General features: G+C 47.2%; 2 protein-coding genes and 1 long non-coding RNA gene across 10 annotated transcripts; 1 reads left to right on the top strand and 2 right to left on the bottom strand.

Annotated features, from left to right (window-relative positions):
- Positions 1 to 5316: 5316 nt before the first annotated feature.
- On the bottom strand, positions 5317 to 10344 carry LOC130871731 (uncharacterized). The gene is made up of 3 exons (XR_009056850.1): positions 9925 to 10344; positions 9331 to 9538; positions 5317 to 5578 (listed from the first exon to the last, which is right to left on the bottom strand). It is a non-coding gene; the product is annotated as an uncharacterized LOC130871731 (long non-coding RNA).
- A 1643-nt stretch (positions 10345 to 11987) lies between these two features.
- Positions 11988 to 67054, bottom strand: Stx2 (syntaxin 2). 8 transcript variants are annotated; one of them, XR_009056839.1, is made up of 11 exons: positions 66887 to 67054; positions 57322 to 57399; positions 53306 to 53405; positions 51996 to 52070; positions 50587 to 50660; positions 49698 to 49806; positions 49097 to 49170; positions 48851 to 48988; positions 46692 to 46802; positions 25079 to 25258; positions 11988 to 12039 (listed from the first exon to the last, which is right to left on the bottom strand). XR_009056839.1 is itself a non-coding variant. In XM_057764886.1 (11 exons), exons 1-10 carry the CDS (start codon positions 66914 to 66916, stop codon positions 45609 to 45611), a joined length of 870 nt encoding a protein of 289 aa, XP_057620869.1. In that variant the 5' UTR covers positions 66917 to 67054; the 3' UTR covers positions 42649 to 44342; positions 45565 to 45608. The 8 variants fall into 8 exon arrangements, 4 of the variants coding, with proteins under 4 accessions (XP_057620871.1, XP_057620869.1, XP_057620870.1 ...); XR_009056841.1 differs by lacking the exon at positions 11988 to 12039 and adding an exon at positions 18777 to 18916; XR_009056840.1 differs by lacking the exon at positions 11988 to 12039 and adding an exon at positions 18800 to 18865.
- Positions 67055 to 79949: 12895 nt separating this feature from the next.
- On the top strand, positions 79950 to 84678 carry Ran (RAN, member RAS oncogene family). Its single transcript, XM_057766062.1, has 7 exons — positions 79950 to 80073; positions 80309 to 80354; positions 80473 to 80557; positions 80639 to 80764; positions 82019 to 82206; positions 82555 to 82725; positions 82972 to 84678. The coding sequence occupies exons 2-7, from the start codon at positions 80319 to 80321 to the stop codon at positions 83014 to 83016; spliced, it is 651 nt and encodes a 216-aa protein (XP_057622045.1). The 5' UTR covers positions 79950 to 80073; positions 80309 to 80318; the 3' UTR covers positions 83017 to 84678.
- Positions 84679 to 104061: the final 19383 nt, after the last annotated feature.

The following is a 104061-nucleotide window of genomic DNA, read 5'->3' as shown; positions in this document are numbered from 1 at the left end:
GAGCAGCGAAGTATATATCCTATCTAAGGGAGCCATCTTAGGGTTGGCAAGAGACTTGACTCTAGAGGGGTTCGCAGGTGTCCAGGAATATGTCCCCAGCTGGTACCTTGGGCAACTAAGGAGAGGGAACCTGAAATGACCCTATCCTATACTGATGAATATCTTGCATATCACCTTAGAACCTTCATCTGGCGATGGATCAAGGTAGAGACAGAGTCTCAATTTGGAGCAACGGTCTGAGCTCTTAAGGTCCAAATGAGGAGCAGAAGGAGGGAGAACAAGAGCAAAAAATCAGGACCACGAGGGATGCACCCACCCACTGTGACAGTGGAACTGATTTATTAGGAGCCCACCAAGGCCAGCTGGTCTGGGACTGAATAAGCATGGGTTGATTCCGGACTCTCTGAGCATGGCGGTCAACGAAGACTGATGAGAAGCCAAGGACAATGGCACTAGGTTTCAATCCTAATACATGAACTGGCTTTGTGGGAGCTTAGCCTGTTTAGAAGCTCACCTTCCTGGACGTAGATAGAAGACCTTCGTCTTCCCGCAGGGCAGAGAATTTGGACTGCTCTTCAGTATCGAGAGGGAGGGGGAATGGTGTGGGGGGAGGAGAAGAGGAGTGGGGATAGGGGGAGGGGAGTGGGGGGAGGGGGCAATATTTGGGAGGAGGGGAGGGAAATGGGAAACGGGGAGCAGGTGGAAATTTTAATTAAAAAAGAATAAAAAATAAAAAAAAAAAATTATCCTAATTAGAGAGTACATAGGTATCTTGATTTAGATGCTGGAGATGGGAAATTCACAAAATATCATGAACCCCAGGGCAGAAGAGATGCCTCAACAGTTAAGAGCACTCACTGCTCTTGGAGAAAACCTAGGCTCAATTCCCAGCGTCTGCATGGCAGGTTACAACCATCCATAACTCCAGCTCTGGGGGATCTGATGTCCTCTTCTGGTCTCCAAGAGCACCAGGCATGCATATGGTACACAGATATATATGGATACAAAACACTCATACACAAAAAATTAAAATAAATCTTATATGTGTACTCATTTTGAAGAAATTCATGCCACTGAGCTTTCTATCCCTAAAACACCAAGGACTTGGTGGAAGTAGATGGCAGAATTCAGTGTTTTAGGGTGACATCAGATGCTTGAGTTCATTGGACTGCTGTCATCAATACTTGAATTTCTAAAAGATATCAGAAATATGGGACTACAGCAATGACACAGTGGTTAAGAGTGTGTAATGTTCTTGCCAAAGACCCGAGTTCAGACAACCACAATGGGTGGCTCACAACTGTCCCTAACTCCAACTCTTGAGAATCCAGTGCCCTCTTCTGACATCTTCAGGCACTGCATTCACAACCCTCACACACACACACACACACACTTAAAAACAGTTGAGAGCTAGTGAGATGGCTCAGCAGTTAAGAACACATGCTGCTCTTACAACCGTCCCAAGTTCAGTTCCCAGCACCCATGTCTGATGATTCACACTGCCTGTAACTCCAGCTCCAAGGTATCCAATACCTAATTTGAATCTACACACACACACACACACACACACACACACACACACACATTCTCCTTCCCACCTAATTATACTGGAACAAAACTAAAACTACAATGGAAACCATCTACAGCCCTTGAGAACTGCATGCACTCAGAACAAGGTCCGTGTGTCAGCTCGCCCCAGGAGAAAAAAGTCACAGCACATGAGATTTAAAGCATGGAAACATGATGATTCCACGGCTGGAGTTGGCCTCGCCTAGCTGATGGTAGCCTGGGGGTCCTTACCCACATGTGTGTTCTTGTCACCACCTGCATCAAAGATGTAGTCACACTGCGGGGATCTGTTTCAACGTAAGCATTTCTTCGATGATCCAGCAGCCACATGCCCTGTGTTCTCCAGCACTATTGGCTCAAGCTTCCGTTTGCAGGTTTGAAGGGCACGCCTCAGCCCACCCTGTAAGGCGCTCCTACAAGTGGCCCTGTTAGGAAGCCCCTGTCATACCCAAGATCCAGAGGAAGGCAGGTACACCATGGCGAGAGGGCAGAAGATGAGCTGGGAGCTGTCCATGGGTGATGGAGCCAGCATGCCCTCCCCTTGTTGACATCAGGGACTTACCCTCAGAAGTGTGGGACTAGACATCTGGGATGCCTGGGACATGCCATGCCTGGGCTCCAGATGCCATGTCTGCTTCAGTTTGTCCCTCTGACCCAAGTCATAGTGCCCACCCTGCAGATCCAGAGAACTAAAGGGCTGAGTTGGACAAGCTGTGGTCCCACAGACACATTAGGCTTGTTTGGGGTGGGCTAATCTGAACACTGAAGTCCAGGGTTTTCCTCCCTCCATGGCTCTGCCACCTCCCTTTCTCCCTGTGGACACGCAGATGCAAAGGGGATGGTTAAGAGACAGCTGGACAGCCAACAGATTCATAGAGACAGAAACACAGACAGCTAGATGGCAGATAATTGATAGGTAGACAGATGATAAACTCATGTATAGATGATGAGAGACAGGTGATAGATGACTGATAGAAGCAGATGAAAATGACTGATAGAACATTAGATAGATAATATACAGTTGGTGGGTGATAGACGAAGATCAGAGATACATAATAGATGATGATAGATGATAGATAGATAGATAGATGATAGATAGATAGATAGATAGATAGATAGATAGATAGATAGATAGATATAGATAGATAGATAGATAGATGAAATTTAGATATATAGATGATGGATAGATTAGATCAATTGATGGTTGATAGATGATACAGAAAAGTGGAAGATAGATAGATAGATAGATAGATAGATAGATAGATAGATAGATATGGACAGATGATTGATAAGTTGATAAATATATAAATAGGAAGGCTACAGATATATGATACATAGGAGGTGGACATTTTTGTTTGTTTTTCAAGAAAAAGTTTCTCTGTGTAGCCCTGGCCATCTTGGAACCCACTTTGTAGTCTAGGCTAGTCTTGAACTCAGAGATCCACCTGTATCTACCTCCCAAGTGCTGGGATTAAAGGTTTAGGGTTAGAATTAGGGTTAGGTTAGGGAATAAAGCCACTACTGCCTGGGTATGGGAGGTGAACATTTTTATAGAAAGCAGGGGAAGTATAAAGAATTGGGATGAGATATGAACAGTATGTCTGGTATAGAACTTAAGGACACATTAGCTAATTCTATTATCAAAATTATAATTTTGACAATTACATCAAAACTGAAAGACCTGTCAATTCTGTGGGAAATCCTTAAGCCACCCTAAAGACTTCTGTCTGTCATCACTGGGAGGGCACACACTCTTCTGGCTCAGGGCACTTACCACAAGACCCCAGACTGGACACCAGGCCTCCCTCCCCCCGATAGCCCCATTTTCAGATGGCCTGGTGTCCAGGGTGCCCACTGGGGTCGGGGCAGGACTTCTCTGTGAGACCCCTGGCCTCTTCTCCACTCCCATGGAGGTATCATCCTCTTCACTGAGGAGAAAACGGTGCTCCCAAACACTGAGGGAAGCTGATAGGCTACTCCCCAGTACTGGCCACCTCTTTCTCCTACAAGCAGAACAAGGGTTAACTCAGGATAGCAATGCACTCAGGTTCCAGTGGGAGACAAGACAGTCATCACTATTGGTCCATGACGGGAGGAACTAGAAGCTGGGTTTTGCTTTTCCTTCTGAAGAGGAACAGGTAGAGCAAACCCTATCCTTCCTTCTTCCCTTCTAGCTCCCACCATAAATACAGATGTGAGCACCAGAGCTGTGGCAGCCACATACATTCCTTTAGTGTATATGTATGCGGAAGCCACAACAAAACCTCAGTGTTTGTTCCTAAGACACATTCACCTTGTTTATTGACACAGGTCACTCATCTATATCGGGTCTTGGTGATTCTGCTAGGCTGGTGGCATTGACAGTGAGAGCCGGTAATCAGCAGATGGCTGCCTTGCCAGTGGTGGGATTCCAAGCATATGTCACCATTCCTGTTTGCCAACAAAGAGGAGGAAGACAGGAAGTCAGAAATCATGCTTGCCTAGCAAGCAGTGAAGGGACACCTCTTTCTCAAGCTTCCTTTGCTTTTTCAGGGGAGGGTTTCTCTGTAAACAGCCCTTGCTATCCTGGAACTCCCTTTGTGAACACGGCCGATCTTGAACTCACAAAGATCCTTCTGCCTCTGTCTCTTGAGTGTGCTTCCTTTGCCTTGGTTTTTATGTTTTCCCCAGTTGCTCTGATTTTTTTTTGTGTGTCTCTGAATTTCCTAAGGCAGGTCTGTGCTCATGGCTGGATAGCTAAAGCAGGGACATCTAAGCTGAAGGCACCTTCCCAGGCCTCTTTGTTTGTTGCTGCTGTTGTTTTTTGTTTTCTTGAGCTATAAAGGTTTTTCAATATAGTTGGGCTTTACATTCCTTAAGGCCTCCTTTTCATTTGGCCATCCCAGAAACTGGTTTCTTCCCTCCAGTGAGAGCTCTGGGACCATGTGACCTTGAGCACAGAACACCTTCATAGCTACTTCCTGGACTGCTCACATCAAGGCAGTCAAGAAGCATCGGGTGTGACCATGCTGCAGACGTGACTTGTCTGTGTGCTTCAGACACAGCTACCAATGAGACATAGGTGCCCTGAAGCATGGGCTGCTACCAGAGTCAATGCCAAAGCTTTGTGGGAAATAGATTTAAAAAATACCAGCCACGGTGAAATCAAACAGGATTGGAAAATCCTGACTGAGAAATTGTGCTGCAATATTTCAGTTCACTTGGGATTGGATATCATAGGTGTATATCAACGTGAAGAGGTGGGTCAGTGTCGGGGTTCAGCCCCAACATAAATTAACTCCCTGGGTCAGTGAGGAAGGGTAGGAATAGTTGAGACACAGTTCACGGGGCAATATCAGGAGGGAGTCCCAGGATTCATTCAAATCCTAAAGATCACCCGTGTTTATTTTCCAAACAGCTTTTATATCAAAAGGTAAACTGAGGGGGAAGTTCATTAGCACTCTGTTTTGGGGTAGGGGGACTAAAGTCACTTCCACAAGTACGGTTGCTCTGTCAGGCAGCCTGGATTAACACTTCCCAGGTAATCTCCATAATGGCAAAGAAAGAATCAGAACAATATTAGCATATCCTAATCTTTTGAGGATGGTGACATCCTGTCTGGAAGTCATGTGACCACCTTCCCTGTGGCCAGGTATGAGCTGGCTTGTAAGTTTGGCTGCCATACAATGTAGGGCCTGTATAATACTGCCCCACGGGTCAGGATAAAAATCAAGTCAACATTTAATAAAGTAAATAATAAAGATAGGAATTTATTTATTGAATAATGAAATAATAAACAGAGAAATTTCTCTTTTAGGCCTGGGATATGTTCTTAAGAGTAGAACATAGTCCTGATGTGCCAACATCAAGTGAAAAGTAACAGTGGGTTTCATACCACCGTGGCATCGTTGGAAATGCTGCCACACAAAGCTATGAGCTGCCATTCTGTTATCCGACAGAGGCAGCTTACAACAGGTTACCCCGCTGTTCTTCATAGGTTCAAGTGACCCATGATTTTCAGCAGAGTCATCTGAGGAGACAAAAATGAAGTTGAAAGCACAGTTATGCAGGAGCCTTTCGCTAGAATGCTGTGGACAAAAATCACAGTTATCGCAGCTTGAGAAATAGATCCCGCACATAAGAACAATCATTTATGAAAGATGAAGCCTTCACCCATGTTTCTTTCTATTCCCTTTTCTTCATGCCTCCCAACTTTTATGTGTGTCTAGGTTCATATGTGTCTTCTGGAGCACTGCCTGTGTCCACTCCTGTGTGAGTAGGAGAGGGTCTCAAGTGTCATACTTACCTTGCTTCCTGAGACACTCTCCCTGAACCTGTGACTTGTCGGTAACTCTAAACCACCTGTCCAATGATGAAAAGGGGACTTCTCCCTTCTACCTCCATAGAGGTAGGATGAAACGCTCACACTGGCCTTCAAGGCTTTTATGTGGCAGCTGGTTCTGAGCCCACGCCCTCACATTTAAAGACCGAGCACTTGGTGGAGTGAGTTATTCCTGTCACTAGGAGGGCAATATCATGGCTACATTCTCATCTTATGATATCTCTCAGGAGCCTAATGTTGTCAACAGAACAAATGAATAATTGACCCTGTGTGTAGTCAATCCCCTGTTGGAGCTCTGTATGGGAAGCAAGAAAAGCCTATGGTTGAATATGTTCACGAGTGCCTGCAAGGTAAGGAAGACCAAAGGTTATTATCCATTTCCTGCCATGGTGAGCAGCCTGGGGATCAGGAAGTTTGGCCAAAAAAGAAAACAAAACAAACCACATGGTTTCTTGACTTGTGTGAAGATGAGCAATGTGGATTTGCTGTCTGAAAGGGGCAGAGAAGCGACCACACGTGTTCCTGAGGTAAGACCAAAGGGCAGATGAGGCTGGTGCCTTCAAGTCTTTGAAAGGAAGTGGCCTGGCTTTACTGGATGGTGTCCCTAATGGATTCTGCAACCTTGTCTGTCAGGGACAGATTTCTTTCACATTGTCCCTGGCTAGACAGCCTTTGCTTGGGGAGAGCTGACCAGACATGTGTGTCCCATTCTAACCTTCCATGGTGCTCAGCCTGAATTCTCTGGCCACCTGCCCACCTGCCTCCCATTCAGCTTCCCCATGACAGGAGACAGATCATGATGTCAGAGTCACACAGAGTTTACTAATCCCCCTGCTTTCCAAAGTCTCATGAGAAAACTAAGAAAATCACCCTTTGCTTGCTTAGATGGCTTTCCCAACACAAGGAGCTGATTGGCAGGGCACTCCCTAAACTCCATGATGCCCTGCACTGGTCCAGGACTTATGTTCACATTGACTACTGTGTCTGGTAGTCAGCGGCAGGAAGACACCAACACTGAATGCCCCACCTCTTTCAGCAAGTTGGCAGAGAGGCTGTGGCATGGGTTGGTTGACGGGGGCCACTGTGGTCAGGCTTCCATTGTCACATAAGGCAGACCACTGATGGTTTTGTATGTTGTGTCTTCCAATGAGGATTGAGGGGTGTGCCTGTTATTTGTTCTTTTTTCTGAGACTATCTAGCCCATTCTGACAGTGTGAGGTGGTCACAAACATCCAATTGGGTGCAGAGAGGCAAAAAGGGCTCCTCTAGGTGAGGAGCTCCATAAAAGAAACTTTGTTGTGGATAAAACTGAGTGTAAAGGTCTCTTCTGTCTTCCAAACATCTTTATGGAAGTGCAGGTTTGCAACTTTCAAGAGAGACAGTGGTGTCATCTGCTCTCTGAGAGTGCAAGGAGAACGGAAGAGTGGGGACATCAACAGTCAGAACTCAGGGCAAGGCTACCCAAGAGTTTCCTCTCCCCATCCTGGTTAGTATGTGGCTTAGTTTGAATGAGAATGGCCCCCATGGATGAACATGTTTGGATATGGAACAGGAGGTATGGCCTGGAAGAAGGAAGTGTCAGTAGGGGTCACAGAGCTTTAAGGATTCTAGAACCAAACCCATTCCAAATAACTTTCTCTCTCCTCTCTCTCTCCTCTCTCTCTCTCTCTCTCTCTCTCTCTCTCTCTCTCTCTCTCTCTCTCTCTCTCTCTTTCTCTCTGTGTTGCTTGAGAATCAGTGTCAGCTATCACCTCCAGCTCCAATGCCATGACTGACTGCCTATTGCTAGATTCCCATCAGGATGTTCATGTGCTGTCCCCCTCTGCAACTGTGGACCCCTAAGTAACATGCTTTTTCGCTTAAGTGGCGACAGAGTAGAAACAGCAGGAAAGGGCAAATTCAGTAAGTGAATGCTAGAATAGGTATCTGTCTGCACCAAGTTCCTATCTCAAAGGCCCCAGGGTATCTGGCAAATGATTCATGACACAGGGAGACAAGTGTCAAGCCCTCCTCAGGATGACCTGCTGACCCACTGCACCATCAACACCAGTAGAGTTCGGCACTGTAGGCTGCCACAGAGACTTGTGTGTGCAAGCTGTGCTCAGCAGTGGCCGAGGGAGTAGACTGCTATTTGCTAAGCTGACACAACACCCATATTCAGAAAGACCAATGCCAGCATTCTCAGCAGTCATAAGAAAGCCCGATTCATTGGTGGATTCCATCAAGACCAGGCTTCAGAAACTCATCCTCCATAAAAAGACACTCAGAGAACTCAAACTAATTCATCACTTCAGCGCTTCTCAACTTGTGGGTCTCAACCTCTTTGGGGATCGAATGAACCTTTCACAGGCTCATCTAAGATCAGAAACAGGAGCAAAGGTAACTGTTTTTTGGGGGGTCTCCACAACATGAGGAATTGTATTAAAAGGTTACAGCATTAGGAATATTGAGAACCACTGATCCACATAATCCCCTCAGAAGAACCCTGGATTCCCTGTCAGCTGGGAAGATCTCGCTGACCCAGAGAGCTGTTCACAACCTGCATGGTGACCATGAGGATTCTGCAGACACCTCACTCAGCAAGAATGTACACAATAACACTGGCTGACACCTTGTAGCTCCATGACAGTGACTGTTGCCCCAATCTAGACCCCGGATGTCATCACTGGACACAAAGCCATCCCAGGATGCTGGCCTTGTCCAGCAGTGATGTTCCACAGCCCTCTCAAGTCCTAGTTACCTTTTCACAGTAGCCAGAAAAGTCCTGTAATTTTAGTCAAAGTGAAAGACTCATTCACTGGGATAAAAATACTCCCACAGTTTCTGAACTTCCGGAACATGGGAAGGGCAGCGTGCACCCTGGTGGCAGGAGGCAGTGAAGAAAAGGACGCAGATTCTTCCAGATCAGCCTGAGGTTGTTAGAGCAGAAAGAGGAGGAGGATCCTGGGAAGGGGTTGGTTTGAACCCCTGGGGAGGCATGGTCTTCCGCTCCTGGGAACCCATGCCCTGCATCTCATATGTCTCTTCTTCAGGGAGTTTCTCCCGATCAGCCCGCCCAAGGTCCCTGTCCCTGCCCTACATTCTCATCTCTTTCTTCTCAGCTGCCTGGCTGGAACTGGAATTTCCTATGGGCAGACTCCTCTCCTTCCCTAGTGTCATGCCCTGTCCCCCTCACTGTCTTACTGATTTTCTTCTCTCTTGCCTTGTCCCACACACCTCTCTCCTCCTCTCTGCCCTGTCCATGGACTTCTTTACAGCTGGTCATCGATAAGGATCTTCAAAAATTAGGGGACGACTTGGTGAAGACCCCATGTTGTGTGGAACATGAAGCTGCATAATGTGGATTGCAGAAGTTGGAAGGCTGGCTCTTTAAAATGGGGTGGCCCTGTGTCCGACTTTTCTGTCCAGCCATAGTGCTGGGACGACAAGTATCAGCTTACCTTAAGGGAGCTAACAGCTCCCACTGCAGGGAGAGGAGGGGTACAGAGCTTGTCCTTATGAGTCACAGCATGTGTCACTGGGCTTGATGATTTCGGGTACAAAGCTCTATAATGTTCTGGCCTGGCCCCCTCTTGTGGCTCGTAGGCCACACCAGGCCGAACGAGACCCATGGTTTAAGAACCATGGCCCCAGGCCTGTTCTTCAGACCTTGAAAGAAGACACAAGCAAAGGACTCTGTTAGTGACTCAGACACAGGCAGGACTCACCACTGGGCTAGCCTCTTGTCCCACAGCACTCTACATGATTCCTCTTGCCTAACCTGATCTCCCTTCCCCAAGCCCAAACCCCTCTCCTTCCCTCCACTGCCCCTGGTTGCATCCTCTGCTTGTCTGCTTCAGGCTCAACTTTCCCAGAATCCATATAAAGGGGCAGAATGGGAAAGCTCATTCTAGGGTCACAGACATTAGGGTTCTTGTCCTCTAAATGGTGCCGCATATCCACGGCAAAAGCAAAGATGAAATACACAAGAAGTCACTGGGCTTGTCTACCCGGTCTCACTGGGACTCCATTTCCCACCTCTCCCAGTCCCTCACCTGGGGGTTGGGGCTTCTTCCGTTGGGGTGAGGAGACAACAGAAGAAACAGCAGCAGAGACGGCGGATTTGCCTCCTCACCCCTTTGAGGCGCCATCTCCTCCTCCTGTCTGGGTTCTGGTTTTCCTCACCATGCAAGTTGTCTTCATTTGGGCTGGGCAGAATGCCCTCAGTATCTTCACATGCTTCCCTGTGGCTCAGGGGAGTGTTCAGGGACTCCTCACTCTCCCAGGGGGGGCCAGGGATAATGATGACTTCAGGGTACAGACAGGGAGGCACAGGACCGCCAAAGCTTATATCAAATTCTGTGCCCTGGCTTGGACCATCACCTACAGTGCCCTCACTCTCCCTGCTGGGGCCAGTGCCCGTGCTGACATTGGGCACTGTATTCTGGCTCTCGGGAGCACAATAACCGGTTTTGTCAATGTCTATGGCCTGGCTTGGGCCATGGCCTATGGTGCCCTCACTCTCCCTGCTGGGGCCAGTGCCCGTGCTGACATTGGGCACTGTATTCTGGCTCTCGGGAGCACAATAACCGGTTTTGTCAATGTCTATGGCCTGGCTTGGGCCATGGCCTATGGTGCCCTCACTCTCCCTGCTGGGGCCAGTGCCCGTGCTGACATTGGGCACTGTATTCTGGCTCTCGGGAGCACAATAACCGGTTTTGTCAATGTCTATGGCCTGGCTTGGGCCATGGCCTATGGTGCCCTCACTCTCCCTGCTGGGGCCAGTGCCCGTGCTGACATTGGGCACTGTATTCTGGCTCTCGGGAGCACAATAACCGGTTTTGTCAATGTCTATGGCCTGGCTTGGGCCATGGCCTATGGTGCCCTCACTCTCCCTGCTGGGGCCAGTGCCCGTGCTGACATTGGGCACTGTATTCTGGCTCTCGGGAGCACAATAACCAGTTTCGTCAATGTCTATGGCCTGGCTTGGGCCATGGCCTATGGTGCCCTCACTCTCCCTGCTGGGGCCAGTGCCCGTGCTGACATTGGGCACTGTATTCTGGCTCTCGGGAGCACAATAACCGGTTTTGTCAATGTCTATGGCCTGGCTTGGGCCATGGCCTATGGTGCCCTCACTCTCCCTGCTGGGGCCAGTGCCCGTGCTGACATTGGGCACTGTATTCTGGCTCTCGGGAGCACAATAACCGGTTTTGTCAATGTCTATGGCCTGGCTTGGGCCATGGCCTATGGTGCCCTCACTCTCCCTGCTGGGGCCAGTGCCCGTGCTGACATTGGGCACTGTATTCTGGCTCTCGGGAGCACAATAACCGGTTTCATAAATGTCTATGGCCTGGCTTGGGTCATGGCCTATGGTGCCCTCACTCTCCCTGCTGGGGCCAGTGCCCGTGCTGACATTGGGCACTGTATTCTGGCTCTCGGGAGCACAATAACCGGTTTTGTCAATGTCTATGGCCTGGCTTGGGCCATGGCCTATGGTGCCCTCACTCTCCCTGCTGGGGCCAGTGCCCGTGCTGACATTGGGCACTGTATTCTGGCTCTCGGGAGCACAATAACCGGTTTTGTCAATGTCTATGGCCTGGCTTGGGCCATGGCCTATGGTGCCCTCACTCTCCCTGCTGGGGCCAGTGCCCGTGCTGACATTGGGCACTGTATTCTGGCTCTCGGGAGCACAATAACCGGTTTTGTCAATGTCTATGCCCTGGCTTGGGCCATGGCCTGTCTTGGAGTCAGTATCCCTGCTGGGGCCAGTGCCCATGCTGACCTCAGGGACTAATCCCTGGCTGAGGGGAGCACCAATGGTGTCTTCAATTACTTCGCTTTGGCTTGGGCTAGGGCCCATATTTTCTTCAGGGTCTTCCCTCTGGTGCAGGGCACAGAGCATATGGAGGCCTGACTGGATGGTGATGCTGCCCTTCTCCTGGATCTCAGCCTCTCCGCTGTCATCCTCCATGTCTAAATCCTCTACGCAGGAGAAGTAGTCCTCCTCTAACTCACTGTCAAGGACAGTTTCGTATGATGACATACTCTCCATCTCCTCAGAATAAATCTGTGGGGCCGAAAAACCCGGCCAGCTCTTATGCCACAGGTTTTCCGATTTCTCCTCCATGGCCCCCACCCTGACAGGTGGGGGCTGGGACCACCACAAGATTCTGGAAGGTAAAAGACAAAACCAGGTCTAGAAGAGAAGTTTATGGCTCTCAATGTCTACATCATGAAAACCATCAAAAAATTAGCTATCTCAAACCTCCTTATGATACATATTGGGGTCAGAGGTTAAAAAGAAAATAAACGCCAACCCAAACCCCAAAGCAGTTATGAGAAAGCATGAGAAACCTCAGAGATGAAATAAGTGGTCTCTTAGAGTCAGAATCAAAGGCCAAAGAAACAAAGATCAAAGCAAAGATCTGGTGATTTGAAAGGATGAAGTCTGAGAAACCCTTGACCTGCGTCACCCAGAGAGAAGATTCAAATTCTTGAAATGTGAGACAAGACATGAGGAATGAAAGGACAAGCAGGACCTAGGGAGCCCTGCGTGTGTGAGGTGAACTGACTGCAGAGTTGATATCCCTGTAAGCAAGAGATTTCTTGAGTCATAAAAGAGACACTCACAATTGATAAGATGTTATCAAACCTACATAGCACTTGCTGCCTTCCAGATACTCCACCCTGGGCGTGAGGATCAAGTCTGGATGTTACAAAACATACAATATAATCAATTTAGGGATGATATGGAAAGAGAAACACAACTTCTGCTATCAAGGACATCCCAGGACCAACAGAGTGCATGATGGGTCTTTCCGTATAGCGGAGACCGGTGTTCGTCAGGAAGCTTCAAAAAGATACTAGGAAAGATCATTGCAAACACAGTCTTGAAAACCAGTATAACCCTGAGGCTTAGCCCATAACAACAACAACCACAAGACACACACACACACAGGCTTGAGTATACTCCAATGTTCTTGAGGAATATCCACTTGTACATCTGTTATCAGATTCCTTGCTTCTTCACACAAGTTCAAACAATACATGACAGCTAGGATGTTTCCTGTTCACAGAGAGTTCAACGGGAATCCTAGGACAGTTCTATGGGGAAACTAGCAAGCATGTAAGGAGATCAAGTGAAGAGGTCCACACTTGGCCACAAAACATCAACTTTTGTCATTCTCTGAAGAAGAAATAGACATGAGCTTCGCACTGCAATGCCCTCCCCCTCCCAGTTCCAGAGAAATGGTGACTAGAGCTATGGATCAGTAGCTCGAACTTTAATTGAAATGGGGGACTTTGGGGCACACACAGGGGCAGCTGTAATGTCACAGGCAGATGAAAATGATCCCAGGTCACTGTTTATATCTATAGAAGTGTTACAAAGGATTTTTTATTTCATACAGATATGGTTTAAAATAAGAAAAATGAAACCAAAGTAAAACATGGCAAAAAATTTAAATGGAACAATTAAATGAAATGAACACATAAGCAGAAATCTGTGCCTCAACAAAAAGCATTGAGTGTATGTATCAAAAAGAACAACTGAACACAAAATCCAGCCAACAAAGAGGAAATCTCCCAATGTCAAGGTCCAAGACATTAGGAGATTCCAGTTTATCGGGTCAAGTGTAGAAGTCCGGTGCTCTCTATCCAACAAGAGTTTCTCTGCAGCATCAAGACAAACCGCAGTCGGCTGCAGGGCCTTATAGGAAGAGATTTCAATAACTTCTCACAAAGGCTTTTTGTGATATCACAGTAAGGAATGGACCAGTAACAGCAAAGAGACCAAAAGGTGATTCTCTACCCTGCTCCAGGGATTGCATAACTTTTGTCAAGGCTATGAGCAAATCCCCCAACAAGATACATCTTACATGACAAAGGGTAACCCTCCTCTTAGGCTCTCAGGGGACAGGGAGGGATGGCAGATGAGGAGCTGGGGACTTGGGAAGATACGTCTGAAACAGTTGGGTACATGCCTTTGGCAGGTCCATGGTGCATCCAGTCACCCAATTTCTCCTGAGGCCCTGGGCTTTTATGATTTCTCCAAACTGCACCTCCTGCTAGAACCCAGGTATTCAGACATATGAGAAGGTGTGAGACCATTCCTATCGAACCTGAGCAGGACACTTTGACTTTAAGAACACAGTAAGCAGGTAACATGGTAACAAGGTAACAAGTGCCATAGTAACAAGGTGAACAGACTCAGCAACTCTGTGCTGACCTTTGCTAGGGACACGGGTATGGACTAATTAGAGAATGAACCCATGGTCTGTCCCAACGCCCTTTGCACTAGGATACTAAAGTTCTTTAAGTATTCTGACGACTACAGACATTGTCTCCACACTTCACATATTCCATTCCTTTATCTAAAACTCATATAGATGGTCATCTAAAGGATGCTAGCCCTCCCCGACACTGGGATGCTGTAATGAAATGGACTGTACCTCATGGTACACATGACAGTTTTTGGTCATTTTTGCAGGGCATTGGGGGTGCAACATAGCAAGTGTGGAAGATAGTTACCAGGGTGGATGAGCATTTAAGTGCTTCAAAGGATTTATGAGATAATAGAGGGCACAGGTAGATGTGATAAACATCCACATGGTGATGAAATAGATGGCTTTTACAGCTTGTCCATACTAATAAACTTTGAAAACCATAAAAAATATATTTAAAAATATCAAGGAACCATGTTTAAGAATAGAAATATGGGACTAGTCAGAAGAAACTGAATGAAAAGCACAAATTAAGTCAAGAACCACCTCAGAGACAAAAATCAAAACCAACAACCTGGGAAGCAAACTCACTGTTTGGATGTCAAAGCAAATGAACAGTGTCTGTTTTCGTAGATCAGTAATATCAAGGTTTATGTTAATCAAAGTCTGAGCTCAACAACTCTGCAAACAACCTAGCTACAGCTTCTTTGCAGAGTGAGAAGCCCCAGCCAGGGCCTCATGTGGGCAGAGTCTGCAACTCCTCACAATGGCTCCAGTGAGGTCATAGGAGGAAATGAACCAATCACAGCTATTCACAACCAAGAAAAAAAAAACCTTCACCTTCTGTCTCCTAAAACTGCATTGGTTTTCTCATTGTCATGACCAATTCCCTGAGAAACAGCAACATTTGTTCCATGGGTTGTGCTATGTCTCAGACTCTCAAAGGACAGGGAATCCATGTCTGGGGACTTGGGAAGATGGGTCTGAAGCAGCTGCTTACACGCCTTTGTCATGTCCTGTTGCCTCTAATGACTCAATTCCCCCTTCTGGGTTCCACCACCATGGGGCATTACAATGTCCTGAACAGCACCCCCAGTTAGAGACCGGAAATCCAGAGAATTGAGATGCTGTGAAACCTCTCCCTCACAACCTTGAGGACATTTGGACTTTAATAACAGCAGCAGTAACAACAAGAGTGGACTCAGCCGGCTTTGGGCTAGCCTGGGTTAGAGACAGGCTATGGACTAGATAGTGGACACGCAGGTTTCTTTAAAGTCCTTTTCACTCAGACCCTCAAATTCCCTGATGACTCCAACTACTGCAGCCTCTTCCTCTCCACCCTCAGGACACTCAGCTTCTTTCCCTTAAACTCGTAGTTATGGGCACCGAAAGGATGATGGCCTGTCTGTGACACGAGGAAACTGTCGTCCCTCAAGACATTCCAGAGCGTGTTCTGTTTAGTGAGTGGCATGGTGGGCAGGAGAAGAGTCTTAACATGGTAAGGGGATTTATAACCACAGGGGAATTCCAGGGGAAGTAACAAGGCAGGTGGGATTGCCCCAAGTGCACTACCAAATCAAATCCCTTATCTTTTACAGCTAACTTAACAAAAGTTAAGGTAAAGAAATAAACCAATGTATGAAATGTCAAAGATGAATGTGTAGAGAATAATAGAAAATGGTTGATGATGAAATAAACTGAAGCAAGGCATAAACTAAACCTAAACCAAGTCAGTCAAAATTCAGCACAAACCCGACCCCACTGGGAAGCACACTCACGATATTCAGGTCAGTGGTGATCACAGATGTTCAGACGCACACTAAAAATCAAAATCTATAAAAATCACAGTCTACAGTCAAGTCCTCTAGAGCTAGCTAACCAATGGTTTCACCGCAGCCTAAGAACAAGGTCTAGGCCCAGCTGGTGCCTAATATAGGCAGGCCTCTCTCATACATCACAATGGTTCCTTGTGAGGTCATGGAGCCATGCACCAATCACAGTTGACCAGAAGCCAGCATAGCTTTAGAGTTCTTTGCTCATGGCTCCTCCCACATCAATACCAAGATTCAGTGTAAGGGAGGTAGAGATTATTTGGCTCAGGCTTGCAGAGGATCAGACCAGCATGGTGGTGGGCTCAGCTGGTGGCACTGGCAGCAGGGCCTCAGGCGAGGGCTTTCACTACATAGACATCTCCTCACCCTTGAGCCTATTGAAATATCCTTGCCATCTAGGCCACTCCTGAAATTCTTTTCAGTGTCAAAACCACAAATCCCGGTTTCTCCTGAGTCAAGATCCCTAAAATCTTAAACTGTTGAGGTTGATAGTTCTAAGTTAGTCTTCTGTCACGTCAATGACTGACATTTCTGGGGCCTTATGCCAAATCAGCAGGGCAGAGAGCTGACTGTGTTGCCTGGTGGCCTAGGTTTACCTTCTGCATCATTCCTATATAGAATGAGAAATATATAATAAGCAGATCATGTGACTGCTTGATACTTATCTTTTCTACAAGCTGGGAGCTTTACTCTCTAACTTGTATCACACTCCAGGTATCCCGGAGTCTGACCATACAGCCTCATCCCATCAGCTAAGCAGGGTTGGGCGCCAGGCATGTTGGCACACGTGGTAATCTTACCAATGGGGGTGAAGGCAGGAGGATCAGAAGTTCAAGGTCATCTCTAGACTATTAAGAACAACACGAGCTCCATGAGACCCTTTCTAAAAAAGGAAATGAAAACATTTTAATACATTTTCACAGCTTTGGATTCAGCAATGCTTTCTTATCCCAGCAGCATAGGCACACACCAGGTGAGAGAAGGCTGTTAAGGGAGAACCCGGAACAGACAGACCTGGGTGCTCACAGGGGAAGAAGAGCAGCAGCTTATGTTCAAAAACTCAGAAGGTGGAAGATAGACCCCTTGTTGCAACTCTGAGTCATGGAAAAAGGTCAACATCAACTCTGCTCCCCACCAAATGGGAGGGTTCAGAGTTTTATGTAGCCCAGGCTGGTGTCAGATTTACTATGTAGACAAAAATAGCCTGGAACCTTTGATCCTCCTGCCTTTGTCTCCCAACTCCTTGAACTGCAGGCACGATTCCATGCCTGGCACTGCCTTCAAAATTCTCTTAATTATTATTTTTAGTACTTTTTGCGTGTGTTCCTAGTGTATGTGTGTATGTTCCTATGTGTATGTGTGTTCCTATGTGCATGGGTGTTTGTTCCTACGTATATGTGTGTGTGAGTTCCTATGTGTGTATGTATTCGCAGCATGTGGCTATCAGAAGTACTTGCTATATATCATATCCAAAGCAGGCACTAAACTCATAGGAATCCTCCTGCCTCTACCTCCTCTGTGCTGCTGGTATTCCAGGTGTACTTCCCTATACCTGGTTTAATTTACTCTGCATTATGAAAAAAATAGTTTACTTAGTTTGTGTGAACAAAAATGTCTGAAAAGATGCTGTCTGGCTGTGAACAACAACAACAAAGCTCCTGGAAAGAGTCTGTGTTGTGTCTGAAGAGACAGACAGTCTAGGCAGAATTTCAATACTGTGCAGAGGTTTGAATTTGATAGGTCCATCGACTAATTACTTTACCTTGTGCTAGTTCTAGCTCCTTGTCACACTCAGTTTCTGAGTTTCTTCCTGTCTTCCTTCCCTCTTTTTTTTTTTTTTTTGACATTTCAACACACACAGGGTTTGGTTGTCTAGTTTGGGCTGTCATGGAATTCACTCTGTAGACCAGGCTGGACTGGAACTCTGTAGATCCACCTTCCTCTGCTTCCTGGATGCTCGGATTAAAGGTGGCTGCCGCCACCACCCAGCTGTCACTCTATCAAAACTAGTAACTCATGATAATAAACACCTCCTTGAAGCTATTAACTTAGCAGAACATTAGCTTCTCAAAACAGAGAGCTCTAAGAATGTCATCAGATCGCCTGTTCACCTGTAGAATAGCGCTCCCCACTTCTCGATGTACCTGCCGCTCTGGTGTGCCCACAAATGTATGGTAAAGTTGCCTTGACTTACGACTGTCTTTGTTGTATAAAACTGTGCAAATCCTGTGAAAGGCTTCCACATTGGAACATGGAATTTTGGGGTAACCTAAATTTGTGTTCCTGGGGCGTGCTTACTCTAAATGACTCCAGAATAAACCATCTCTTATTCCCTTTAGGATGAGAGCTGAGGTGCTAATGTTGGCATTTCTTTATACCTGGGAGATCGATAACACAAGGCGTCCTCAGCCACCAAATCTTCATAGAAACATCGGGAACCCCATGTTCAACACAGTAATGTGGCGTTGGTTTTTTCCTGTTGCTGAGACAACAGTGACTTGAGGAGGTTGGAGGGTAGAGTCTGCTGTGGCCGTGGGAGCTGAAGGCGGCCTCTCACATGGCATTCACAGTCAGGAAGCAGAGAGCCTCTCCAGATGGAGCTTTAGCCCCCGCTCCTATATTTTGGTTTGGAAACAAGGTCTCATGAAGCTTCACTGGCTTCACACTGTTAGTAGCCACGCAGAGCTGCACCTTCAAGGGTAGTCGCTGTGTCAATGACAGGTGATCTTTTATTTCCAGATAAAGCTTTGCAGCACACACTGGGCATGTGCAGGAATGCGCCCTCCCCATAGGAACAAGTGTGGCCTTCCTATAAATTCATACCTGTTCTTTGGTTTGAGAGAGCCCGGCTGTAGAGATGATGCCCCGCTTCTCCTTCCTGCTGCAGCTGATAAGTCCTTCTTCCCTCGCTTCTGTCTTGGCGTCTTCATTTTGGCTTTGCACTGGTCAAGAGGAGAATCCACTGAGATCCATCAGTCACTGGCCTGTAACCTCTCACAGAAGAATATGCTCACATCTTCATCTATGTCAGAATGTATTGAATAACACTAAAGCTGCAAGGCTGAGCAGTTTTAATGATGGCAGTTAGTATAAGTCTGCCTATCTTAGCAGCTTGGCCGAGGCAAATTTTGGTTCTTGATTCCAAACCTTTTTGTTTCTTTTTATTTATTTACTTTGAGACAGAGTCTCTCTATGCAGCCCTGGCTATTGTGGAACTAGCTATGTGGACCAGGCTGGACTCAAACTCACAGAGTTCTGCTTGCCACTGGCACCCAAGTGTTGGGATTAAAGGTGTGCACCCCACTACCCGGCTTTATTTCCATTTGAAATGCCAATATTAATTCACATCAGACATCACACTGTAAATGTGGCTGCATATCTCTCCGCAAACATGCAGGTTAAGGAAAGAAAGCCACTGCAGAGTGCAAGGGTTTCAACAGTGTGCTGGGAATGTGATCCACAGAGATAAGGAATGAGGCCCATATCAGGAAGGAATACGGTGTTACTGCTCCTGGAATCAGGTTTCAGAATGAAGATGCAGAATTCATCTGTGAGATAAAAAGTCTGAACCAAGTCCACAGCAAGAAATGGGTCAGGAGCATGGAACGGTAGTGGGTCAGGTCCAGGTCCATCAAGTAAGCTCTATCAGTAGTGAGGGAAAGAGCAGAACAGGGGTCCTCAGTCCTTGCACACACAGCATCAGATGGTAGGGTGGTGTGCAGTCATGCCATGGCAGCGTTTTTGTTTGCTGTCAAAGGGTTTTACTGTTTTGAGTCACGAGGTATCAAACCCAAGTTCTCACACATGCCAGGCGAGGATTCCACCACTAAGCTGTGCCCCCTCCTGCCACTGCAGTGTGAGGGGACAGCATTTTATGAAGCCCATGTGAGGGAGTTGTGCCCTTTCCACAACCTGGAGTGTCTGGTATGTCCTTGGGCCTGATCTACTTGATATGATTTAAATGCAGTCATGTTGTGTGGGTCTCTGCAAATACCACAGGCAGCAGGGTAACAGTCCAATGGTGGTTCAAACTTCAAGTCTGATGCCAAGTAGTTTATTTAAGGCATTTTTAAGCACAGCACAATTTGGTGAAGTTTCCTGATAATTCACTCAATCTCATGTGCACAGCAAATCTAAAGACGTGACCACATCAAAACTCTGTGTTAAGAACAAATGCCATCTTCTATAAAGATGGGTTCTATAGATTAACTGAGAAAACAAGTTTGAGATGAGGGTCTGGGTGTAGTCTCGGCCACATAGGTAGCCCAAAGGTCACCAGGCTGTTAAACACATCTGTTCTCACCTTTCTGGGCAGAAAACCAGTTATAGCCTGTTGTTTTAAGGTCAGTAGAAGTCCATAGTGGCCGGGGGAATCCTGATCTTCCAGCTCAATTGAAGGTTTGCTGTGGCTCCTGGTAGGAGTGCTCCCCAATATCATGCCAACACTTCCAGGCCAGCAAAACTTAAGGTTGTGGGAACAGGAAGGAATTTTTTTTTCTAGGGAGTCACTAGGGTGTAACGAGTATACATATTGCCTTTTCCATCCTGCCTTGTTTCCTGGACCCATGGATCCTGGCTATGGGAGAAACTGTACCATATACTGGATGCTGATTCAAAGCATATAGCACCTTCTAGAGAACCCTGTCCCTACTCTCCATGCTGCTGCCATCTAATTGACACTGGAACTATGTCTTCAAAAGACCATCCCATCTTTCATCAGGTCAGCTCCCCCGGGATAGCGGAGAACAGGGCATGACCAGGGGATTCCGTGATCATGGGCCTACTGTCATGAACTACACTTTCTACCTCCCCTTACCAGCCTACTGTGCCTTAAGTCTGGTTATGGGTCTAGAGGCAGCTATTGGTGGCCCCGAGGGGCATCAGTATTGTGTTGCCTGACATTTCCTTCACAGCTGGTTTAGAAGACAATGAGGAATGAACTTCCTCAGTCACAGGTGACAATGATAACATTTCAAGGGGGGGGTAATGAGGGTAGAGTGATTACCCCCCAGGTGAGATTAACCCTTGAGTACCTGAGAGTTCACAGTTCTCAGCCCTAATAGAGTCCTCCCACACATCCCCATCTCAAGTCCCAGGATTCCATACTTTACCAATTAATGCCCTTGCCTAACTACAGACACTGTCTGAGGCTGGGACTTGAGTATTTGCTGTAGTTCAGCCAACCTTATCATGTGGGCTGCTCTTTGATTTTCTGTAGCTTGAGGTCTATGGCTGCTGGAAAGATTCTCTTCTGGGACACACTTAGAAACTTTTATCCTGTTTCCTTTAATACTGGAGCCTGTCAATCTTATCACTAAATTCATTGTTGTCCTCAGCACGTGCTGAGAAGCTAGACCTTGGTTAACACAAAGCTCATTCCTATCCTTTGTTAATTTACCAGAGATGCTGAGAGCAACTGACCAGCACCATCACTTTCCTTATTTTGCAACTGTCCAAAGTTTCCTATACAGAACCACCAGACGCATTCCTGCTCATAATTGGTGAATCGGGATAATGGATGGCATTCTTCTCCTTAATTTGTAAAGTGTTCTCACCATGGGCTCTCAGTTCTCTCTGAGCTCCCAGAAGAGGCTTCATTAGCTGTAGCTGTTGGCAAATGGAAAAGCCTACGCCAGATACTTGAGTCACCCTTATCCTTCTGCTGCTCTGGATTCACTTCTGGTGCCAAAATCTGCAGTAGTCAGGGTTCTCCACAGTTACAGGACTTATAGAAGGAATATCTCTCTATATATATATACACACACAAGCAAACACACACACACACAGAAACCCACATAATAAATCCCCATTTATCATACACATATATACAAACATGTATGTGTATACATGTACATATATATATGGGTGCGTGTAAAACCCTAGAAAGGCAGGAATTTTAAGGAAGGGGAGAATCACAAGTTACAGCTGCAGAGACTGAAAGTTCCACTACAAGACAAGCTCCAGAAGGAAGAAGACAGGGAGGGGGCAGCACAGTTTCACAGAGAGGAAACTATTCCCTCCTCCTAAATCCAGGGTTTGTATAGATTCTTCTGTTGTTGTCTTACATTTGGTCTAACTGATCATGTCACCTGATCTCTGCACTAAGCCTAGCTCCTGACCTGCATCTGTCCCTGCACACAGATAAGACAGTGACATCTGCAGGAAGAACAAAGGAGTGACAAGTATTCATTACAACTCTGCCAAAAGTAAGTGACAGAATGGGTAGAAAAGGAGAGATCGTTGGGCATCTTTCAAACTAGCTGAGGCTTGCTTCTCACAAAGCAAATGACAACAACGAAGGAAATGCCCAAGTGACTTCATGAGCGAGCGAGTGGACCACATTGCTGACCTTGGAATTTGTTTCGTCCAGACATTAATATGTATATATAACAATATATACATATGCATGTCAGCACAAAGAAAGCACCTGCAAAGAATGCTTTTTCCCACAGCCAGATCACCAACGGTATGGCCTAGAGAAGTTTCTACAGTGTGACCTTCAGCTGGGCCAAGATCCAGCCACTGGAAAGTCAACCAGCAGCAACTGAAGGCATGCTCACAGAGTCTGCTGGCACCCCAGTCAATAGAAGGTGAAAAGTTAGGAGCATGTGTACTCTGGTCATTCGCTTCGGACATGCAATCTCTGCAAAGCTATATTATTTTGGTGTGTATATTTGGTGGGAGAAATAGAGAAGGCAGAAGAGGGAGGGGGAAGACAGGACGAAGTGGCTGCTATCATTTTAACATTTGAAAAATATTAAACCAACATATAACAACTAACCAACACACACAAGGTTCAGGAGCCTGAATACCACTGAATTCCTGTTCTTTGCTCTTAGGTGCTGGATGCCGGCATTTGCTGGGCTCCAATTTGTTTCCACTTCCCAACAGCAGCCTGATTTCCACCTGGTATGCACTTCTTTAGATACCATACCCCTGCCTTCTCGGTAAAACTCCCGAGCCTCCTCCAGCTAGAAGATCTAAAAGCTCTCTGGAGACTTTTGCTGTAAGCCTTCCTGAGGGTCCTGCCACAGGCAAGGTCCAAGCTCACGACATAACTTTAAGAGCCAACCCTGCATCCCCGAGACTTAGGCTTCTGAACCTAATAAAACACTGATGGAGGAGGCAAAGTTAACATAGTCCGGCCAAGCATGTGGAAATAGAAAGACCTGCTTCTTTGTAGGCTACCTGCCTTCTTCCAGGCACACTCTGCCAGCTTCTTTAACACCTCACTAAATAAAATGTCTTTTTGCTTTAGTGACCAGAATCTGTGTGTTTCCTTGCAACCAAAGTATATTAGCAGACAGCCAGTAACCTACAGGGAAAAACTTAGGGTATATACAATTGGCCATTTGCCATAAATAGAGTAAAATACAGCAGCGTTCTGTCTACATCGCAAAAGGTGAACCTCGTTACCTGTAGCGTATAGTGTAGAAACAGAGCTCCAGCTAACACTCAACATGATCTCTTTACTCTCAGCGACCAGATCCTAATTCCTCCTTTACCAGGAGCTGACTGACCTGCTTTAGAATAGCATTCTTTGTCATTTTCCCATGGGGCTCTCATTTTAAATCAATGTCACCATAACGGTTGTTTTGAAAAGACTTCTAGACTGGAGAGATGGCTCAACAGTCAACAACCCTGGCTGCTCTTCCAGAGGAAACAAAGTTTGATTCTCAGAACCCACTTGATGGCTCACAACCAACTGGAACTGCAGACCCAGGGCACTGAACACCCTCTTCTGACCTCCAAAAGCACTGCATGCATGTGTGGTGTAAGCAGACGTATACGTAAGCAAAACACCCATACGCATAAACAGAAATAAAATAAGAATAAGCTTGGGTGAGTTTGCTGGACCCCTAGTCTGAATTTCCAACTTGTCTGGTAGTATATGAGACACAAGTACAGTGAACGTAGTTCTTTGGCACAGAGGAGCAGAAACATAACCAAGAATGACTCATCTCTGCATGGCCACCCTTCCGAGAACCAATGGGAACACCACATACTTCCAAGAACAACATAAAGGCCACACAAAGTGTCACGTGTCTACAATCACAGCACTCCAGGAGTGGATGGAGGATAAGGATTTCAAGGCCAGCCTCAGCTACATAGCAAGATCAGGCCAGCCTGAGCTACAGGAAACCCTGTTTCAAAAATTCCAAAACAAGGGTCTAGAGAGATGGATCAGCAATTAAGAACCCTTGCTTCTCTTACACAGATGGTTTCATAACTACCTGTAAGACTTCCTCTGACCCCTGTTGACACACACACACATACACACATGAATACACCCATACATAACATGAATCAAAACAAATCTTTAAAAGCATTCTAAAACAAAACGTGGCAATAAAAAGATAATAATACAAAGAGACAGAGCTGGTGAGTTGAGCTTGGAAAAACTAGAAGAAAATTTTAATCCTTCTCTTTGTTTTGCAGACACAGATTTCCTGCATGGGACAATGAATCAGTTCTAGAAATGGAAATGGTGATGGTTGCACAGCTTTAAGATTCTATTTCATGCCTCTAAGAGCTATGAGCTGAAATGTATTTAAACTGATAAATGTTGTATTTCACCTACTTTATCACAATGATTTTTTTAAGCTTTCTGATGAAATCTAGTAGCAATCAGAGTTCGAGAACACAGTCATAAAGGGGCAAAGACACTTTTTTCTGAAAATAGTTGGGTGGTATTTATCTGAAGATGTGCAACATTGTACTCTTTGATTTATTCCTCTTCTAGGAAATTTTCTAATAAAAATTTTTGTGAAAATGATCATAATTCCAGCACGACTTCAACACTCTGAGGCTGTTCATGGTTTTGAAGACAGATGTCGCTCTCAAATCAAGGCTGCCCTACAACCTGAAATCATTCAGCTCAGGCCTCATAAGTGTGAGATTCCAGGTGTGTGTCATCACACCTGAATCCTAGTATGATTTTTTAAAGCCAAAGATTTAAAGTTTGAACTTGAGCATAGTGGATTTGTGAAGTAATTTATTATATATTCACATAACCAAGTGCTAGGAGGGTATTTAAAATTATAGCGTGGAAGAATATTTAATGATATAGAAGTGTTTCAGTATAATGCTAGTGAAAAAGACATGGAGTTTAGCATGACTGAGTTCTGGGTGTGTGGTCTGGTGTGTGCTCTTACCTTGTCTAGCCATCTTTTCCTCTGATTGGTGTAGTTGGGGCTGTCTGTGTCTCTGGTGATCAATCTTCCAGGTGCCAGTGAATCCAAGGCTCCGATGGTTGCTCCTCATGGTACAGTCAGGGCCATGGTTCCAGTCAAACCGTTGGTCACTCTGTTCCTGGAGGTCACTCAGTGGTGGCTCTGCAATACCAGGGATTATTTTGGCCTGCTCCCATGGAGATTGTTTTCTTGGGGCTGTTTATACTGAGGTTGCTGCCTTGGGCCTACTCTGGAAGAGGTGGTTGGTTCCGGCCTGCTCCAGTAGATATTGCTAGCTCAGGCCTGCTACCTCAGAGGTTGTTTATTCATGCCCAGTCTGACATAGGACTCTGGTTTGGGGCTGCTCCCTCAACAGTGGCTCCCTTGTACCTGCTCCTGTGGAGGTTGCCGCCTCAGGCCTGCTCTGGCAGGGGTCACTGACTCAAGCCTGCTCCTGTGGAGGTTGCTGCTTGGGGCCTGCTCAGGCTGAGGTAGCTGGCTCAGGCCTGTTTCCATAGATGTCCCTGGCCTGGGCCCCCTCCTGCAGAGGTCCCTGGTTTGAACCCTGTCCTGCAGATGTCTCTGGCTCAGGCCTACTCCCTCAGTAGTTGCTCCCTTGTCAGGTTAATTTAAATTATAAGAACTATTTAGGAACAAGGCTAAGCTAGGGCTGATATAATATAGCATTATTATATTCATAATAAGTCTCTGTGTCATTATTTGGGAGCTTGTAGCCCCGATGAGAAAGTACTCCTACCCTATGGTTTCTCCCATAGCCAGGATTCATGAGTCCAGGAACCCAGGGGTGGAAATGGGAATTGTTTCACTCATTATCACTCCTAACTACCCACTAGGAAATTATTTGCTTCCTGTTCCTGAGATCTTAAGTTCTGCTAGCTTAGAAGTTTTGGGAGCTCAGGCTTCCCCCTCATTATTCTGAGTTTCTGGTGCCTTAGACATTCTTAGCCAACATGCTAAGAAAGGGAAGACAGCATTGGGAGGGATGACAGATTACCAAGAAGAAACTGGATTGCTTTTTCACAATGGAGAAAAGGAAGATTATGTCTGCAGTGCTGGAGATCCCTAGGGCATCTCTCGGTGCTACCATGTCCTGTGATTAAAGTCAATGGGAAACGACCACAACCTAATCCAGGCAGGATGAGAAAGGGCACAGACCCTTCAGAAATGAAGGTATGGGTCACTCCTCCAGGAGAAGAAGCAAGACCTACATAAATTCTTATTTATGGTGGAGGAAATACAGAATGGGTAGGAGAGTAAGCTACTTATATCAGCCAAGGCCATGTGACCATTACAGGAATGAGGATTATTATTAACTTGAGTATTTCTGTCATATTTTGTTAAGAATGTTTTTGCGCCAGGTGTTGGTGGTGCATGCCTTTAATCCCAGCTCTGTGGAGGCAGAGGGAGCTATTCCAGGACAGCCAGGGCTACACAGGGAAACCCTGTCTGAAAAAAGCAAACAAACAAAAAATAAAAATAAGAATGTGTTTGTGCAGATATTTGTTTTGTTTCTTTTATTTCTGTATCTTGTAAAGTAGAATCAATTGAGATAACACTGGTAGTTATCATATTTAAGCTGAGATACTAATAGATTGTCCCTCAAGATACATTGCCACCTATTGTAAGATATATCTTGCATTTGCAACTGTATGTTAGATAGTTATATCATGTTTGCCATAACTAGGACCTGGATATTGTTTACATTTGGAAATTGAACTTAACATTAAGTTTGTGATGGCTCATCTTGCTTGTCAACTAGACTCCATCTGGAATCAGCTAACGTCCCAGCATCTGGGCACACCTGTGAGAGATCATTCTTGATAGGATCGTGTGAGGTGGGAAGACTCACCCTAAATCTGTAGGATTTGAGACTGACAGACCTACTCTAAATCTGGGCCACTCTTTCTGGTGGCAGCCTATATAAAGAAGATGGAAGAAGGAAGCTGATCTTTGCCTGCGTGCCTTCACTCCTTCTGGCAAGTTCATACACCCTATTGCTGCAGCACTCCTTCGCTGAGATTGGAATCAACCTTTTCAGGCTTCCAAAGTCCCAGCATGGGACTGCTGAGACATCCAGCCTTGCAAATGGTGACTGCTGGATTCTTCGTGTTTCCACGGTGAGACGGCCATGGTTAGACTACCTGGACCATACCATGGGAGCCAACCAAATAGATTTCCTTCTAGAAGCACACCCCACATGGCCCAAGAACAGAAAAGGAGGCCTGAGACATCTACTGGCGTGAGGAAGGCTCCCAGAAAGGTGGGGTGTGACGGAGGTAGCATGAGTTTATGTACAAAAGCTGCCCTCCCCAGAGCCCCTAAAAACTAAAAACTGTGATTTGTTGAAGGATGTTTCTAAAAGTTTCTGTCAAGCCCGGATTCCTCCAAGGTACAGTAAAAGGTTGCAGTGGTCACATTTCTTGCATTTTCTAAATCAAACTCAATTGTCTGGAGCCTCTATTTGACAAGGGTACAGAGGCCCATGCTAGATTTTTATTGTGCTTTGAATAGGTATAGCCCCCATAGACTCAAGTGTTAGAGTGCTTAGCCCACAGAGGATGGTACTATTAGGAGGTGTGGCCTTGTTGGAGGAAGTACATCACTGTGGGGGCGGGCTTTAAGGTCTTAGAAACTCAAATCTCGTCAGTGGGACACAGTTGCTTCTGCTGCCTATGGATCAAGATGTAGAACTCACAGCTCCTTCTCCAGCACCATGTATCTCTGCACACTGCCATGTCCCAGCATGATAATGGACTAAACCTCTGAAACTGTAAGCCAACCCCCAATTAAATGGTTTCCTTTATAAGAGTTGCCATGGTCATGTTGTTTCTTCACAGCAACAGAAACTCTAAGATACTGGTCATGGCTCTTTGTGTCTAGGAACTATTCAAGGATACCATGGCCTTGCCACCCACACCCCCTATATATGGCCCTACCTTCCAGCAAAGGTATCCTGGTAGGATTCCTGATTAGACTAGGGAGGTCACAAGATGACAGTATCTGTGGGTCACCAAGGTACTGTATAGGTTATCAAAGACAGAACACCTCTCCCCGTGCCATACACAGGTTAGCTACCTTCACATGCTAGGCTACGGGCGTTCCAGATCTTCCCATCTTTCTGGAGCTGGCTCCTTGTGCTAGGTCTGCCTTCTCCTAGCTCGCTGCTCAGTGCAGTCCTACCAATCGGTGCCAAGCTCCCAGACAGCACCTATCTGAGGACTTCTGTCTGAAGAAGTCACTCAACTTCCCCTGACCTTAAAGGAGCTCACAGGTCTGACCTCTGCAACCTGGAAATGGACAACATGTGGTGGAATCCCCAACTTAGATGGCTCAGGAAAACATCTTGTCATGTGTCCCAGCGCATTGGGACCTCAGTTTCCGCAACAGTAGAGGGAAAGGTGGCCTGTCTGTTCCTTGAGAGCTACTCGATCCCTGCTCTTTTGATTCCTTGTGTGTGAACCTGTAGTCACAGCAGCATCCCTGCTGGGTCGGCCTGGCAGTCACTGCATCAGCAGCAGGCAGACATCACTGCCCAGGTAGAGCTTGCTTTGTTTACCTTCAGTCGCCAGACTCTGCTTCCCCGATAAAGACTGTTTTTTCTTGTCTTTTGGTAGGCAAATGGTTGGTCCACCTGTGCATAGTGTGCTGGTGAATGACAGACAGCTGTGTTTGCCTGGCTTTTTGTGCTAGGTGGAGGCTCTACCCTCAACTCTAAGTCTATGCAGGCAGAGCGCCCCCTAGCCATCTGCCATCATATCTAAGAAGCACTCATTCCATTGTTTTGGAAAACCTGAAAGGCAGGCAGGGATGGGTCTTCAGGGAACTCAATATTGCCCTGCCAGCTGAAGCAACTCCCCCCCCTCCCCCCCGCCTCCTCGGGATTTCTTGTGGGAACTGGGTGGGCCTCCAGAGACCCAGGCAATTCTATCACCCTGAAAAGGGAGTGGTGGCCCCGCCCCTCCTGCTGGGTGCTGGCTGATGGCCAGCCCAACTTTTAATATTCTGCTGCTAAATGGGACCCAGATGTTACTTAGGGATCTGATGTCAACAGTGCTCCACAGGCAGTTGGTCCTTCCTGCTGTGGGTTGACAGAAGCCTCAGACACCCAAACCCAACAGACTTCTAGTGTAGCAAGTTGGGGAGAAATGTTATTAATTGGCCGAACTTAGGGGTGATGATCAGGTTCACGGAATGACTGGACAGGGTGGGTAGGATCTCAGGCAAAGTGCTGGCATCATAGGTATGTCCAGCAGTCCCAGACAGCCTGGTATCTTGTATTCTTAATCTGAGGTCTGGTCTCTGTCAGCCCTGGAAGGGTCAGACTGGGGGAAGGGACATCCAGGAGCTGAGTGTCCCATATCACCGTGCTCTATGAACACTGCTGGGTACCATACACGCTTCCTTTCACTGGGTATACACTGAGCCAGGCATTCTGACAGCACCCAGGCAGATCCTCCTGGATGGCAGTGAAGCCTTGAGGGCATCTTGTAACACAAAGGTCTCTAAAGCAGAAACTGGGCAGGGGTTGGGGGGAGCCACAGTTGAGATCCAGGTCTGGATGATTCCAGGCAAGGGTGCTTCCCCCCAGACTCTGGTAGGCATGGCTCTGGGAAAGGACATAAACCAGAGGCTCTGTCCTGGACTGATACCAACACAGGAAGGATAAAAAGGAGAGAAGGAGCCAAAAGAAGGCTGGAGGGGCCAGGAGCTGTCTCTAGCAGATTGGTGATTGAAACAGGGACAGGATCTCACTGAGTGACAGCCTGGGGCAGTGGCTCTGGAGGAAGCTGGGCATGCTGATTCATAGCTGTGTGTATTCCTAGGCTGACTCCTGGGTCAGAAAAGAAGAATGCAAAGGGGGACATTATAGGGGCAACTGTGGTATTTAAATAGGACTATATTTTATATAAGAATAGTGTGTCAATGAATTTCTGTCATTGACATCTAAATTGTGGCTTTGTCATAGAATGTCCTATTCTTAGAAAACACAGCTGGAATGAGAGGTGATGGATGACTCACAAGGCTTTAACCTAATCTCCAATGACTCCACAAATAAAGTCCATCAAAGCGCAGACTCACTGGGATACGGAAAATGGCAACACACTGGCAGCTGGGGAGTTCAGATGAAAGACATCGAAGTACTCATTGCGTTAGTAGTGCGGCTTCACTCTAATTTGAAAACTTTCCAAGGAAAGGGGGAGAAAGAAGAAAAAAGAAGTGGGGCCAGGTAGAGAAATCAAGAAAGAGACAAAATGGTAGGCCCTGCCTCAGAGAGGAAAGGGCCCTGCAGCCTGAGAGGGAAGGAGACAGGCTCCAGAAAGCAGGGTTGTGAGGGGTAAGCAGGTGACTGGAGAACAGAGAGAGGGGCTGCTAGGCTCAGGGGTTCAGGAGAGCTGAGGGGAGGAAGCCTTCCTTCCAAGATCTCCCTGGTGCCTGCGTGGAGCCATCCCCCTTCAGAGCACAGCAGGTGTAGGCAGAGTCCTGCACAGGGTAGGAGAGGCCTTTCCTGGGGAGGCAGAAAGGACTCACAAAACAGGGGTGACAAGAGCCAGGGGCCCCTTGCTTCAGTCCTAGGTCTCACCACCACGTGGCATTATCTGGCCCCACCTATGGTGCAAGCCCCCACAAAGCAATGACTCTTCATCCCTTCTTTTGTTACTGCTTCATCCTGAGCACTGGTCAAGGGCTCGACAGTGGTGGCTGGAGTCTGTAGGGTGTCCCTGGGCAGGATCTTTGTGGGAAAGTAAGGCAGGGATCTGCTCTAAGAGACTCTCCTGAACTGTCCTTTCTCCTTCCCTATTACCAGCCTCAGAGCATCTTCCCTCTCTAAAATCTTTGTGTCCAGATCTCTCAATCTTTTTGCGTGCATTTTATTTTATTTCTGAGACGAGGTCTCACTATGTAGAGTTGGCTGTCCTGGACTCTATATAGAGTAGGCTGACCTCGAACCGTTCATTCTCCTTCTTCACCTCCCTAGCTCTAGTGTCACAGATGTTGGCTACCAGGCCCAACCTGCAATTTCCCGTTCTTCTAGGGATACAAGTCCCTGGGTGGTGGCACACTCATGACCATCTACCTTCCTCTGCAGCAATTCTATTTCTGAATTCTCAGGAAACTACATGTCAAGCCATAAAGAGTGGGACAGCAGCAAAGGGAAGGAAGGGGTAGGAAGCATAGCTCAGGCTGGGACAGTGGGCTGGCTGGGCTGGGCTGGACCATTGCTTCCTGTCCTGTGCTGTGAGCAGAGTGCCTGGAGACACAACCTAAGGGAGGGGGAGTTTCGATTGTCATGGGACAAAGACACCAGAAAGCAGTTTGGCTCACAGGGCAGGGGCTTGTGGCAGAGGCTGTTCGTATCACAGGGAGCAGGAAGTACAGAGTAAGACAGGCGTTAGATGTAACCCCTCTCTACATATACATATACACACACACACACATATATGTATATATTATATATACATGTAATATGTATTATATATATATTTGAGACAGGTTTTCTCTATGTAACAGTCCTGACTGTGAAACAGGTTTTCTCTATGTAACAGTCCTGACAGTCCTGGAAGTAGCTCTGTAGACCAGGCTGGCCTTGAACTCACAGAGATCCACCTGCCTCTGCCTCCTAAGTGCTGGTATTAAAAGTGTGTGCCACCACCACCCAGTCACTCTTTTCTCTTTTGTTTTAATTTTTTGTGTATATTACACTTACTTGCATGCATGCACATGTGTGTGTGTGCATGTGCGTTTGTGTGCGTTGGTTGGAGGACAACTTGCAGGTGTCATTTCTCTTCTTTCATTATCCAAGTCCCTGGGATCAAAGTCATGGTCATCAGGCTTAGCAGAAGGCTTACCTGGTGAGCCATCTCTTGGGCCTGTTTGTTTTAAGACGCTTGTACCCACTTGTGCCTCTGCCTCCTAAGTGCTAGGATTCTAGGTGTGTGCTGCCAAGATGGGCCTTAGGGGCTGGGTATAGGCTTCAAAGTCTCACTCTTGATTTAAGTGGTTGTTTCAGCAAGAATGGCTCCCATAGGGCCATAGATTTGAATGCTTGGTCATTAGGGAGTGTACTACTTTGTCAGGGATTTTAAATCGTCTTCTGTGGTTCTCAGTCTTCCTAATGCTGGAAACTTTAATACAGTTCCTCATGCTGTGGTGACCCCAACTATAAGATTATTTGTGTTGCTACTTCATGCCTGTAATTTTGCTAACATTATAATTCATAATGTAAATATATAATATACAGGATATCTGATAAACAACCCCTGTGAAAGGATCATTTGACCCCCAAAGGGACAGCAGCCCACAAGTTGAGAACCACTGGATTAGGAGGTGTGGCCTTGTTGGAGGAAGTATCTCTTTCTGCTTCCTGGCTGCAGATCTAGATATAGGACTCTCAGCTACTCTCCGCATGCTGCTATGCTTCCTGCCATGATGACAATGAACCTGTAAGCCAGTCCCAACCAAATATTTTCCACTGTAAGAGTTGCTATGGCCATGGTGTCTCTTCACAGCAATGGAACATTGATTAAGACAACCTACTTCTGCCTCCTAAAGTTCCATAGAGGTGCCATAGTATTTACTACTGGAGAAGTAGTGTTCAGAACACGAGTCTATGGGGGGGGGCATGTCAGATTCACATCAACAGCTGGATAGCAAGTGAACTGATCTTGAGGCTGCTTGTGGGTAGAGGGCACTTACCAGAGCATCACAAGAGAGGTGGTTGAAGCTCCTCCCATTCTCTGTGGTACAGGATACTGAACTAAATCTGAAGGAAAAGGCAGGACTCAGTCAATCTCTTTGCCAAGAGGTAGAACAACTCAAAACAGAAAGAAGAGCTTTGTAGTGGGAACTGGGGTCTCCTCCTCATAAAAGGGAAGTTGGTGACTTTACAGGCTCCTCTGCTGTGCCTGGCCTCCTGCTTCATGCAGGCTCCGAGCTATTGGCTGTCCAGTGCCCTGTGAGGAGCTGTGTGGTCCCCACACTCCTGCTGACATTTCTCTGAGAGGATGGGCCACACCCCTGCAGGAAGCTAAGGGACTGGGGTCCAGGGCCCCAGTGCTGGGAAAAGGTTCTGTCTATACAGACCTGTCTGTGGGTACCATCTGCTTGAGCATGTATGCCATGTACCCCATCACTGACCCAGGCTGAACCACTATTGCCATCTCATTTCTGTTACTATGATTATATATATATATACATACACACACACACACACACACACACACACACACACACACACACACATATATATATCCTAACAAACCAACTTAGAAGAGAAAGGGTTTATTTCAACTTCCAGTTCCTGGCTGTCGTCCACCATGGTGGGGAGTCACAATGACAGGAGCATGAAACAGCTGGTCACATCACTTCCACAGTTCAGAGTAGTGGGAAATGAATGCATACTTCCTGCTCAGCTAGCTGGCTTGCTTACCAGTGCTCGCTGCTGTGCACAAGATCCTGTAATCCTTCTGCAAACTGAGCAACTGCCTCTTCTTTCCATGACGGGTATACTTCGGATGTATAGTGTTCCCACTACGTTAGAGAAGACTGCACTGCACCCACTGTCTGTCCCTGGTGTGCTCAGCGGCTCCCACCAGCCCACTTGCTGACGGCTCTTTCCATCCTGTCATGTCGGAGCTGGGGGAGCACAGCAAGGAACACGCTCAGTCACAGAGGCAGGACTCTCGGGAGCTCAAAACACTGCCTGGGGGTCCTTTGTCCACACAGGTCTGAAACTGGTTTTCTCCAGCCTCAGTGAGAGAAAGGAAAGGCTCAGAGTCGGCTTCCTGGGGCTTAGCATGGGACCCAGAGAAAGAGCAGCCATGTGTCACCTGGTGATGACTCTTTAGGGAGTCCATTATCTTGGCTCTGGTTGATCTTTCAGACTGAAGGTGCAGCGACAACCCTGAGCAGTGAAGTGTCAGTATCTCACAGGGCAAGTCCCTTGTTCCTTAGTGGCCCTGGCCAGGCTGGCTCAGCAAGAAAGATCCATTGCTCTCTGGTGCCACCTAGAGGTTTCTTCTCTGAACCCAAAATAAGAAAAAGAATGGGAACTTGATAATGTCAGTCAGGTTTGTTTGTTTGTTTGTTTGTTTGTTTGTTTGTTTGTTTGTTCGAGAAAGGGTTTCTCTGTGTAGCCCTAGCTGTCCTGGAACTAGCTCTTGTAGACCAGACTGACCTTAAATTCACAGCGATCTACCTGCCTCTGCCTCCCGAGTGCTGGGATTGGGATTAAAGGTATGCACCACTACTGCCTGGCACTTTTTTTTTTTTTTTTTGGTTTTTCAAGACAGGGTTTCTCTGTGGTTTTGGAGCCTGTCCTGGAACCACCTGGCACTTTTTAATTACATTATTTTATTGTTGAAGGGTTTGTGTATGTGTGTGTGTGTGTGTTTGTGTGTGTTAGGCCCAAATCTGCGAAGTGCCCCAAAAGCAACAAGGAAACCGAGTACCGTATGTAAAAGCAAAGAGCCTTTATTTTATGCAAGTTTGCAAACTCGTTCTCTCTGTATGTCCAACATATTGGAATAAATGGAGAGCCCCGAGCTCAGTTAGAGTTGGGTTTTTATAGTAGTAGAGGTGGGGATGAGGGGTTTGTGAGGTTCAGGGCCCCTGATTAACTGACATTTGTCTAGGAGTGTTCTGGTGAGTGGGTGCTGGCAGGTGGTCCTATCTACAGAGGCTGGGATGTTAGGCATTTTCTTTGAATGGTCTGTTCTTGGGTGGTGCTCAGGTAATCTTAGTTTATGGTCCTTCCTACAATGAGGTATTGATTGCTTCAGGGTAAACTACTGAGACTCAGGCCTCCATTAAACTTATCGATGGCTGAGTCTTACTCTGGCAGGTGATAATGGTTGGAAGTAAAGAACTTCCTTTGGCAGATCTGTTCATATTTAGCTTATGATGGCTGGCTCCTACATGTGCATGCACACACATACACCACATTTGAATAGAGAGCAAATGAATAAATAAATAAATAAATAAATAAATAAATAAAATTTTAAGGGGGGGGCTTTGCCCATTGAGCCATCTCACCTGCCCTGGGTGATCTCTTCCACATTCACGGTAGCCATGGAGGGTGGCCACTCTGACTCCTGAGGCACAAAAAATGCCTTCCTGAGTGGGCTGGGGTTTCGGCCCCTCTATTTATTTATGCAGTCTGTACAAGATCACTTTCATTGCATTTTCTACACCCCGGGAAAAGTCACTGTTACTGTCTCTTGTTTTTCTAAGCTCTGTCTTGTCACTGATGTGTTCTGCTGAATAAACACTCTCCTGTAATATCAACTCTTCTTGTAAGTTGTGACATTGGAACACTCGGAACATTCTAGAATCTATGTACCTTTCATCTTCTGCTGTTCAGCACCTTATGTGGGTCTTCCATGGTTATCCCTAGATGTAGCTTGTACCCAGAGGCAGAGGTGCAGAGCCAGCAACCCATCTTGCAGACTGCCTTCCTGGTGTGTCTGTCCCGCCACGAGAAATGGCTGATCCTGCCAGCTCTGGATATGTGGGAAACACTGCCTGCTTGGAATGTTAGAAATGCATCTCTAGGCCTGGGCTGGGTTTAATCCCCAGCACTGAATAAACCAGGCGTGGTACTGCTCACCTGTCATTCCTGCACTGGGGGGGGGGGGTAGGCAGGCGGGAAGATCCAAAGTTCAAGGTCATCCTTGGCCAAGTAGCGAATTAGAGGTCACTCTGGACTACCTGAGACCATGAATCAGAAACAAACTATTTTTTTTTTTTTTTTTTGGATTTTCAAGACAGGGTTTCTCCATAGCTTCTTTTTGGTTCCTGTCCTGGAACTGGCTCTTGTAGACCAGGCTGGCCTCGAACTCACAGAGATCTGCCTGCCTCTGCCTCCCGAGTGCTGGGATTAAAGGCGTGCGCCACCACCGCTCGGCAGAAACAAACTATTTTTTAGAGAAAAGAGACAGTACTTCTGGTACATAGTCCTGTTGGGGCCCAAAAGGAAGGGCCTGCCACCCGCCACTGCACACACCCTTTCATGACCATAAGCTAGCAGGGATGAGGACAGGCACCTCGACCTACAGCACCTGCTTTTCTCAGTACGCGGGGTGTGACAGTGCCGATGCCTGGAGCGAGTTAGAGCACAGAGAAGGCTAAGTAGGTGATACACACAAGCAGCATGGCACCGACCCTTCTATTTCTGTGTCCCTTGGTAACCCACTGACCATGCTCTTCTGCCGTGTACTCTAGGGGACAGCGCAAGTGTTACAGCTCTGGAGGAAAAGGTATCAGGTCTGTCGGAAGTCAGGCTATACCTGCAGCTGTGTTCCGGTGGGGGGGGGGGGATGGCTTCCCTGCGGGATGCAGCAATCCTGCTCCTCTCTGAGAGAGCCATTACAGCTCAGCTCTGCTCCACTCTGGAGAGTTTCCCAGCAGAGATGCCTATTGCTTCTCTGCTCCACTCCAACAAAAGAAGGTCTTCACCCAAAACTCACTCAAGAGATTTATTGAAGGAGACTCAGAAAGACAAATACTGGAACTGGGGAGGTGGCTCAGTGGTTAAGAGCACCAGCTACTTCTGTAGAGGACCCAGGTTTGACTCCCAGCATCCACATGATAGTTCACCACTATCTCTAACTCCAGTCCCAGGGGATCCAACACCCTTTCCTGGTCTCCGTGGGCACTGTATACATGTAGTGCACAAACATGCACATAAAAATAATTTTTTAAAGAAAGACAAATATCACTGGGCGGTAGTGGCACACACCTTTAATCCCAGTACTTGGGAGGTAGAGGCAGGCTGATCTCTCTGAGTCCCAGGACAGTCTGGTCTACAAGAGTTAGTTCCAGGACAGGCTCCAAAGTTACAGAGAAACCCTGTCTAAAAAAATAAAACATAAAAAAAATTTAAAAAGTGTTTTTTAAAAGATAGAAATGTAAAACACCCTGATCCAATCATTGCTTGCTGTATTGCATATAATAAAATATTTCAAGGTATCCCATAAACATACAATACAGTTAATACACATTGATTGAACACTTTAAAAATGTTTAACAGAAGATGCTAACGACTCTGATTTGATCATATCACACTGTATACATAAATTACTATCATTTGGACTCAAATATGTACAGAAAGAGGCTGAAGAGATGGCTCAATGGTTAAGAGTACTGGCTACTCTTCCAGAGGACCCCACTTTGATTCCCAGCACCATATGGTGGTCACAATCTCCTGCAACTCTAGTCCCAGAGGATCCAACACCCTCTTTTGGTTTCCATGGGCACCAGGCGCACACACGGTGCACAAACATACATGCAGACAAAACACTCATAAAAAATAAACTCTACTCAGCAAGCATCATCATAATTTAAGAATTCTGAGGCCCGACCTTAGGGAATAGCAAGCCTGCCGCAGAACGGACCATCCCAGGACAGCCATTGCTTTACTGTGGGTCCCACTCAGCCATCTCCAGAACCCGGATGACATCCTGTCCTCCTGGAACTGCTTTGCAGTCAGGTCTTGGCACAGCCTCCAGCAAATTCCAACCTGCTTCCTGCCTCAGGGGTTCCAAGTGGACAGCAGCATGCTGTCGTTTGTGTCTGGCTTCTGCCACAGGAGGTCCACTGCATGGTGAGGTGAGTCCTGACCTGCCACCTTGTGCTGCTGGGGGGCACTCCCTGTGGGGTTAGTCATATCCTCTGTCACCGGTGAGGGTTGTCGGAGTTGCTCTCCATTACTTGAGGAATGCTTCTGGAGTCACTGTATGAATGAATGATTTTGTGCTCTTGGGCTAACACCTAAGTGTGAAATTTCTGGGTCAGAAGACAACTTGACTTCTTTTTGAAAAGATTTTATTTTTTATTTAATGTGTAGAAGTGTATCTGTATGTATGCGAGCACGTCACATGTATGCCTGAGTGTGCCACATGTATGCCTGATGCCCAGGAAGGCCAAAAGGAAGAACTGGATTCCCTTGAACTGGAGTTATCAATGGTCCTCTGGAAGAGCAGCCAGTGCTCTTAACCATTGAGCCATCTCTTTCCTAGCACTTCTAAAGAAATCACCAAGCTCTTTTATGCAACTCCTGCCCTGCAAACCGTTCCATAGGTTGAGCGCAGGCTTCCTCTGTCTTCCCCACTTACCTGCATGGCCAGGGAATTCTTGCCTTTTACTTTGCTGTGGTTCTGTTATGAAGTAACCCCCAAAAGGCTCATGTTCAGTCTCAATCGAGAGGTGATCAGAGTGCTAGCTTTATCAGTGGGCTCCTGGAAGGAAGGGGGCCTGTCTCAGTTACTTTTCTATTGCTGTTAGGAACACCATGGCCACAAGCAACGTGGGGGAGAAAGGGTTCATTTCAGCTTAGAGCTCAAGTCCATCTCTGAGCGAAGCCAGGGTAGGAACCCCGGGAAGGAACCCGGAGGGATGAACTGAAGCAGAGAGGTGCTGCTTACTGCCTTTCTCCCAATGGCTCATTCATTCACCAAGGACCACCAGCCAAGAGGTGGCACCACCCACGGTGAACTGGATCCTCCTACATCAATCATCAGTTAAGGAAATGTCCACAGGCTAATCTTACAGAGGTATTTTCTCAATTAAGGTTCCTTCCCCTCAGATGATTCTAGCTTGTGTCAAATGGACAAAACAAACAAACAAACAAACAAACAAACAAAAAACAACAAAAACAACTATCACAAGGTCCCAGATGGGTGTGTCTCTGGAAGGTCTATTTTGTCCCTCGTTCCTTTCTGTGTCTCTTGCTTCCTGCCTGTCATAAGGTAAACAGCCTCTACCACACTCTCTGTCCTTACCTCTCTGCCAAAGCAATGGAGCCATGCACCACAGCCAAAACCTCAGAAACTGGGAGCCAAAATAGGCCCTTCCTTAGCTGTTTCCCCAAACAGTGGGGAGGGGAACCCCTTTAAAACACACCTCTTCTGGACAGAACTCATTTCACTGGCCTTTCACCATTCTGGATTCCAAAGTCCCAGTTAAAGGGCACCTCCATACTTGCCCACACTTGAAGAAAAGAGTCGAGTCAGTGTGTTAAATCAGCTGTAGCATTTAAATGCAAGGACATGGGCCGGTACTGCAGATGGTGACTCCTGTTCTAAGCCTTCATTATTTGTATATGCATGTATTATTTTACACGTATGTACATACGTATATGTATATCTAGCTTTTATATGCATGTATCACTCAGACAACTGTGTCCTAGAACAGAGAGAACAATGGGCAACGCTGCCACCTGCTGGTCGGAGCAGACAGCACATGTGTGAGTCAGGAAGAACTGTGAAGAAATGGAGAATGAGGATTTTTGAGGGGAAAAGGCCATGCTAGGCCTCTCTGAGTAGGTGACCTTAAAAGCCAAAGCCCCAGCACAGTAGGGGGAGTGGGCTATATGGACACCTTGGGGAGAATGTCTCTTTTCAGAGCTCAATCTGCTAAAAGACACCCAAAGCAAACGGTCTCACCAGCACAGACCGCAGTCTCCAGAAAACCAGGGTGTGACAGCTACTAATCCCGGCAGATGAGACCAAGGCTTCACCCATGTCACATATAGCCTTCAAAAATAGCATATGGCTGGGCATGGTGGTGCACACCTTCAATCCCAGCACACAGGAAGCAGAGACAGACAGATCTGTGAGTACAAGGCTAGCCTAGTCTACAAATTGAGTTCCAGGCTGTTACACAGGGAAACCCTGTCTCGAAAAACAAAACAAAAATGTCTGGAGAGAGCCATCCCTCAGCAGTATAAGACCACTGGCTGCTGTTCCCGAGGACCCAGGTTCCATATCTAGCACCCACCTAGTGGCTGTTGGCAACTCCAATCCCATGGATATGATGCTCCCCTGCCTTCTTCAAGCACTGCATACACGTGGGGCACAGACATACGTGTGGGTAAAACCCTCATACAGAAGAAGAGGAGGAGGAGGAGGAAGAGGAGGAGGAGGAGGAAGGAAGGAAGGAAGGAAGGAAGGAAGGAAGGAAGGAAGGAAGATCTGTTTTTAAAGCATGTCCTGAAAGACACTCAGCAAAACCCTAGTTGGGGGCTCAAGTGACTTTACAGTGGGGAACGGTGGCACTGATGGAGGTGGCCTGGGAACCGGGAGATCCATTTCTGTCTGGCTTAGTATCCTGGCCTTCATCCTGACCTCTAGTGGCTACCTTGCTCTCTGCTTGGTTTTTTTTTCGTGACAGGGTTTCTGTGTAACTCTTGCTGACCATGGCCTCACTCTGTAGACCAGGCTGGCCTCGAACTCAGAGAGATCCGCTTGCCTCTGCCTCCCAAGTGCTGAGATTAAAGGCCACCAGCATCCAGCACTCTCTGCTTTTATGTGATTCTGCCTTTGGCTTTAGTTGTATAGTTATATTCCGGTCTTTGAGACAGAAACGTGTTACTTGAATGGAGAAGTCAATGCAGCCAGCTATGAGCAGTCACTGGGGAACTGCACTTCCGCGCACAGTAGGCACATCCAGGTGGAAGAGACTCAGAAGTGGGTCCCCAGCACTCTGCCCCAGCCTCAGAGGATGCTCCACTGGTCTGTCCCACCGGCTGCAAGGCTGATGGCTAGGAAGGTGTTGGGACTGCGTGACTCTAAAGCCAGCATGAGGGTGCTCAAGTGCAGCAGGACAGGAAGAGAGGCGAAAACCAAAGCTGGGGAAGGGAGAAGAGTGGGAAGTGGAAGCTAGGCAAGACAGGATGGTGCAGGAGGAAAAATAGAGCAGGGCAGGAAGCAAAGCAAGTTGCAAGTGCCGAAGAAATAAGAAGCAAAGCAGGAACTGGAAGTGGGACAGGACACAAGGCACGAGGGAAAGCAAAGCAGGCCAGGAAGTGAGGCAGGAACAGGAATCAAGGTGGACCAGGAAGTGAGGCAGGAACAGGAAGTGAAGCAAGAACAGGAAGCAAGGCAGGTCAGGAAGAAAGACAGGAAGTGAAACAGGAACAGGAAGCAAGGTAGGCCAGGAAGTGAGACAGGAAGGCAAGAACCTGAAGTGAAGCAGAAACAGGAAGCAAGGAAGGCCAGGAAGTGAGGCAAGATTGGGAAGCAAAGCGGGACAGGAGGCTGTCCTCGGGCCTGTCACATGTATACTCGGTAAGATAAGTGAGCGAACCAACTGTCAGTCAGAGGTGATGGCTCCCAGGCCCGATAGGGTCTGATTCCTCACCCTCCACCACACATATTCAGGGTCTCTCTCCTGACTGCTGGTGCCCAGTACTCACACAGCCTTCTCCTTGAGAGATTTAGTCCACCAGGTATGTCCCCACCCACCCAAAACCTGTCCACATACAGTTTTAACTGCACACCATGTCCTCACCCATTCCTTTCTTTACATAAATGTTTTTCATGAGATTTTTCCCTTAAGAGTCCAAGCCTAGCATACCAACCTCCACTGAGATATGTGGTTCCTGCCCTGCTCTCTGGACCACAGACCCCACGGGCCCAGACCTTACTTCCTTCCGTGCTTTTCTCCTCCTCCCAGCAGGGTGGGCTCACCAGGCTCACAGGAATTTATGGTGCGAGAGCTTTTTCCATGGAAAGAAGGGAGACGCATCCTCCTTTATGGAAGGGCAGTGTGTGTGTGTGTGTGTGTGTGTGTGCGTGCACGCACCTGTACACCGAAGCCAGTGTGAAGCCTTATTGAGAAGTCTGCAACACCTGTTCAGGTGGAAAAGGATGGAAAACTCTGGTCTAAGAAATGAAATGATGAGATGAGGTTGCTCCCTTTCTGCACCTTGACCAAGAGAGGTCATGCCCCTGCAGAGGATCTGGGGCCAAGCTACGGAGCCCCAGGTAACAAGAAGCCCTATGGGGCTATTTTATAAAGCATTAGAAAGACAAGGTGGGGTTAGGTCACTGTGGCCTAGCTTAACTCCAGTTGCTGGTACAGCACAGGCCCCCAGCACACGTAGGGACCTTCGCTTTACTGTGTCCATATCTGGGCCCTAGTCCCACGTGGAACTTCTCCAGGAACTGGACTGAGGGTGAGACTCCACAGGATGTCAGGTTCTCTCCTCTCCCATGTCCTCACACTCCCTCTAGTCAGGGTGAACACTGGGAAGACATAAAGAATGTCCGCTGACCTCAGATAGAGGAGACACCAAGAGACCCAAGGAAAGACTCCATCCAAGTCCCATTTGGTGAACCAGTGAATTCACTGTGGTCACTTACAAGAGTCTTCGTCACTATTGGGCAGCCTGCTGCATTAAGACTGGGGAAAAGCTGTACCATGGGACAGTCCCTGGACACCTTACGGGCAGTTACACTACCACAGAGCCCCAAGGCCCTGTGCATAGCCCTCCAAAGCAATGGGCCTGACCAGCAGAAGTCTCCTGCAATCACCTCAGTGGCTCTGCTCCAGATGATGACTGCCATGTCCTGCCTGGGAGACACAGCTACACGACAGTTGTGTTTAGACTTACTTTGGTCTGTGGTTGGTTCATCTGAAGTGAGCAGACACCTGTTCGTGTCTCCTCAGAAAGCAGCACACCACGGGGCCTTCTCTAATGGAGAGCTCCCCAAAAGTCCTTCTAGAATGATGAGGCAGAAAATATTTCTCGTTTGCTTCTCTGACTTTTTAATGTAAACACAAAATTTTTGAAGAAATTGTTGGAAAAAGTAACAAGACAATCTGTAAATGTATTTTTAAACAGGCTATGAAGTCAGCATAGAAATATATCCTGAGGGCTGACTCACCCACACACCCCTGTTTCACTAAGAAAGCCAGAATCAGGTACCCGCTTGGCCAGGGGGCCACCTGAGCACATAGTGAGGAGCACACTGCAGGCCAAGGACTCAGGCTAAACCTGAAGGAAACCTGCCATGAGGGCTGGGAACCTCGGTAGCACGCGGAGCTCTGCAGCCAAATCCAATGGCACTGGAGCAGAGAGGGTGGGAGCTCCACAGACACAGCTCCATCTTCAGAGCTTTCGGGGAGCTTCCAGGCAGGAGTGTCTCCACTGCAGGCCAGCCTCCTGCAGTAGCTCTCGGCACTGAGGTGTCAGGCTGGGAGGTGTGAGGAGGCAAATGAGTGACACTCGCCACTGTAAGGGTGGTAGTTTCTAAAGAGCTCAGTATATCTCACAACTGCTGTTCGAACCAGCATGGCTACATCAGATCCAGCCAAACGAGCCTGGGCAGAGTGAGCATCCACACACACAGTCGGCGGAGTTTGCTGGGCTTGGCGCCCTTCACATCCTCAGTCAGCTGTCGGCACACAGATACGCAGTCACTGGGCCACCTGCTCACAAGTGGAAAGCAGCCCGCATCTTCATCCCATCTCTCGCAGTTTCCTAGGAACTCTGGGCATCAGTGGGGGCACAGCTGAGAATCTGGTCCTTCAGGTGCTGTCCAAGAATGGCTTCGCAACTGGGACTACTCCTGTGAGGTCAGTGAGCACCAAGTCCTGCTTCCACCATCGTCTTGCCTTGAGACTCCACCAGCACCAGTGAGCGGGGAAAGGGTGACGTGAGCACAGCGCATGGCTGTGTCCCCTCCATAGTGAAGCAGGTAGAAGTGAGCTAAAGGCAATCAAGACTTTTCCGACCCTTACACTTCCTAGGTCAGGGTCACCAGAAAGCACTGAGGGCTGCAAGGCCAGGTTTCAGTGACAGCCCTGTGCCTAGGGCCTGCCCGTTGTCCTTCTCAGGCAGTGTCTAGCTTAGAAAAGGGGGGGTTCGATGTTAATATATTAAGGAATTTAATTTATAGCTATTTAAAATTACAGATACCTTACAAAACAGTTCTGTGATGATTCTGCAAGCAAGACATGAACAGAAATCAGCCCGGTGCAGTCTCTTCATCATCTGTCAGCTGAGAGAGCACAGAGCACGCCCTAATTAAACTACACACACAGTTTTAACACTGACATCTTTTTTTTAAAGTTGGATTTTTCAATCATTCCTATTTTAAGGCTACTGAGAGAAGGCCACCATTGTGAAATCTCTGTGGAGCCCTTCAGAGACCAAGGCTATCTGGGCTGGCACGTGGCGTCCACTCAGCTCGTGGCGTTTTCGTGGCCTGAAACCTCTGTGGTGCTTTATTCTTCGCCTCCAGTAAAAACCTCAGCACGCAGCACTAGCCCTGGGTCTGAGAGCCACGGTGGAAGGACAGGACACTGACTCTGCTGCAGGTGTGGTTGGAGTCTCTGAGGACAAATAGCTCTTGGGGTGTGGTTGCTATGACAATGCTGTTGCTAGGATAATTCCAAGGATCACAAGCAAAGTGACTACACAAATGAGGATGAACATCACCTTCTGCAAGAAAAGAGACAGGAATCTACAATGCAGAGAAAATAGCCTGCTGGAACTCGGCAGCCTAAAACAATTGTCTATCATTGGGAAACACGCTCTAGGTGAGAGAGGAGGAAACCTTTCTAAACAGGGCCCAGCTGTCTGGTATCAATTTATAAATGAATGAATGAGCATGCATGTGTGTTTTATCTGCAAGCATGACAGCAATGTGCAGCTAGCCCAGGCAGAGGATCACATCTGATTTCCAGGTCCTAACATAAGAGCCCATGGGAACCCACAGAAAGCAAGCACTTCCCTGACCGTGCTGAGAGCCACCGTCGGACCTTCGTGAACATATCCGACTGACTTCATTGTGCTACAAGGGGGAAAGTGCATGGTTCTACAAAGTCTGATGAAAATACTGAAAATACTCAATTTTTTAGCATAGAAAAAACAATGTCATCTTTTTCAGTAGACTAAGAAGATGGTATCAGGAAAGATATATAACTCTCCTTTCCAACAGACATGGGGCTGCAAGTCCTTCTCATCCCAGGAAGGATGCTCTCTGTGCAACCTCACGGTCTGCACTGACCACAAGGGCACTGCTCCTACCAATGGCAGCCATACCCGACAGATGCTCAGATCACGAGAAAAACATCATGGGGAAAAAGCCGTGAGGAACTGGAGCGTGGGAGAGCCTTTCTGCCACTGTGAAAAATTACTCTTAAGCACCACCCCTGAGTGCCCAGTGTTCACAAGGGTGACTCCGCAGTGGGGGATCCCCAGGATGCAGGGGGGTAAGGCCCATGAGTGATAAGACTGTCCACAGTGACTGTACGACACTTGTGGTAATTAAATATCAGGGTTTTCATTTTAGTAGGGGGTCTGCTGCCAAGTAGGGACCTGAGAGGAGTTTGGTCTGGGCTGTTGTCCACAGCTTAAGCTCCATTCTCAGTTCCATGGTGAACAGAGCAGTGAAGGGCATTTTACAGTCATTTTCATTGTTGCTGCTGTTCTAAAAGTTACACCAAACTACACCGAAGCATCTGCATTGGTTTTCACTGGGGACAGGCTCTGGGGGCAGTGGCCTCCCAGCCTGTGTCACCTCAGCAAACAGAGGCCACTAAGACCTGAACCGAGTGCTCAGCGAACAAGCCCTGTGATTTTTAAATATATTAACACTGGGCAAACACACTACTGGCTGATTGAAAAGGTTAATAAGTAAATTAGTTGATTAGTCACTTACTGCCACCCTGAGGGAGAGGCAAGCACCCAGCGCCATCTATGCAATCATTTGCCAACCGACAAGCCAATGATTAGAGCCAGGACAGCAATGACAGCCACCACCACAGCAGCAATTATCCACTTTTTCTGTCAAAGAAAAGCAGGCTGATTATACCACAATGATTGTGCACTGCCAGTCGGGCATCCTTCGCTGGGAGACGATTGCCAGCACTCACTTTGAACCCTAACTTACAGGCCCTCTCCTGACGCCTACAGCAGTCAGTCTTCCCAGAGTGGCCTGATCAATGAGCTCAGGCCTCCAGAGTCAGGCGGTCCTCTGTTCCCTGGTAACACTAGCTTTCTCCTGAGCACATGACAGGCTCATACTGGATTCCACTGGACTGAAACACGGAACACTTTCCCAGGAGTCCCGAAAGTCAGAGTTCTGACAGGGGAATCCAGCCCACTTCTGCCTCCCACCTGTAGTAGGCACTGATGCCCTCTGCGGGCCTCGGCTGTCCTGGAAGAGCTCGCGTGCCCATGTGGTGCACTGACGTGTTGCCAAGCAGACATCATCTTCAGTACCTCTGCAGGCAGCAACATGAAACCTCATGGAACCCCCTTAAGCTAGCAGAGTACATCCAGACTCTGCACCAGTTACATTCCCTTGGGACAGCCTGGATACAAGACAGAAGCCTAAGCAAAGGGACATCTGCCTTTGAGACTGCTTCCCAGGGCTCCTACGCAAGACACTAGGTCCACCCATAGGTTCAGACAGCCAGTCACCTTATGGAGTGAACAGCTGTCACATACAATGTGTCATCAATTTAAGTGAAACCCAAATCCCACCACCTTGTCATCCCCCGCCCAGATGATGGCAAAAGAGAACAGAATTCAAAGGAGGCAAGTCAGTCCTGACTTGAGGTGCTAAAGGGTTTAAATTACAACACTAAATATATATATATATATATATATATATATATATATATATATATATATATATATATATATCAACTTAGGAATTTTTAGTGAAAAGAATTATTTTGATTTTTAAAAAAAACATGTATTTAAGGCATTTCACTTCTTCCATGGCTAGAGACCAAGAGAAGAGAAACCAAAGGAGGGCTCGGTCCTCAGAGCACAACTCACCCGCCTGGCTTTGCTCTGATATTTGATGGCTTTCTTGGTTTCTTCCTTGGCGTGTTCGACGTAGTCGGCAGCATTCATCACATTTCTCTCGATGTTGTTGACCATTTCACCCTGAAAACAAGTTTCAAGCTCAGCAAACGTCAAGTCGCTCTCTCATGTCTCCCGAGACAGCTCTCAGGTAAGCCCCGCACGAGAGGGATGGAGACAGGATCCCTCACGGTTACAAAGTGGTGCAGACACGCCAGCAAACGCAACCCAATTCCTGTTTCAGGAGCAGCTGAAAGGGGCGGTGGCAACAAGGACAGGTGAATGATGACCTGACATGTCTTCACAGATGACAGGTGAAGACTATCCACAGATGAGCGATGACCTGACATGTCTTCACAGACACACAGTGAAGGGAGGGCTGCAAGCTCAGGTTAGTCTCATGTTTTACCCTCAGTAAAACATCCCACACGCAAAGGATGATGTCTTTTCTAACAGGCAGAAACCCACTACTGCTTATCTTTACAATATCAGCGAACTAAGTACAGCCTCCAGGTGACAATGAATTGATGATCAAAGATGACAATGGGAGGAGAGTCCACAGCACGTGTGGGGAGGTGCATTACCTGGGTCCTGTCCGGGAGGAGACCGAGTCTGCAGCAGCCAATAGCAAAGCATTGGAGAAGGATGGACAGGTGACTATCATTCACAAGCAAATGCACTAGCAAGTCCTGATTCTGGGTTTCTGTGTTACCAACCTAACACAACGGCAGACGTCTAAAAGGTAACGGGAAGTGAGGCCACCTCTGGTGGCTTGTCCTAATGAAGCTTCCCACCACACATTAGGTATGAAGTGATTATAACTAAAGCCTGAGCCGTACAAAGCTTTGGGATTTCAAAATCGATCTACCATCACACAACTACTTCCCTGAGTCCGAAAGTCACCAGATGCCCCACTCCACAGTTCTTAGACCAAGTGGCAACTGGTCCATCCCAGGTCAAAGAAAACCACATGTGTCCATCACTGACCATCAATGCTAATCCCTGCCCACAGATACCCACTCCAACCCACCAGTGCCTACCCTTGCCTCTCCATAACTGTTGGCATCCTCCACAGGTATCTGGTACGTGAGCTTTTTCACAAGTTTTTACGATAAAGTTTACCAAAATAAACACCATTCAAGGCATGTGGGGATGGATCCTAAACCCTTGACATATCTAGACATCAGAGAACGTCACTAGCTATCAGCCAAGGGACTCTGACAGCTGCCTCAGAAAGGCGGTGACAAACAAAAGCTTGACTCACTGGAGGCCAGCTGCACCCTAGCCTGCCCCAGATGCTCCTGAGGGATCTGAAAACCCTGGAAGACTGGTTCCATCTCTGTAGGTTCCCACTGCAACTGAGTCAGTATGGACACATCGCCCATGCACACACAACTTGATGTTATACTTGCACACACTCTGGTCATCCCTGCCTGAGCTGCACAGCAGGCAAGAACACCATAGAGTGAGGTGGGCTCTGGTCAGTCTCAGTGATTTTACCCTCAAGGTTAGTCTTTAAGCACTATCCTGATCCTTGTTTCGGTTTTTCGAGACAGGGTTTCTCTGTAGCTTTGGAGCCTGTCCTGGAACTCACTATGTAGACTAGGCTGGCCTCGAACTCACAGACATGTGCCTGCCTCTGCCTCCCAAGTACTGGGATTAAAGGTGTGTGTCACCACAGCCTGGTGCTCAGTCATTCTTGTCGTCAACAGCCCCAAGAGGGGAAGACCAATGTCCCCACAGTCCTGCCAATTTCAGGGTGGTTGGCTTGGCCACCTCCTTCCTCTGTGAGCACTGTTATATGTAACTGAGGTCACATGATGTGTGTTCACATTTATTTACATGTATTCATATCCATGGCTGTAGTAAGGTTTCTGTATATCCTTTAATTTTAACCTAAAACCCACCACAGACATTTGAAGGTTTCATTATTCTCCAGCACCTGGTGCTGCCTGTGGCTCTCTACCTAAGCAGCTGGCCAGCGAGCATGGCTCCTGTAACTGACTAGTGGCCTACGGAGGAAGTGTCCACTTAGGTTTCAGTTAAGCATTCACCACAAACAGCACCTGACTCGAGACTGGATACCTAACCCTGGCTTCCCTGGCCAGAGCATGGGGAAGATGCCTCATTACCTGGGTCTCCACAAACATGGCCATATCCATGAACATCTCGTGTAGCTCTCGGATGCTGGTCTCCAGCTTCATGATGTCTTTGTGACGTGACTCGATCTCGTTGAGAGCTTGCCTAGTAATTTGTGAATCCGATATAATCTTCGGAAGGCAAAAGAAAAAGTATTACTAACTCCAGGCTGGCTGGTAAGTTAAAGGCAAAAGTGCCCGTCTACATTAAGTATGTTGATGTACGGCTGTGGCACTCACATCCGAGATGAAGATGGACGGCTTCCCGCTCTCCAGCATCTCCTCCAGCTCATCGTCTGTAGTGGTCCTCCCAGCTGAGGGGCAATGGGAACTGCACTGAGGATGCAGCGTGGGACGCAGCCAGGGATCGTCAACTAAGGGATCACTAAGCTCTGACTGAGCCATTAGCCTCGTCCATAGAGTTTCCCTGCCCTTTCTAAGATCCCTTCCTGGGCAGGCTAATGTGGCGGAAATGTGACTGCAATGTGTCACAAACCCACCCTGGTATTACAGAGGAGCAGCCGTGTCTCTCCTACAGGTTCACCACAGGCTTCAGGACAGAAGCAGCTAGCCTGAAGGTGGCATGTGACAAACACATGGGAGGTCATCTCCCAGCCAGGCAGGAGGGGCTGCAGTATACAGAAGCGCCTCAAGCTTTGCATATGTGACTGATGTACAAGCGCCAGCAGCTATGAGCAACTCAGCACGGGCTCCCCACCCCCAACTCTGAACACATCTGGCTGACACTAGGCCCAGGCATTAGAAAAGGGTTTCCGGTTTATGGTGCAGCTGAAGGTGTGAAGGATCCTTGAAGAGTGTCTGCCACACTCTCCCTACTCACTGATCTCTAGCTGGCGCTGGATGCGGCCTTTGCTTCGCTCCCGAAACAGGATCTGCGCTTCGTTGTATTCTGTCATGACGTCTACAAATTTCCGTGACAGCACCGAGTGCTAGAACATGGAAAACACGGTGTTAGTGTATGAGAGTCATTCCTTCCTTTGTAAGAGGTAAAACCTTTGACTGGAAAGCTCAGACCGTTACTCTTTTTCAGCAGAAAATAAGAGCAAAAGCAGCAATGGAAGCTGTATGACCTGAGGTTACCGGGCCGTAGTAACACACACCTATAATCCCAGCACTCAGGAGGGAGAGGCAGGCAGATCTCTGCGTTTAAGGTCAGCCTGGTCTACACAGTGAGCTCCAGGCCAACTAGGACTACATAGTGAGACTATGTCTCAAAAAAACAAAACAAAATGCCACCAACAACAACAAATAATCTGGGGTCTACAGCAGTCAGCTGACTTCTGGAGGTGAGCATTATGGGAAGCTGAATCCAGCTGGCAGGCACATGGACTGCCTTGAGCTGGCAGGCTTGTTCACACAGCACTGAACTTCCCAGGTCTCAACCATAAACCCCCAAACAGTTAAGACCAAACCACTAACATCCAGATGATTCAGCTGGTCCCCTGCTCTGCAGCACAGACTGTGTGGGTTTCTGAGGTGTCACTTCACAGTGAAGAGATGCAACCCATGTGCAGACAGACAGTGAGGGAGGGCAGACATGACAAAAAGATGCAACAGATGTGGCTCAATGACAGAGCTTTTGCTGAGCACATGCAGGGCACCAGATTCAATTCCCAGCACAATAAACAAATGGAATTGCTTTGGATTTGGACAAAGGGAGATGCTGTTCTTCCACATCGCCTCAATCTAACTGAGGCTGGAAGGCTGACCTGGGTCCTTCGTATCCGCAGGTCCACTGACGTTCGGTTCCCACTCTCGTCCTGATCACAACTCTGCTCGATAGCTAGAAGGAAGCAGGGCAGAGTAACCCAAGTATGACAGCAGTCTCAGGATGGCCTCAATTTTCCCCATAAAACTAAAGAACAGGTGATATCTTAAAATAATCCTGTAAAGCAGTGGTTCTCAACCTTTCTAATGCTGAGACCCTTTAATACAGTTCCTCATGTTGTACTGACTCCTAACCATAACATCATTTTTGTTATTACTTTATAACTGCAATTTTGCTACTGTTGTGAATTGTAATGTAAATACCTGATATGCAGGCTGTCTAATATGTGACCCTATGAAAGGGTTATTTGACCCCCAAAGAGGTCAAGACCCACAGGTTGAGAATCACTGTTCTAGTTACCAAAAGAAATGTCTATAACACTGTACACATAGGTATTCATGACAGACATGTAGACAGACATGCACAAACTTGTGTGTACACACATTAACACCCATGTAAACACATATATACAAATACCAACTTACAAGTATGCACATACTTGCATACATATAATGTATGCATACACACCCAAATCATAAATACATGTATATAGAAAAATGCATAAAAAAACCAAACACATACACAAATATGCATACAGGTGTGTGATTGTGCAGGGGCCTTGTGTGTTTGTATTTATGCATTTGTATGTTTGTGTTCGTATGTATGCGTTTGTATATCCACATTTGTCTCTGTTGCTCTGGCTGTTTGCATGTGTGTGCATCGGTGTTTGTAAGTAGTTGGTGTGTATTTGGGGCGTGCCAGGTGTCTTTAAACACCCAGTCACTGTAATGAGTCTGAATTAGATATTGAGTGGTTGTATTCTTGGGAACAACATTGTTTTTAAGGTGCACACTCTCAGGGTCCGCCTTGAGATCAGTGGGGAGTACACTAGGACCTGGGCAACACGTCTGCCACCATGAAGTTGCTGTCCCTGAGAAGAGGGTGTGACATGCAGAGATGAGATTTGCTCCTTTTGATGTGTCTCTGTGAGTTAAACACGTCTTCCTCACAGATCAAGGAAGGCAACTTCTATTTAAGTACTGTGCAGAAAGCCACAGCCCTCACCCAGGCCAGGTGTCATGCTGAACGCAGAGCCCCATGATCTCAGCTGGGCTCCTGGCAGCTGGGAAGCTTATTTCAGCCAAGAGACCCATCTGAGAGCTTTGGGACTCAATATAAAGGCTATTCCCCCTTTCTCTGTCACCACCAGAGCCACAATGAGATACAGCATGAAAACCAGAGACCCAGATACACATATCCAATCTACTTAGATGTAGTCTTAACTTTCATGTTGGGAAATGTAAGGTACCAACATCCACACCCCACCACCACCCAAGAAGACAAACTTACACTTCAGCTTGCCTCGGATCCAGTTAGCGGTTTTCTTGATCTCTTTGTTCAGGTCTTCAAGATCTTCTTTTATTTCTTTAAAAAGTTCAAATAAAGCACCTGAGCTGGAACACTCAACTCCTGCACATCCACTCATGCAGGCCAAGCACAGACACATCCAGCCTTCTTCTCAAGTGTGCTGCCCCCAGCTACCACTGCCATGCCCAGACCAGCTCCTGGCACACCCTGAACTGTGCCATCAGATGCAGGTGGTGGGAGCCACAATTGCAGGCTCACCAGGACAAGGGGTGCCCACAGCACAGCCTGGAAGAGACCTGCCCAGGTACCAGAGGTCTCTCCTGCTATCACCATCTTCCCAGCCCTTGTTGCTCCATCAGACACCCCACACATGCCACTCTTCAGCCGACCTGGCTCTAGACCTGGAGAGCCAACCCTGGTACCCCAGCTAGTCTCAGGGTGAAAGATCACCTGCTGCAGCGACCTGACAATGGCAGTCCCACAGCAATGTCTGAACCCCGAAAGCATCTAAGGAGGCTCTGGGGGCCTTCCCAGCATCTTTCTTGAAATCTGAGGTGAAGTCAGAAAAACACCCAAGGAGTTGAAGCACACTGAGGCCTGGCAGATGCGTGGGAGACCCTGCAAATCCCCAGTGTGACCAGAAATCCAGAGACATTCTGAGGCTCCCCAGAAGGAAGACAGGCAGATTGGCTCCTTTGGGGCAGCAGAGTGACCAAAGATCAATGAACTAGTCTAAAAGCAAGATTGTAGAAGCAACCAGACACTGAGGAAGGCTCCACAGGTCACACCTCATTTTCTGGCTTTTTCTATAAGTGGCAACCAACACTGAAAGTTTCTAAACAAAGGCATTCAACGTTTCTAAGAAGAACTAGGATTTAGAAAGATATTCTGACACCCTAAGGCACAGGAAAGTGGAAATACATCTGAGCACAGACCCCGCTCTGTGAGCCCATGCCACAGTGACCTCCAGACTCAGTCTCCTCTCACTTCTCATTACTAACCAGCTCTGGCAAGCAACCGCTGCCTACCAAATCAGCCTGTCATTAATGTCCCCAAACCCAAGAACCATCATCCCTCAACGACGAGCCAGTGTTCAGTGTTCCTGCTGGAGTCCCACCAGGCACACTCACATATCCTTTGGTCCTCACCCGGCTGAACACTGACATTATTTCGGGAGTTTTCAAACCCCATAAAGGTGACCTAGAATGCCAAGGGGTCTGTGTGTGCTCATATGCATGGGCATGCTGCTCCATCTAAGGTGGAGCTGGAGGACAGACAGGTGATGGACTCACTTCCTTCTGGGTTTGGGGCAGAAAGGATGATGCTGTGGTTCTTCTTTACGTCTTCCACGTGTTGAGCAATCCTGGCTATGCTGCTTCGAATCTCCTCCACCTAAGAGAGAGACACTACGGTAACCATCTCCCACAGAGGGATGGTGGAAAGGAAGTGCCATTTCTGTTGTCACTGTGATTATTACGTGTGTGTGTGTGTGTGTGTGATTATTACTTTAAAAGGGGGGGGCTCAGTAGGTGAAGGTGCTCACCACCAAACCTGACAGCCTGAGTTTGATCCCTGAGATCCATGGGGGAAAGAGAGAGCCAACTCCCAAAAGTTACCCTGCCTGTTACAGCACGCACATGAATGGGTGCACATACACATATATACACACACACATACACAAAATTAAAATGTAGTAAGATCAGCAATCTACCAGTTCCTACTGTTAGGACTAAAGCAACATTTGCCAGCAAAACTATATGCTGTAAAATCCCTACACTTGAGCCCACACACCACCACCCACAGTGCTAAGTAGAGGTATATGACTCCAGATAGCAGAGCAGTCAGCAGCGAGCACCCCACGCCCATGGATGGGAAAAGGCAAGGGAGTATCCTTCCATGAGGAAGCCTCGCCATGCGAATGGCCTGCCCTTCCATCATCCTCCTGAATGTGTGTGTGGTGTAAGCAACTCACTGCAAGATCCTTTGGATGGACTTACATCTTCAAAAGTCTGTGGTCACTCAGCAATGGGGTCCTGAAGATATCCTGGTCCCTATAATTGTCATACTATATAGCCAAGGAGCCTATATAGATTCAACCAGAAATCTGGGATGAGGAGGCTGGTGGGGATATCCAGGTCGGACCCAGACAGAACCTGGCTATAGAGGAAGCCACATGACGGCCGAGGCAGGAGGGGCACTGCCAGTTTCTCCTCCTTCCTTCACTTAGCCATTATACGCTGTGATCCATGGCCACACCCTTGACATCACCTTCCATGGCAAAGGACTTCACAGGTCTAAGACTTGAGCTGGGAAGCCATCCTGGGTGGGATGGTTTGAATAAAAATGGTCCCCATGCAGCGGTATTGTTTGAAAGGATTAAGACTTGTGGCCTAGTTGGAGGAAGTGTGTCACTAGGGTAAGCTTTGAGGTTTCAGTTCAAGCCTGGTAGTTCACTCTCTCTTCCTGTCCTCTACAATCTACTCTCAGCTACCTCTCCAGAACCATGAGTGCCTCATGCCACCATGCTTCCCGCCATGATGACAATGGACTAAACCCCTGAACCTGTAAACCAGCTGTTAATTTTCAGGCATCTGTACTGGCCTGCTCTTGGGATTGTGAGAGGTTGTGTCTTCAGTTGTAGCCACTAAGAACACCTCCTGTGCACATTTGCTATGTTCCCTTTTAAAAAGGCCCTGTCCACCTCTCTTCTCTGTGTCTCTCTCTGTCCATCTCTCTCACTCTCCTCTTGTCTTCTCTTCTGCTCCTGTTCCCAGAGGCTGGTCTCCCTGCTCCCCTTCCCTCTTTTTACGTTCCCTTTCCCCTAATAAAAACCCCTCCCCCGAGTTCTGTTGCATGACATCTTGCTCTTATGCAATGCTTTTTTCTATTACAACACCAGCGGGGCGGTGGTGGCACACACCTTTAATTCCAGCTGTGAGAAACCATCTGGAAAAAATTATAACACCAGCCCCAGTTAAACGTAAGGATTGCTGTAGTCATGGCGTCTCTTCACAGCAATGAAACCCTAACCAAGCTCCTAGGTGCTCTAGCTGTTCCTGAACAGCGGAGACTGAGGAAATAGTGTCAGGAAGGAGGGATGTGATGGTGAGAGCCGAGCACTGTGCTCTCAGAAGGGAGGGGCTGCAAACCAAGAAAGCAGTCTCGAGGGCCCGAGTGCAGTCCTCATTCCTCTGCAGCATGATCGCAGCTTGATCTGAGCCTCTAACGCTCCCTAAAGACAGAGAGCTCCGGAGAAAGGAGATAGGATGTGCTGCTTACGGTCCCCAATCTTCTGGTCACTTGTCACAGCAAAATAAGAAACACACATTTACATGCTTTTATGAAAAAGTACTTCCCTTTGGGGCTGGAGAGATGTCTCAGTGGTTAACAGCACTGGTTACTGCTCCAGAGGACCTGGGTTCAATTCCCAGCACCCACATGGCAGCTCAAAACCATTTGTAACTATAATTCTAAGGGACCCAGCACCTCTTCTGACCTCCATGGGCACTGCATGCATGTTATGCACAGACATATATGCAAACAAACCACCAATAAACATGCATTTTTTAAAATTTAATAAAAACAGATTATTTTAATGTTTTGGCTATCTTGCTATAGAGGCTGAAATCAAGGAATAGCGCTGGTTCCAGTTTAGAGATGACATTTCAATTTGCATTTGAAAGTGCCACTTTCAAGGTAACACTGATGGCCCACATGTCAGAAAGTAAAGGGGACAGCCCAGCTTAGAGAGTCCTTGCCTTCCCCTGACTTCACAGCAGCTGATGCCAGATTGGCTCTACCAGAAAAAGGCAGCCGTGGGCCCCAGTGCCCACGGAGGAAGCTCCGCAGCAGGAGGGTACATGGTGGTAGAGGTGCTGGTCCAGTCTGAGACTGCGAGCTGCCCCCACAGGACCTCTTCCACCCATTATAACCATCTTCTCTGGAAAGGTCTCCACTTGTCGCCTTGCTTTACTAGTCTTTAACCACACCCTCCCGGGTGAGGAACAAATTCTGTCTTCTGTATCATTTTGTGTGACATGTACTTCCCTCAAGGCTTCTTCTACCAGAGGTATGATAACAAGCCTGATTGTTTCTCTGTCTAAGGTGTCACTTCATTCACAGAAACAACTACAGAATAAAGTCTGTAACAAATGGGAGAAGCCAGATCAATACACTTGCAGTAATTGCTGGGGAATATAATTATAAGATGTGTTACATTGTTTATGCTGTGGAACATTTGTTTTAAAGGTACAAAGATGTGTTGCATTTGTTTAATTCTATGAAGTTGTGTTGTTTTTCCTGTCTAAAACATCTGATTGGTATAATAAGGAGATGAATGGTCAATAGCTTGCAGGAAAGGATGGGGGAGCTGGCAGGCAGGGAGAATAAATGGGAAGAAAAACTGGGAAGAAAGGATCAAGGAGAATGAGCAAAAGGAGAGGAGGATGCTAGGAGCTAGCCATGGAGTAAGAGTGAAAGATATACAGAAGTAAGAAAAGGAAAAAGCTAGCCAGGCAGTGGTGGTACAAGCCTTTAATCTCAGAAGCAAGCATATCTCTGTGAATTCAAAGCCAGCCTGTGCTGTGGGATAATGTTCCTGTACCCTGTAAAGATTGCTACTAGTGCCGGGCGGTGGTGGCACACGCCTTTAATCCCAGCACTCGGGAGGCAGAGGAAGGCGGATCTCTGTGAGTTCGAGGCCAGCCTGGTCTACAAGAGCTAGTTCCAGGACAGGGTCCAAAGCTACAGAGAAACCCTGTCTCGAAAAATCCAAAAAAAAAAAAAAAAAAAGATTGCTACTAGTAACCAGGCGGTGGTGGCGCACGCCTTTAATCCCAGCACTCAGGAGGCAGAGGCAGGCGGATCTCTGTGAGTTCCAGGCCAGCCTGGTCTACAGAGTGAGTATCAAGTCAGGTCCCAAAGCTACAGAGAAACCTTATCTCAAAAAAAAAAAAAAATTCAAATTCCTATAAAAACAGCCATGTTCAGGAGGCTGAGGCAGCAGGACGGCAAGGTCTCAAACATTAAATAACCTGGGCCACACAGGGAGACATTACTCTAAACTTGAAAAGTCACATAGGTCATGATTAGGACATACTGAGGACCATGTGGCTAGCTGACTTCCCTGTGGGGGTGGCATGGGATGCAGATGGCACCAGTGGCACAACCTCTTGGTACCACAGTCAGGTATAAGGTCCGCCGTTAGCCACACGCAGTTCCAGGGTACATGAGCGTCCTGTTTTGCATATGACAACAAACACTACTATAGTAAGGTAAAGTCTGAGGCTGCACTTCATTAAATGCTTACCTGATGGAAGAAATCATCCATGAAATGGTCCTTTTCAACAACGACGACAGTAGTGTCTCCATCGTCGTTTTTCCTACACTGGAATAGAAAACATTTTCAAAGTGTCAGAGGCTGAACAGCAACTCGGGACCCAAAGCACCTCAGCTGTACACTGGGTGCCAAGAGCAGCAGAGCAGCCGCACGCCACAGCCTGCAGCCATCTAATTCTGCAGCTCCTTCATTGTGACAGGTGACACCAAAGGGGGAAGAAAACAAAGGCCAGATATCTGTGCAGGCACGTTCACGTTCATCTTAACCTCAGTCAGGGCCACTCACAACAGGTTCGTCCCCAAGAGCCGACGTACTGTACACACACATCACACACATACACAGAGTCATCCTGGTGATTGATTCTGGGCTCTGAGCTCGCTAAGCAAGTACTCAACACTGGACTACATCACCATCCCTGTAATATGTTCATGGTCTGTAAAGATGAAAAATGCTACTGGGGGTAGAAGCTGGAGAGATGGTTCAGTGGTTAAGAGCACTGGCTGATCTTCAAGAGGACCTGGGTTCAATTCCCAGCAACCACATGGTGACTCACAACTGTCTATAACTGTTGTCCCATGGATCTGATGTATTATTCTGGTGTGCAGTCAACATGCAAACAAAAAAACCCATATACATAAAATAAATCTTTTTTTAAGCCAGGCAATGATGGCACACACCTTTAATCATCCTAGAACTCAGGAGGCAGAGGAAAGCAGGCTAGCCTAATCTACAGAGCAAGTTCCAGGACAGCCAGGGCTACACAGAGAAACCCTATCTCCAAAAACAAAAAACAAAACAAAAAAAAAACACCATTTAAAAAATGGGTTTGGTGGTGCACTCCTATAATCCCAGCACTTGAGAGGTGGAAGCAGAATGATCAGAAGTTCCGGGTCAACTTCCAGATCAGAAGGTCCAGGTCGACCTCTACTATATACTGAGTTCAAGGCCAGCCTGGAAAACGGGAGACCTTATCTGAAAACAAACCAAACTTCTGACAGCACTAGCTGACTTTTGTAGAGTGCCCAGTAACTTCCGAGGTATGTCAGCTGACATCCTTACTTTCTAAGAGGAGAACAACCACTATATACTGTGTTTAATAACAAACAATCTGACAAGGAAAAAGGAGTTGGGGAAGACGAGAGTCAAGTAACACAGACGACAGTGACATTATAGACACAGTTAGCAACAGCCTAACACAGGATCAAAGATACACAGAACCAGGCACTTCCTATGCCTGATGCATGGCCTTGGATCCTGAGGGTGCTGGATGATGACGACGTACTATAGCCCAGCTGCTGCTGCCTTTGAGGCCTGGGGGCTTGTGTCTGCACAAGATGCTAGAGAGATGCTGGGACTGCCTGCGTAGTAACCCACCTGGAAGCCTCCCTTCTAAACAGTCAAAGCCTCTAGCAGCACAGAAAACTCTAAATTAGCTGGAAGCAGCTTTTGTCAACAGCTCTAAATGTCCCCTCCCTCTCCCCTCCCCACCCTACCCCACCCCTAGAAGCTGGTCTCTAAATCCCCCAGCTGAGCCTAGCCTGCCAGCACAGGGGAGGGACTTGCCGAGCTCTCTCCCCCAGGGCAGTCCTGTGAGTCAGCACTAGTCCAGCCTCCCAGCCTCCCTCCCTGCAGTCAAGGCTGCCAAGGCACCCTAGGAACCTACCTCCACTGCTTGAGGAATCAAGCCTTCCCCGGCAGACCTGACCCAGCAGCACCCCTCACCACCCAGGTAAACCTGCAAAAAATCCTACTACAATTCTCAGCTAAGAGAAATCTGTGAACTTAAGAAATGTGTTAAAGGGCTGGCTGCTCCTCCAGAGGACCAGAGTTCAATTCCCAGCAACCACATGGTGGTTCACAACCATCTGTAATGAGATCTGGCGCCCTCCACTGGTGTGTGGGCATACATGGAGGCAGAATGTGGTATACATAATATTTAAAAAAAAAAAAAAAGAAAGAAATGTGTTAAAGCCGAACAGTGTGGTACATGCCTTTAATCCCAGCACTCAGGAGGCAGAGGCAAGGATCTCTGAGTTCTAGGCCAACCTGGTCTACATGGTGAGTTCTGGCTGGTCAGGGTTACACAGAGAAATGCTACACCCCCCCCAAAAAAAAAGAAAGAAAAAAAAGAGAAATATGTTATGAAAGCACAACAATTCTGCCACCCGTGACTCCCTAAGGCCTGATCAGCTCTTCCCACACCGTATGCACCCTCTCTAGTGCTGTCTGCGTGGATAAGATGGCTGGTTAGTTAAGGCTAGGAGTGTGGCTCTAAGATAGAGACAGGAGTATGAGAGGAACCTTTGTCACCAGGGAGATGAAACCACATAGCCAGGACCAGCTTAATAAAAAAAGGGACATCACCTAAGAGGATGCCTTACATATCCATGAAACCTAGCACAGCTCCCTTTGGCTTCTCAAGGCCACACACCTGCTCCTTCTGTGTGATTTCTCCCAGAGCCCAAGGCACACTGTCGGTCAATACACTGCTCTCCCAGATGTCTGGAATGAAGGACAGGCTGAAATATAATGTCCCAACAGCCCTAAGCAAGGGAACCATTTTTGGGACAGGGGCGCTGACATGCCCAGTTAGGATGGCTCACTCTAGAGGAGGGTGGGCTGCAATCGCTTTGATAATCACAGAGCAAGGAAGACAAGAGCAAAGCACAGGTTGGCACAGGGGATCTGCATGCTTGGGAATGGAGTGTCAAAGACCAGGGTCTCAGAATCTACAAGATGCAAAGAAAAATTTCAGCCATGGCTTTTGGAGGTGCTGACACCCTGATTTTACACCCAAAGCCTCAAATGCCTTTGAGAACTGGGGCAGGAGGATCTCAAATTTGATGCCAGGAAGTCTGGCAATAATGCCCACATGCCTTTAATCCCAGCACTTGGGGGGCAGAGGAAGGTAGATTTTTGTGAGTTCAAGGACAGGAGGAAGAAAGGAAGGAAAGAAGGCAGGCAGGCAACAGGAGGCAGAGAGGGAGGGGAGGGAATAGGCTGCCTGAGGGTACCACATGCTCCCTGGGGCCATGAGCACCTCAACTACCCTAAACTGGCAATTCTCTCAGAATGAGCCGTGACCTGAAAATGTACCCAGCGTCTCAGGGGCACATACACTGGTGGCAGCAGTTCAAGAAAGGATGATTAGGGAATCAGGGGCACATGGAGAGACACCATTCTGCACCTCTGTGCAGGCTGCTAGGACAGAAGGTGACCATTGCCAGGAACAGGGAGAAAAACCAGACAGGAACTTCCTGGTGGTGAAGGTGTGAGCAAGGCCAAGAGGGAGGCATGCAGGGTCAGGGAGCTAAGGAAGCCGTCAGGAAGTGGGCTTATCCTGCAACCAAGAGGCCAAGAGGAAGTCTAGCCGTGGCAGATGCTCTCAGGCCACTCTGGTTCGAGCAAAAACAGGAAATAATTGGTCCATGGGAAAACCCAGAATCTCCTATACATGACTTAATCCATTCTGATTTATTAACACCCTCACTCTTCCTCTCTCAACCACGGGAATCCACGGCATACGGCCAATTCACTTTAGTCTGTCTCTAGTGTCTCATCTAGCTCAGACCTGGCATTCTCTCTGTGCTCGTACGTTCTGCCAGAGACAGGCACTCTGGACACAGAGTCTAAGCAATCCCAGGCAAGTTTCTTGAGGTTTTGTGTTAAATGAACAGTGGATCAAAGCAGGAAGCTTCTCTCGGACCATACAAGATCTGTGAATGCAAACTGTTTACCACGATTAATCTTCTTCTGCAATAAGGACTTACTACATCACACAAGCTAACCTGGAACTCAGGACCTTCCGGCCTCAACCTCTCACTGCTATTCAAATGAGGTAGCATTTTATTTTTTGTTTTGGTGTGTGTTTGTTTGTTTGTTTGTTTGTTTCGAGACGGGGTTTCTCTGTGTAACTTTGGAGCCTGTCCTGAAACTAGCTCTTGTAGACCAGGCTGTCCTCGAACTAACAGAGATCTGCCTGCCTCTGCCTTCCGAGTGCTGGGATTAAAGGCATGAGCCATCACCGCCTGGCCAAATGAGGAAATTTTTGAATCTTTCACAGGTGATCACCACGAACACCTTTTCCTCAGGCGGATGTATAAACAGCTAATGAGGAACCTTTCTGCCAAACCTCAAACTCTGGGTCACTGTGGCCATTGCAGTTTAGCCATTTTAACCACAAAATTAAACACTAGATCTTATTTGTGAAAAAGCCGCATTTGGATATATGACGCGAAGAGGCAGGCAGCCCGTTCCAAACTACTTGAAAATTTCAAGAATGTATTTTAACTAAATAACAATTAAACTTATCTGGTAAGTAGCCCTTTTTGTTTGTCTTTTGAAACAGGGGATCATGTAGCCCAGGCCGGAAGCTGTGAACTCAGGATGCCTTAAATTTCTGACCCTTCCGCTTCCACCTCCCAAACGTTCCAATTACAGCTGCCTGGTTCAGATGCTCTTGCCTGTGGCAGGAGACTGAGGCAGGAGGCTTGCTAGGAGGTCAAGGTTGGTCGAGGCTTCACAATAAGTCCAGGCTGGCCTGGGCTGCAGTGTGAGACCATTCCCCAAACCTCCTCAACCAAAAGGAAAACAAACACGTTACTTTAAACATGCCAAATTCAAGTCAGATAATTTTAAACTAGACATATTAAAGAGAAAGTGGCTTTTTCTAACTTCCCGAAAATGGAGAATCTAGTAGGTTATCAACAGTGTAAGCCCCGGCACTTGCCTCCCCATTCCAGAGGTTCCTGTGTTAGATACACACCTCTCTCTGAGAGGCAGAAAGAGAGCTGTCGCACAAGAAAACCAAAGTATAGAGAGGTCTGGATATAAATTACTTGGGCAGAGGATGGGGCTCAGTGGAAGACACTGGCTGCACGGCCATAAAGCCCTGGCTTCTGTCCGCAGCACAGGGGAAAACAACTGAGGTTCACCACTCATTGGCCCGAGCTCCACAGTGGAAGCTTCCACTCTGCTGCTAACTGCTCGGTCCTTGCATAGAAATGGCAGGGAACTGGACCCAATAAGGTCACTTCCAGGTCCGAAATCCTACAAGAAAACCAAGTAACATACTCGTTGTGTATAACACACACAGACAATGTGTAAGGAGAGGCATACACCCTAGTGTATGTATATGGGAAAGCCGGGCAACAACCTTAGCTGTCATTCCTCAGGCACTGTCCTCCTTGACTTTTAAGACAGGGTTTCTCACTGCCCTGAACTCCAGTGAACCCCAGAAAGCTATTTCCACCTCCCCAGAGTTAGAATTAAAGTATGTACCAAGGTGCCTTTTAAAATGTGGGTCTGGGGCTGGAGAAATGGCTCAGTAGTTAAGAGCACTGACTATTCTAGAGGTGCTGAGTTCAATTCCCAGCCACCGCATGGTGGTTCACAACCATCTGTAATGAAATCTGCTGCCCTCTTCTGGCCTACAGGCATACATGCAGACAGCACACAGTATACATAATATATAATCTTTAAGAAAAAATAAAATAAAATGTAGGTCTGAGAATTGACCCCATTGTCCTCACGCTTGCAAGGCAAGCAGCTGAACAACTAAGCCATCTCCCCAGCCCACCGATTCACATATCCTCCCTATTTCTGAAAATCCTGGAATAAAGAAGGATTTACTGGGGCCAGTGAGATGGCTCAGTGGGTCAGTGTGCCTACCACCGAGCCTGACAACCTCAGTGTGGCTAAAGACCCAAATGGTGGAGACAGAAACAACTCCAAGTATGCGCTCAAATAAATATATCACATCATGTTTATGTATTTGTTTTTAAATTGACTTGAGTTTCATTTAGAAAAAAAAAATAAATGAATTAGGTTTGGGATTAGAACAGAACTCCCACCATCTTCTCAGATGGCCCTCAGCATACTTTGCCACTTTTTACTACGCATTTATTTATACGGAGGGGCTTTGGGGCACTGACAATTATAAAATCAAGACAGCAACACTGTGCTCTAAATCCTGTAGTGTCAAATATTGAGCCAAGATTTAATTCTTTACGTAAAACAAACACATCCATCTCATCTGCTGTCATCCTTGACAAATGAGAAGTGATAAACCCTGAGCGATTGTTTAAAGATAACATCTATGATTTATCATCACCAGTTAGGCTCCATTTGTACAACTATTTTACAGACTTACATACGCAGGCTCATGTAAAAATTTCTCAAGTGGGGCTGGAGAGATAGTTCAGTGGTTAAGAGCATTGCCTGCTCTTCCAAAGGTCCTGAGTTCAATTCCCGGCAACCACATAATGACTCACAACCATCTGTAATGAGGTCTGGTGCCCTCTTCTGGCCTGCAGACATACACACAGACAGAATATTGTATACATAACAAATAAATAAAATATTTTTAAAAAAAAAATCTCAAGTGAATAGGAGTCACTAGTGGAAACGTTTAGAAACCAGGTCTTTGGACAGTGGGCCTCAGACCCTGCTCCAAAGGCTGCAACCATTCGAAGAGCAGAAGCTGTGTTTGCGCTGCAAAGCCAAGCCAGCCACGACCAGCAGAAATCATTCTTTTACTTTCAAGAAAGAAGTCCAGCTGATACTGGTGACCTCGACAGTCTCAGCGCTTGCCTACTGTATCATCACCACCTCCACTTTCACAGTGACCACCACATTTATAGTGGTAGCATCTTTACACAATGAAAAGCATGAAGTCAAGTCACTTTGAATACAATCCAGTCCTAAAAAGACTGACACTTCATGTGCAGCAGTATAGATAGAACTAGAAGCTGGTTACAGTGAATGACATTAGACAAAGGGGACTACTCCTTGGGGCCCGGGAAAATAATACACACAGCTCAAGCACTGTTAAGTTAGCATTAGAGACAATGACAGCCTCTTAAGGTTTTACCATAAGCATTCTTTCTAATGTTCATCTTCCTGTTAGCAAGCAAAGACACTGGTAGATAAGGCAATTGACTCTCTTGTTGCTCCAGTTGCCGTAAGCAAAAGGCCTGACAGTCAGTCAAACAGCCATCTGGGCTGCCCCTAGGCCAGCACCAGCCATGTTGAACATTGCATGCTTTGAGGAAGCTACACAATGCCTACAGCTGACTGTCCAGCTCCTAGGGACACTGCCTCTGTCAGGGTTTTCAGTCTGCACTCGACTTCTTGCTATCACAAGCCTTTGTGAACTCTGGATGACCCTGTAGCCATTCGCCCCTAAATCAGAGGGCAGTTGCCAAAGAGGTAATGCTGGAATTGGTGCAAATCCAAACCTTCATTTGCAAAGGAAGCCTGTGATTGGTACACACTTTTCCTGTCTATACAACCAGGTTGTCCAGCTCATTCAATGTTCATTGGGTGAGTGGGGCTGTGCTGGCCCTGACCCATGCAAGCTTTTTTGGGGTGGTCTTGTCCCACCTACTTCTACTGGGGCAGGAGGGACTGGGCGCATGAAAAAGGGGCCCAGGCAGCAGCTCTGGACAGCGGAGCCAACAGCCTGAAGCACACTGAGTCAGAGCAGCTATAAGGGAGGACCACAAGACCAGGGTCAACAGGGGCAGAAGCAGAAGCAGCAAAAGTGGCCGTGACTGCACAGTGGGAAGCAGCTCAGCAGTTCTAGGGCGGGACAGGAAGGAGCAGTGGAGCAGCAGAGCTGAGGCCAGAGGCGCGCAGAAGCCTTTGAGGGCCAGGGAAGAGTTCCAGAGGGCTGTCAGGTCTTTAGGGCCAAGGGTCTCAGGCCTCAGCGGAGACAGTTCTAACAGCGGTTAAGGTCTCAGGAATCCCCACCGCACGAGCACACTTGCTCAGGGTCCGTCCCTGGCGTGTCCCCCACCCCCTTTGCCATCCAGTGCCTAGAGCTGTGTGACGCTAGAGGGCACCACCTGCTGCTGCTCCTCAGAGCTGTCAACAAAATCTGCCAGAGTCCAGCACTGGAAGCAATTTCTCTCCCTTCCCAGGTTTCTACCCGGATCCAGCAAAAGACACCCCCTGGGGTGAGGGTCACAAAGCCAATCAGCACAGAAACACACAAGCGCGGCGTGTGTAGATGTTCCAAAAGCTGCTCTCCGGGGAGTAGAAAATAGAATGGTTCCGGGGTCTGGGAAGGGTACCAGGGAACAGTGTAGACGGGGGCTCTGGGGTCAAGCTGAAGAACGAAAATGCCTTCCAACACCCTGCAGTGGGTGACTACGGTCAATGCCTGCAAGTAGCTACTGAGGGTCTTGAGGTCTTCAGCCCAAAGGAATAATAAGCACCTGAGATGGTCAGTCACCCTGACTGGGCCCGCACTGCATACATGTCTTGAATGTCCCATTATACCCCAAAAGTGGGTACAACGACTGTGTCCACTGCAGATGTAGACATATATACTGTAAGCCCCCCTGCCCCCTTCCCCCCTTTAAAAGCTCAGCCTTTCTCTTGCTGCGATGCTCACTAGCCACTAAAGCCCTGGGTTAAATAAAACGTAAACACATTTCTGGTCCCCAGTGCACTGGGGAAATACCTAACACAGCTGTGGGTGGTGTTGACCACACCAGGCGCCTAGCCCTGAGCTCCAAGTTTGTGCGGAGTGACTGGACCCTTGGTACACCCTTCTGTATCAGGCCACGAAACAAGGCCGTGGGAAAAGGGACCCCTACAGGGTGGGGCAGGCAGTTGGAGACGTTGCGATAAGAGCCTTGCAAAAAGACCAGACAGGCAGTGCCATGGTGAATCCCAAGAAGGCATCAAACATCAGGCCAGGCCAGGAGGTCCAAGCATAGCCTTTGCTCCTTGCCTAAAACCCCGAAACACACTCTCACCCTCTGAAATCAGTCATCAGCGGCCAAAAGGATCCTGACCCAAACATCAGTCCACATCAGCCAGGGGTATGGTGCCAAGTCAGGCAGAAAAAAGGCTCCCCCCCCCGGACACCTACCGGAACCTGTGTCCCAGACTAGGATGCAGCCAGCCCAGGCTCTGGACCTCTCCCATTGCCCACGCCTGGAGTCCCAACAACCTGAATCCCTTGGTACCCAGGGAACCCCAGGAGTCCTGCCCCAGGAACCCATGGAGATGTCATCCCAGGAACCCTTCTGATACTCTACCCTAACACCCTTGAAGACCCAGGAACCGTAGAGCCCTTCCCAAAAACCTGCTCAGAAACACTGCTTAGGTCTACGAGTGCATCCTGTGACTCTTGGATACCCTGGAGCCCAATCCCTGGAACCCTGCTCCAAGGCCGCTTGGGTCCTTCCCGAAGACCTGCCACCCCTAGAGACCCGGGTGTCTCTGGAGGCCACAGGACACCTGGAACCCTCTTATTAGACCCCTCTGAGAGACAGTGACCTGTTCCCTCCCGGGGTGTTCTTCCTCAGAGCTCTCTTCCCTGGTCCCCCTCTCCAGGCCCCCCCTCCTGGGTTCCCCTACCGACCCCCCAGCTACTCAGGCTCCTCCTAGGGTCCTGTTCCTAGACTCCTCTTCGTTAGTTCCTCCCCCATCATCCCTCTCCCCGAATCCCTCCTGGGGTCTTTGCCCCGGACCCTCAGCACCCCGCCCGCCGGCCCGGACCGCTATCCGGTGCGCCGCTCACCGACGTGAGGTCGGGCAGCCGGTCCCGCATCCCCACCGGCCAGCAGGGCGAGGCGCCCGACTCTCAGCTGCCCGGCCGCACACTCTCGGGTGGCCGCGTCGCCGCCTCTGCCCGCCGGGGTCCTGGCCCCGCGCCGCCGCCCTCCCTCGGGCAGGCGCTACCACGGCAACCGCGCCCGCGCTCTCTGCGCTTGCGCCTGCCCCACCCCCTCCCGCGGGACCCCGGGCGCTTGGACGAGTCGTCGCGGGCGGGGGAGGGGGGGGGGGACAGGAGTGGGCGTGGCCCCACTCGGGGGCGGGGCCTGGCCTAAGTCCTCGGGCTGCGTGGTTAGACTGTTTAACACGCTGTCTGCCCTCGTTTCCTGAACTTTCGCTCGTTTTGTTTATTAAAAAACTCAAGAGCTGGAGCTGTAGAATAGTGGCTAGCCCTTGCCTACTATGCCCTAGAATTATCCCGAACAGCAAAAAAACAAAATTCTAAATTCACCATTACAGCACACAAATTGATAGCAACCACCTGTCACCCACTCTGACCCTGAGAGCGCCACACCTGGTTCCTCAGACAAAGAACACCGGCAGGTTCCTCCCTTGATGCAGTTCTGGTGGGAGAATCAAGCAAAGCAGCTACTTTTCTGGTCGCTGTAGCAGTGTACCCATCAAATGCCACGTAAGGGAGAAAGGATTTGTTTTGGCTCTTGATTTGAGGGGCTAAAGTCCATTATGCCAGGAAAGGCATGACCGCAGACAGCCCATGTTGGTGCGGGTTATTAACCCAGTCCCTTCATAGTTTGGAGGCATAGAGGACAAAGACAGGAATGGCAGGAACTGATCCGGACTGTAGTCCTCAAGACTGGCTCACTTTCTCCAGCTAAGCCACACCTCCTAAAAGTTCCACAGCTTCCCAAGAGTGCCAACCGGCTGAGAGCGTTCAAACAAGTATTCAAATGCACTAGCCTGTGGAAGACATTTCACATTCAAATGACACAGGAGGGGGCGGCAGATCAACAGCCGCAAAGAGGGGAGCATAGGGTGGAGTGCAGGGACGACCACAGAGCAAGCTTCCCGTGTCCCTCCTGTGGAGCCAACACCCCAGTGATGGCAGGGTATTGATTGTCAATCCAACAGGATATACTATCTGCCAAGGAGACAAATCTCTGGTCTCTCTTAGGAGGGATTATCTAGATTAGGGTAATTGACAAGGGAAGACCCTTTATGTTGTTGTTTGTTTGTTTTGTTTGTTTTTGTTTTTCAAGACAGGGTTTCTCAGTGTAACTTTGGTGTCTGTCCTGGAACTTGCTTTGTAGACCAGGCTGGCCTTGAACTCACAGAGATCAGCCAGCCTCTGCCTCCCAAGTGCTGGGATTAAGGGCCCCGTGCACTGCCTGACGGAAAAGACCCTTCTTAACTGTTTGCAGCACCGTCCTATATTCTGGGGTTCTGAGCCCAATAAAAAGGAGAAGGGGGCTTGACCACTGCCATTTATCTCTCTCTGCTTCCTGGCTATGGATGCCTTGTGACCAGCTGCCTCAACCTGATGTCATTACTTCCCTCCATGATGAACTGTAGTCTTGAACTGTGAGTCAAAGTGAACCCTAGCTCCCTGTATGAGTCTCATAATGGCTATGCACAGTAGCTTGCATTGTTTTGTTTTTTAAAACATGTATGTATGGTGGAGGGTAGCACACATGTAAAGGTGAGGCCGGGCGGTGGTGGCGACACCTTTAATCCCAGCACTCGGGAGGCAGAAGCAGGTGGATTTCTGTGAGTTTGAGTTTGCGGCGAGCCTGATCTACAAGAGCTAGTTGCAGGACAGGTTCCAAAGCTACAGAGAAATCCTGTCTCGGAAAAAAAAAAAAAAAAAAAAAAAACATGTAGAGCTGAGAGAACAACTTTTGGGTTTGGTTCTCTTTTACCATGTGGGTTCCTGAGACAGAATTCACTCAGGTCAGGCTTGATGGGAACTGCCTCTAACTGCTGAGCCATCTCACCAGCTAGTAGCTTTCATTCTTAAGTATACTGGCTTGTGAGCTAAGGCTCTGCAGGAAGGGGTGCACTTACCAGTGATATGCCACAAATTTGTGGGAGCCTATCCTGAAGTGTGTAGCATTAGGCTGCGCTGGGGTGGAGCACGCCTTTAATCCGAGCACTCTCGGTAGGCAGAGGTAGGCAGATCTCTGTGAGTTCAAGGCCAGCCTGGTCTACAGAGCGAGTTCCAGGACAAGCTCCAAAGCTAGCTACACAGAGAAATCCCATCTCAAAAAACCAAAAAGAAGAGAGAAGAGAGAGGAGAGAGAGAGAGAGAGAGAGAGAGAGAGAGAGAGAGAGAGAGAGAGAGAGAGAGAGAGAGAGAGAGAGAGAGAACGAACACTGGCTGCTCTTACAGAGGTCCTAAATTCAATTCCCAGTAACCATCTAGTGGCTCACAACCATCTGTAATGAGATCTGGTGCCCTCTTCTGGCATGGAGGTGTATATGCAAGAGGAGCATTGTATACATAATAAATAAATCTTTAAAAAAAATTTAAACTCTAAAGATAGAAGCAATTGGGTTGTGGGGCAGTCTTTTGCTTTGCTTCATTTTTTTTTTCTTGAGATCAAGTCTCCTGGAACCCAGGCTAGCCTCAAACTCCCTGTGTGCATGAACAGGGCTTCCTTGGCTGTCCTGGAAATCACTTGGTAGGCCAGGCTAGTTTCAAGCTTATAGAGATCCACCTGTTTCTGCATTCCAAGTGCTGGGATTAAAGGTGTATACCACTATGTCTGGGCTTCGACAGTGAACTTCTGATCCTCCTAAATGTTGGGATTACAGGTATATGACACTATGCCTGAACAAAAACAGTTTAAGGACACTGTATTATCAGTGGTGGCTCAGGACCTGGACTGAAGCAGGACTAATACAAGTTTGAGCCAACATGGGCTACAGTGTAAGGATTCAACAACAACAACAAAAATCAATTTCTTCACAATTAATAAATGAGACCTCCTGAAACTGAAAAGCTTCTGTAAAGCAAAGGACACAGTCAACAAGACAAAAGGACAGCCTACAGAATGGGAAAAGATCTTCACTAACCCCATATCAGACAGAGGTCTGATCTCCAAAATATACAAAGAACTCAAGAAATTGGTCATCAAAAGAACAAATAATCCAATAAAAAAAATGGAGTACAGAGAACTCTCAACAGAGGAATCTAAAATGGCTGAAAGACACTTAAGGAAATGTTCAACATCCTTAGTCATCAGAGAAATGCAAATCAAAACAACTCTGAGATTCCATCTTACACCTGAAAGAATGGCCAAGATCAAAAACACTGATGACAACTTATGCTGGAGAGATTGTGGGGGAAAGGGAACACTCCTGCATTGCTGGTGGGAATGCAAGCTGGTACAATTCCTTTGAATGTCAGTGTGGTGATTTCTCAGAAAATTAGGAAACAACCTTCCTCAAGACCCAGCAATACCACTTTTAGGTATATATCCAAAGGATGCTCAATCATGCCACAATGACATGTGCTCAACTGTGTTCACAGCAGCTTTGTTTGTCATAGCCAGAATCTGGAAACAACCTAAATGCCCCTTGACTGAAGAATGGATAAGGAAAATGTGGTACATTAACACAACGGAGTACTACAGCAGAAAAAAAATGACAACTTGAATTTCGCAGAAAAATGGATGGATCTAGAAAACATTATTTTGAGTGAGGAAACCCAGACACAGAAAGACAATTACCACATGTACTCACTCATAGGTGGTTTTTAAACATAAAGCAAAGAAAACCAGCCTACAAACGACAAGCCCAGAGAACCTAGACAACAATGAGGACACTAAGAGAGACTTACATAGATCTAATCTACATGGAAGTAGAAAGTAGAAAAAGACAAGATCTCCTGAGTAAATTGGGAGCATTGGGATCTTGGGGGAGGGTTGAAGTGGGGAGGGGAGAGGCAAGGAGGGGAGCAGAGAAAAATGTAGAGCTCAATAAAAATTTTAAAAAAAGAAAGAAAAAATGAATTTCTTTAGTGTTTCAGTGGGAAATATGTTAATAGTGTCCAGGTAGTGTAATGGTCTGTCCTGTCCCTCACACCTTTAATCCCAGTGCTCAGGAGGCAGAGGCAGACGGCTGTGAGTTCAAGGCCAACCTGGTCTCCAAAGTAAATTCCAGGACAGTCTATGGCTGTTACACAAAGAAAGCCTGTCTTGAAAAAAAGAAAAAAACCCAAAACCAAAAACCAAACAAGAAAACCAGAGATGTTTGGTTCTAAACCCCTCTCCCTATGAATGGGACCTCAGAAGAAAGGGCCTTTTACAATTCAGCTTAACAAGAGAGGAAGTCATGACTTAGGCAGGGCTCAACCTCAGAGACAGACAGACATGCAGAGAGAAGATAATACAACTAGGAGGAGATGGCGAAGTCACTGCAGCCATACGCCACAAAGCAAGAGGTGGTCACGAATGCCAGCAACTCCAAGGCTAAAGGGGCAACATGGTACAGACTCCCCGGGACAGACTCCTTCAGAGACAGCATGGCCTGCCCACTTCTGGTTTCGGACTTCCAGAAACATCTCTGGCAGAGCTTGGTGGTACAGATGTGTCACCCCAGGTTCTCAGGAGGACAAGGCAGTAGGATCCCGAGTTCAAGTCCAACCTGGACTGCAAAGTAGATTGAAGGATAGTCCAGGCAATTTAGTGAGACATTTGTCTCCAAGTAAAAAGTAAAAAGATGGCTGAAGGATGTAACTCAGTAGTAGTGTTTGCCTGGCAACCCTGAGGCCTTGGGTTTAATACCAGGGCCAGGTAGGGGATCCATTTCTGTCCTGTTAAGGGACTCAGTTTGTGGTATTTTGTTAAGCCAATGTCACCTTGTAATTATCTTATAAATAGGACAGTTATGCAGTACACATTGGCTGTTGACACAGCTTATATGAAGCCACTTTTAAAACCAAGCATTTAAAATGTGTCACACATTTTGAAACTAAAAAAAAAAAGCCAATGTCTGAAATAAATACGCAGTTGAGCGTATGCTAGAAAGCCATATAATGGGAGGCTCTATATTCACACGAACACATCCCACATCCTTACATCTCTGTGAGCATCCCAGGTCTGTTGCAACCTGTGAAAAGTTCTAAAAACAGTTTTAGGGTTTCTTCTGGTATTTTCTCTCTTTTCTTAAGACTAGATTCTTCTAAAGTGAGATGGGACATAGTGTCAAAGTATCACAGAAACCGGATGATTGTGGGCGACCAGTAGGCTGCTTTTCAAATTCCCTCTATCTAGAGGGATAGCTATCACTCCTGACTTGGGAAGTCAACTTGGTCTGACTGACATCCCCACATTCCATGGGCAGCAAGTCTGAGACCAAGGGCCTCTAGAGCTGGGATCTGAAAAAGCCATTTCCCTCTCCTGGGTCCTGGGATGGGGGGGAGGAGCAAAGGATCTCCCTAGGGGACACCCTCAGGAAGTTCAGGGACTCACTATGTGGCTGAGGCCGGCCTTAATCATCCTACTTCAGCCCTGAAGGTGCTGGATTATACCACTATACCAAGCTTTGGACAACACTTTTTTCTTTTTTGAGACAGTCTCTGACCCAGGTTGGCCTCAAACTCCCGGGGTAGTCAAAGATGACTTTGAACTTCTGATCCAGTGCTAGGAATCAAACCCAGGGCCTCTTGCATGCTACATAAGCACTCTACCAACTGACCTATATCCCCAACCACAGGGAACAGTTTGATAAGGACACCGGTCCCATTTCCCCATTTGTGAGGTTCCACATGGGACCTCATCACTTTTCAAAGGCCCTACATCTTGATAATAGTCACTTTTGGGGAAAGACTGTTAAAATGGGAATGGGGTGGGGAATACACAATACACACTACAGTGGGGGGGGGGGGGGTGCACACCTTTAAGCCCAGGACTCAGGAGGCAGAGGCAAGCGGATCTCTGTGAGTTAGAGGTCAGCCTGGTCTACAAGAGCTAGTTCCAGGATAGGCTCCAAAGCTATAGAGAAACCCTGTCTCAAAAAAAAAAAAAAACTACAAAAAAGAAGAAGAAGCAGAAGAGGAAGGAGAAGGAGGAGAGGAAGAGGAAGAGGAAGAGGAAGGAGAAGGAGAAGGAGAAGGAGAAGGAGAAGGAGAAGGAGAAGAAGAAGAAGAAGAAGAAGAAGAAGAAGAAGAAGAAGAAGAAGAAGAAGAAGAAGAAGAAGAAGAAGAAGAAGAGGAAGAAGAAGGAAGAGGAAGAAGAAGGAAGAAGAAGAAGGAAGAAGAAGAAGAAGAAGAAGAAGAAGAAGAAGAAGAAGAAGAAGAAGAAGAAGAAGAAGAAGAAGAAGAAGAAGAAGAAGAAGAAGAAGAAGAAGATACTGTAATTATTAATCACCGGGATCTAAAATTTTTTCCAGACATAATTTTCTGCCTTTCAGGCATCTTGCAAGGTCCAAGCTGCCAGCCAGCCAGTTCCTCAGAGCCCAGAAAATACAACAGTAATCAGCCACCCCAGGATGTGGTCAAGCATCTCAACTCCTTGACGCCCACAAAGTCAATGTGAAGCAGTTGCAAGAGACCTTATGATGCCCCATTCCCATCCATTAAGATCCCCCAACCCCCTCCCAATAATAAACAAAAGAGTAGAATGCAATTATTCAGCCACAGATAAGGCTGCACTTCCAGGTTCTAAAGGCAGGCACATGCAAATGGGCCCTCGGACCCTGCATGACCCACGTGTGTGCATGCAAGCATGGTTACCTCCACGTGTGACTCAACTAAAACCCTTGCACGCATGTGTGAGTTGCCCATCTGCGTCATCAGCGTATAACATAGTCATGCCAACCCCCTATGCACATGTGCTAGGAAGCTTTTAAAAGTTGGACGTGCCAGTTTTTTTTTTCTCTCTCTCTCTGCACACCGATTCCCAGGCCTGTATGCACCCCCTCTAATAAACTCCTAAGCGGGTTTGTTTGTGTTCCGTGTTTCCTTCTCACTCGCGCCAGGTAATTTTACATACTACAGTCATCTATAGACACAGAAAAGCTAAAACATGAGTCAACTTGGCTTGCTTGAGGTTCTGTGTTTAATCCCAAAAACGAACAAAGAGCTTATGTCTATTAGCCTCTCTGGCCCACCTCTTCATCCATCCCCCTAGCTCCTCAGCTCAGGTGCAAGTGGCCTTCATATGCCACCCCCTCTCCCTGGAATCTTTTCCTTCACAGGTCTCCTTGGCACCTTCCCTCCCCTTCTGGGGTCCTGTTAGTCCCTTGCTATCTCAGGGATAGTCTGGAGTCATCCCCCTGCCCAGCTACCTCCTTCCTCCTTTCCAATTTAGCAGTCAGCATCCTTTGGACAACTATCTGTACTCATGGGATTGGGTCCTGGAAGCACCTGCAACCCTGCCAGTATCCAGATCAGATCGGCAGATGGTCAAGTCTCTTAAATAAAAACGAAGTCACATTTGCATACAACCTATCCATATCCTGAGTACTTTAAACCCTCAGGTTACTTATTATACCTCGCCCAATGTACACAGTATGTGAGTAGTTGCATAGTAGCTGTATCGTTTAGGGCATAGAAACAAGAGATGCCCGCCCGTGCCATGCTCATTCAGTAAGGATACAATGTCCCCTAATACTTTCAACATGCCATTAGATGAACCCACATAAGCAAAACCGTCTTGGAGGAAGACAGCCACCTGTGTTTACTCACTTACCTAGTTCACTTCTAGTCTGGTTTTTGCTTGCTAGCTTTGAGGCAGCCCCACTAAAGAGCATCCTCTCAGCCAGCAAGCTTTTAGTGTGTGCCTGCCCTCAGAGAAGGCTGGTTTGGAGTTCACTCACCAAATATTATCAAAAGAATTTTCAAAGAAAACACCAGGGGCTAGCTCAGGTCTGAAGAGTGCTGGGATCCAGTACAGGTGAGGCCAGGAAGCACACAGGTTAGAAACAGTTTGGGGCACAATGCGCCCTCTGTTCAACCCTAAGTTGCAGAAGAGAGATGAAGCCAGGATAACTAGATACACAGATGTCTGACGTATCTCTTCATTTTACTTTTTGGGAAAAGAAGTTCTGTGTCAAGGCCAAGCAGCCATGTGTTGTGTGAGCCACACTCTCCACTTAGAGGAAGCCAAGCATCTGAGAAGTTACTGATGTTTGTCCCCAGGCTGGCCAATGAGATGGAAAATGTCTGAGAGTTTCTTACTTCTTTCCAAAGAAAGCAAACCTGACGGAGACTGCACAAACAGAAAATACTGGTCCTGCATTTGGTAAATGGTATCTGCTTAATAATTCCTTCTACAAACTATTAAAGTTCCAATAGTGCTTCTAGAGCTCCATCATCTTACTTTATTTTGATTCCCATAATACTGAGCAAGTGCTCTATTGCTGAGCCACCCTCTGGGACTTGAAGCACCATGCTTCCCACTGGAACACAGCTCTGTTGGTTCTAATTTTTCGCTGCATGTTCAGAAGGAGCTGATGACCCAATGACAACTCAATGAGTGGCATCACGTTCAAGGGCTGTGTGCTCCACGCTGAATGTGAGAGACAGGTGACTTCATTTATTCTAGTAAGGAGACAGATAAATAACAAACCTGTGAGTCATTGTGCACCATAGTTCCAGTTAGGTGCTTTGGGGAAGATGAGTAGGTGCTTTAATGGGGAGGCCTGGGATTGAGGCAGTAGCTGGACAGGGTTTTCAGGCTGGGCCTTGCATAGAGCTTCAGCCTGAGGGGGAAGAGGAGCCTATCAGACAAAAGTGTGGGGGAAAGCCTTTAGACAGAGAGACCAGTGAGGACAAAGGCCTGCGACAGAAGCAAATAGGCTGGAATAAGACTTAGAAAAGTTGTGAGGGCTCCAAAGCTACAGGGAGAGAAGAGGAGCAGGGAGGGAGCGGGAGGCAAAGCTAGGGCGCCTTGTAGTGAGAGAATCAAATACTGCAGTGCTGGAGGAGGGTGCAGGGTGGCCTGGTGTTTTTTTTTTTTTTCTTTCCTGGTGGGGGTTTTAAGATTGTCTGTGCCCTCAAAGTTTTGAGGAAGGTCACCATCCAAGCGGCATCCCCGGAAGTTAATTACAACGAAGTGTTGGTCACCATTCGGATGGAGGCTGTCAGTTTTCTGCTGCTATCCAACACAGGCCTGAGGTATCATCCTGTGGTGTGACAGCGTTGTCACTCACAGTGTTAAAGAACTCAGCCTGTGGTTGGTTGGCAGTTTATTGCTTTGGCCTATGGGCAGGCAGTAAGTCCTGGCTGAGACATGAGATGGCCAGATTAGCTCATGTCAGATAGAGAAAGAGACTAGGGCCCCATAAAGAGTACAACTACAGCAACCTAAAGCCCCTCTGTAGGCCGCATCTCTTAGCTTCTCCACCACATTTCAATATTGCCATGCTGAGATGAAGCCTTTAACACATGGCCTTTGGGGTACACTCCAGATTCGAGCAATAGCAGGGATGTCCTGCAAAATGATTGGTTCAACAAGTACTCTGCAAAAGTGTCGAGGGAAGACACAAGGAAACCCGACAACCGAAGCAGCAGGTAACTCAGGGATGGGTCCCAGATTAGATACATGTTAGTGTCATAAATGGGATCAAGTTCTGCATATTAGGTAACACGGTATTGGTCAGTTTACAGAAGTTGTGTAGCCAAGTGTCCTTAGTTTTAAGAAACACATGAGGAACATTGTGTTCTATACACTCCTAAACATTTCAGAGGAAATATCATGCATAAGCATAGGTCTAGATTCTTAAGAATTTTATTTTATTTTTATTTTTTTATTTTATTTTATTTTTTTATTTTTGGTTTTTTGAGACAGGATTTCTCTACAGTTTTTTTTTTGAAGCCTGTCCTGGAACTAGCTCTTGTAGATCAGGCTGGCCTCGAATTCAGAGATCCTCCTGCCTCTGCCTCCTGAGTGCTGGGATTAAAGACATGCACCACCACTGTCCGGCAAGAATTTTATTTATGTATGTATTTGTATTACTCATGTATATGTATAGCATTGCATTAGGGGTCTTTACAATGGTTTAGTGGATAAAATTGCCACACCTGACTCCCTGAGTTAGATTCTCAGAACCTACAAGATGGAAGGAGAGAACCAATTCTAATATATTGTCCTCCGAACCACACACACATAGGAACAGATGCTTAAAAATGCATTAGATATGGTTCTCTAGAGGAACAGAACCAATAGAATGTGTATGTATGTTTTCAAATGGTTTACACAGTATGTGTTGGGCAGTTCAACAATGGCCACCTACATGCTGGAGAGCCTGAGAAACCAGGAGCTGCTCAGTCCATGAGGCTGAAAGCCTTAAGAATCCCAATGTTCTGTGCTGGAAGCTGAAGAAGATGGGTTTGATGTCAGCTGAGTATACGACAGCAGCAAAAATGACATAAATACACTTGGTATCAAGAGGAAGGGGAGGCAGTACTGCTTTTTCCTAGGACTCTATTTGGGACACTTAGGGAAGATGTTGCCTACTCTGGTGAGTGTCTTCCCACCTCAGTAAATGCTTCCTGGAAATGCCCTGAGGACCCAGGCAGAGGCGTGTCTCTTAGTTAATTCTAGATTGAACCAAGTTAACTACAGATATTGACCATCCAAAATATACACGTAAATCCTATGAGGAAGGAAGGAAGTGGAGGACAGGCATGATGGGATAAGCATGCTAGTAACTTCTCTTATCACCACGACCAAAATCCTGGAAAGAATCAAGTATAGAGGAAGGATTTACCTTGGCTCACGGGAATACAGTCCATCCGGGCAGGATGGCATGGCATTGGATCTCACTCTACGTTAGTGGGAGCTTGCAGCTTCACACTATAACTGACCAGATAGATACTACAGGATATAATCTTTAATGTTGACACCCCTCTCCCCCAGCCATCCACTAGGCCACAAGGCTAAAACAGCACCATTGGTGGGTGAATGAGGTGTCCAGTACACAAGCCTACAGAGGATATCTCAAATTCAACTGATAACATAACATTTGGGGATTAGAAGAAAATACAATGAGCTATTTTCTCATTGCTATGGCAAAGACACTTGACAAAAAGAAACTTTAGGAAAAGGAGTTCATTTTGGCTCACAGTTCCGCGGTACAAATCCACTGTATCTGGGGAAGGTAGAAGGGATGCTGGCAGGAGGGTGAGGCAGCTGGTTAGTCCGCATCCACAGTCAGGAGGCAGAGAGAGATGGATGCTGGTGCTCAGCTCCCTTTCTCCTTTTTATTCAGTTGGGGGTACAGCCTATGTTCAGTTAAACCTCTCTGTAAGTACAAGAGACACCCCCAGAGGTTTGTCAGATAGGCAACCCTAAGTCCTGTAGACTGAACATCACGTGCTACAATCCTTTGTACAAACACAGCTTTTCCCCAAGGCTGTACAAATTACCACATCTATAGTTGCACCCCACCCCCAGCCCCAGCCCTTACACTTGTTAAACAACTACCAAGTTTTAAAGTGCAGGCTAAGTCTGGGTTTGCAGTTCACATTGGAAGGCCAAGACAGGTGTCTCTGGAAACCAGGGAGCAGTGGGCAGACGGTGAAGCATCCGCTATATGCACTCAGGTGTATTTTCTTGCTTTCCTCTGCTTTCTCCGAGAAGGCACTTTAAATTCTAAGTTTGGGTCAGGTAGAAACACAACCCAGCCCGCTTGATGATGCCATTCAGGAGGCTGGATGCTAGGAATCTTCCCGGTGAGTTCTCCAGGGGGAGGGTCACTGATGATCTCACTACCCTGCACACGCTGCTGCTTTTGTCAACTTAAAGCAAGAACTGCAACTAGGTAGGTTGATAGTTTCTTCCTCAACTCTCAATTTGATCACATTCCTTTCTTCCTTTTTTTGGTTTTTTTTGAGACAGGGTTTCTCTGTGCCTTGGCTGTCCTAGAACTCACTCTGTAGATCAAGCCTGCCTCTGCCTCTAGATGCTGTGATTAAAGGCGTGAGCCACCACTGCCCTGTTCATCACATCCTTTTCTACCTTCTATTCAAACAGCTAATGACATAGCCCCGTGTAGCCAATTTAAGATTCACATACCCAAGAATACAGAAATCTTGTATTTATATAAATATGTAACTAACATCCCATTACATACACACCATGTTAAGCTTATGTAATTTTTTTCTTTTTTGTGCTACGCACAACCACTTTCCCTTCTTCTATCCCAAACATTATCCTTCAGAGTTCTACCTAACCATAATGAAACGGGTGAGATCCAGTATTTTACCCTTTCACCTGCATCTTCCTAAGGCCTGTGCTGGCTCCTTTTAAACTGCAAAGCACAAAATAACTGCAGGGCCACAGCTACGGTCATCAGAGATACACTTTCCATTTTCCCAGCAGCATCTGTACTTGCTGTTGCTTTGGGGAGTGGAATTTGGGTCCCAGCAGGCCCAATCTAACTGTTGTTTTCCCAGGCCTATGAGGATCCCTCTCCCTGGTCACTTGGTGCTGAGGAGGGAATATCTTATATGAGAAATGGATTATCTACTTCGGCCATGTAATAGAGGAGGGTTCCCTGGGTGCAGTACGTTTGGACCCCCCCAACTGCATCCCGCCCCATCCTACAAGACCCCACGCGTGTACAGCCAGGCCGCGTCCAACCCTCGCACGCGTGGCCGCCTCAGCAAGCTGACGCAAGCCGGGTCGCGGGCACGCGCGCCCTCATTCATTCACTCCTTCATTCATTCTGCGGACGCCGGCCACGAGCCGCCAGCGATCCTCCGCCCGAGAGGTCCAGCGTGTTTGTGGAGACAGGACGGCGGGGACGAAGGTCGGGCGGTGCCCGCTGACCAGCGGCAAGCGACCGGGAGGCCGCACCCGCCTTTCCCGCCCACGAGGCCCGGGCTAGGCCGCCGCCCACGTGACGCACGGCCTCCCGCAGTGAGCGCATGCGCGCGGGAGCCCGCGCTCGGAGCCGGCTCAGGAGGACCTCCTGCTCGGCGTGCGTGCGCGTTCCCGCCCGCCCGCACCACGTGACCCGCCTCGCCTCTCCCGCCTTCTGCGCTCAGACCGACCAGCGGAGTCGGACGGGCCGTGCCGGCGTGCGCGTGCACGTGAGCCGCGTGGTTGGGCGCGGCGCCGTTGCTCCGCCCCTTTAGGCTCCGCCCCCTCCGCGCGCCGGCGTCCGCTGCGTCTCCGGCATTTGAATCGCGCTTCCGCCATCTTTCCAGCTTTAGTCGGACAGGCGCGGAGAGTCTTTCTGAAGGTAGCGGTGGGGCCGGGAGGATCGGGCCCGGCGAGGGCGGCGGCGGGTGTGGGGGGCTCCCTTCGGGTGGGCGCTGGGCAGCGGCGGCGAGGAGAGCGAACGGGCAGCACCCCAGGTTTTTCCGCCAGCTTCCCTCCCCCCCCCACCGTCTCACGCCGCGTCCCCGCCTTCCCGCGCGCTCTTCCCGGCCGCGGCCTTTGTGGGGCGCACGTGCCGTAGCCGCTCTCTCCCGCAGGATCGCCGCGATGGCCGCCCAGGGAGAGCCGCAGGTCCAGTTCAAGGTGCGTGCGCGGGCGACCGGGGCCGTCGGGCGGGCTGGCAGGCGGGCGGGCGAGAGGGGAGGTCGGGAGGACGGCATGGCGGGAGGGAAGCGGGCCGCTCACGCTGCCTCTTCCTTAGCTCGTCCTGGTGGGCGACGGCGGCACCGGGAAGACGACGTTCGTGAAGCGCCACTTGACGGGCGAGTTCGAGAAGAAGTATGTAGGTAGGTGCGGCGGGGCTGCGGGGCTGCGGGCGGGGAAGTCGGCGGCCGTGCGTGGCTGACCCTGCCGCCCCGTTCCCGCAGCCACCTTGGGCGTGGAGGTGCACCCGCTCGTCTTCCATACCAACAGAGGACCCATCAAGTTCAACGTGTGGGACACAGCCGGCCAGGAGAAGTTCGGGGGCCTGCGCGATGGCTACTACATCCAAGGTGAGGGCCTGCGGAAATGGGCCTGGCCCTCGGACATGTGCCTGGGGTGAGCCCAGGAGCCAGCCGCTGCCCGGTGACTAAGAAGGGAGGGAGATGCGGGACGGAGACGCCTCGCTTCCAGGGAGACGACCTCGTTTGCGTGGCTAGGAGAGGGTTTTTAGACGAGCCGCCCGTGGTGTCATTCGATCACATGCTGTGTCATGCTAGGCATGCTTTAGGGCAGACTGTGTGTCCTTACTGTTGAATAGGAGGCAGGGAAGCTGTGGGATCACTTTCTGGTTTCGAAACGTGTTTTAGGGTATATGTTCAGTGGTTACCCTTGAGTATTCCCGCCCGGGAGTGGGGGAGCACTTGGGCTAGTTAGTAAAACCCAACCTCCAGCCCCAGGAGCCAGGCCCTATCTCACACGTGAGCGACAAGCTATGTCGTGTAAATTGTACTTTTACTTTTCTCTTTGAAAGTGATTGAAAAATTTTTAAGGAAGGGGGGGGTGTCAGGTGGTTAAAGAGAAATGAATGAAGTATTCTTGTGGACTTAGTAGCCAGTTGGAAAAAAATTTTGAAAGTTCTTTGGTTTCTTGCTGTTTTAGCATGTAAAGATACAAGGGTGTTTATCCTTGAATTGAAACTTTATTCTTTTGAGTTCAAACTTTTTCTAGCCAAAAAATTGGACCATGCTTTTGTTGCCTCTTTTTAGTTTCTCGTGACAGGATTTCTTTGGAGCCTGTGCTGGAACTCACTCTGTAGATCAGTCTGGCCCCAAATTCACAGAGCAGAGCTCCACCTGTCTGCTGGGATTAAAGGCCTATGCCACCGCCACCTGGCTTTTTTGCTGCTTCTTTAACTGTATCCTCAGCATCCCTGTAAGTCAGGCAATAGAGAGCCCTGGCCTCAAGTTTTCTTAAAGGCAAAACTCACTTCACCATTTAAAGATTCCATTTCTAGGTGGCAGAGTGTTTTGCTCGCTATAAAGGAGGTATGTCTTCTAGAATGCTGATGTACTATTTTACTTTTAGACAAACTTGGAGGGTGGGGGTGATGATTAGTTGTCTAGAGGGAGAGAAAGGAGAATGTAGTTGGAGTAGTAGGTCTTGACGTTTAAGCTTTCATATGAAGAGAAATTGGAATCAGTGCCTTGGATTGCATCACTTAACTTTTTTAGTATTGAGGGGGAGACCTTTTGAAAGAGTGGGTTGATCGATGATAAATGCCCCAGTAGACTAAGAAACATTTCAATCCCTTGAATGTCTTTCAGCCCAGTGTGCCATTATAATGTTTGATGTAACATCAAGAGTTACTTACAAGAATGTACCTAACTGGCATAGAGATCTGGTACGTGTGTGTGAAAACATCCCCATTGTGTTGTGTGGCAACAAAGTGGATATTAAGGACAGAAAAGTGAAGGCAAAATCTATTGTCTTCCACCGAAAGAAGAACCTTCAGGTATGTTCATAATTTATTGAATCTTTTTTTCTTTTTTTTCGAGACAGGGTTTCTCTGTAGCTTTGGAGCCTGTTCTAGAATTCGCTCAGTAACCAGGCTGGCCTCGAACTCAGAGATCTGCCTACGTTTGTCTCCTGAGTACTGGGATTAAAGGCATGCGCTACCACGCCTTTGATTAAGGGATACTGAATCATTCTTAGAGAATATATATATGTAAGGCACACATATGTCACGTAGGACCAATGTGTGTTTTATGTGAATTACAAAATGTCTTTGAGTTTAAAGTGTCTTGGAATGGTGATCACTAACAGAAGTTTTTAAACATAAATTTCCTTTTGTTATAAACAGTACTATGACATTTCTGCCAAAAGTAACTACAACTTTGAAAAGCCTTTCCTCTGGCTTGCCAGAAAGCTCATTGGAGACCCTAATTTGGAGTTTGTTGCCATGCCTGCGCTTGCCCCACCTGAGGTGGTCATGGACCCAGCTTTGGCAGCACAGTACGAGCATGATTTAGAGGTATTTGTCCTTTTAATTTTTTTCTGGTGTGTATGGGTATGTGTTTGCGCTTTGACTGATGCCTGTAGAGGTCAGAAGCTGACATTGGATCCTCCCAGCCATGTAGATACTTGGAATCAAAAGCTTGGGGTGCTCTTGACTGCGGAGCCATCTTCCAGCCCCATTTGTCCTTAAAATTAGTGCTTATGTTTGACTTGGTCATGGCAGTTTTGATCTTAAGTGTTTCCCTTTTGTTTCTTGTTCCAGGTTGCTCAAACGACTGCCCTCCCGGATGAGGATGATGACCTGTGAAAGAGTGAAGCTGGAGCCCGCGTCAGAAGTCTAGTTTTATAGGCAACTGTCCTGTGATGTCAGCGGTGCAGCGTGTGTGCCACCTTATTTAGCTAAGCAGATCGTGTACTTCATTGGATGCTGAAGGAGATGAATGGGCTTCGGAGTGAATGTGGCAGTTAAAACATACCTTTTTTTTTTTTAACATACCTTCATTTTTTTGGACTTGCATATTTAGCTGTTTGGAACACAGTTGTTTCCTGAATTTCAAAAATAAGACTGCTACAGTCACATCGCACTATTCAGTCAGTGGTAAAATCTTGTTCCTGTCATTCCCATTCTTTTTGTTTAGAATCAGAATAAAGTTGTATTTCAAATAATCTAAACAAGTGAATCATCCCTTGTTTATAAGCATTTTAAAGCTAACGTAAGGAAGCTTGTGCCATACTTCAGTTAAAAATGCCTTTGCTTAGTAGCTCTGAGGTTCATTCAGATATGTTCTCCTGTGCCTACCTTCACGAACATTTGGATCAAGTCGTGACCTAACGCTTGTCTTACAGGTGTAAATACTGTGGTTCAGCTAGGATATCTGCCCTACCTGCATTTTGCTAAGTAGTTTCACCTAAAAGAATAGCTTGTTTAAAGTTGTATGTGTGAATCAGATGTTTTAGTGTAAGGGCTATAGTCGAAGTGTCTGTAACCTAGACCTTCAGAAGTTAGAACTGCCTTTGATTGAAGCTTGAGGGTTTTCTGACATGTATGTTTCTTGGTTTCCCTGTCTAACGTTAGTTCTCTAAAATGTTCTCGGCTTTTGAGTGGTGATCTCAGCCAGCACTCAGGAGGCAGAGGCAGGAGGATCTGAGTTCAAGGCCAACCTAGTCTACCCGAGCAAGTTCCAGAACTGCATAGAGACCTATCTCAAAAGAAGTGTTCATGGTAGGTAGGCTGTGGCCCAGCATCTGATTCCCAGAGATTGTTTATAGGCAGCACAGGAAAGGAAAAGCTAGAATACTGCTGTAGATTTGCCTGGGCATCTGATGTGAAAATGTCAATTGAGCCTTGTTAGGTGTGATCCTGTCAGAACTATGTTGTGGTAACATGTATTTAAAGGAATCTTTGTGTGGGCTCTTGCTAGTCCAATCTACTAAAGTTATTTTGATTTCCCCCCCACCCCCCAAGGTTTCTCTGAACATTCTGAACTGTCTTGTAACTCACTTTGTAGACTAGATTGACCTTGAACTCAGAGAGATCAGCCTGCCTCTGCCTCTGAAGTGCTGGGATTAAAGGCCACCACTGCCCAGCTCTACTACCAAAGTTCTTAAAAGTGTGGACTACTTCAGATGGCTACGTTGTTTATCTCCAAAGAAGGTTGAGTAACTTAAAATGAGGAGGCTGAAAGGAAGTTGTGCTGTGCACCAGCTTTTACTATTTTCAAGATGCTACTTGATGTATATGCTATGCTAAAATCAGGTGAAGACCCTCTCCCCTGACTGGGATGAAACTTCATTTAGATCTCTTAAATTAATACACTGTATGTAAACCTGATGTAGAATGCAAATACCTTATGACTCTGATTTTTGTAACAGTTAAACTTGAGAACTATTTCATGTGTGTTTAACCAGAGTGTAGAGGATTTACATTATTTATTGAAAGAACTTGAAAATATATATTGCTTCTGCTTTGCCTAGTTTTCTGAGTCATCTCTGGTATTTGCTGTAGGAGTAAGTAGTGAATGGCTTTTTCCCTTTTTTTTTAATTTTTTTTTTTTTTAGGATTTGAGGTTTGATCTGCCAAATAGCAGAGATCTTATTTTATCCAGTTCTTCTTCTTCTTTTTTTTTTTTTTTTTTTTTTTGCTTTTCTCTGTAGTCCTGACTGTCCTGAAACTCTAGGCTGGCTTCAACAATTCTGCCTGTGAGTTCTGACTTTAAAGGCATGTGCTATTCAGTTTTTATATGTGGAGAAAGTGCTCCCCCATTTTGTAAAAGCATCCCTGAATAGATGGCTTTATATTAATCAGTGTACAGCCGATAGAGCTGGCTGAAGCAAAGTCGCTGAGAAGCTGAAAAGTCGGGTATTTAAGAAACGGAGTTTTTTGTTAAGATTTATTTATTACATGTACAGTGTTCTGTATGTATGTATCCTGCAGGCTAGAAGAGGGTACCAGATCTTACAGATGGTTGTGAGGCACTGTGTGGTTGCTGGGAATTGAACTGAGGACTGCAGTACTCTTAACCGCTGAGCCATCTCTCCAGCTTCTAAACAGTTTTATAGACTTCAGGAGGTTTTCTTTTTTTTGAGACAGGGTTTCTCTAGCTTTGGAGCCTGCCTTGGAACTAACTCTTGTAGCTCATGCTGACCTCAAACTCACTAAGATCCACCTGCCTCTGCCTCCCGGGTGCTGGGATTAAAGGTGTGCGCACCACTGCTCAGCCAGGAGATTTTCTCAAACCAATACAGAACATGGAGAAGAGTTTCATGCACCCTGTATCTGAAGTAGCCCAGAACTGCTTGCTTTGGTTCTGTAGATGCAGCCGGGGACACACAGAAAGTAAGAACTGGGTAGAAGCCTGCTTTGGACTTGTGGGTGTGAAGCAGTGATAACTCAGCCGTGAGGAGTACGGTCGTGCTATGCAGTTGAAGCTGCACTATGTCAAACCCTCTGCCGGAAGCAATACTGTCAGTCTTGAATCTTTGGTACCTTTTACTCTTTTGTTCATTTGTTGAGAGGATTTTTCTGTATCTTTGCAGCCTGTCCTGGTACTCCTGTAGGCTAGGCTGAACTTGAACTCAGGTCTGCCTGCCTCTGCTTCCCTAATGCTGGGATTAAGAGCGTGTGCCACCACCGCCCAGCTGTACCTTTACTCTTTTGAAGCTTGAGGTGAAGCTGGGTGATGTCTCAGCATTCATACATAGTAGGCCCATGTAGCAGAACTCAGGTTTCCTGAGGTACCTGCAACTGCTATGTATCCTCCCCTCTTCATCCTGAAGGCCTACTTGCAGCGTCTTACCTGTTGGTGCTAATAGGTCACATGTCCCTGATGTAGACTTACCACTAGATCTTGTCCTCAGCCCTAGTCTATGTGGTGGATTTACAGTTGAGTCCAGTGTGCCATGAGGGCAAAGGTCATTGATGTCCCATTGTCTATTAGTGGGACATCTATTAGGGTGCTCTTTGGGGACTTAGAGAATAGAGTTTGTTTTTTTGAGACAGGGTTTCTCTGACAGTCTTAGCTATTCTGAAATTTGCATTGTAGACCAGACTGGCCTTGAACTCAGATCTGCCTGCCTCTGCCTCCCAGAGTGTCAGGATTAAAAGGTGTGTGCCACCACCCTGAGAACAGAATTTTATTACCCCATTGGTACACTGTGGGTTCATAATCCACAGTTTGGTTCATTTGACCCAGCCTTAGGCAGCAGGAAGATGAGTGACAATCAGGGTGCTGTGGGAATGATGCTGTCTAGGTAGGTAGGGGCCTCAAACCTTGGGAACCGGACCAGCAACCTTGGGTGAGGCATGGACAGTTTGTTCTCAGCATCAAGCAGTGCTTGGTGTCCTGAGGAGCAGTGGCTTTGCTCCAGCAGCCTAAGAATTACCTGGGATGTTTTTGGGATAGAAGGCAAGGTGCTTGGAAGACATCCCTGGAAAATAGTCCCTGCAAAGTGTCAATGATCAGGGAAGAAGATTGAAACGGGAGTCCTGGGGCAGACCCGCTTTTAAGGAATGGTCAGATGTGGCACCTAGAAGCCACTGGGGACTTGAATGCCTGGCTACAGGTTTCTAACACAGGTAATAAAGGCAGGGTTTCCCCTGGAGGTGGAGGTAGGGTCCCTGGTGCCCTTGGCCCAGGTGCAGTCTTTTGTGTAATAGTTTTTTCCAACATTAAAACATTTAGTTTTGCAGGTAGCTCCTTAAGGAAAGTGAACAATTCAAAATAGCTTTAAGAAGGTCCACGAAACTAATCAGATTGACTAGGCCCCTCCCTGCCACAGTAAACAATACAAGAGTGCCCCTCACAAGGAAGGAAGCTTTAGCTGTTCAGACTGAGAGCACACCAGCTGCCAGGAAGAAGCAGAAAGCAGTCAAACTTGCTGGAAGAGAACTAAGCCAACACTGGCAACACTAGAGGGTACTCTCCAGACCTGTCGATTCTGTCCACTGGCTATGCAATGTGCTCCAGGTTCCCAGCTTTGTGAGCTGTCACCCAAACTGGGAGTGGGCTTTGATGTGCAGCTGTTGAAATCATTTCTGCACTTATAAGTAACTTCACCCATATTCCTATAAGTAACCCCAATAAAACTCAATGGTTCACTAAGTTGGACTTTGGTAGTATTCATAAAATTTGGTCTGTTGTGGGTTCTGTATCTGGGGTGAATAGATGTGTGTTATGTCTCCCCAGAAGTTTTGTCACATAGCAGGTTGCACCAAGTAAGGTTATGTAAAGATGACCAGGTCCTGATGGCAGTCCTCCAGGCACAGAAAATGGGCCTTCAGATTTCTAGGAAAGAGTGCTAGTAGCAGAATCCTAGAGGCAGCCTAGGCCAGTAAACCAGTAGCCAGTTTGTGGGTAACACTTTGCTATTTTCCATCCCTGGCATGTCTCAGTCCCTTCGCCATGCTTTCTGACCAGTGAAGAATAACTCACTGATATTTTGCTGTTATCTTTCAAATGTTTTCTCAAAAGACAAGGGACCAGCAAGAGGCTTGGCAGGTAGAAGTGTTAGCAACCAAGCCTGAGGACCCGAGTCCAATCCTCAGGACTCAGGAGTGGAAGGAGAACCAACTCCTGAAAGTGGTTCTCAGACCTCTACAAGCATACAATAGCATACAACACACACATATTTAAGTAAATGTAATAATAAACCTGCTTTCAAAAGAGATGAAATTAGCTGGTCAGTGGTGGTACATGCCTTTAATCCCAGCACTCGGGAGGCAGAAGCAGGCAGATCTCTGAGTTCGAGGCCAGCCTGGTCTACAGAACGAGTTTGAGGGCAGCCAACACTGCACAGAGAAACCCTGTCTTGGAGGTAAAAGATGAAATTGTATTTTAATTCTGCTTCATTCATTTTTTTCTTTTATATAGCCATTAACTAGTGACCCACAGCATGGATGAACATAGATCAGTTTGACCAGTTCTGCAGGTCTGGCCTAGGTGCGCCGTGTACGTGCTCTGCTTTGTCTTGGGCATCTTTCACAATGGTGCTCCTCTTCTGCTAAAGCTACAGGCTTGGTTGGGCTAGGCCAGTGTTTCTCAGCCAATGGGTCACGACCCTTTCACAGCAGCTATTTACAGTTCCTAACAGTAGCAAAATTGCAGTTAGGAAGTAGCAACAAAAGTAATTTTATCTTTGGGGGGAATCACTGTAACATGAAGAACTGTATTAAAGGTTCAAACCTTAGGAAGGTTGAGAACCACTGAAATAGGCTAATACTCTACCACAGGACTCCAATCCAGTGCTGACTGGACTGGCTGTGATCTCTAAGTGCTTTACAGTTTCTATGTTTTACGTTTGTGGGACGCAAACTGTCAATGGTCTTACTTTCTAAAAGTACACAATGCCCAATGAAACAGAAATGTTGAAATTACTATTTTGAAGCAAGATTTCTCATAGCCCTCTCTGGCCTCCAATTTGCTATATAGTTAAGGATTAGTTTGAACTAACCTTCCTGCCTCTACTTCCCAAGTGCTGGGGTTACAGATGTGCACTGCTATATCCAGTAGTGGGGATTTAAAACAAGTGAGGCAGGGACTAGAGAGATGGCTCAGAGGTTAAGAGCAACGGCTGCTCTTCCAGAGGTCCTGAGTTCCTTTCCTAGCAACTACGTGGTGGCTCACAGATACCTGTAATGAGATCTGGTGCCCTCTTCTGGCGTGCAGGGATACATGCAGACAGAACACCATATACATAATAAATAAATCTTAAAAAAAAAAATAAAAGCACGGGAGGCAAGTGTCCCATCCACCACTAAGCTATATATAGTCCCAGCTGAAATATCTTTTAATTGTTTTTTGTTTGTCTAAATTTTGGTTGTTTTTGTGGTGGGGGTGCCAATATCATAGTGTATATGTAGAGGTCAAATGAAGGCTTATGAGAGCAGGCTCTCTCCTTTCACCATGTGTGTTCCAGGGACCAGGCTGTGACTTGTATGTCAAGTGCCTTTCTCCCTCCCCACTTTGAGACAGTCTCACCATGTATCCCAAGCTGGCCTCAAACTCATGATCCTCCTGTATCTTGGCTACTGTAATTACAGATGGGCACCACCATTCCCCAAAGTCTGTGTGTAATGTCACTATGTCACCAGCAGCTTTCGGTGTCCAGCTTTGGGCAGACTGAGACAAACACACAGAGTCCTACCCTCCCTTGGACATGTAACAATTCCTGTGTGTGTCCTCAGACTTGCACAAGACAAGGTGTGTATGTGCTCTTAGTCCCTACCACTGCATGCTTGTTTGGAGCTCAGAAAACTGTGGCTGGTGATAACAGTGGAGTGTAGGCATGGATTTTTGTTTTGTTTTGTTTTTGAGACAGGGTTGCTCTGTGTAGTCCTAGTTGTCCTAGAACTCACTCTGTAGACCAGACTGGCCTCAAACTCAGAGATCCACCTGCTTCTGCCTTTCAAGTGCTGGGATTAAAGATGTACACCACACAGTACCGCACAGTGTGCTTTGCCTTCTATTCTGGCAGTAGTTGGCAGATATTTGGTAACTGATAGTTGGGCTGAGACTACCAGATATTTGGCAACGGACTGAGACTACCAGACTTAACTAAAATGACTTGACCATTCCTACAAACAGCCTTATTGCCAAATCATAATTTTGAGTCCCTGTAGTTACAGAACTGGATCAACTTTGCCAGAACATAGATTGTTAATAAATTGATCCCTTAATAATTTAGTCACCTTCCTCCATGCACATGGGGTGCTATACCCTCTGTCACTGGTGTCCCCAGTCCCCCCACACACACCGGAAGCTCTAATATCATCCCTTAATGACTGAAAAGATCAGAGCAGCCCTTACTTAACCCAGGAGGGTGTGATGTGACCTTGTGCCTGAACATACCACTGCCCTGCACACAGTTGGGTGATGGAGGAGGGTCATTTGTCTATGTGTTATTTCATTGGTTAATAAACTGCCTTGGCTTTTTGATAGGACAGCAGCTTAGATAGGTGGAGTAGACAGAACAGAATGCTGGGAAGAAGGGAAGTGAGGCAGATGCCATGATTCTCCGACCCAAGATGGATGTAGGCTAGAATCTTTCCCGGTAAACCACCACCTCATGGTGCTACACAGATTATTAGAAAGGGGTTAATCAAGATGTGAGGATTAGCCAATAAGAGACTGAAACTAATGGGCCAGGCAGTGTTTAAATGAATACAGTTTCCATGTAATTATTTTGGGTAAAGCTAGCTGGTGGCCAGAGCCGGGAGCTGGGCGGCGGGAAGCGGCCCGCAGCTCCTTCTACAGTTGGGGATCTGATGGAGGCAGGAAATGGCTGTGGGGTGATCATTTGCTGTCACATATTGTATAAGAATTAGTGATTTTTCAAGCAGTTATAATTCATATTTTTATATTATTTCAATGAGCATTTTTGTATACATAGCTTGAATGTTTCCTCCTTTTTGGTAGAGATGGCATCCAGAGTCTCTTTCAGCTGCACACTGGTTAGCCTTTGCCAGTAGCAGTGAGACTGGTTGGCCAGAACTTAGGAAAAATCACTGTTTGAAAAGGCATTGTCTCATGGTGTTGGTGGCATTCACCTTTAATCCCAGCACTCTGGAGGCAGAGGCAGGCGGATCTCTGAGTCTGAGGCCAGCCTGGTCTACAGAGTGAATTCTAGGACAGTCAGTGCTATGCAGAGAAACCCTGTCTCCAAAAATCAAAACCAAAACCTCAAAGCCCACCCCCAGTGAAACACCTCCAACATGACCACCCCCACTCCACCAAAGCTACACTTTCTAATTCTTACAAATAGTTCATTAACTGGAGACTAAACATATATTTATTAACTATATTAATAGTTTATTAACTGGGGACTAAGCTCATATATTTATATAAGCCTCTGGGGGCTATTTTCATTCAAACCACCACAATGGCCCCAGACTTACCTCTCCTATTTATCTCCCACCTAATAAGGTCTCCTCCCTCTGTGCACGTCTCGTCTGTCTCTGCTCTTCCAGCAAGGACAGGTGTCAGATCAACTGTCCCACTATGACTTCAACAAATGCACCCACTTGGAGCCCATTTCTAAATAAACCATACATTCCAAAATTAAATGGGCTAGAACCAAGCATGTCTTGTGGGAGACGGGTCAGTTCACAGCAATCTCCTGCCAGTTGCCAGAAGGTCTCCACAAGGGCCTTACTATCAACATTGTCCTTTATGCCCTTGGGCCCTTCTCCCTCTTGGGTAGAAACACACCCGCCCACCCACCGAGGTGAATGGCTAGATAAAGGATACTTGTTGAATTTCATGAGGTGGTGTCAGAGTCTTCCCAAAAACATAGATTTGTGTCTCCCAACCCCTGATTTTTGTTTATTCGTTTGTTTGTTTTTAAGATTTACTATGCTTGGGCTGGAGAGATGGCTCAGTGGTTAAGAGCACTGCCTGCCCTTCCGAAGGTCCTGAGTTCAGTTCCCAGCAACTACATGGTGGCTCACAACCATCTGTAATGAGATCTGGTGCCCTCTTCTGGCCTGCAGGCATATATGCAGACAGAATACGGAGAATACAGTATACAAAATAAATAAATAAATAGATTTAAAAAAGATTTACTATATTTGTGTGTGTGCATGCACACATGCATGTAAATGCAATGTCCATAGAAGTTGGAAGAGGGTATTGGATCTCATGGAGCTGAAGTTACCGTGTGCTTGCGAGCTACCACATGGGTACTGGGAACCCAACCCAGGTCCTCTGCGAGAGTAGCAAGCACTGGTAAGTGTGAGCCATCTCTCCAGCCCCTGTCTAAATTAAAAATAAATAAACAAATCAGGTAGTTAAACTGTTGAAAATTTTCTTCAGGGGCCTCTTGCTAACTTGGGGCAGGTTCAGACATCTTGGTGCTTTGCTTACGTTCAGGCCAGAGGGTGTTCCTCCGCTCCTCACCCGGGACTCTTAGGGGCCTGGAAGAATGACTCAGTGGTAAGAATCCCTGCTGCTCTTGTAGAGGACCTGGGTTTGCTTGCAGGCACTCATGATGGCTCACGAGCATCTGTAACTCCAGTTCCAAAGGATCCCATGCCCCCTCTTCTGGCCTCTCTAGGCACTGCACTCGTGTGGCATACACACAGTCGCACTTACACATAAGTAAAGTGAAGATTAGAGAGACAGCTCTTGGACTGGAGAGATGGCTCAGAGGTTAAGAGCACTGGCTGCTCTTTCAGAGGTCCTGAGTTCAATTCCCAGAAACCACATTGTATAATGAGATCTTGTGCCGTCTTCTGGTGTGTAGGCATATATGCAAATAGAACACTGTGTTTAATAAATAATCTTAAAAAAAAAAAAAAAAAGAAAGAAAGAGAGCCATCTACATGCTTACTGGAGTGGCGTGAGCCCAGAACACTGACAACATCTCTTCACGACTTGGAGAACTGAGTGGTTTCTCAGAAAACTAGGCATAGTATTTCTGCCTGATTTAGTGGTCATGTTCCTTTGTAGTTACCCCCAGTGAGCTGCAACTTCTAAGAAAAATCTGCCATGTGGAAATTTATAGGAACTTTTTTTTAAATAACTGTTCAATGCAACAGCAACCAAGCTGTCCTTCAGTAGATGAAAGGATAAGCCATGGTGTATCTAGGAACAGAATATTATTAAGCAAAGAAAAGAACCAAGCAGCTGGACTGGGGAGATAGGGAGAAGAGCGTTTGCTATGCAAGCATGAGGACATGATTTCCAATCCCCAGCACCTACAGAAAAAGCTGGGCTTGGTTGCACACGCTTGTAAACTCAGTGCTGGCAGCCGTGGGGCAGAGATAGGTTGCTGGGGCTCACATGTCTCCAGTGGAAAAATAAAGGACTCCAGGCTCAGTGAGCCTGTCTCTAGAACAGGTAGGGAGTGATACAGTAAGCCACTGGATGTCCTCTTCTGACCTCTGGATGTTCTTATGGGCACGTGCACACCACACACACACACACACACACACACACACACAAATCACCACCACCACCACCAACAACAACAAAAACTACTCAACAATCAAGCCAAGAAAAACAGGAAGAAACCTTGAGTGGACATCACTGCTCTTGGGACCCCTTTCCTCGTACTGGGTTGCCTCATCCAGCTTTGAGAGGAGCATTTGTGCCTGGTCTTATTGAATCTTGTTATGCTGTGTTAGGCTGATATCCCTGGGAGTCCTGATCTTTTCTGAAGGGAAACAGAGGAGTAGTAGATCTGGGGAAGACAGAGTAGAAGGGGAATGGAAGAAGTGAAGGGAAGGAAGGCTGTGGTCTGGATGTATTGTTTAAGAGAAGAAAGAAAAACACTAAAAACAAACAAGCCAGATGTGGTGGCGCACACCTTTAATCCCAGCACTTGGGAGGCAGAGGCAGGTGGATCTCTGTGAGTTCGAGGCCAGCCTGATCTGCATATCAAGTTCCAGGATAGCTACGGCTACACAGAAACCCTGTCTCAAAAATCAAACCAAACAAATAAACAGGAAAAGAAGGCAATATAAAAAAGCTGTGATTCTAACTCACAATGAGGTTCTTAGAAGGTAGATCCATAGGGATACCGTTCATGTGAGGTCAGGAGTGAACAGGTGAAGTGAAGAGGACCCCAGGAGCAGGGCAACCCACACTTCAAAAAGCTGCAATGATGGACAACGTCCCCTCACAGCACAGAATGCACAGGGCCAGGATGAATCCCCTAATGTCATCCATGGGTGCCCAGGAAGATAATGTTCATGGAGGTTCATCCAATGTGCTGATGGATGGACACATGGTAGCGGAGAGCCAGGAAACCCAGGAGGGCTCCACTCTGCATGCAATTTTTCTATGACCCCGAGACTGTTCTAACAGTTAGTTCTGTTTCAGATAATAAATAAGTTTTAGCTGCGTCTAAACCTATTAGGGAGACAGCTGTCAACGGGAAAAAGATGAGTGTCTTTTGTTGGACAATTTGTTAGCAAAACTGACTTGCAAAATTTATTCTTTGAATCTTGCTCAAGCCATCTCAGAAGCAAGTACCTGAGTTGCTAGCATGAACAGTTAAACCATCTGAGTCCAGATGAAGGAGCCAGAAGCCTCAGTCTGTAGGCCCAGAGCTAAGAATATGAGGGAGTTTTGGGAACACAGTCTCACTATGCAGTGCCTGCTGGCACTAGACTCAAGATCCTCCTGCCTCAGTCTCCCCAGTGTTGGGATTATCACCAAGTGCCACCACACAGAGGAGAGTTCACTATTTTAAACACTTGAGAGTCTTGGATTGTCTACCACTAATTTGGGCACCTTGAAAATGCTCCTGGGTGGGGTTGGGGCAGTGGCTCAGTGGTTAAGAGCACTGAATGCTCTTCCAGAGGACCTGGGTTCAATCCCCAGCACCCATATGGCAGCTCACAAATGCGTGTTACTCCAGGGGATCTATCTGACACTTCATACAGGCATAAGTTAAAAAAAAAAGAAATAAATCATAAAAAAAGAACATTTCTAATGTTGGGCAGTGGTGGCACACATCTTTAATCCCAGCACTTGGGAAGCAGAAAGAGATGGATCTCTAAGTTTGAGGCCAGTCTGGTCTACAGAGTGAGTTCCAGGACAGGCTCCAAAGCTACACAGAGAAACCCTGTCTCAAAAAAAAAAAAAAAAAAAAACCGTTCTAAATTATTTGTTGTGTGAGTCTATTTACAGAAGCCTGACAGGGAGATGTGTCTGGCAGATGAGTTGACAGGGGAGGATGTATCTGAGCCATTAAGAGAGAGCTGAGTTGTCAGTTTGCTCACTTGGAAAAGAAGAAACCTGGCTGGGGAGTTGGTTCCATCGGCAAAGAGCTCGCTACACAAGCGTGAGGTCCTGGGTTTGATCCCAGAACACACATATAACAGCTAGGAGCAGTGTACACATTTGTAATTAATCTTGGTTCTGAGAAGGCAGATACAAGAGGATCTCTGAGGCTTGCAGGCCAACCAGATTGAAGACTCGTTGGTGGGCTAATGAGGGACTTTGTCTCAAAAAAAAAGAAGAAGAAGAGGAAGAGGAAGAGGAAGAGGAAGAGGAAGAAGAAGAAGAAGAAGAAGAAGAAGAAGAAGAAGAAGAAGAAGAAGAAGAAGAAGAAGAAGAAGAAGAAGAAGAAGAAGAAAGTATTGTGTGGGGTCCTGCAGATATAGCTCAGTCAGCAAGAGTGCTCGTAAGCTTACACAAGGCCCTAGGTTTGATCCCTAGTGCTCATAAACCAGATGTGCAGGTGCAAATGTGCAATCCCAGTACTTAGGGGACAGAAGTTCAGGAGTTCAAAAGCAGCCTGGACTACATGAGACTCAATAATAACAATAATGTTAATAATAGATAAAAGAGCAGCAACAATAACAACAATAATAATGGGGCTGGAAAGATGTCTCAGCATCTAAGAACACTTTCTGCGCTTCAAAAGGGTGGGAGCTCTCATCCCTGCACCCACATTAGGGTCTCATATCTGCCTGCAACTCCAGCTCCAGGGACCGGGACTCCCTCTTCTGGCCTCTACAGGTACTGCACACACATGGTATGCACTTACACAGACACATACATGTAAACAAAAATAAATCTTTTTTTTTCTTTTTTTTTTTTTTCGAGTCAGGGTTTCTTTTTGTAACAGTTCTGGGTGTCTTGGAACTTGGTCTGTAGAGCAGGCTGACCTTGAACTCCCGGAGATTCGCCTGCCTCTGCTTCCCAAGTGCTGGGATTAAAGGTGGGTTTCCCAACCCTCTGGCCTAAAAATAAAATCCACAAAAACAAAGTGGGCCCATAGAGATGGCATAGAAGACAAAAGGGACTGCTGCAGAGGCTGACAGTCTGAGTGGGATCCCTGCACCCCACGAGGTGGGAAAAGAGAAGTGGATTTGGGCAGTTGTCCTCTGACTGCTTGTACAACATGACGCAGTGCCTGCCCCCCATAAATGAATGCAATTAGAACAGACCAGGTGGACTGCTCCCGAAGACCAATGGATGCCTGAGGCTGGCTTCTAGCCTAAACACACGCATGCGCGCACACACTCACTCGGGAAAGCAGAGACTCACAGTATATTTCCGGCAAACACCTAAGAACTAGGGCGCGCTGTTTCCCAAGGCTTCTCTCTAGCAGCGTGATGCCTGTCACGCAGGCTTGGGTCAATAAAATCCACAGCCTATTTTTTTGAAACGAGCCAATATAAAGAGTGCATTTTAAAGCGGCGTGTGGTAGACTCACAGTGTGCAGGCACAGCTGCCAGGCCCTGACACATCCACCCAAAGGATGCTTCATAAGTCAGTCCCCCGGCCCAGTTTCTTATCTCTGCTTCTGGGTCCCTTCTGGTCTAGATGTTTTGTCACCTTTAGGGCAACCCAGTGAATGTCCTTGAGTCTGCTGCCGCCCCTCAGTCACATGTCCAAGGCTTGTGGTTTTTTGTTTGTTTGTTTTCGTTCTTTTTATGGCTGAATACTGTTCTGTTGTGTGGCTTAGACCCTTCCATGTCGTCCACTCCTCACCTGGTGGAGGTTTGAACTGTGTCCACCTTTTGGTTCTTCGAACTAGGGGATCTGCAAACACTTATAGTAGTGTTTTTTTTAAAAAATACTTATTTATTCATTATGTATACAATATTCTGTCTGTGTTTATGCCTGTAGGCCAGAAGAGGGCACCAGACCCCATTACAGATGATTGTGAGCCACCAAGTGGTTGTTGGGGATTGAACTCAGGACCTTTGGAAGAGCAGGCAATGCTCTTAACCTCTGAGCCATCTCTCCAACCCAGGAGTGTTTTTTTAAACCTATTTTAAATTCTTTAAGATCTTGGAAAGGAATAGAATGGTTTATTCTTATGGGAATTCCAGCCTCAACTTAACTATTTATGTATTGTGTGTGTGTGTGTGTGCATGTGTGTGTGTGTATGTGTGTGTGAATGCATGCATGTGGAGGTCAGAGGACATGCTGCAGGAACCAGCTCCCTTCTTCCACCGTGTGTGTTCTGGGGATCAAACTGAGGTTGTTAGGCTTGGAGGCAAGCGCCTCAGCTTGCTGAACCATCTTGCTGGCCCTTTCTTTTTCTCATTTATTATTATTAAAGGTTTATTTTTTATTTTCTGTATATGGATGTTTTATCTTCACATCTGTCTGTGTACTATGTATATACCTGGTGCCAGGGGAGATCAGAAGAGGGTGTAGGATTTCTGAGAACCAGAGTTACAAATAGTTGCTGGGAATCGAACCTGGGTCTTCTGGAAGAGCAGCGGGTTCTCCTAACTTCTCAGCCATTTCTCCAGTCCCATGAAGAAAAGGTTCATTTTTGCCTCATGCTTTGAGGATACAGCCATCATGGCAGGGAAGGGATGGCAGCAGGAGCGTGAGGCAGCTGGTCATGTGACATCCACAGTCAGGAGGTAGAGAGGTGGATGCTGGGGCCTCAGCTCACTTTCTCTTTCATCTTCAATTGGAGATGCCAGTATGGGGAGAACACCGCTGCCCACATTCCTGGTGTGGCTTCCTTCCTCAGCGAATCCTCTCTGCCTCCCTTGCAGGCATGCCCAGAGATGTCACCTAGGTGCTTCCAAATTCCAACAAGGGGACATGGAAGGTGAACCATCATGAAGAGTTATTTGAAGTAGAAGCTGTTCAATTGGAGCCTCCAGCGCGGTCTGGTTCGGGAAATCCCATTCCTGTCTCTCTCCCTCTCTCCAAACCCCATCTACTCAGAGACTCTCTGAACAAAGAAAAGGGGTCAAAAAGCCCAGTTCTGCGTTCTTGGCTGCTACTGCAGCTTCCTCCCCTGAAGTTGCCTGCAGCCCAAGTCCCCACCTAAGGGCTCAGCTTTTGATGGTACTTGGGCACAAACCCAGCTTGTGCCAGACAAATCATCACCCCTTGCTTACGGTCTATAAAACTTCCCTGCCCTGGCTCTCTGCGAGACTTCTCTGGCCTCGATCTCTGGGACCAGAGAACCTGCCAGGCTGCTTTGCTTAATATACCTGTTGCTATACTTTTTCAATTCAGTTTGATCTGGCTTACTGCATCGGGAGAAACTTAATATGGGAAAGGGCCAGAAAAACCCTAGAAGCTATTTTAATTTAAAGATTTCAAGTCCACTTAACTTTTTGTCAGAGTTCAAACCTTCCACTGTTGTTTTTTCTTTTTCTTTTTTTTTCTTTTCTGTTCTTTTTTTTTTTTTTTGGTTGTTCTAGAGGACTTTGGACTTTATATAGCCCCTCTGTGATATAATTTATATTAAGTTTATAAGACTCTTTTTTTTGTGTGTAGATAGCCCGCCGATCAATTTGTTGAAAATAAGTTCTTTTGTGCACTGTATTACCTTGACATCTTGCCAAAAATCCACTGACCGAAGGCATGCAGGTCACCGTCAGACTCATCAGTTCTGGGTGGACGTTCTTCAGGTGACCTGACACTGTCACCCCAGCATCTCTGATTTGTGTGGCTTATTCCTTGGTGTTTGAGAAGCTAAACAGTCAAGTTTTTCTTCTGTGAATTTACTGATTCAGGTCCTTGTGACCACCTTTATTTAACTCCAGTGACCCCCTTGCTCCAAGCACAGCCTCACTGTGTGCTGGGACTTTGGCATAAGGAGGTGGGGTAGCAGAGACATTTGGTCTTCCATGGCCTGTTGGTCCCAGCACCCCAGTTCCTTTCCTGCCTTCTTGACCTCTCCCGACAACACTCTTTGAGGCAACACCTGGTGTTCAGCAGTTCTTCTGACGCTGGCCAGAAAGTGGAATTGGATTCTAAACAATCCCCGCGTTTTTTTTTTTTTTTTTGGTTTTTCGAGACAGGGTTTCTCTGTGGCTTTGGAGCCTGTCCTGGAACTAGCTCTTGTAGACCAGGCTGGTCTCGAACTCACAGAGATCTTCCTGCCTCTGCCTCCCAAGTGCTGGGATTAAAGGCGTGTGCCACCACGGCCCGGCCACAATCCCCACGTTTAACTCCCACTTCACAGACAGTATGGAGTCAGAGGTCTCAGCTGAACTGCGTCGGTCAAGTTCAGAATTCAGGAAGCATAACAGAACAGCCTGAAACAAAATAAGGGCACTTTAGAGCTCACACACTTGGAAGCCCTGCAGAGCATCCTAGTCCTAGGAAACTAAAAGAAATATTTGCTGCAAATTTTTTTTTTTTTAAAAAAAAAACTCATTTGACTAATGGTTCTCAGGATTTACACTCTTCTGTGTGACAGATTTTTGCATCCACTTTTCTTAAGTATGAACGCTGAAGTAAGCAATGTGTTTATTCCCTCATCCATCTTCCCTGACAGCTTTCATGGTCAGAGATGATTGATAGATGTATAGATGTAGTACTTGGGTCCCGACGGCACAGTGGTAATTTCTTGATTCTATGGTTCTTGAGCTTGTTAACGGTGATTCTTCTAAAGAACAGCTTTTCTACATTAACCACTTGGTAACCCTGACGCAGACCCATACAGGGCAGGCATAGTTAATACGGGTACTTTCTTACTAATAGTCACTGTCGGCTTGACTGGGTTTGGAGTCACCTGGGAGACACACCTCTGTGTGTGTCTGTTAGGGTGTCTCTAGAGAGGTTTAACGGAGGAGGGGAGATCACCCGGGCTGGCATCATCCTATAGATTAGACTGAATAGAAAGGAGAGAATGAACTGAGCATCAGCACCCATCTCTCTGCTTCCTGACTGTGGATGTCATGTGACCAGGCACCTTGTGTTTCCACCATGATGAACTATATCAGACCATGACTCAAATAAACCCTACCTTCCTTAAGTTGCCTTTGTTAGGCATTTTGTCAGCACAATGAGAACTCAAATCAGCTTTGAGAAGAATGACTCGATATGCAGTTTCCAGGATGACCAGTGAGCCTTTTCCATTGTGGCATCATTAGAGGCGCATAGATTCTTACATCTTGGTTGTGTTTTGATATAGCGAAGCCATTATTTTCTTCTTTATGGTTGAATGCTCTCTCTTGGGCCATTGGGGACCCATCAAATTGGTTTCTATGCCATTTTGCTCTGGCTTTTTCCCCCTTTAATGTATTTTTTTGCTTCCAGGCATGACAGAGCATCATCTTGATCTCTGGCTCCAGACCTCATTACAGACTTCTGCAGTTGGTGTCAGCTTAGAAGGGGGAGGAAGCCTGTGGTGCCGGGGCTGCTCGTTCTTGGTTTGTCATTGCCACTAGACTGCTTGATTGACAGGCATAAGAAGTAGGTATAATTCTCCGAAAGGGAAAATTAATCCCCAATTTCCAAATAAAAATTAAGAACGCAGAGGTTTCACTTAATGTTTCTGAGGCTATATTTACATCTTCACATGTTTCACACGTATTTGTTACTTTGTGTGTATGTGTGTAGGGAGGTGCGGATGTGAAGAGGACAGCTGTGGGAGCCAGAAAGAAGGGAGAAGGGGGAAGAAGGAAATGCAAACACATATTTGTGCAGATGTGTGTAGAGGATGCATGCATATCTCGTATCTCCTCTTTCTTTCCTTTTTGATTTTTTGAGACAGGGTTTCTCTGTGTAGCCCTGGCTGTTCTGGTACTCCCTCTGTAGACCACAGAGATCCACCTGCCTCTGACTCCTGAGTGCTGGGGTTAAAGGCAAGCGCCACTACCGCCTGGCTATATCTCCCATTTCTTATAAGATAGGCACCACCCTGGACATTTCTTGAGCTATTTAGTCTTTGACACACCACAGCCGTGTGAAGACCTTTGAACTCATTTGCGTAGCCTCCTAGGGGAACATTTTATTCGTGACACTGCAGGGCCTATGTGAATGGGGGCTGTTTCCAGGATTCGGTGAGGGTCTAGTGGGTATGGAGCGTTTCTACCTATTGATCTAATCTCTCTTTGTTTAAAATCTCTAAGTTTATGAGTGTATGCTGGGGGCAAGAATTCAAAGGGCTAAGGCGTACGGCCATGTTCCCCTGGATGCGCCCAATCTTGGCAAAGGCCTACTTAGGTTTGGAAATGACTTTCTGATTCTTCATTTAGGGTCCTGTCCACTTCCATTCTCACCAGCAATGCTTTCTGCAAGTTCAAAAAACTGCATTCAATTCTGGGCAGTCCTGATGGCTCACGGCTTTAGTCTCAGTGGCTGAGAAGCCTAGACAGAAGGACCGCTTTGAGTTTGAGGTAGGCATGGGCTAAATAGCAAAGTTCCAGGTCAGCCCAGGGTACAAAATGAGATCTGCCTCAGCAAGACAACACACACACACACACACACACACACAAACATTTCCCACAACAATGTACACTTTCTTGAAAAATGAGAAGCTATGACACTACGTGCCCCCCAGTAATCCCCCACCCTTCCACCACACCCCTCCTGTAATCCCCCCACCCCAACCCCCCACCTCATTAACTGGAACAGTTCTCTGGGCTGCTTTACTCCTGCCTCTGGGACAAGGTAGGTGTTGCTCATGTGCTCCGGGCCAGGCCTTGACTTATCACAGGCCCCAGATTCTAGAACCTGCCTGAAGTCACACGTTGAATTTTCAGACATGCGCTGTTAGTGAATGAGACAGAACAGGCCTCTGCTCTGAGTGTGCTTGTGTTTGGGGGAAGATGAGTGTGTGTTCGACTATGGGGTGTGCAAATGTGCGTGTGCGTATGCCAAGGGCTCAGCATGATTTACAAAGTCCTTCCATAATGCAGAAACCAACCTCTGTGTCATGTGTTTCGTGTTCCAGGACTTTTATATTTATTACTGTTCTTAAGATATTTATTTTATGTGCGTGTGTATGCACTCGGGTGTTTGTGTGTCCACCATGTGCATGTGTCGTGAGCCCACAAGTATTAAACAGTAAATGGACAGCTGACAGAGCTATTGGACTATCCACGGGAAGTATATATGTATATATGTATATACATACGTACATACGTACACTCCACCCGGAGAACCTGTCTGTGCAGAGCTGCAGGAACATCTCTCCTTTGGATAAGTCACCATCGATTCTGTAAAACTCTTGTGAAATCACGGCATTTCTCCCTTCTATGGCATCCCAGCAGAGTACCAGTGTAAAACCCTGACTTTTCCTGTTGGACAACTGCGTACTTCCCCCCATACCATGGAGCTATAGCGTGAAAAGGATTCAGTTAAGTCCTTGTTCTCGGTAGCCAAAATCTACATAAAAATGCTCCTCACAAACTTCCTTTATTGACAGTAGTCACTGATAAGAAAGGAGCCTCACACCGGAGGCTGTCTGTCTGCTCTAACAGCAGACTCAGGAAGCTGTAATCTGCTGGTCTGCTCTGAACTACTTAATAGTATTCTGTGTTTACCCTCCACCTTGGTTTCAACTAACATAGGATCCTAGACCAGGAGACTAGCTGTTCATACAGGGAAAAGGCCCAGTTGCTAAAACCAGCTTCAGAGAGAAAAATTCTCTCTCGGGCACCCTACTGGAGTCCAAAGCAGGGTCCCCAGAGGAGATTCCTTTTAACTCAAGCAGCTAGATGCTAGTGCAGATCAAGCCCACAGGTTAGCACAGCTACCAAGGCTGTGTTTCCAGCCACAGGGAAACTTCACAGCCACGCCCCCTCTGAGACCTAAGGTGCCTCCTTACCAGATCCACCAGCTTTTTTGACTCTGAAAATGCATGCTTGATACTATTGTTACAGCCTATGGGACTGCTACTTTGTCTGTGTGCCAGTGAAAGCATACCCTTAGCCTTATGGCTTACACCCTTTTTGCACCCTTACGCCTGATGCCTTTACCCTTACGCTTTGCTCTTATGTCTGACACTCTGTCTTTATACCTTATGTCTGACACTCTGTCTTTATACCTTATGCCCCTGTGCTGCTTCTTCTTTTTCCTTCTTTCATCTTCCCCCAAGAAATAAAGACACATGCAGGAAAAAAGTGCCTAAGTCAGTCAGTTTGTTCTACCCCTCAGATCCTGCTCCCAAGCCAGTCTTCACTTGTTAGAAGTCCTATTCTGAGCCCTGAGAGAGTGCTGAGAGGGACTCAGTAACCCTCAATATGCATGCAGTACCCACAGAGTCCAGAAGAGGGTATCAGCTTTTTCTTTCTTTCTCTCAATTTCTTTCTTTCTTTCTTTCTTTCTTTCTTTCTTTCTTTCTTTCTTTCTTTCTTTCTTTCTTTCTTTCTCTTTCTCTCTCTCTCCCTCCCTCCCTCCTTCCCTCTTTCTTTCTTTTTTCTTTTCTTTTCTTTTCTTTTTTTTTTTAGACAAGGTCATACTTTGTAACCCTGGCTGGCCTGGGGTTTGCTATGTAGGCCAGGGTGGTATTCTCGACCACTGAGCCATCTCTCTTTTCTTTCGCTTGTTTCGTCAGTGCAGTGATGGGGCAGCTCTGTCTCAGGAAGGTCTTTTTTTTTTTTTTTTTTTTTGGTTTTTTTTTGGTTTTTTTTTCGAGACAGGGTTTCTCTGTGGCTTTGGAGCCTGTCCTGGAACTAGCTCTGTAGACCAGGCTGGTCTCGAACTCACAGAGATCCGCCTGCCTCTGCCTCCCGAGTGCTGGGATTAAAGGCGTGCGCCACCACCGCCCGGCCCTCAGGAAGGTCTTAATCTTAACCTTGTTCAGGTACTACGGGACAGAGAGGGTGTTTTTAAAGACTGTGTGTTTACATCTACCTGGGCACACTGTGTCTTTTCCTGATGAGAGCTGACTTAGTAGGAGGTCCCAGCGGCAATACCAGCCCTACTGTGTTGCGAGAGATACACATTTTTTCTGCCCCTCCTCCTTTTAACAGAAAATCAGCCAATATTTGGCAATAGTCAAGGCTAACAAAATTCCAGTGTGAGAAGCTCTTCAGTATGCTACAGGAGTGCCTCTTTAAGTGAGGATTATTGGGATTAGGCATAGCCATTCGGATCTACTTAAACAAGGACTGGCGTTTCAGAGTGGAGATGTGACATGTTTTGTACTAAATGCCATTGAGCTACTAACTGAAATGATGTGCAGA

This window comes from Chionomys nivalis, chromosome 3 (genome assembly GCF_950005125.1).
Source record: "Chionomys nivalis chromosome 3, mChiNiv1.1, whole genome shotgun sequence".
Classification (NCBI taxonomy): domain Eukaryota; kingdom Metazoa; phylum Chordata; class Mammalia; order Rodentia; family Cricetidae; genus Chionomys; species Chionomys nivalis.
The sequence above is the reverse complement of the archived record's forward strand: the minus strand, read 5'-3'. Positions and strand labels throughout refer to the sequence as shown.

Excerpts from the sequence above, each read along its gene's own strand:
- Stx2 (XM_057764886.1), bottom strand. The coding sequence starts at position 66,916 with ATGCGGGACCGGCTGCCCGACCTCACGTCG. Across the intron at positions 57,400-66,886 it reads GGCTGCCCGACCTCACGTCG|TGTAGGAAAAACGACGATGG; the intron begins GTGAGCGGCGCA and ends TTTCTATTCCAG. Across the intron at positions 45,690-46,691 it reads ATCAGAGCAAAGCCAGGCGG|AAAAAGTGGATAATTGCTGC; the intron begins GTGAGTTGTGCT and ends TTTCTTTGACAG.
- Ran (XM_057766062.1), top strand. The coding sequence starts at position 80,319 with ATGGCCGCCCAGGGAGAGCCGCAGGTCCAGTTCAAG. Across the intron at positions 80,355-80,472 it reads AGCCGCAGGTCCAGTTCAAG|CTCGTCCTGGTGGGCGACGG; the intron begins GTGCGTGCGCGG and ends CCTCTTCCTTAG. Across the intron at positions 80,765-82,018 it reads CGATGGCTACTACATCCAAG|CCCAGTGTGCCATTATAATG; the intron begins GTGAGGGCCTGC and ends AATGTCTTTCAG.